At 40.0% G+C, this 121896-nt stretch overlaps 2 protein-coding genes across 8 annotated transcripts; both read left to right on the top strand.

The window, feature by feature from the left end:
* The first annotated feature begins 1897 nt into the window (after nt 1-1897).
* CCDC6 (coiled-coil domain containing 6) lies at nt 1898-54095 on the top strand. The gene is made up of 9 exons (XM_051618195.1): nt 1898-2251; nt 21813-21962; nt 29742-29870; nt 35024-35127; nt 36742-36902; nt 39070-39226; nt 42415-42515; nt 46146-46270; nt 48588-54095. The coding sequence occupies exons 1-9, from the start codon at nt 1943-1945 to the stop codon at nt 48777-48779; spliced, it is 1428 nt and encodes a 475-aa protein (XP_051474155.1). The 5' UTR covers nt 1898-1942; the 3' UTR covers nt 48780-54095.
* A 13032-nt stretch (nt 54096-67127) lies between these two features.
* Nucleotides 67128-90277, top strand: SLC16A9 (solute carrier family 16 member 9). 7 transcript variants are annotated; one of them, XR_007889407.1, is made up of 9 exons: nt 67128-67273; nt 71292-71351; nt 71769-71884; nt 72610-72838; nt 80372-80515; nt 81420-81515; nt 82499-83407; nt 83761-86605; nt 87963-90277. XR_007889407.1 is itself a non-coding variant. In XM_051618597.1 (8 exons), exons 4-8 carry the CDS (start codon nt 72643-72645, stop codon nt 83937-83939), a joined length of 1524 nt encoding a protein of 507 aa, XP_051474557.1. In that variant the 5' UTR covers nt 67128-67273; nt 71292-71351; nt 71769-71884; nt 72610-72642; the 3' UTR covers nt 83940-90277. The 7 variants fall into 7 exon arrangements, 6 of the variants coding, with proteins under 6 accessions (XP_051474557.1, XP_051474561.1, XP_051474562.1 ...); XM_051618597.1 differs by having other exon boundaries at nt 83761-90277; XM_051618599.1 differs by lacking the exon at nt 67128-67273 and adding an exon at nt 67803-68059 and having other exon boundaries at nt 83761-90277.
* Nucleotides 90278-121896: the final 31619 nt, after the last annotated feature.

Genomic DNA, 121896 nt, shown 5'->3' with positions numbered 1-121896 from the left:
TTGCTGATGCAGAGTTTCAAAATATTTAGGCCTTGGTTGAACAAGGCACTCGAACATGAGCAGTCCCATTGAAAGCAATGGAAATAACTGGCTGATCAAAGCCGGGCAGCCAGGTGAAGAAAGAACATTAGGTTACAAACCTGTTTGTTTAGAACAGAGTTTGCTTTGAGGAGCATGCGTGCACGCGGACAGAGGCGACAGAGCAAGCCTGCACCCCCTGCCGCCCCCCTGGCTGCCAAATGGCGCCTCCCCGCAGCCCCCTGCTCAGCCAGCTTCCCACGTACCAGAACTCTTTAAAAGCAACTCTGTTGAACTGTAACGACCTGCCCAAACCAGTGCTCATGATCTGTTGAATCCTATTTTCATCCCTTGGGCTTTTTATCCCGAAGCCAGGGCTGCTGGAGGGGCTGTGCCCAGGTGCTGTGGTGGGGCCGAGGAGCCGGCGGCAGCCCCAGGGCCCCTGGTCCCCAGGGGACAGCACCAAAAAGCTGTTGTGAGACCTCATGGACAGCATCCACCTGGGCTGTGGAGATCTGTGCAATCTAAATCAGCATCTCTTTATGCCAGTGCTCTTATGTTACAGAAGAAATCCTTCCCCAGGGATGGGAATCCAGCTGGAGTCCTGCAGCTGCCCAGTGTTGGTGCTGAGGGTCACTGGTGTTGATGGCCTCATTACATGTTGGTGGCACCGCCGGGCTCAAGACAGAGGTAAGGGGACGCAGGGGGATGGCTGGGTTTCACAGAATCTTAGGGGTTTTTTTCTGATGTTTACGTGGAGCCTCCTGTGTTCCAGTTTGCACCCATTGCTCCTTGTCCTATCACTGGACATCACCTTCTGCGGGTCCAGGGGGTGGTGAAGGACCTTTTGTAGCCTCAAGAGCCTGGTGACACAGGCCGGAGGGGCCAAGGCAGAGCCCTGGGGCTGCCCCAGAGCTGGAGGGGACCCCCATTTCCCACCTGCCTCTGTCCCCTCCCCAGGTTTTTAGCTCTGCTTGCGCAGCAGCATTAATGTGCTGAGGTGAGACGTGAGCAGGCATCGCAGAACACAGAACCCATGTTTGCAAACTAGGAACAGCCCTTTTACTGCTTTCCTTGTGATTAAGAGACCAAAAATAAAATGACCTGCACTTATATTCCCAGGCAGGCAGAAAGAATAATTACTTTACAGAGATGGAATTCCTTCACATATTGTAGCCGTTGAAAAGAGTAAAATTTGAAATTTACTACGGCACAGAACAAAAAGGTAGTACAGTCAGAGATAATGAAATCCTTACTTGCCATTAACAGAAAAATTACTGTTGTTAAAAGACCCCTTCATAAGTAATTGAGAAACCAATTATACAGTCTTGGTGACTAATTTGTCCAGGAGCAACACGGACCACGTTAGGGCGGGTAACGAGCGGCACGCGTGCCCCGTCACCCCTTGTGGCAGCTCTTGGCTTCGTGCAGCTGCTCCTCAGAGAAACGACCACGTCGCGCACGCAGCAACCAGCACAGGCACTATCGGGCGTGAGGCGCGACCGTGAATCCCTCCGCTCGGCAGCAGCACGAGCTCTGGGCTCGCGCCTCGCTCCGTGTCACGCGGGGCGCCCCGCGCGGCCGCTCGCGCCCCGCCTCGGCCCACGGCAGGTCCTCCGCGGCCCGGGGCGCGCGCCACCCCCGCCCCGCGCCCCCGGGGCCATCGCGGCACGCGCCGGCGGGAGCCCCGGGCTCGCGCCCGCCGGTTGAACGGCCCCTCCCGCCGCGCGGCCGCTGGCGCGCGCCGCTCCCGCTCCCCCTCCCTCCCCGCCCCGTGGCGGCCGCGCGGGCGCGCGCCGGCAGGCGGCGCTGTGGGCGGGCGGCTCGCGCCGGCGGCCCTTCTTGGCGCGCGGGGAGGCCGCGGCGCCGGCGCGCGCGGCGGGCGCCGCCCCCTGCTCGCCTGTCGGCGGCGGCGGCGGGAGCGATGGCGGACAGCGCCAGCGAGAGCGACACGGACGGCGCCGGCGGCAGCGGCGGGGGCGGCGGCCCGGCGGGGCCGATGACGGCGGGCGGCCCGGCGGCCGGGCCCGGCTCGGGGGCGGCGGGCGGCGGCTCGGGGGGCAAGGCGGGCGGGATCGTGATCTCGCCGTTCCGGCTGGAGGAGCTGACGAACCGCCTGGCCTCGCTGCAGCAGGAGAACAAGGTGCTGAAGATCGAGCTGGAGACCTACAAGCTCAAGTGCAAGGCGCTGCAGGAGGAGAACCGCGACCTGCGCAAGGCTAGCGTCACCATCGTGAGTGCGGGCGGCGCCGCGCCGGGCCCGGCGGCGGGCGGGAGGGTGGGTGGGTGCGCGGGGCGCCCCGCGGCGGGGGTGTCCGCGGGGCTGGGCCCGGCCGCCGCCGCCTGCCCCTCAGCCCGGCCGCGGCCTGCGCGCCCCGCCGCCCCCCCACCCCGCGGCGGCCGTTGAGGCGAGTTCACCTCAGGCGGGCCCGGCTGTCAGCGCCGCCCGTCCTGGGGCTGGCAGCGGGGCCTCCCCGCGCCCTTTGCGCCGTCCCGGGGGCCCTCAGCGGGGACCGCGGTCCTTGCGAGACCGGGAGGGAAAGCGGCGAAGAGCGGCAGTGGTTCCCGGCCCCGCGTGGCCGGCCCGTCGCTCGGCGGGGAGGCGGCTCCGGCCCGGCGGTCCCGGCGGCGGCGGCGGCTCGGGAAGGGAGGCTCGGCGGGGTGCCGAGGTGTGAGGGCCGCGCAGGGGACGGGCCGTGCTGGATGTTCCCTGAAGTTTCTCAAAGTAGAGATTTTCTTCCAGTATAGGTAATCTGTGGAGATTACGAGTTATGTTTTTAGCCGTCACCTCTGCAGCTGCTGTGTGGAAACAGCGAGTTGCAGGATAGCGTGTTGGTCATGAAAAAGCGTTTGATTTGTTTTGGACTGTTTTGTTAGCTGTCGTATTCCAAGAAGGTATTTAAAAACTCATTTAAAATAAGCCCTTCAAAAGCCATGTGAGTTACACACACCACTCTGTTCCTGGAAGAGCTCGGCTCCTGGTTTATGAACACTGCAAAGATAACTTGGCGTTTATCATCATGCTCTTAAGCATCAGTCCTCAGTCAAGTACAGATGAAAATACAGTAAATGTGACATGGTTTTCTTCTCTATGAGTTGGGAGTTTAGGGATTTTTTGCTAATTCAGTGGTTACAGTGATCGCTCGGGCATTGTAACGATGATGGCGTGTGTGCAGGCCGAATGGGTAACGTGTTACCAGCCGATTAAAGGTTACCCTGCAACTTGCATGTGCTCTCCTGTACATCCTTGCCGGTGCAGATGGAGACGCCTAGGGAGAGACCGATCCCACCTGCATGTGCATGTTCTCTTCTCATCTGATTTTTCTCAGGGTTGGCTTTATTACAGTCACAATGGATGTTTTATTGATAACCAGTTTTTCCATTGTCGATACATCTGGCACAGAAATGGAGCTTGTCTAGGCAAAGCTTTCATCTGTTCCCAGTAGTAAGCGTTGAGCGTCTAGCAGGATGTGGGCCGGAAGAGTGCCTGAAATACAATACAGAAGTAATTTATTCAAGGATGACAAATAGAGTGCTAGCTGGGGGAACGTGTGCTTTGTTAATACTTTACGAGAAGAGAATGTGTCTTAATTAGGTAGCAGCAGAGTGCCTTCTAATGTCGAAAGGGGCTAAGACATCTTGTCAGTCAGACATTTTCTCTGCCTGCTAGAAAGGCACAGCATCTTTCCGAACCTCTGGTAGGTGCATTGTTTGTAAACAACTTGGAAAAGTGATTGTGTGCTTGTAAAGTTCTATAGGTGCTGTCTGTATGAACTAATTGTCTTACATTTTCATCAGATTTTAGTTTACAAAAGGGAAATATTTTTCTTAAATCTTAAACTCAGTTTGTATGTCTTTAACATATTGGATAAAGACAGAGAAAGGTGTTAGACTTTTATAGCAAGAAAAACCGGCATCTTTTGCAGACATGCAGTCTTTGGCATGCTAAGCGGGGTGCTCAACGGAGTAAACCACTTCTAATTCAGCAAGTGGCAAAATAATGAATGCAAAACATAACATTTTTTTCAGACCTCTGAGACTTTGTGCTGTGGTTTATGTAGTCCGTAATGTAAACACATTTGCAGTTAGAATACTTTGTTATGTTGCTCTAGCATACAGGTGACTGGAAATGAGCTGTATTGGAATGTTGAAATGTGTGCCATTTGCATGCAAATGTAATTAAATAGAAACTTTCTGATTTTTTCCATTGTGATTCTAAGCCTTTGTCAGTCTCCTCCTCCACCAGCCAGCTCAAGCTGCTGGCGGTGTGGCTGTGCTGGCAGGCGGGCGCTGCGCATCAGTTTCCTGTTGTATACTCTGTAATGTCACGAATCAGCTTTGATTTTTATCAAGTGCTGAGGATGAGCTGTGAAGTGCAAATGAAACTGACAGGTAGCCAAAATAGCAGGTGAAATGCCTAAACCTGTGTGCTGAAGGTGACTCCTCAAACCACGTGGCTCTTCATCCACAAGCCTTTTGCTGTCCTGACGTTTGTGCAAGTGCTGCAGAGACTCTTCACTTTCTCTAGCTCCCACCATTGTTTTTAATACTTCTGAATATTTTTTGCTTTAAGGTTTACCATGTAGAAAGCAGTCTTTGCTGGTGTGTTAATGTAACAGCTTTCTGTGTCTGTATGTAATATTATTGGTATCAGTGTGTATGCATACAGTTTGGGAATTACTTAACTAGCTAGCTGCATAGGATCATATTAGTTCTATTTTGTGGTTAACCCTTGTGTCATGGTGTTGAAAATAAGCATTAATTAAGTGTAGGAGACCTACGTTAAGTAGTTGCACTTGGAAAACACTCGGAAAAGGTGTTGACTTGTCAAGCTTTTGTATGTTTGCCAACTTCATACGAACTGTCATCTAAAACATGTAAAAACAGATGCAGTTTTCATACCAAAATTGGTAAAACTAGCTTGGACTAAGTGTACGTCCAAAAAGGTGTGCGAACTCTACTCCTTCTAGTAGCCTGAAATGCAAATGAGATGCTGTTGCTTGAGTGCCAAACTGTAAAATTAAGTAAATACGTGTGATAACTTTACCAATAGCAGCAGCTGAGATAACAGAGGCAGGGAGCAAAGCGAGGAGAAAGCTGGGTAAATTTGAAGTGTTATCTAGCAGTGCGAGAACATTCAATACATTACATGATGCAGTTTCAGATCCAGTGTTAAGAAGAAATAATTGAGGTCACTTGACCCATTTGCAGAGAGTTCATTTATATGTATTCAGCAGTCTTTAACTGTATGATGTCCTAGTATGTTTCTGCAAGGTCTCTTTTAGGAAATGGAAGGGATGGTGCCTGGGTGTTGCAAGCCGATGCCGTCACAGAGACTTTCCCACACTAGGTTAGGAAAAATCACATACCTGAAGATCTGAAATGCTCTGTATTTGAGGTGTGGCGTCATGAGTTTTGGTTACAGTGCTGCATTACCAGAAGCAGATTTCCTATGTGAACTACAATTTTTTGGTGAAAGAGGCCTATCAAGGACATGTCCTATTTAATGGACTAAGTCTGGGGCAGCACGACTTCTCTGGTTTGAGAAGAGTACTTTCAAAACTGGTGCTGTGACTGATTTCTTCAAAATCAGATGTGTGTAGGTATGTCTTGGTCAGGAAGTTTGTATTGAAGTTGCTAGAACATGGATTTCTAACTTTTTTCTACTTTTCAGCGTTTGATGTAACAAAGCCATCCTATTTCAGTAAAGCCCTTTAGCTGTTACTGAAGCTTGTTGGTTTTCTTTGTTGTTGTTTTGAACTGTTAGGTCTTCTACAGAGTGCTTTTAATAACAAAAAGAGTATTAATTCCTGATTTCTACAAGTACATACACGCTTATTCTTGGAAGTTAGATTAAGTAATTCCAGTCGTGTAAATTTGCCTACTATAGTCAGGCATCTTCTGTAGTTTCGGAAAGTTAAAGCATAATAAGCCTTATTCTGTTATTTATTTTTGTGACTGAGATGAAGACAGTGTATTTGAGAAGCCTTAATTTAAAAATGTTGCAGCTCCAGAATGCTTGATGTAGCAGGTTTAAGTGCTTTGTAATATAGACTTTACAAGAACAGTTTGTCAGGTTTTTTTCCCTGCAGTTTGCTATGTAGATAAGGGAATTGCCCTAGACTCCTGATCTGTGGTTCTGTGCGGATCCCCAACAGGATCTTCAGTTCAGATGAGACAGTCTGATCCCAAATGCTAATGGCATCAAGTAACACTTGGGTGGTGGTTTTTGTGGGCTTGCCATGAGTTATCACTGTCAGGTAGTGAGTGCTACAGCTCTTGCTGGCAAGAGGCTCTGGGATGTGGGACTGCTGAGCACTGCTGTGGATTGCGAGTGGCAGTGTTTTACTACCAGACTTCTTCTGCCCTTGTCTCTGCAGCTACACCTGTGCCGGTGTGCACCTTGGCTCTCATTGTGACTTTTTGAATGCCCTGACTGCTGGCAGAGGGCAGTTGCATCTCCTGGCTTCTCTGTGTTTCTGCGGAGCAGTGTTAACAGCCTCCCGCCAGTGGGAGAAACAGCCTTACTCAGCTCCTGTTTCCTCAAACCCTGCTCACAGATCCTGAAGAAATTTGTTGCTTTCAGTAACCCCTGTCTCCTGAAAACAAACGGGCTTTCTGAGACTTGCAGATTGGAAAAACTCTGTGTGGTATCGTAGTTCTACAGTTACAGTTTTCTCAATAAACAATTAGATTTAGATGCTGGAAATAAATATGAGTTTAGCATTTTGTCCTCAAGGAAGTGTGCACTGGGATTTGTCTGTGTGTGTGAGCATGAGATCTGCTCTCGTGGGTCTTCATGGAAGATGTCAGCCTGGATTGGATAGCTTAAAGAAGTAAATGGGTGTGCTGTATTGTCAAAAATATCCTGAAAAAAATGCTTTTTAACAGCTTTTTCCTTTCCTAGAGTTTGCACCAAAACTTCAAAGCAGAACACCTGTTTCAATGTAGAATATGTCTATTGACATATTCTATGTCAATAGAAAGGGTAGGATAGGCCAACTGCATCGAAATAGGAATAAGGTGCTTACTTAGTGGCAAGGAAATTAAATCAGTTAGTTGCAACTAGCGGTAAAAAGTCAACCCAGAAAACGAAGAGATTAATGTGTTAAAAGAGATATCTGTAAGTTTGTAATTTATTCTTTATTTTCAAGTAGATCTTGCTTGTGTGAAAGAGCTTACTTCTTTTGTCATGTCTTCTGTAGGTGTAAGAAAGCTGCTTGGGGCTTTTGTGTACAGGTGCGTCATTTGTAAATAGTTTGTAGGTGGCCTAAACCGGAAGTCTAACTAAAAAGAACTTTATAAATTTGCTTACTTGCTTTTTTGAGTAAAGTCAGCATTGTTGCCAAGATTAGCAAATTTGCACACAGTGAAACTCCATCCAGAATTTTTCAGGAAGAGCAGGCACATAGGAAATACGTGTCTTCTATTTGAATTTCACATTTGCCACAGATTCTCAAGAAGTTTGATTGAAAGTTTTCCAAAAATGTCTGTAAAGGAAAAAGGAGGCTTAGTAATGCAATGTAGTGTTAACTGTTCTGGCCCTGAGGTTAACTATGGTAAAAGCAATGCTACTTGCTGTGCAGCTGGTGAGCTAATTGAAGGAAAGTGTATTCTTGTCTGCTTCCATTTGGTCATTAGCACAGCTACTAGCATGTTGAGTTCCCAGGGAAAGCATTGTTGATGCTGTGGTGACAGCACATTACCTTTTGGCTGTGTGGTAAGCCTTCTTCAATGCTGGTTAGATAATGAACACACGGAAGAACCCTCAGAGGAAATCTAGTAATGTTTCTTTCCTGATTCATATGGCTAATAAATGAGAATGCTTGAACACAGGTGTTTGTACTTGCAGGGAGTTTGGGGCTTCAGAGGGTTGCTAAATCATCTGCTTTGATTTGGATTTGTTCCTACATAGAATCTTGTAACTTACCTTGAATTGTGTCTTTGGGAAGAGTAGCCAGTTTTAATTTGAGTACTTGCAGGTGAAGATCCACTGGGCTTGAAAATGTTCAGGTGTGCTGCCTCTGGTTCCATCAGATTTTTCAAGCCTGAGCCGTTTGCTCCTGCTGTGCTGCTTGGCTAGGTTAATGAGTCTTCTGGCTCCTCTGCTTTCTCCTTGTGAAGATGCAGGCTGTGACAGGCATCTTCTTGTTTACTGTGACAAACTGAACTAAGCTTGTACACATGCTCTGAGATGCTGAAAATCTAACGTGCTAGATCAAAAATGCTGTGGGCATATGATATACACTGATCTAGTCTAAACACACTTTCCTCCTTCAAATCTTCACAAGTGTTTCTGGTATGATAGGTTAGTTTGACAGGCTTTTTGTGGTGTTTTTGTTTGTTTTGTTGTTTGTTTGTTTGTTTTGCTAATCAAGTCAGTTTGTATTCCCTGAGCTTAATGTTCTCTGCTCTGGCTAATTTGGCAGAAATGCACTAGCGTGACTGTGCCTCTTCCAGGTCTGATTTGTACTGCTGGGTTATCCAGTAGCACTTGATTAGGTGCTAGTAATTGCGGAGCCATAGTCTCAGTGTTTTCCCTTTCTCTGGGATTTTTTGAGGCTCTCTTCTGTAATGCCTCGGATTTTCTTTACAAAGAGGTATTGAGTCCTTAAGTTTCTTTCCCCCACCCTGTATCAGTTTCACCAGTGTCACACACAGCAGTGAAGGTGAGCTGTCTCTCTGTTGGGCCTTGGGTGGCTGTGTTAAAGCTTCATGTGTGAAGCTGATATGGTGGTGGTGTTTCCTCTCTCCGTGTCTGTTCTCTGCAAGAAACCATTGGTTTGTGGGGTTGTTCTTTTTTTTCAGAAGCACACCTTTAGTAGAACTCATTTTGCTGCAAATGAAACAAAACCTGAACATGTCTGTTCTCTGTTACTATTTTTTACAGTCTTGCTGATTTCAGTATCCCAGAATTTATCAGAACTGACTTACTGAAAAATTATGCACAGTAGGTATTTTGAACAACACCATGCTTAGTACACATCAGTGTGAAATTTCTGATGAAATTTCCCACTGACAAGTATTTTTGAGGTTTGCTGTATACTTCAGTTATTTTATAACCATTTTAGAATAATATATGGCCTGTGTTACTAAATCAAAAAGTTATACGATTGCCATATACACATCCTACACCTTTGCAGTTATCTTTATTACACAGTCCTTGGCTGAAAGATGAATCTGTGCTAATCTGCCACAAGTTGTTCTCCATGAAACCATGCTGAATGACTGTTTTAATGTTTCTGTCCTTTATGCAGTAAATTAATTTGTATCCAGTTTTACTGTTGTGTTGGTACCAAACTCTGATAACCATCTCTGTATTGCTTGCCTTTAAATATTACACAACAGCTCTACTTTTTTAATCTGATATTTTTGTGTTTTAATAATGGTGAAATGTCTTCAGTCAGTAGAAATACTGGTCTGTTACTCTGCATTGCTTTGGGTATGGAAGTGAAATAAGAACTGGGATTTTAGAGTACATTTGGGAATTTTTCATAATGCAGAGTTCTTGGTGTTTCTGTGGGCTTTCTATTCTGCATAGAACATAATTTTGCTTTTCTCAAGTGAACTTTCGCTTTGAGGTTGTATCTTGAATTGTGTGTCAGAACTGGTTTATAGTCGGCTTTTATTTTAAGAATACTGTTTCATGTTGGGTTTGATAATTTGCTGATACTAATGGCCATTCTTTTTTTAGTGTATCTCCAGTGACTCCAAAATATTTTGAAGGAGAGAGGTTTTTAAATTTTTTTTTCTTAATTGTATACCTAGGAGTTTTACTTTGACTGAAAAAAAAAATATTAATGCTTGTTACTGCTGTATATCTGCCAGAATCTTTTAATTGTTTTTCTTTCACTGGTACAGTACAGGGCACTCACCCAAATGAGTATTCCCAATACTGAGAGTTTTGCATTGGTAACAACTGCTGACTTAGGTGGCAGAGTAAAACTTCCAAGTATTTTTAGATGCACTAGCACTGTTGCTAATCCCAGTATTGGAAAGCTAGTATGGACAAGACTTCAGAATAATTTTTAAATCCTGAAAGTTCCACCCTTCGTTTTACGTGTGGTTTTCACTGTAATGGAGTTTGAATTTTATTGCTGATTTCAAAGGATTAAGGAAGGTGTTTTGTTGTTGTTTTTTTTTTTCTTTCCCAGAGTAAATGCATGGTCTGTGGTTTTCTTGAACTTGTTAATTCCATTTACTCAGCCTCAGCACTTGTTCCCTCCCACTGCTGATACTGACTTCACTTAATATTCAAGTTGTTGTTTTCAAAGTCCTTAGTTTTAAGTCTTGGTATACATGGAATGTACCTTCATCTATAGATGAAGTGCTAAAGCTCCTTGGAGTGAATGATGAAATAATAATAGTGGTGTGTGCCACACAGTTGTGGTCAGCAAGACATCTCACCAAAAGTGTTTGTTTTCATGCTACACCTTGTAAAGTGTGCTTGGGTGGGATTTCAGGTGGGGACTGGAAGAGCAGAAAGTGCTTGAAATTGGCTCTGGCTGCTGGCTACAGAGGAAGCTGGTCAGGCAGCAGGATCTATGGGGTGCTGCAGAAGGATGTAGTGCTGGTGCTCTCAAAATCTCACAGATTTTGAAATGTGATTGAAACGAAGAAATGAAACAGTGTTCCTCCAAAGAAGTGGAAATTGTCAGCAGGATGCATTTGGTGTATTTCAGCATAGCCTGGTAAAAGCAGTGAGAAAATCAGTTGCTTTGCTGCTCTTTTTTGGGCTGAGGGGTAGGAGGAAGTTGTTGAATTTAGCAGCGGAGCCAAGAGGTGACTATTTTGTCTTTCTCTTGAAGAAAAAAAAAGCTGAATAATTGGGACAAAATATACAAACTGAATTATGCACAGGATTTGGGATCTAAACAGAACTAATGGAAAAGAGACAAAGATATATCCTAGAAGAGAGGGGACAAAAAAAAACAACCAATATAAACCAAGTTCCCATGGATTTGTAAGGGACAAACATTTCTGTGATGCCTTGCTTCCAGCGCAGCAGCTTGGGGATGTCCTCAAGGATACATCTCAAGTAACACTTCTGCAGTCAAGTCTTTTTGTCTGACTAAAGAGGTGTCTTAGTTTTAATTGGGTGGACTGTTTTTGTCCCATTTCACTATGTGGGGTGAGAGAATGAAGTAGAAATGAAGGCAAGACATTCGAGGTGAATTATTCCACAGTAAAAAGACAAGTGTCTGAGTAGGAAACTCCAAAGCACAAGTTACAGATGTACAAGTTTCCCATATCTCTCTGGGGTGCAAGGACTCCTTGATGAAAGCTAAACACAATGTGTTTACAGAAACATTTCTGCAATTTTTAATCCTGACACTTGAGTTGGTAGTTTTTTCAACTCTTCAGTGAAGTACAAATATTGTAGGCTAATTGTTGCCTGTAGAGACAGTCCTTTTGGTCCTTGCAGTCCTACCAAGAGTCATCTGTCCCTTCATGTCTTCCATTGCATCACTTTTGTTCCTGGAAAAGCGTTCCCTCAGCATATCAAGTGATACTCTAATTGATGAAGAAGCTCTTAGGATAAGGCCTTCTCTTCCCCTTTCAAGTCTGAATTTGACTTAGTTTGAAATTTCTTCCTCTCTGCTTTAATATTGGATGCAATCTGTTTTTCAGTTTGGGTTGGCTTAGTGAGATAGATGTAGCTAGAATTGAAATGGCCTGGCAGTGTTTCAGATATCTGTAAAATTTCCTCAGATGTTTTAATTCTTTAAACTGTATAAAATGTGGTGCTTCTGCTTACTGCTGGAAAGCTAATGTCTTTTTAATTCTTTGGTTGCTGATGCTAATCATATTTAAAACTCCTACCACATATATAAATCCCACAATGATAAACTTTGGTCCTCAATAAAAGTATAAATGCTTCGTAACAAGTCAGACATGATAAAACTCGGCAATGTTTGATGAGTGGTAAAAGTAAGCTTCTTTCTGTGCCCTGCAGTTTAATTTCTACTTGAAACAGAGGAAGTAGGAAGATTTTTTAAATTTTGTTAGTGATGGGATTCCCACTTTCTCTTCACTTTCAAATAAACAGAAAAATCATTTAGTATGAATTTTGCAAAATGTAGGTGCTTTCTATCACCCTTTTTCCAAGAGCTTTGAACAGTATGTGTTTTTTGCATTTGGTAAAAACAGAGAGTAGAAATTTTGTCCTGACTAGAGCTGACACGAGTTTATTCTTTAGGCAAAAGCCCTGTCCTCAGGGCCCCTAAATCTTGGTTGTGTCAAGAGGGAGGGATACCTCCAGAGTGCTTTTCCAAGAGTAAATTTAAAGTGAGATGTAGATATTCAAAACACTCTCATTTCTTTGAAGATTGAAATATGTAACTAGAAGTTCTTGCTCTGTGGGTGGGAAGGTAGGTAGACATTTCCTAAAAATCTCTGTGTGTTAGACCTATTTCCCCAGTCTGTATGGGCAAGGATAATGGTATTCCCCTGACATCTGCAAACATCTGTTTGTAGAGATCAGAGACAGAGGGTACAGAGCAAAGGAGGTGCTTTTTCGTATACCTAATCATATATTCATGCACTACATTGATTCAGCTTTATCATTTTTTATCAAAATTACTGTATGATGTCCAGATGGTAGAAAAGGAGAAAACAAAATATTGCTCCAGTCACTTGCCTCCTAGGAAGGGTAAGGAGAAACACTATTTTGCTGTGATGGAGTACACCTAGAGTGGAATGGACAGTGTGGTGTTTATTTCATAATGTGTTGGTTTGGAATAAATTGTGATTATAATCAATAACGTGCTTTGTCTCCAGCACTGAGAAAGTGTTTCCCGAGAAAGCCAAAGTTAATGTTAGAGGAAAGTAGGGAAGATTTTTTAGGCAATCTTAAGAGGTTAGTTACATTGAGTGACTGGGGACACCTTTCTAGTGTAGGGAAAAATAGTGCCATCCCTGATTATTGTCAAAGTTGAATTTAAACTAGTCATTTAAAGCAAATAAGCAAAACCCAACGATCAACAACAGTTTTTAAGAAAGCAAATAAAGAAATTACATGGTGAGCATCTCAGGCTGTAGTTTGGAAACCCCAGAACTGGATTTTGATAACCTCCTATCTCATTTTCATAAATAAAAGGAAGGCATATAGATTGATTTTAGTATACCACAGGTTATACATTCCTGAAAAGAAGGGTCTACAAGTGCTCAAGGCCACTTGGATCTAGAAGAGAAGGATGATGACTGCACAGGTAATTTGAGCTCAGGACACAATGCAGAATAAGGAAACTTGTGATCTTCTTGCCTTGGAACAGGGAGAATTTCTGATACCTGTGGCATGTTGGTGGCTCTGCGTGGCAGATGCCAGTCAGCAGTGGTCTGATACCTTTTGCCTGGAAAAGCTGTGTGGGTAGAAGAGAATTATACTTTGCCACTTATTATATATTCTTCTGAAGAAAACCCAAGTGTTTCATCTGAACTACGTAAAGTGAAATAGGATTTTCATGAAGGTTATTTGGGGGGTGACTATTAAATCTCTGCTCCCTGCTTTTGTTTGTGCTTTTTCGCTTTTGAACAGAGAAACAATTATGACAGCAAAGCTACTGTTTTGCTGAACTGCTACCTTTCTTGTAGGTTCTAGTGCTGAGTGGCAGTGTTGCTGAGATGGAAGCTGCTATTTTATTGAATATTCTAATGATCATGCAAGATGGGAAAGATAGATTTAAAACAAAACAGTGTATGCTACAGGAGTAGCTGTAAGCAGTTTGATCCCTTTCATTTCCAGAAGCCTGCACGTTCAAAAATTCAGGCAAACTATACCTAGAACTACAAATCTAGTTATGTTATATGTGCATCCTTATTACATTTTTCAGCAGCTTTTATGCTGATGCTGAACAAAAGGAAAACCTGTTCCACATGCTTCTGGATTCTATTTGTTTTACACTTACTGATTAACTAGCAAACTATTTACAGTACAAAAAATTTACCAGTAAAGCAGTGATGTCACTGGCAGTCAAAGAGTAAAGCAAAACCCTCTGTCAAGTAGTCATCCGTAAAGTATGAATACAGAGGACTATTTCAAACCTTGGGTATGTCAGTGTAATTTTCTTTTCTGTTTTGGCTGTGTTTGTTAAAGTAAACCTTCAGTCAGTCGGGTATAAACTCAGAAAAACAGGGAAGACCCAGCAAAGCACCTTCTGCTGGAGCAGTGTTGCCTAACCTTTGTGCTCAGAATGGTCACTTGGCCTCTGTTTGGCTGAGAGGGGAGCTGTGTAATATGGCCTAATTCTTACTGTCTTCCTGGCTGTGTTTGCTCATGCAGTCGTTACGATCCTTCTGGGGAGCACTGAACATGTATTTTGAAGATACATTTTGCTTGTATGCAGTGAGCCTGAAGACTTAGGGGAGCTGGGCTTGTTGCTTGTGTGCACTGTGCTCGTTTAACATGCATTGGAAGTCCACTGCTACTGAAAATGCAAGATATGCAGGAAATGTATTCTTTGTCTGCATGTGCAGTGATGAGATGGAGAAACAAGTTCATGAAATAGAGCTGTTTGGAAAGGTCTGTGGCTAGATTTAATTTTCCTGCTAGGTCATTCCTGCCTTGGCCTGTAGCTTCTTGTTGGCTCAGGTTACAGCTCTTGTGGACTGGAAGCAGAGGCTCAGCCCTGATAACTGTCTGGGAACTTGTTCTACATGATGATGTTTAAGTGACTGAAAAATAAGTGCTATAAACCATATGTCTAATGAATACTCAGATTTTTAAAGTTGTCATGTTGAGCACTTCAAAATAGGAAGTGTTTAAATGTAAGTTTGCCTGTGCAACCTTTCTACCTTTCCTTTGTGGTGCCTTATTACCATATACTCTTTAATTAGATTAAGACTTGCATAACAGTATGTGGTCATGGTTAAACTGCTAAGTAAAAGTTATTTGAGGGTTGTTGCATGTTTTTAGACCTTGTCTTGACATTTTTTTTGGTCACAATGGCTTTTTCCTGTGCTCTATTTTTATTAACTATTTAATGTCAGTATTTTGATGTAATAAAAACGGTTGGTTAGAGTACACTGATTTTTGTTTTGAAGAAAGGCTTTTAAACTATTTTTAGTTATTTTAAATAAATTCAGGAATTGACTATTCATTATGACTTTTATATAGCTTGTTGTATCTTATTTGTAGTGAACTAAATGCATTAATTTTATAAATATTTCTGTTTGTGAAATGAGCCTGCTTTCATAACTCATTTTATTTTCACCACTTGCATGTTTGAGTATTAAAGACTCTTGCAGGTCAGTATCAAAATGCAGAGAGAAGCTATTTTAAGTGCTTACAAATCTGACATGGAAGGGAATTGCATACCATCAAACAGTTTACTTCATTGCTGATTCCGAGAGATTATTTAGCATGTGTGAATACTACTGAACTTGTGTGTTTAGGAAGCTGGTCAATTCTCAGGGCTCTTTTAAAGTGCCATTCCTTGTGTTGCTTTCCAAACCACAAGATGTATGCTCTCCGTCTTGAAGGTAACTGGATTTTTGAGAGAAGGTTTCATAAAGCTACATGAGTGATGCCAAGCTGAAAACATCTGATCGTGGTTAAAACTGACTTGGAGGAAAGATGTATATCTTATGTCATTTGACAGCTTATTTCCCTAGTCAATCTGTGACCATTGTGGATTTGTATGGCAATATGCTGGATCACTTGGTAGGCATCAAGTGAAAAACTTGCTGTGGCTGGAAGTAGCAGTAGGAGTGTTGGGACAGAAGCATTTTGACATGGCCAGCCAAAACCTAGCTGGCCTTTGGAAAATGAGGAGGGTGGGGGAATGAAGGGGAGAGAGAATTTCCAACTATAGATGGAAAAGAAAAAGAACTGTCTTTTAACACTATAAGTACATGCTTATTATACAGAAACTCCTTATTATTGTAATAAAAGCCAGATACCTTTTTTCCCCTCTTACAGCATAACTCATCTAATGAATAGCTGAAGTGTAATAGGAATTGTGTTTTGAGGCACTTCTGTGTATGTCTTTAATGTTTCACAGTAGGTGACATTAAGAGTAGTTGAAGTTACCAGGCTGAGGTTCAGTACTGGTTTTTATTTTCCTCTCTGTTAGTGTGTTTTGGAAATAGCATCTGATAAGCCTGTAGATGTTGTTGTTTGTTGATTTTGAAAACAAACAGAAAACAAACAAACAAAAAAAACCAAACCAGAAGAACCTCATCCAAACAAAACTCTTTCCTGTCATCTACCAGGTTTGTGTTTAAAAAAAAAAAAAAGCCCAAGGGCTTTGGGTTCTGAAGGAAACATACCAAGGTATTATTGCTTGTTTGTTTGTGTTTCAAAAGTATGGGGCTTCTAGGAGATACTGTATACCCAAAGATAACAATGGACAGTTCTGCTATTTGTGTTGCTCTGTTGCTCCTGAAAATGTATCTTAAGGAAGGGAAAAGAAAAAAAGAAATGAAAAAATTAAAAAAAAGTACTTTTATGTCAGAACCAAGGAAGCAACCCTGGGGGTTGCTGTAGATTACACAGGAAATCACGCTACCAATTGAACCCAGAGCTTGAATTCCAGCTCACCGCTTCAGTCGCAAGAGCATTCTCTCGTCTCAGCAGACAGGCCACCCAGCTGAAAAATGTACCTTTACTTGGGAGGAAGGCTGTGCCCACATCATACTGGGATTTCAGTGGAACTTCCTGGTCCTTCAGCCCTTACAGATAGACGTGTGCTGCTGCAATAGCTGGCAGTAGTGTGAGCTGTTAGTCTCTGTGTTATTGTTGACTTCTGTTCTTGTGGTCATTCATGTTTCTCCTTGTCTGACAAGCACGTTGAATGCAGTGTGCTTGTTCTAGGTGTGGCTGGAAGATTTGTAGAAAGAAATAGCTCCAGCCTGGGATTGCTGCAAGTGTGAAAGTTCCTCCTGTAAAGGGAACAGTTTCAGCTTGCTGGAAGATTTGTTGCCTTTGTAGACTGGTAGTTTTTCATACTGTTTTAAACTAGTGACAGAAAGTAGAACCTGAGCAGTACCTTGAGTTAGTACTGCCAGAGGAGAAGTGTGTACTTCAGAACAATAGAGAAACTTAGATTTTATGTAAGAACTACATATTCTAAAATCATGCAGTTGTAACTTTCTGAACTTCAATCCCTTTTCACGGCATCATATTTTTCACAGGACCTCTGGAAAGGCTGCTTTCTGAAGTGACAGCTTTAGTTCAGTGTAACATGTTCAGCAACTGAGATCATCTCCTCCTGAACCTGCCCCAACCTTTCAGTCTATATTCAGTAGCAAAGATTGAGTTTCTTTTGTACAGCAACCAGATTCTACTGCTCTTCAGCTCCATCTGCAGGCTCCTGTTGTCCATAGGGTCCTGTCAACAGATACTACGCTGTAAAAAGATGGATTAATGGTAAAGAGATCATGGTAGCCCTTGCCTTAAAGGTGAGGGATCTTCAAGAGTGGATTAGATCAAAACAGTGCTTAGTAGGCTGTTTCCAACAAGATTCCCTGAGATCTAGTGTCACCTCTACTCTGGGTGCTCGTGTAGAAAGGTGGTGCTTTGTCAGCATGGAAGCCAGCATTCTTGTCATCTGGCTTCCAGGTGGTCGAGAGGAGGTGACTGGAGCAGTCTGTAAAACACTTGCTACTGAAATTGTGTCTGAAGTGAGAGCTGAAACTAAAATGCAAGAACTTGTTCATGTCAGCTTACTGATAATGTTGTACTGATACTGTCTAAGGAGTAGGTATTAGTTGTGAATGTTGAACCTACTTACAGTAGTAAGTTCAGGAAGGCTTATGAAGCTTTTAGAAGTAGATGGGGGAACAAGGGATCATAGAGCATATTGATTTTTTATTTGACTGTGTTCAAGCTGATGCCTCATTGGAAATACTGGATTTTGCTGCTCCATAAAATAGTGCCACTAGACAAAGGTGGTTGGGTTGTGGTCCAGTGATACAGAAAGAGACCATCCCACCTTAAGCAGAAGCTGCTGCTTGTAGCAGAAGCAAGAGAACAAAGGGAAATCCAGCAGTGTGGACTTAGTCTGATAAAGGTATATTTACAGGAAAAACTGAGAGAGAAAAAGGTTTTAGCACTAAACTTTTCACAGTTTATGCTAATATGTGCAGGATGTAGAAGAACAACTTCTAATGAGATTCACTTCCTAATATCAATACTCAGTTACTATGTAAAGTTTAGGATAAATGTTTCTTACTTATTTTAAAATCAGCTGGTTGGATTGTAAGCTCACAAGGACAGGGTTTTACAACACTTCATGCATCAGCTCTACTAGTGATCAGGTTTTCACATGCTACTGAAACAGAAATAATATAATTTTTCTTCCTAGAAAATAGAAGAGGTTTTGTGTGTTTTGTATGCATGAGATGCTTCCCCCTGCCCTTCATTCTCAATTTCTTTTAAAGTATCTGGTTAGTCTTTACCATTTATGGTTTTGACCACAACAATTATTGGATTTTTCTTAGTGGCTACATCCATGAAATGAATGCTCCAAGTTAGCTATACATGGAGTTCTGAGTCACAGGAGACAGACAGGTGGATGTGACTTTGGTTATGCAGAAAATCTGTGGTGGAAGCAGATTGCTTGTTTCGGGTTTCCAGAGATTGACTGATCACGTGCTGCCATTTTATATCATTACTCAGCAGCCTAGCTATTTTTTGTAACATATTACCCAGACGGAGTGAATTGTTGCTAGTGTTTTTGGATGATGAACGTGGTATGGATAACAGAGAAAAAATGAGAACTCTGTACCTTCATAGAAGACCTATGCTGATTTCTACGCTGTTTCTCCTTTTTTTGCTGATGATATCAGAACATCCTTTCAAATGCAGATACTTAATAAAAGGGCAGATTATCCATATGGAAACACAATGCATATATGTTCAGAAAAAGATTCCAATGACAGCGACTGTGCAGGAAACAGTATTAAAACCTGATTGTTTTAATGACTGTTTTACAACGTCAGTTCTATTATTAGTATTAAGTGTAATTAGTAAATTAGTAAAATTTGTCAAGATTTTAGGTAATATTAAGGTAAACACGAATTGTTTTATTACTTGAAATAGTTGGACTATCTCCAAGTAATGAGTAACAAGATGAAGGGAAAGTTTTAGAAAGAAACTACGTGGATTTGGAAGAAATATGATAATGCATCATGTGCTTTTGTACTGTGTCTTAATAATTGTATAATGTTTTTTGACTAAAAAGTTTGTATTGGAACTGCAGACACGGGTGATGTTGATGGACATTCATTGTATTAAATATGATGTGTGGATATTTGGATCTTAGTTTATACTTAGATATATAGTGTTTTTGTTGTTTGTTCAGGTGAGAAATACATTCTTTTTATAGTAGTAGCAGATGTAATCACACTCAGCTTTGAGCCAGCTGAATGCAAGCCCGTGTCCTGCACAGGGTAGGCAGAGAGGGTTGTTTGCAGAGCAGTTTCAACAGGTCTGAATTGTTACTGTTCACTCTTTGTTTCTGCGTGCCAGCACTCTGCCTGTGTGGTATAACACTTTAGGAAGCAGATCCAGGAAAGAAAAATGGGAGGAGGAAGGATTAGTTTTTGGGTGTCTCCTGCTTGTGCTGGCCTGCTGCCGTGTGCAGGCACAAAGGAGTGCATTGCTGCTTGGCTGGGAGTGGGCTGGGATCTTGGCAACCCAAGTTCACGTTGGCCTAAGCACCCATCATTAATGTAACATCAGGATCTGGCACTAAAATGCTGTGTAGGCTCAGTGCTGTAATAATGTGGTTTTAGAGCTTTTAATTAGTGCAAAGCATGAGCAGAACAAATCTGTGCAAGTTAGAGATGAACAGAAATGAAAGCAGAAACACCCCAACTTTTTTAAAATTTATTTTTTTTTTAATTTTTTTTTTTTTTTTTTTTTTTAGAATTAAGTGCTTTCTGATTTAATTTTAGGTAAGCTCTAGCTATGTAGTTATGTTACTTTCTTCTGTTGTGTGAACCATTGAAAATTAGACACCAGTAGAAATCCTGTGTAGTGATGGCCATGGTGGAATTGATTTTGGAACAGCATGCATGAAATTTAACGATTTGAGGAAAATGAACCCTTGCAAGTTGACTTGTTTTACTCTGTTCCAAAATGTCTCTGAAGACATAAGATTGTTAGCAGCTCCAAGCAAAGCCACATTTAGAAAGTGATAGATGATGTTTTTGAGATAAGTTAGGTTTCTTGAGGTTTAATCCTGTGAGATGTGAACTGACAATTTAGCACTTCTTCAGAGCTCTTGGACGACTCTTCATTGTCTTGATGTGACAAGTGACAGGTCATAATACCAATGCTGAATGTGTTAGAGTAGCAGTTCTCTGCCATTGAGATGTGCAAACATTAGAGAGGAGGTGCTGTGCAGGACCTGAACTAATAAACTGTGACAGAACTTTTTTTTCTCTTCTTATTTTTCCCAAGTCTGTTTTGTGCCAGCTCTGCTGGTGACAGGGAGAAGGGAGCTAGCTGGTGGCAGATAGTAGGAAAGGGCCAAGAAGAGAAAGTGCTAGAGATGGAAAAAGGCACAAGAAGGCAGTGATAAGATTTGAAGTGGATAACTTGGTACAGGGTAGGCTCAACTGAGAAGCTGCCAAACCATCACTTTAGATTTTATAATAGTTGTGTTACTGTGTGGAAAATTTACAGTTGTCCTATTGTTCCACCAACTTTAAAGACATTTATGCTCTTTAAGTAGTTTTTCTTGTAGGCATGGAAGATGTCTCTGTTTTGTGATTGTCTCTTGGATTACTAGGGAATATATCATTCCAGTTAAAAGGTCACTGACATGGTGATGTCTTTTCAGCATTTCCCAGTGTACAATTTGTCTAAACAGATAGTAATTTTGGTAGATTTTGGTCAGAAGATTATGGAAGCTAAGCTTTCCGTAAGACTAGGTATGCATCTGCTTCAGGTTTTAAATTTTCCTCTGTCAAATTTTACTGAAATAAAACTTGCTGTATCTTTACATATTGTCATCTATAAACTGGTATCATTAGAATCATGGAAAGTCACAAATCTGCACTACAAGCAAGCCCACAAGTTGGCTTTTATGTGGAGCAGTGCCCAGGTGCTATAGGAGAGCTGAAATGGAAATTGTCTTCTCTAACAATTGTTCACGGGGAAGATTTCCAGAGTAGCTCTCCCTGTTGAACTATGGAAATCCTCAGGGTAGAGCTACCATGTGGCATTTTTTAAAGTTGATGTTGTACGTAGTGAGTAACAGTTCGGAGAAGTAGTATGTTTTCTTGGGCTGGTGGTTGGGTACAAATCCTCAGGAGATGAGCTGTGCTGCCTGTGGCTTGGGAGGCTGGTATATCTGTCTAAAAGAATAAATGCAGGATTTGACTCCTAGAGAGCAGGGCTGCAGTCTAAGGGGTCTGGAAAGATAGCAAGGAGGTGAATGCAGCAATCTCAGAGCTGAAGTACAGCTTGTAATGAAGAATGTTTAGAGGGGTGTTTATTTTTAGGAATAGAGTAGATAAAAGCAGGTAATCAGTAATGCTTGTAGAAAGTTTAAAAGGTTGGGAAGTTCATGCATTTGGTTGGGGGGAGGCCACTTTAAAGCACCAGTGTAGTTTCACAAGTTGAAAGATTGGGAACAAAAAAAGATGAAAGGTGCTATAATGTTAGAAAAAGGGATGGTGACATCACTTAGATCCATCCTACTGTTCTCCAGAACAATGGGCAAGATAAAAAAAAATATATTAAAAAAAAAAGGGGGCTGGGGGCATTTAAAGGGGAGTGGAATAATGGAATAATTGCAGCTTTCAATGTGGAAATGTCTTAAAACTGTGTCTTTACTTCACAGCAAGCAAGGGCAGAGCAGGAAGAGGAATTCATCAGTAACACTCTATTTAAGAAGATTCAAGCTCTGCAGAAAGAAAAAGAAACACTTGCAGTAAACTATGAAAAGGAAGAGGAATTTCTCACTAATGAGCTCTCAAGAAAGCTGATGCAGGTAATTGGTGTCTTCACTGTTGTTTCTCCCAGGAGCCTCAACTGGTGGTTGCACTTTTTTGTTAGTGTTACTGCAGTCAGACGAATGTTGTCAGGTTGTAGCTGTTGTAAAGCTGACACTTGATGAAAGTACAAAAAGTGTAGTGAGCAAGTGTTTTTAATATGTTGCATCTGCAAGCTCATAGTGTTGAAAACTTGAAAGTTTGTATAGAGATGCAAAGAAATGGCTGTAGTTTAAAATAAATGTTAGCTGTCTTAGAGAAAAGAGTTACTGAATAATTTAAAATGTTAGTGAAACAGACACTTTTTTCAGGAGTCCTGAAATATTAAACTTCCTGTACAAGAATGTGCAGCAAATCTTGAAGAGACTTTATCTGTAGGTTTATCCTTACTTTAAACAAAACAGTTGCTTCTCTTGAATTAAAATACTTGGATCAGTTAGGCGCTGAAAGTAAAAAGATACTGGAACAATAATGGCAGAAAAAACTTCTTTTCACTACTCAAGTTGTATTTCAAAGTCATACATTTTTATGAAAAGTAGAGAAGTAGGTGGCAGTAAAATAGGGGTATCAAGTGTTCTTTTCTAATTGAAGTAAGATGTAGATATCACTATAGAAAAAGCTTTCCACTAAAGTATCTTCCAATAAAAGGAGAAATGGTGTGTTGAACATTGTTTCATTGAAAGGGCTATGTTGAAATTGGCTGCAGAACCAGATTACCTGGCACTGGCATTGTGTAGATGAAAGTAAAACTTACTTTAAAAGTAAAACATTAATCTTGATTTGCCTGAAGGGATTTTATATATATATATATATATATATATGTATAATGACCTTGCACACAAATTTGTACTGTACAAGTTCTACAGCAACTAGATTGCTATATTGCTATATCTAGTAATTGCTTAAAGTATGCTTAGGCTTTCTCCTGGAATTCAACTGGGATTGCTTTAAAGCTGCATCTTTCGCAGTTCTTAACTACTAAAATTATGCAAAATAGATTCACACATGATAAAGAGAAATATAAACTTATTGTCAACCCAAAATTACAATTAGATTTTATTATTTTCTGCTGTGGACTTTCCAAAAGTATCCTTCAAATGTTGCCCCAAGTTAAGGTTAAGGTAACAATCTGCTGTTCCCAAAATCGCCAAGGGCGTGCCTTGAAATGTATGAAATAATGCAGGGACATTATGGTGCTTATCCGCTGGAAGGAGGTGACTTGATTCTTGCTAGTGAGAGGAAGATTCAGAGAAGCGCATGTATCTGAAACAGAATGCAGGCATAAAGCTGTTGAAGTTATTCTTGCCTTTTGGATGGCAACTGGAGAAATCCTCAGTCTTGAATTCAACAGCATCCTGTAAATATTACCCAGCTTTCAGTAGGCAAGCTGCAAGTTTCTCATGAAAGAAAGTAAGTACGTAGACATAGCTACAATAATATAGAGGTAAAATTCTGACCACTGCCTGCTTTTATTAAGCAGTATCTCAGCCTACAGCCTTACATTTTGTTTCTTGTGGCCCTTCTGTAAGCTTCAATTAGTGTTTGATAAGCGTGGTTATGTCAACCAGAAGATTTTAAAAGGTGACAATTCTTAAATTCATCTGAGCTCCAAACTGTTAGTCCTAAAACTGTGTAGTTTCTCTCAGCATCATTAGGTATCAGTTTTTGGAAGTAAATTGTGAGATTTTCCTCTATCTATATATTAAGTTAGCTTACTTGAAGAAGGGAAGAGCTGTCAACATCCTGTTGATCTTGGTTGTGGTTGTGCTTGTGAAAGGTGAGTGGCCTGGAATATTTTGCTTACGGGTTCATGTGCAAAGGAGAAGACAAGAAGTGATATATCAAAACTTTAGTGCAAAACATGTTTTAAGCTGTGTCCAAGGAATCAGCCTGGTCAGCAGGTTTTGTAGCTCATACATCTGGATGACTTATCTTTGCAGTGGCTCAAGGCTTGCAGTACAAGTGGAGCACTTGTTTAGTTGTTTTAAGGCAAACAGTTTAATATTAAAAGAGATTTTCTGTTTTGCTGTATGCTGAATGCAGATATTATTTCATGGCTTGATAGTGTCTTTGGTGTGATAAACTTCAGATGAAATGCAAAAAATGTGTTTTAATATATTCTCCTAAACACTAGTTTAGCTCAGCAGCTTACAAATGAAAAAGGAAATGGCCCCTTCCCCTAAAGAGCTTATCTGCAAAATTAGGGAATATTATGGTATGTTTCCATGAAAATAATTTTTTATCTCTAGTCATAATGGATTTACAAAGTTGTCATTAGAATATTGGTGAGTTGCAGGCAATTTTCTAAAGTAGCAAAGAGCTGAAAGTAATATTGACACTAGCTGTTTTCTGATAGCTTAGCTGCTGTTTGGAAGTTTTGATTCTTGAGTTATGAATCCCAGAAATCATACCCATGTAGACTGCCAGATAAAAAAATAGAAATGAGAAGAGAGACTCTTGATACTGCAAATAAACTAATTTTGTGGAAAACAGGGCATTGTTAGCACACATCACGTGGTCAGCCAGTAATTATTACAACATCTTTGGTAGTTTGGGACACTCTTTCCTTTACACAGGTGTAGTGCTAAGTTCCTGACCGATATTTTTAGACATGAGAGTTAACATAATTACAATTTACATTTTTTAATTTCCTGAGGTTTATGAGTGCCAGTACATACCATTATCTACTAGAATGCTGCAGTTCTATCTTTATGAAAAGGATGCAAGACTGATGGGGCAGTTATAAGGCTAATAATGCATTTATAAATGTCGACTTCCATTTTTGGTATCTTTGCTCTGGAGACAATTCTAGCTAAATTGAATGCAGACTTTGAATGATGGCTTAACCAGAAATACCATAGCCTCCAGTGGAGGTGTGGGCAGTAACTGGTTGCTCCACAGCTCTTTGCTGTTTGGGGTTAAACTCTTAATCTCTTTGTTTGCCAGGCAACATTGGTCTGACCTGGAACTAGACTTTGAAAATTCATGCTGTCAGACATTGTGCATCAGATGGCTTCCTGATTTTTGTATGACTAAGGAGAAAAAAATGCATACGAATCTGTTTTCTCTAAGACTTTGCCTTTTGGAACAGAGGGAGGGGTGTACTTCTGGTAAACTGTGTATGATTTGTAGTCTCTTAATCTTTCAAGTGTTTATTAGCCTTCTGGGTCCAAATTACTGACATACTATTCAGTTGAAAGCCACCTAGCAGAGGGAATTTTTTCATAGTGCCTGTGTTGTTTTTGCTTTGTCAAACCTTTGTCAGAATTGTAGGGGCTTATGCATCGTATTCATACTGGCATCTGGAATGAGCTCCAAGAATGTTAAAGCGTTTTAAATGTGAAAGCTGTCTGCTAGAGCATGAGCTGCAGCTCTCCTCACTAACAGCCTCACAAGAATTTCCCAGTTCAGCATGATGTGCATTACTAGTATAAAACACACTAATTCTAAATATACACAGCAGCACTTGAAAAAAAAAAAGGTGTTTTCACTGGACTGATAGTATCTTCCTGTTGCCAGGCTTTCTGGTGCCAAATCACTGTTTGGTAATACCTGTTTATAGCTGTGTGGCAGTAGATTTTACTGCCTCTACAAGCCAAATAAATAAGTGTATGCTTTGACGAGTTAAATTTCCTTTGTTTAGCATAATTTTAATTTTCTAGGCTTGTGCAGAAATGGAGGAGCACCTCAACAGGGGTTTTGGAGGAAACAAAAGCTTTTAATAATGTGCACTCCTGATAAAATTTCTTCTAAGCCTTATATACATTCACTGTATTTTTGCATATACTGAGTCTAATTATATTTGTATCTACGTGACTAAGTCTCTGGAAAGTTTGAACAGTATTTTTAAAGAGTTCTCAATCCCTAGTTGGGATAAAATGATAGTAATATTTTGCAAAGCATCATTCAAGATGGTCTGATGCAGGATCTGTTCTTGCAGCTGTGGACAAAGTTTGTAGAATAAGTGCTTTGAAATTTAAAGTAATAAATCTGGAAAATGTATCTTTTGTGCAACAAGGCTGCTCCAAAGAGTAATTAATTTTTTTATATTGTTTGAACTTACAAAGTCAATTACTTTTTAAATTTTGCAACAGTCCTTTTCAAAATAAAATACAGGCATTTTTTGATACCCTTGTATTTTTAAAGTGCAAATTGGTCCAAGTACCTGTCCTTGAAAGTAAAATGTTATGACATGCCAAGATAATAGCATAATGTGTAGTCAGGAAGATTAGGTAATTGGGAGGCTATACAGAACTGTGTCTCATGCAATCTGGTTCTTCACAATTCTTTCAGAAATTAAAAGTCGGTAACATAAGCTATTACCCTTCCTGCTCTCCAAAATACGATGCGTCAGCTCAAGGTTGCAAATGTGATTGTGCAGAATAAACAGAGTCAGCTCATCTATCATTTATTTGATGAGCATCTGGACATAAAGAGGATGCAAACTGCTGATACAAATTCGTTAATAAATAGGACTTTAAGGATGCAGCAAAGGAGCAACTGGACAGCTTTTGAGGGCTAGAGTAGTAAAAATAGACTGTTCAGTACAATGTACAAGGTCATAGTCTGGGGGATGAATGAGGGTTGAATTTTAAGGGGGAACTTAGTCCATTAGTGCTGTTATTTGATAAAAACAGTTTCTGCTGTCCCAGAACAAGTCAATACAGTAACCAAGCATGGGAAATGTGGTCCTTAATTGTACCAGGGAGCTTATTTCTGTAGAAAAAGGAGGATATTGCAATAATTGTATGGGTCTTACCTGAACTAATACAGCCACTCTTTCTGCTGCTAAGGTTTGTATTTGATAACCCGTTTTCATTTTAAAGTATTAGCTGTGTCTCTTGCTCCAAACCCGTTTCTGATCTTATGTAGGTGAAAATGCCATCAGTATCTCTCCTGCAGTTTTCATATGCAATTCAAGGTCTATAAGACGTCATCAGCAAGGTGACACATTCTAATACTTTTTCTTAATTTGTCTTTAGCTGGCAACTGTAGGTGTATGTATAAGCCATTGTTGCTATTCTTCAATAAGTGAACACTATTCCCCAGTGTTTTACTAGTGTGTATTTTTTCGTTGTTAGAAATTCTGTGTTTCAGCATTAGGGTTTCAGCATTACCTGTTTTTTGTTCATTTGGGGTTTTTTTGTGATCAAAGCCAGTAAAAGAGAGAAATTAGCCAAGTATGAGAGACAGACACCATTAGTATGTATTTTGGGGTGTGTTATTAGTATTTTTCTCTCACTTTGAATAATGAAGCCAAAAAGGTGAAGAGGATTAGCAGAATGAAGTAGGTTCTTCAGAATGTCAGAGAGGGCTTTCTTGTTATTCCTTTTAGCACCCAAGGGGAAGGTGTTTGTGGGTTTCTTTTTAGTCCCAGTTATTTAGTTCCTTGTTATATTTATGTAAAAATCAGAAGATATTCCTGTAATAGATCTCTCCTGGTTTCACTCAATAGCTTTCTGATCAGCCGGAACAGTCCTTTGGCTGTGGCATGTTTACACTCCCAAGGCAGGGTTTGATAGATCCTACACAGCAGCTACAGATCTAATGAGTAAGCATCATCAATTGTGTGATGGATGGAAATTGCAGCAAGCTTTAAAAGGAATGATTGAAAAGCAAGACTGTGCTCTTGCAGCTCAGTTTGTTTTAAATAATATTGTAGTGGCATTTGCTTGAAGTGCACAAGAGCAAGAAACTGTATTTGTTGTTAAGTTGGTTTGAGGTGCCTTTAGACGACTGTATGATCTGCCTGGCTCACTGGACTGCAAATCTGCACGCTCCCCACCACACTTTCTGTTAGCAGCATCTGCCTTTAGGCCGAGTAAGAGATTCTAGCTCAGAGCCTTTTCTCACAGTTTGATTTGCTAGCTGAATATAAGCTGATTACAGCAACTGGCTTTCGACTCAATTTTTAGTTCGGTGAAAAAAAAGCGTCGAGCTTTTTTAATGAAGCAAAGTGAAGGTTGATGAAAGTGCAGCAAGTACCTTGAGCTAGATGGTAATCCACACACTGTCTGCTCCTGGGGCTCTGTGGCTGTCTTCAGTCTTAAACTGTAGCTGCTGCATGGACATGGGGAAGGAGAGGAGTCTACAGAGTTGTTCAACTCAGTAATGTCCTTGTCATGTTAAACCTGGTTTTTCCCAAACAAGCTTAACTCCAGTACTGAAGTAAGAAACTTCATAATTTTGATTATCAAGCAACACAAACAGTATTTTGATTTAAAAGTAAGAATATAAATTTTTCTTCTAATGAATATCTCATTTAGCAGTCCTGTGTATTCTGACACAAGAAACATAGTGGCTTTAATTTCAGCTAGACAGTTTAGGAAAACTTCCTACCCATTTGACCAAAAGCTACCATGATAGTCTCAGTGACTATATTATGTTAGAGTCCAGGTGTCTTCCAAGTGCATGAGAATTTGCACGGGGGCCAGATGTTCTGGCAAAAATACTATAATTTAGGAAGTGAAAAGAATAAATCTTATTAATTTTTAATTCCTATTCAGGTGTTTATTTCAATTTGTGAAAAATAAAATCTTGACATTGATAAGCCCTGAAAATAAAACTGCAAAATTTTCCCATATGTATATTGCCAAGTAGTTGTTGTCTCCCTAGTGCTCTCTCTACATAAGCCTTTTTGCTCTGAACTCTCTGCCAGGCTGCACTTCACAGATGATTTTGTCTCTATAAATAGCAGCAAAAAGAACTGAGTTAATGAACTAGCATTTTATAAAACCAAAGTATATTTCTGCACTGTGGATATCCAGCAACCTTAAATTGTGTCCACGACTGTGAGGTGTGTCTTCATTTCCTCAGGTTTTCCTCACACATTTAAACCCTATGATCTTAAGTATTGTAATGTGATAGCCAGAGGAACTGGTGTAGAAAAAAAGCAGGTGGAAAAAGTGCCTGGAATTTTCAGTGGATGACCAGAGCATGGTGTAATTACCCCATTGTGTTTTGGTGACATTTGCTTTTTCCAAAGTCAGATTCATGTGCTTGTACCACAATACTAGTCACACTGTTTCATCTAAAGGAAGACTTGGATTTCCATTGTGATTTTGACTTTAATGTTTAAAGTGGCTCTACTCCAAGCCATAATTTTTGTTAAAATGGATGTTGTTTTTTCTTTCCATCTGATTGAGAGCTTTGAGTATAAAGCTATATTTTCACTGGGAAAATTAATTGAAGAAAATATTCTTTTGAGTGTTAAGAAAATTTATAACATTGATTTAAGATAACCAATATTTTTATGTCATCAAAATATTTTGATTCTTGCTAGCATAGAAATAGGAATTAGATGGGTTTTTGTTGGTGGTGCTTTTTACTCTGGTTGCACAAGCAATTTCAGTAGTGTGACTTCAGTCATGAATTTAAAGTTTCAGCTGCCTGGGAGAAGGAAGTGCAAGACCTGCATTTTATGCTTAGTGTGCACCCGACATGATGCATTTAGATTAGCAGTAGTGCTTTGGTGAACATTATGACAGAAGTTTGTAAGTTACTTCATCTGCTATACGTAATCTATTTTGATTTTATTGTATTAAATATTTGGAAGTTTAGTTTACTTCTGTCTGCTTTGTAAATGGGACACAGGATAAAATGTTGCTTTTTGAAGGGCTGTTGGGTGGTCGGTGCATTCTGAAGTCTTTTGAAAAGAATTATCAGTACAGAATTTAATGTGCAGCAAGAATAAATATGTAAATAAATATCAATGGTGTATAATGTTCCATAATTTTTTTTCTGTGTTAAAAATACTTCCATGTCTCCTGAATTTTTAGCTGCAGCATGAGAAAGCTGAACTGGAGCAGCATTTAGAGCAGGAACAGGAATTTCAAGTGAACAAACTGATGAAGAAGATTAAGAAACTGGAAAATGATACCATTTCGAAGCAGCTCACCCTGGAGCAGGTAACTTCATATTTTTAGAATTACATGACTATAAACCAAAGGATTCCGAAAAAACCCGAAAATAATACACTTGTTTTTTTATAAGAAACTGGGCAATGACAAGAATATAGAAAAGTCAGTTTGACTTCCAAAGCAGTAAATCATTAACATAATTGATTATGAGAAAGTTTTATTCTTTTTTTTCTTGGCTACAACTTTTGGTAGCCTAACTGCAGGCCTTCATGGCTGCTGGACAACTGTGAGTTGTGTGAACACAGCCTTCCTGGAGGTCATGCATCTTGTTGCTGTTCATCATGTTCATCACTAGTGCATCACGCTGCTAGTGAGAGGGACTGTCAGTTCTGATAGCAGATAAGCAGAACAGTGAGTGGGGTGTGAGTGGGGGGTGTGTGGGTCTAGTTGAGCTCTAGGTCACCTTTTGGTGACAATGCAGACAGCCCAGAAAAATCTAGCTGTGAGATGTCAGCTGTGCATATGCTTAAAAAGATCTGAGATTTGCCTGTGTCTGACTCCCTTTTGCCCTAGACAGCCGTGAAGATTACAAAGGTAAAACACCACCTGTTTTGGTCCTATTTCCACTGGAACTTTAGACATTGGAGCTGCTCTTATGTCTAATTTTAGGCATGTGCATCAAAGCATCTCAGTGGTAGTAGGAGTCTTTTGACTTAAAAAGCAAACTGAGAAAACATACAGGCTTGTTTGAAGAACTTAGGTTTTCTGGCTTGTGGGAGTCAAATAATATGGGTGATGTAAATATAGCACATATTTCTGTGAATTTTTTTGCTATTCTCATCAGACGTGGGTCTTTTTTGTGGCTGGTAATACGAGTTTCTACCAGGTTTGCATGACTCTGATTTCTGTTGACAGTGTGGATAAATAATGAATATTTTAATGATGAAATGTGTTTTCTTGATTCTTATGCTAACACTCTATATAGAGAGATCTATGAAACAAATTGAAAAACAGAAAGGTAGGAAAATGTAGTTTCCAGCGGATCCTTAACCAGTATGGAAACATGGGAGTGAAGTAATTCTCTTAGCCACAAGGTGGTGGTGGCGGCCACTTAATAAAAATGCGAAGTACGCTTTCATGTTGAGCTGGTTGAGTTTTTGAAATGGTAATGGTATTTATTTTCCTGTCATTGTCCTGGGCGGACAGACTTGTGAAATTATAAAATTTGAAACTTGTTGCTACATTTGAATGTCAACAATAGATTGTTCAAAAAGCACGGCTGGTTATATGTGAATTGCTTATATTTTGTTGATATGAAGTCTTTTTTTCAAATATCTGACTTTGAAAACTTATTTTTAATGAAGATGTTAAATTTATCTGTTAGTCTTAGAGATGCCACATGTATTTAGATGTAATGCAATGTATACCTTTGTTTTCTATTGCAGTAAGGTATAGCAAATCCCATTCCTTTGAACTTTGGCATGCTTTCTTCTCTTGCACATATTAAAAAAAAAAAAAAAAAAAGCTTATTATGCTAATTAACCAGCTGAAGCAACAGCCTTTGGGGCATGTGCTGTACCTAGGAATAAGCAACCAAAATTGTGAGCGGACCAATGTTACCTGTAACGTACACACAGGGAATTAAGGAAGAGAGTTGCCACAATACTACAATATAACCTTTAGGAGACCTGCTAAACAGGGCTTGGAAGGAGTACTTCAGCAATGCTTGGAACACAGTCTAGGGCTGTGTTACTAGATCTGCCACTGTAACCAGTGGGCAGATAGTTACAACGTGCATCCACTCAACTATTATTTTTAAAGTATGGAACATGAATTACCTATGCTTGGTGTCCTTCCTTTGCTTTCTCTCATCTGAGCTGCTTAGGCTATAGGCAATTAGTAGGTAGCCAGTTTGCATCAGTGATGGATGCACAGAATGTTATTCCTAAATTAAAAATTAGGTTGGATCTTAGGGTTCAAATGTGACCTGACTTAATTTTCTGAAGTCAGCTTGAAGTGACAGAACATTCTTCTCTGAAGAATGATGAAGAAATTTATGACATGTGACTATTTCATTAAGTGAATGTCTCAGTTCTGAGTAATGTTCTGAGTTATAATTCAGTGGTTTGATAAGAAATAAATAGCAGTTGGTTTTCTCCTACAGAGGCCAGGTTTGTGCAGTCTTGCTGTTACTCTTTTTAATTGCTTTTCTATTTCATACAGTACAATGAGTAACTGGAAGTGATGCAGTTAAGAGATGAGAAATAAGAACTAAACTGTTAATAATAATCTCCTATCTGCTTCTTTGAAAGGAGAATAACATGATGTGTGAAATCTTCTGGGAAGATATTCTTGGAGAGCAGCAAAGAATTAAAGTTACAAACAGGGAGGGGCGATGACATGAGAAAGAAGTGAAATTTGTTATAGTGGGCTTAGGCAGATATGATACTCAATGTTCATTGATTTGGAAGATCTCATTTTCAGGAGATCTCATGCTGGCTAGTAAGTTGGCAAGAAGACTGAAGAGGTGGTAATCCAGAAATACACAGGCAATGGATATTTTAGCTGCATTTGAAGTAAAGTTTTGCATGAAGGAGAAGGAGATGACAAAAAAAACACCATTGCATGGTGAAGAAGGTTAGATTTTTCTCCTACTCTGAAGGGTAGGTTAACATAAAAAAAAAAGGCAGTACTTCCTTGTTTTCCCTTTTATGATGGTAAAAATTAAATTGTGTTTTATTGGAGTGTAACTTTGAACCCATTTAGAATGACGCTAGTATTGACAGAGGTGCTGCTTTGTTCTTGAGATACAATCCCATCCTGCTTACTTTTAGAGTATTGTCACATTCCTAACAAATGAATTGACTACAGTTAAACTGCATTTCAAAGTACATCTCTACCTAGCACAAAAGAAATATACCTAGTCTCTGAATTCACAGCTCCAGTCAGAGTGCTGCAGTTGCAGCACAATTGAACCTTCTGTAGGTTCAATTAAAGATGCTAATTCTCAAAGCTGTTATGTCCTGACACTGGAAGGAACTGGGACAACAGTCAAAATCAGTAAAGGAATATACTTGTTTCCAGTGTGTTTTCATATTGCTGGGAATGTGGAGTTTCAGATCTGAGTTTCAGATCTCTGTTTTACAACCCTGTTTCTTTGGTGCTTCATCAGAGCACGTCTGTCAGGCTTCAGGGTACAACACAAGGCTCCTTTCTATGTTGTTGCTGATTATTTGACTTTTCCATTGTGCATGCTCACCTACAGGCAGATTTCTAACTAATGGACTCTGCTGCCTTGGTGATGGTTGCTATAATACTAAATGCAATCTTAATTTTTTCAAATCCAAGATTATAAATAGCTTTCTCTGTCTTTGAATTCCATCTTATTGTTACCATTAAATGAAACAGATTTATTTTCACCAGTAGGTTTTTGTGGGTTTGTTTGGTGCTAGGTCAATAACATAGTTATTGTAAAAAGACTGTGTCAGAGCAGGTGAGTCTAAACCATGGTGCATTGAAGTGATGCAAAAAGCATTGCTGCAGAAGCAATGATCCGCAGTCAAACCTTTTTTCTCGTGTTTATATAGACAGCTATGCAGTGTAGTGGAGGGGTGTGTGTTGGTCATGTAGAAGCACAATATGCAGATCCACGGAAAGTTTTGTGTACTTTATTCCCTCTTAACTGTCAGCCCCAAGCATTGGCCAGACTGGCTAATGAGCAGTGCCCAAAGGCAAAGTGCCCTGTATCGCCTGGGCTGAGCCCTTTGCCTGTGTACCACTCCAGCTTCTGCTGGTGTGGGGAGGGAAGTATCAGTCAAGATCCAAATTCTCATCCCTCATGTGGGACCGAAGCATGTTGCTCCTTACTTCTCTTTTATTGAAATCAACTGTTAAATATACATCTGGAATCTCAGACGTGGAAAGCTTTATTAAACAGCTTCTTTTTCTATTTGCATTTCCTATTACTCATCAATATATACCTATTTTCACTTACAATAACTAAGTCCTCTAAGCTTTAAAGAAGAAAGTTATGCATTCATTAAACTTGCACTGTTCCCTGAAGTGCTTAAGTTTAAATTTTATTTGGGTATCTCAATATTAATTTAGTATTAATTAGCATATTAATAGCTCAGTATTAATTTAGCACAGAGTCTGTACAGATTATTGTAAAAGCACTTCACTCAGTGATGCAGTAAATGTGTGAGGAGGTCAGTTCAGAAGATTGTTTTCAGTCTTTCCGTGTTGTAATGTGGGATTATTTGCCCATCAGGAAATTTTGAGAGTTAACTAAAGCATGTCTGGGAAAAACTCAACATTATTTTCCACCTGAAAAGGTGTTTATCTGTTCCCATTTGTTTCATTATTGCAAACTCAAGAGTTCAACTTCCAGTGTTACTGGATAGGATCAGCTGTGCCTCTTAGTATTCTAGTGTATTGTTATCAATATCTGTATTGTGTTTGTGCTGAAATACTAAAACCAGATTTCTTAATGTGTGATTCCACATTATATCTGCTTTTATTAGCTTGTAGTAGAATCTAGAATGTTTGTTCACGCAGGCAGTGAATGGGAATAAAGTCAACTTAAGCGCTTACTTTTGTAAAGCCTTTGCTAAGACAGAAGTACACTTGTTTCTGCCAGTAAGGGAGGATACAATAGCACTTGAGGCACTTCACATGATTTTTTCTTTACTGGTTTTGTTGCATCACTGATTTGTCTTAACACATGGCAAACGTGGCTTCTGTTCGATTTTTGGCTTACTTAACTGGGGTTCTTTCACTAACAGAAGTCTAACAGTTTTCAAAAGAATGAATGCTGGTGTAGTGGACAGTAAAATTCACTTTGAACTTCAGAGACACATGAAGTAGGAGGTGTCTTTGGATAGGCTTGTCATGTCATCAGTGACCGTGTGTCCAGGTTCCAAGTTCCTCCTTACCTTGCTGGAGGTCTCTTGCCGGAGACATGAAGTTCTACGAGAAAAAATTCTGTTAAGGAGATGACAACTGTGCAACTCCTGAATCTCTTGATTTTTCATTGGCTCTGTGACCAGTGTGTTGTGCCTAACTTGTCTATTCCTCACCTTCTCCTTGCTGTCATAGAGCATAACGTAAAGTGGTGGTGTTACATGAATTATGTTCCCTGTTGACAGTTCCTTGCAAAAAATGTGTTTCCATCATTTTCATGGATTGTTTTTCCTTTCCAGCTAAGACGTGAGAAGATTGACCTTGAAAATACTTTGGAACAAGAACAAGAGGCACTAGTGAATCGTCTCTGGAAGAGGATGGATAAGCTTGAAGCAGAAAAACGGTTTGTCATGTTGCAGTGTGTTTGTTACTGTGGGAGAGACATCATTTAGTACTAATGGTCTGGATTAAATATGCTAATGTCTGTCTCATAAGAGTTGTTTAATCTGTGAAAACCTGGGAGTTAAAGCAGTTGTAAAGCTCCTTGTTTACATGAGGCTGCAACCCTTGATTGCTTCAAGTACATGAAGATAAATAGTGTAAGAAGTGACCTGGAAAAGCTTAAAGGATTTAGCTGAATTTTTTCAACTGCTGATAGACTCTTTTTAAAGCTTCTGGTTCGGGGTTAGCTTTATATTGGTGGCCTGGAGAAAATAATGTGGTATTTTAGTGTATTTATTATACGAAAAGCTCTTGGGTTTTGCCTGTTGGCTTGAAGAAGACTTCAGCATTTTTCTCAGTGATGTGCGTTCATGTCATTGAGACTTCCCACTGCTGCTTCAGTAGAAGTTATGACAGTGCAATTTTGTATTCTTTTGAAAGCTAAGATTAAAAATATGTATTAAAGCTGCTCTGTCTTTAACACCGTATTACAAGAACTGTTTTGGGGGTGAGTACAGTAGAAGATATTATGTTTAAGGACAGTTGTGTTAGTGTGACTGACTGAGGCCTCAGAAAACATCTGAGCCTAGGTGAACTGCAGGCTTTGCAGTTTTGTTTTGTGGAGCCCTGCTGTATGGAAGGTGTTCTGAAGTGCTACATGTGATTTCAACAGTGGTAAATCCATAGTGGCACACACCTTTGGTAGTATTTTTGTGCATCTTGGATTTAAAGCCTTCTTTAAGCCAAACCATATGGGTTTCATATATTTCAGACTGTGCCTTCTAATGGGGAGCTGTGGTGTGCTCAGACTCTGCTTTAGGACCTCTCTGTGTGTTACATGTGGATATTGGGCCATGCAAAGAGTGGTACTTGCTTGCTGCTGTCCCTGCTCTTCAGGGCAGAGTTGGATCTGGCCAAGCAGCGTGTTTGTAGTGAAGAACAGTTTCATGCTTTCAGGCTGAAAAACGTGATGTGTTAATTCCAAAACCCATAGTTTAGAACATTTAACATCTACCATATGCTTATTTCATCAGACAATTTCATTACTCCTGAATTTACAGTCAGTTATTTAAGATATTTGAAATCTTGACTACATAGAATACCTTTCTGATGTAAAAAAACACAGAAAAAGCTTATTTCACCAAAGACATACTTTACTCATCTTTTCATCTTAAATATGTGTTCTCCCTCCAAGAACATAAATGTAAAAACTCGTAAGAGATGAAATGAATTTGCTTAGAAATTATTCTGTGGAATAATTAGCAATTGAATATAAAACTGAGATAACAATATATCGTCCAGAATTTGTTTTTCCTGAACTGTATGAAGAAATATTTGGGGATGTCTGTCTGAGTATTTTAGAAAATCCATCTCAACTTGGACAACATATGTTACCTGTTTTATTTTGATTCAAAAGAGAAAGCACTATAAATCCTCCCAAAGTTCCCTCCCCAAAACCAGTAGTTAAAATAAATCTTACATACCTATCAGAATCCTTGCAGTGGCTTTCTGAGGGATTTAAGAAATTTTCCTTTTGCTAAAATTCAACATAAAATTTAAACTGTTTTTCATACAGAATTTTGCAGGAGAAACTAGACCAGCCAGTATCTGCTCCACCATCACCCAGAGACATATCAATGGAGATAGATTCTCCAGAAAATATGATGAGACATATCAGATTTTTAAAGAATGAAGTGGAGAGGCTAAAGAAACAACTGAGGGCTGCACAGCTACAGCGTGAGTAAACAACTTGTTTTAAATCTTTTAAAGTTTGTGTAATGTAACATTATAAAAATCTTGTATGTATATCTTCATATATGTAAAATATAGTTTCATGACTTTGAATATAAGGTAGAAGTGGAAAAAATAGAACAAGTTTGGATTAAAACATTTTCATAATTGCAGTATTATTGCTCATTGATACTTACTCTGCAATTTGGTGGAGTTTTTTTAGCTTTACTTGAAGGGTCTCTGGAAGAATGAACAAATATTTCTTGAATATATGTATGCCAGAAAAAAATACTGCATTTTTCTTTTTCTTAAATTTTTTTGGTCTTTTTCAGAGGCTTAGCAGCATTTCAATATACAGATTCTTCAAAACATAATTAAAGCCTGCTTTGTAGGAGTCTTGTCATAAATTAAGAGTTGATTAACAGCTGGCAAAATAAAGTTCAGTTGTATGTAAGAATTTCACTTGTTTAAGATTGTGGCTACCTTTTGTTTGTAGCTGTGTTAGACTAATTGTTCAGGCAGCTATTTGACTTCACAGTATAGTAGAACAGTTACTCTTACTTTGTTCTTACCTATGTAAGATTGCTTTGAAGTGGACAGAAGACAGAGTTGTATAGAAGTCTGTGTGTGTCTGTTGTGAAAAGTGTCATGGACCCTTGGCCAGAAGTGGAAAGCCTCCTTTTGCCTTGCCCTTCGGCTCTGAGCTCATGGTCTCCCATGGCAGGAAGGTTTGCTTGCCCTTTCCTTTGATCTTTGCAATGGCAATCCTTCATTCCCTTATGCCAAGTTTAAAATTTCTATCCAAGGTTCATCAGTTATGCCTTTTTTGATAGTACAGTTTCTAGTCAGTAGCGCTGTACTTCCTTTGATAGGTAAGTAGGTACTTAACCATGCAGACAGAAAAATTTGGGTGGGTGGGAAGCAGGCAGTATTCTCCCCCTGTAGTGTGCTGGTTTTGGCAGGCTAACTGGAATGTTTCAACCCCTGTTTAGAGAAATAGCTTGCCAAAGACAGCAGCCTTCCTAAAGACAGATGATGGGAGAAAGCTTTTGTGCAGAGAGGCCTTGGGCACAAGTTTGTGGTATTAATAATCTGCATCAGTTAAAAGAAAATAAGGGCTGCCAGTCTTCCAATACTTGCCAGTTCTTCACTGCAGCCTTTATTTTCTGAACTTCAGAACGAGAACAAGGCCTTAAAGTACTCTTTGTGCAAATGGAGTCTAATTAATTTAATTTAAAGTATTTGATATTAAGTGGTTTATCTTTGAATTGCTGTGGTTTAGTGTAAAAATTTAGAAGCACTTAAAGTAAAATTCATGTTGCAAATGAGCTCTAGGTTTAAAAGTACTCTTTCCCTTCGTGAACAGATGAACAGAGCTGCACTATGAATAGCAATACCAATAGAAAGGGTGGGTGTGCTGCAGCAGCCTACAAGCAGAAGATGAAATTGAAATAGAGTTTCCAGATTGGTGTTTGCAATATGTGGTCATTAAAAATATTTTAGTATTTGATTTTATGACTCCAAATAGCCTGTGATACCAGCCTGTTTTAAGTGATGTTTGCTGAACTTGTTTAGAATAGCAAATTCATGTTGCCCTTTGATGTAAAGAGTAAACCACTTCTTTGCTTTTAATATTGGTATGTGTTCTGCTGGCCAATCTCTATGAGAAAATGTGTAATTGAAGGAATGCTATTGCATACATATAAGGTACCAATCTAATGTAAGTTTCAGTGTTTGGGATTTCAGAACTTTTTTTGTGCTTCCTTCTTTGAAATGGAAATACACCTTTAAAATGATTTCTTCGATGTGTTGCAGTAAAATATTTGTAAATGTGAAAAAGATTTCAGTGGAGCAGGAATCATTCCGTTTCTTCTTTTGGTTTTATTATTTTCTCCAATACTTTTTTCCTTCCTTTTCAGATTAGTCTAAGGAAATATATAAAACTTTCCCTGCTTTTTACTTTTTATTTCCAAAATTGCTGTCTGCTAGATATGTATTTTAGTAGATACTGTTCTGAAATATGCTAAGAATTAATGATTTAGAGACAGGAATTTTGAGTGATCCATCCTGAGCATTTTCTACAACCTTATTCTTGAAATACTGGAGTAAAATTAGGTACAACATCTTTGCCTTTCTGTGAATATAATAATGCTAACAAAATTCTGGATTTCAGATTCGGAGAAGATGGCACAATATTTAGAAGAGGAGAGACATATGAGAGAAGAAAACTTGAGACTTCAAAGAAAATTGCAGAGGGAAATGGAACGTAGGGAAGCACTCTGCAGGCAACTGTCAGAAAGTGAATCCAGCTTAGAGATGGATGATGAAAGGTTTGTCTTTTCTAGCTATCCAGATATGTTGGCATTGAACTATTGATACGTATATTCAATATTATAGAATAAGCTTTTACAGAAATAATGTGTATTTGGGTTTAGTATATGTATCAAATTTTGGCATGATCCAGGAATTTCTTCAGTAGCATTGTATTAGACTTGTGTAAAAAAATGCATTAATTTCAACAGTGAAAAAGAAAATATTTCTATCTCAAGATTGCCTAGGGTCTGATAATGTATATTGAAATAAATGTAGCTGTGGAGTTAAGATTCAGGGTAATTTGATCATAGTACCTTTGTTTTGCCACTAAATTGGTAACTGTAAGGAATTCTGTGAGGTAGGAATAGTGTCCTTACTTGGGCTAATTTGCCCTTTACAGAAAGAACAATGTGTTTAGCCAAACAGAAGGGGATACTGGATAAAGCCTTAGAGTGGAAGCATTTCCAGAACTGTTGGTTGTTCTTGATATCAAAACCATACCACCCTTGATTTTTTTTTCCTCTACTGCAAGCTGTCTTGCTTGCACTGACCTTACAGATAGTCTTGAGTTTTTATGGTTTTATATGATGCCTTTTAGTGTTTTCTCACATCATAGTCGTATGTCAGTGTTGTATCTTGAAAGAGGATTTTAAGTACACTGAATAAAACATTTCTTATCAAATGCTCATTATTGTATTGTTTGAAATCATTTTGGATTTATAGTGGTCCTTTGAAAAAAATGAAAAAGTTACCCTGTGCTGTGTATTCTGATACGGAGACATTTCTTCTTGAGTCAACAGTATATTTTATTATAAGCCATCATTTACCAGAAACAAAGAATCAGATATTTTGTTTCAAGGACCACCCCTAAAGTTCAAGGTAGTGTTTTCATGTTAATGAACTACTAGGACACTGACATAGATTGCTGTAACATCTGGTATTGATATATAGTGAATGCTATGGAAATTAAATTGTTAGAAACAAAGAATTCTCATGTTTGAATCTACTTTTATTAGCCTAATGTTTTCTGCCAGTATTTACATCCTAATGGAAATATAGCTTATGTGGATTACCTGTATTAATCCAAACATGTAGAGTATCCTAACAGTTTTTTTGTCGACCAGTTGTAGGTAGTCATAATGAATAAAATTGAATTAAAACTGATTAACTATTTTGTACATCCAAGAAATTTCATTGTCACGTTGATTTTTCTTGGCACTGCAAAGGCATGACAGAATTGCTCCAAAACAGGCATTTGCAGTGCAAGTGTACAAAGTAAAGGGAAGGACAAAACAGGCACTAGAGTGGTTAGTCTTAGGAGAACTGTGTAGACAAAATAATTGGGAAACTACACACAGTAGTGATTTTAAAATGTAAATTTTGTCAGCTTACTAAAAGTGGTGGTGGTGATGGATCAGATATCCAGGTTTTTCAGTTCCATTCTGTTAGCTGATGATAGTTATTTTTTTGTAGATAGGCTGGGTGAACGTGCTTTACTGAGTGCAAAAGACACAGCTCTCCCAAAACTTCCTCCTGACCAGTAGCAGCTTTGTGCTCTCAGTCTGCCATCTTGTTCACTGGACTAGTTAAGAGAAATACTTGAAACCAGGGAGCATACTAATGATGTGTTGCTATTCCCTATCACCTGATCCAGATACTAGGATGACTTACAGAAAATTGTATTTTTGTAGAATAAAAGAAGATGAAATTCAAAGACCACTGCTTTGCTGTAAAACACTTGCTGTCTGCTTTACAGGTTGCTGTGTGTTGCAGAGGTAGCCTAGTCAGTTGAATTTCACTAATCTTGCCACTGGCAGTTTTTTAGAAAAATTTGTTGTTCTCTGTTGCATCTACTTTTAGTACCTGATCTACCCAAATTTAAACCAACTTGGATATCACTACAGGGTACTGTGTTAGCCCTTGTGGCTTAGTAACTCTGAATATCCAGGTTACAAATCAGTAAGATGCAGTATTAAAAAATGTTTCAAGTAGTTTATGAACTGGTTCACAGACCTCACAAGTCTGTGAACAAGAGTTTTTTTTAGTGCTCCTCTATGTTGTTTGTTTTTTTTTTTCTGTGATCTGGAAATAATTGTAGTTACTAAGAATTTCTGAGAACACAGTGGTAGAAGGGGAGACAAATAAGAGTCAAAGGGCTGTTAGCTAATTTTGCCTGATGCTTTCTTGTGTCTAGTAAGGAAACACAGCTAAATGTAATAATATGAACCCAGGTGCACTGATTTGCAATCATATGTGCAGGAGAATGTGAGCAGCTGAACCTTTAATCTAGACAATAACTGAAAAATCTTAAGCGGGGAGTGCATAAGCAAGTCAACCTGAAAACCGCCAGCCTTGTGCAGTGGAAAAAATACATAAAATTACTTCTGAGATATCAACACTAAGTGGCAAGTAGGAGCAGTTGGCATGATTTTTATCTCCTTTTGAATAGCACGTGATGGTTTTGAAAAAGCTTCACTGTGTTCACTGAGTAAAGTACAAATAAATACAACTAAAATTATTACAGGTAGGGGAAAATGCGTTGCCTTATGTTCTAATCTGTTCAGTTTAGCACAGAGAATTGTAGGAGGTGTCTTGTAACACAGTCTGTAAGTATCTTCAGTGAGAGAAAGTCCTGGATTCAAAATGACTCTCTGTTCCAGTGGCAAAAGACATGATGAGCAAATGGCTCGATGTTGAGACCAGAGGGGTTCAAGGACAAAACAGGGCATGTTTTTAACTTTGAGGCTGATCAGCTGTTGGAACAAATTATCAATACTTTAATTACTTTTCCCCACCCTTTTCCTGATTTTTGATTAGTGCTGAATGCCTTTCTGGAAGATACACTCCAGCCAGACAAGTATTGAGTTCAATGTAGAAATGATGTGTGGTGTGCAAGAATATAGTATGTATCAGATTGACATGGTTTAGGCCTCTGGCTTTAATATGTACTTTTCTAATCCTATGCAACTTGTACAGTTCTAACTGTAAATGACTAACATAAATCCAGTTATTTCCATTGAAAGTTAAGCCAGTGTCTGAGCTTTCAGCAATGACAAGAGTTCCTGTCATGACTTTCTAAAGGTGACTGGTCCTTCATTAATCTAATGTGATTCTTATGGGAATTGAGAAAACCACAGTGAAGCATTTAAAAATATGGCACATTTTAAAAGGTTTGATCTAATTATTCTTTACCTTTTTTTGTTAGATATTTTAATGAGATGTCTGCACAAGGATTAAGACCTCGCACTGTGTCCAGTCCTATCCCTTATACACCCTCACCAAGTTCTAGCAGACCTATATCACCTGGTAAATATTTAACCCAGTTTCTAAAATTATTGTATGCATCACATAATAACATGCCCTATTAATATATTTAGGTCAGCAGCCTTTCAAAGCTAGTCTGGAGAAAAAAAAAATCATAATAAATGAAAGAATAGTTTTGCCTTAGATGTCTTCTTGTGCAGCATGATATTTGAATGGTTCTATTTTACATTGTGAGCAGATATTAATGGTCAGTTAAATTGCTATCGCTTTGAAATTTCCTTATTTCTCTCTCATTTTCTGTCTTACTGTCTCTTCCTCCTCCCTGCTCCCCACTCCATAGAAGTTGCCCAACAGGATGCATAGTTCAAACAAATTTCTAGAGTTTGATGATGAACTAGGCTGCTATTATGCTCTGAATCAAAGCTTCGTACAGAAGTCTAATCTTGAACGTGTTGGAAAAAAGTCCATTTCTCTTAGTGGAGAAATGGCTTTTGTACTTCTGCTATTTTTTTGTTGTAAAACAGTAACTGTAAAATTAAGAATTCCTGTCTCCCAATAACTTGGTATAACCTTCTCTGAGTTATTAATTACCAAATTATATATTTCAAGTCAAAGGACACACATTTGTGTTACTGACATATTTATTGACTGAAATTTAAAGTCCCTTAAAACTGCACTTGGACATTCATTAGAAGTTGTTGGCTGTGGATGTTACGTGGCAATCACAAAGTCACTTGTACATAACAAAGTTAATCCTGCACGCTCTGCTTTCCCAAATTCATCTTTAGAACCTGTTGGACAGAGTTACAGTAAGGGCAAATGAGATGTGCTCTATTATCAACACATTCTGTAGGATGGGATCGAGATATTTCATTACACAGGTCTGCTAGAACATATAAAATGCTTTTTTGTTTTTCATTTTTAAGACTGACTTCAGTTTCTTTAGTTTTTCAGAAGGACTCAAAATAGTTTTCATCCAGGTGTTGCAAAAGGAGTAAGCGTGTGTGGAACTAGCTATGACCATAAGCCATGTTTCAGTGTTAGAGATGAGCATTAGGATAGAGTTTTTCAAGAGGTTTTCTGGCTTCTGAAATGAGCCGAATCAGTTGACATTCAGTGTTGTGCAAGGTATGTTACCAAAAAAAGGATACGTGTTTTCTTATCCTTTTCCTGTAACTGGGTGTACAGAAACATACTCATGCTAACAACAGTTCTGGAGTAACTACTTGTTCCCTATAACCATTCCTTGTTCCCTGTGGACTTCATCAGTAGCTGCTGTAAGAGTGCTGTGTTCTCATGGGAATTATGTCAGGCAGGGGATGGTGAAACAGTCTGAAGCACAGTTAAAAATAGCACAGCTGAAATGATTGTTCCTGACAGAGTTCACAATTTTGGTAATGTTGGTACAGTAGATGTTCCAGACTAGCACTTCTGCACAGGCATCTCCATTACTCTCCTTCACATCTGATAAATTAATATCCACAGTTGGGAAGACTTCAGGAAAATAGAAGCAGCAGTTTGTTAGAGATATGAGATCAATAAAGAATTTCGTACAGCTGTCTGTTGTTTATATGAATGCAGTGATGGATGAAAACAAATAGTTTTTGAAAGTACTTTATATCTCAAGTAGTATGGTATGACACTGTCAAAAGTACCAGCACAGAATAATAGAACAGTTATATTTTGTGTCAAGTAATTGTATGACTTGATGTGTTTCATTTGGGAAATTATGTTTGGATTTGTAGAAATGTTGTCCACTGACAACAGAAACATAATTTGAAACCAGTTAGAAATCCAATAGTCTCATATGGATTAAACAAGTCAGGTTTAAGGGATCAGAATCTGACTCTTGAATCCCAGAGCCTTTTGTGCTTGTGTCTTGAGATGCTGCTTTTGAGGACTCTTTCAAGCTGAGATGCTACTGAGATTTCCAGCAGTCCATGGAACTTTGAGGATTGTGGAAGTATTGTTACTCCAGGCAGTTGAGGGTTAGTTACTGTAATTACCAGTTTGTCTTTAGTGTAGGTAGATTATTTTATGCTTTGCTTCGGCAGCTGGGCTAGGTAGAGATTTTTAGACTGCAGAGATGAGCTGTGTATGGGCATTACTTTCTTACCACTTCTTTGATTGCTGGGTAGACTGGTGTTTGTAAAACTTCTGGAGCTGGTTTATCCCAAAGCAGGCCAAAAATTGTAATTTTGCAGTGGGGACTAAAAGCATACTTTTGACTTTTACCATTCTGGGCTCTTGTCTCTGACTTGCAACACAGTGTAACCTACCTGAATGTTGACTTCTTTCTGTCTTTGTGCTTACAAAAGCACTTAGTTATAAAACATGTGCTGCCCGGACAATTAGATTGTGTTGTCAAAAAGTAGATTAATTTTGTTCATCTGCATTGTTTAACTATTACAAAGTGACAGTGATTCCTTTGGAGTCACTTGTGACTAGCATCAGTCATACATTGGGAATGTAGCAGAATCAAACTTAGAATTGAAGGAAGCAGGGGGAGTATGTTTTCTTATATGACTTTGTTAGTGATTTGAGGGTTAGGGCTTTTTTTGGTTTGTTTTTTTTTTTTTTTCTCAGGGTCTTGTCTCATCCATTTTAGGCACAAACACAGACACATGCAGTTAAGGACAAAGTTGAGCATTGGTGCATACTGTAGCTATAGTGGCACTGTTCTGCACTGATTTAGTGTTGGTGTGTGAGCACTGTTAAATCCAATGTGGTGTTACAAAAGTTTAATAGACCTTTAGAATTTTTTTGTCATAATATTCCAAAGCAGTTGCTAGTGTCTAATATTAAACAGCTGAGAAAAGTCTTGTCTGCTACCTTACTGATATTTTTGTCAGAAGACAATGAGCTAAAGGTTTCGGAAAAGGTACTCTTTTCAGGAATACCCAAAATGTGCAGGACACTTCAAGATCTGAACTTGGAGCACTTAACAGTTGCTGTTTCTGTTTACTTTGGATAGTTCTTTGAGTACTTTGCATTTGTATAGATTAGTTCTTACAGAAAGGAGATATTTTGATGGAAGAATTAGGTATTTGCACTTTTTAATAATAGGCTTTCTGTACTGTGGATAAAACAAGTTGTAATTTTAAATGTTTGTTGCTCTGCTGGTTTGCTAGGAGCTAATCCCAGAGTGTTTTAACGTTGCAGCCCCAAAGATCTTTGTGTCCCTCTCTATAAATACCAAGGCAAACCAGGAGGAAGCCTGGGTGTAGATCTGGTATGCCTTGGAGGAGCCACCCACATGCAGTTCCTCTGTGGAAGCTCCTAGTGGCCCAATGCTAGGTGGCTTCTCCAGGCACAACCTCTCTGCTTCTCCAGAATGTATTTTGTCGAGGAACCCATTTCCTCTGAGGAGAAATAGAAGGCTGGATGGACTGACTTGTACACTGAAACTGAGTAGCCGAGGAAGCTTTACACCAAAGTTATGTTCAACATTTTGTAATGTATGTTTTGAAACATATGGCAGTTTACTACAAAAAAATAAATTGATTTTACATCGTGCTTTTCAGTACAATCACTATTTTTTAGGCTTCTAATCTGGTAGCAGTTAGAATTTCTTAACCTATCATTGATGATGAACTAGAAAAAATTTAAAACGTGACACAGTTTGTAATATAAACAGTAATGATGATGTTACCTTGTTTTAACAATTTTTAGGTCTGTCATATGCAAGTCACACAGTTGGTTTCACACCACCAACTTCACTGACTAGAGCTGGAATGTCTTACTACAATTCCCCAGGCCTTCATGTGCAACATATGGGACCATCCCATGGTATTACAGTAAGTATTTAAAATAGAAAATACTTATTACCAATGTCAGTTTGGTTTTTAAAAGTCATGATTGCTTGTCCTTAAGCTTTTTTACAAAACATTTTTGTAAATGTTTGTTTTTGTCTCCTTACTCCAAGATAACTATTGCTGCTTTCTTCAACCCTGATTTTCCTCTTCACCCCTCAAACTGATTCTTTTTCGAGAACCTTATTTTCTTCAAAAGAATAGGATGTATTATCATCTTAAGGACAGTAATCGGTATCATCTTATGGATCAGCAGGCAGGGTGTGAGAAGTGATGTTCTAAGCTACTAAGCCTGTCCCAGGAAGTAAAAACATTGCTTTCATTTTTCTCCTAGTCTCCACCATCTGACGGATGAGTCATCTGAGGTTGCTTCAAGCTCAGGTTTTCTTCAGGATGACACACAATGCTGCCACCATGTCACTGTAACAGGCAGTTAACTCTTATTTTCTGTTCTCATTGACAAAGAAGAAAGTTCATATAAACATTTCTTAGGACAACTTCTCATATCTTTTGACTGGATTTATTTCCTATTTACCTCTGATGTTTGATGCATTTCTACTTAATCGTGTTTCTTCTAAGTATTTCTGGAGTTTAATAAGCAAACAGAGCCAAAATATTTAACCATTTGGTAAAATACCTTATAGTTGTTGTTTCAAGACCATTTTGATTTTTCTCAACTGGTGTGGTACTATAGAAATATTCTTCAGGGTCTTGCATATACTTGTCATTCTCAGGTGTGAAAACATGTTTCAATAGACTTTTAGTGGAATGCTAAAATATAACTGGTTCTAAAATCTTTCAGGTGAGCGTGCAAAGTTCATTGTTAATTTCCTTGGGCAAAGAGCGGTGGGAGTGCTTCAATAGGAGGTAGAGCAGGAGGAAAACTGGAGCTCAGCAGGAAGGTAGAATCCTGATTCCAGATTCAGCACACTGCTGTGTGTTATGTGAGTTAGTCATAGAAGGTATTTATGCTTCTGAAAACCTGGAACCTAATTTTATAAATAAGATTTTCAAGGAACTTGTTATGTTCAGTCTCTGTGAAATACTGCTTTTTTGGCAACTGTAAATTAATTGGTCACTATGAAAATGATGATCTTCAGGAGAAAATACTGTTTTGCAAGAGATATTGATAAGTAGCTCTTGGCTTTGTCGCAATACTAAAACCAGGTCCCTTCATATTATTAGATGTAAGCAAATGCAGTTAATGATTTGAAGTGTTTCAGAGACGTCACTCAGTTGTGAAGAATCCCTCGGCTTTTTGCTTAGAGCATTAATCTATTGTACAAAGTTGTGCAGAAAAATAGATACAATATACATCATTTGACTACACTGCAGTTTGATTCTTGACTCTTCATTTTTTATCTATATTACAGAATAAATTGACTTTACCTGTAGTAGATTTGGTATAGTGCTGTAATCATGCTTCTCCTTAGAGCTGATCACCTTTGACTTTAATTGTGGGTGGGTGGTTTGTCATGCCATGAGGTTCTTGATTAGCGCTGACTGGATTGGTAAGTAGTGAGAATTTGGTTCCAAAAGTGCAGAAGTTAGTGTTGTGCAGTGTAATTTATATTTTTACTTGGCTAAAATTAAAGATTTCCCACATGCAGACACAGTTTTGTAAAGGTAAAGTGGGTTTTAAATCTTTGTGTTTAAATGTGAGTTGAAAATCTGTGGTTTCTGTTGAAGAGAGCTCTCTAACAACTGCTTCACTCCTGCAGGTTGTAATCTTTTTTTGTTCTCTAAAGAACAACTGGTATTCTGCTTTGGTCTTGCTCCAGCATGCAGGCTGAGCCTTCCAGAATGCTAGAGATTCTGAGCAGACTCTCTGGTATTCAAAGCATTCCCAGCCACACTCAAGTACCACGTAGCTGGACTTTGTACATCAGCACCTACTGGTGGGCAAGCACAACTAGGAGGTGCTGTCCCTACAGCATCTTTCATTCCTTCTTAGGTTGCTGGTCGTCATAGGTAAATGTATCTTCAGGACATGTCTTGTGTTCATTTCCTGCAAACTGACAAGAAGGAGTGCTTATTCTGTTTGATCTCAAAAGTACTTCCCCTTTCCTTTGATGCCTCATTTCAGAGTAAAATTTAATTTATGTAAAAGTCATTTTATGATTCTTGCAATGTTTTGAAATTCTTCCTACATAATTGTTTGGATTTTTGTGTTGGGGTTTTTTTTGGTGCAATTGTTTGTTCTTGTTTTTTTCCTTTGCCAAGCTCAGTACATTGGTTAGAGGACTTGCACCTAAAGTTGTTCAGGAGTGTGTTAAACATGATTTCAATATTTGTTCTGCAGAGGCCTTCACCACGAAGAAGTAACAGCCCTGACAAATTTAAACGTCCCACTCCTCCTCCTTCTCCAAACACGCAGAGCCCAGTGCAGCCTCCTCCGCCACCACCTCCGCCACCTGTGCAGCCCACGGCCCAATCCGCAGCATCGCAGTCAGCCACTTTTCAACATTCAGTGCATCCCTCCTCTCAGCCTTAGTGCATGTGCTCAGCAGTCTGTATGTCAGAAGTGGACTCATAACATGGAGCAGTTTACTAAAAGCCAAAGGCTTACTTGGCATATTTGGATTTGACTTATTTGCACTGAGGTTATATAGGCTTCACTGTTAATTGTGTTGTAAACGTTTGTATAAAATGCAGCCGGTGTTGTGGGTCTACAACACTAACTTAAAAAAGTTTTCCATCAGTGTTTACTTGAACTACATGTATGTCCATTCTCTGGCTGGAACATTTGCTACTCTTGTTTGGTAATACGGCATTATGTCGTTTTGCTTGGCTCCAAAGCTTAATTTTCCTGGCTTTTAGGTTTGTTAAATTAAAGGGATACCTTTTTATATTTTTTCATGACAATTTGCAGAAAATTAAAGGCATGATGGATTATATGATAAATTCTGAAATATTACAGTGTTTACCAAGCTTATGGAAAATCAGCACTACGTTTCAGTCGTTGGAAGTAAGAGCTTCTAGTGCAAAAGTGAGTCAGACACCCTAAACAGTGCCCAAGACACGTACTCTGTTGTATTATGCAGTAAGTAAGCTTAATTCAGCACACAGGACACGTCCATACTTCTCCTGTTGAAAAGCACCTCAAACGTATGGTACCGTCTGAATTTTACAGTGAGGGAACTGGCTTGTTGGAGTCTGTGGAATGTACGATTCATGAACCTTAAGGTTTGATGATTTCACTTGACACTTATGTTAATCTGTAAGCTGCCCATACTATGTGATCTGTCACAACTAACTTCAATCAGTGTGGCCCTGCCCACAGGTCACTGATAGCTGATTAAAGTGTGCTCTTTGATTTTTATTTTTTTTTTGCTGCAGAAGGCGATGTGATTGTAGAGAACAACTGATGATCATTTTCTTCTTGTCAAAATATATTAATTGTGATTCCCCTGAAGCAAAGTTTGAACAGGTATTCTGAACGTTCAACATGAGCACATATGTTAGAACGTAAGATGAGCATATAGGAATATATCTGCGTAATAGCCAAAGTGTTGTATTGCTTGGTAGAAACAGAGTACAAGAAAGTAGCACAAAATGGCACTGATGAATGCTTATTTAGCAGCCTAAGCCGGTACAATGTATAAAGAAATGTATTCTGAATACATTCTTTCCATTCATTTAGCACAAATAAATTGGTTTCACTTTGCAGTGGAACAAAGTGTCACTTCTTCATATTGACATCTTAGTTACATTTTTCCTGAGGTTCCTGTTGAGTACTGAGGTTTATATATTATTGATGATTTTAAGTGGTTTACCTCATATATATGGGTATGTGGGCCATGGAAAATGACAAGAGAATGTTTATTTTATGAGAATATGTATCTGGCTATAATCAGAGCAGAACATGAGTAATTTATCTTTTGTTTACAAAAGTTTGTTTTACATGCCTAATGTTTTATTAAGGACATTTTTAAGAAGGAAGTACAGCATTCTGGTAGTATACTAATATTTGTACATATATTTTCATGTTTGCTGCTCACCTATTCAGAAAATTGCAAACTAAAAATCTTTATAAAATTAGTGCTCCAAATCAAAATGTTAAGTTAAAGTAATGTTGTAAAAGGTTCAACTTAAGACAAAACTAGAATTTCTTCACTGTAGCTGTGTAGTTTTAGCTCTGAGAAAATTTAGAGAAATTGATATGTAGTCTATTACACTTAAACCAATATGGGATCAAGTGCATTATCAATTACAGTAGTTATGGTAGTGACTTTCCAATCACGTGATTCTCAAGATTGTGGCAGACCTAAAATTTAACCAGTGCTTCCGTCTGGAAATAATTGACTGTAGCACATGCTCACCTTTTGTAGAGGAAACTCAGCTGTGAACATTGTAATTAAACAGCTCCTGAATCAGTGGAAGGATTGCATGTGAGAAAATTAGAGTCAGAGGTGGGACTAAAGTCAAGATAGGATTGGTTTAGTTTAACGCTTTTGTAAACATAAGACAAAGAAAAAATAGATTATTTTGTAAGTAGGATGTCAGGTCAAGTACACCACTCTTTAAAATGGTGTCCTCCTTTCTGAAGAGCTTTGGGATTCTTGGATGTACAGCTCTATAGAGTGTGAGCTCATAGTGGTAGTAATATAAATGCAGGAGGGAGGGAGAAAAGCCTTTGACAGTGTTGTTTTAAGACCTTAAAATGGAAATTGCCTAGAATAACTTACATTTGATGCATATTAAAAAATGGTATTTGTGTAACCCAAGTTCAGCTGCTATTAAAAAGTGTCTTAGTGAACTCCTTACTATTCCAGTGGCACTGGTACTAGAGGAAAGTAAAGAACTGACAAATGTGTACTAAATCCTGAAAGTGTAACAAGGCGCTAAGTTGGCCTTAACTGAAGAACACTGAACAGACATTTGCTTGCAATCAGAAGTGTTGAACTTTATTTGTAGACTTTTTGAATAAGATGAGGAATTGTGCACAACCATCTCCTAATAAATATAAATGGATTTTCAGTTTTCCTTGTGAATTATAGTTATGAATGATGTGATTTTATCAGATCCGTAGATGGGATAAACTCACTTGACAGTGAGGGTCCAGCTTACCATGAGGGCTTAAGTGGTTGACTTTTTCTCAGAAGCACCTGGTAGTGTTCTGCTGTCCTTTGCATTTCTAATGAAACTGTCAGTTTCACACTACAACTGCCAGTTGCACTCTACATCCTCACTAGTTGTGTAAGGCCACAGAAACAATTTTTAGCTCTGGTGAGCATCTTGTGAGTGCACCCTTCACAGCTAAAGACTTTTTAAACAAACAAACAAATCTTTATTTTAACTGTGCCAGCAGTGCTTTCCCCTCTGACAATCAAGCAGCCTTCTTTTTTTTCTCTCAAAGGATCTGGCTTGGACACTGGAATGCAGCTGATACTCTGTAGAGCATTAAGAGCTTACTTTATCCACGATTTGTTCCAGAGAAGTTCTTTGGAAGAAGAGTTGGGACTGTTTGAAGATAGTGTTCCAGCTAACGGCCAGATAAGATTGTTTTAATGACATGTACTCCTCTGAGAACATATTCCCAAGGGCAAAAAGGACTACCGGAGTTTTTCAAGAAAGTGTTAGTGCTTTTCTGTTGGCAGTGGCTGCACTGGACCTGGACAGAACCTTTCCTGTTGCAGTGCTCTTGTTCAGGTATCCATCTGCCTGGGTGGAATCCCTTTGCACTTCAGCTGAAAGTAAAATGCAGTCTTGGAAGCAAAAACATGAGAAAGCTTCCTGGGGCCTGTGTGATTTGCACTGCTAACAGGAGACAATTTAGGCTCCGTATATTTTGTTAAATAAATAGAAACTGATCACACAGAAAAATAAGAGGCTTTGAATACTCTTTCAATCAAAGAATGTAGTCTCTTGTGCTCAGTATTGATTGTTGCTTACTAAGACGATGAGTCCAGGGACCTTATTTAAGTCTTGCAGTGCATTTTCTAATCCTAATGCTTAGTTTTACAAGCAGCATGAGTTCTAATACTGTTCAGTTCTTTTTGATGTTTCCTTTTTGTTTCAGTCATAGCAGTCTATTTCTTTTTGATCCTTGGGAGTGTACAGAGCATAGACTGTGCAGATCATATTTCTCCAGTTCAAGCATCTCGTAAGAAACCAGAAGGTTTATGAGTGTAAGCTATAAGGTTATAATACACGCATATGTTACAACAGCCTCCTTGAGGGGAAAGATCTGTCCTCTTCAAAAGAGAGAAAGCAGAGCTACTAAGTACCAAATGGACTATATGCATAGAGACAATCTGGTTGCCTCAGTTCCCTGAGGAGCTGAATTTCTCTTTCAGCCCTTTTTGGATTTGGACTAGAGTTCTTAATCTTCTAATTTTTTTTTTAAAAATCCACATCTCACTGTAATAAATACTCAGGATATCCATCATGTTCCTTTTGGGTAATAACCACTAGTCTCAGTACAAGAAGAAATTGAGAGTCATTGCCACTTTGTGGATGGGAGGAAGTCTCTGAATATGCCAGACCGTGGCCTTTATGATGCAGTCATAGTTAAGTGAGAGTGTGTGCTCATATCATGGTTATTTATTTTTTTTAAGCAGCTGTTGCTGGTTTTGCATTAGTAGTGTGCCCTGAAGTGGAGATAAAATTGTGGTGTTTGGCACTGCATTAGCAGACAGCTGCTGTGTTAGGGGGAATAGTACTTGTTCCTATTCAAGTAGTTAGGCTCCAAAGAAAAGTACTACCTCATCTTTAGGTTGGGATGATGTGGTTGCAAGGTCAGGAGAAATGTATCTGTGCTAGATTTTGTTCTGCATGTATTACCTGGATAGGAGTCTTTCCTCACTGGAACTGGGCTCTGGAAGTTGTAAAGCTTTTGTAGAGGAGTGGGGTGTTAGGACAGATGGTTGCGGGTGAAAACTGTGTGTCCCTGTAGTAAATTGCTGCTCAGAGTATTCTTTGACTAGGCCTGGGACTTGCCTGTACTAAAACTACAATTTTTTTCTGTATGGTTTCCTTTCAAAAAAGTGCTGTGTTGCAGTTCTTGTAAGTTCCTGGCATTGGTATCTAAATAAAAAAACAATTTCTTTTTCCGCAGAAATATTGGAAGCAGTCTTCTGTGTGCAAAGGCAGGCTTTCTCAAGATAAAAGTTAATACTGTATCTATAAACAAAGGTGTTTTATTCTAGTGGTAAAATCTAAGCTGTCCAAGGCACTTTAGTTTGTGATTCCTGACTTTTGTTTTGGCAGGTGTTTCAGATGAAATCTAAGCCTCCTGTGGAGGAAGAAAAAAAATCACCTGACAGCTGTAGACTGTTTCTTTCCTGCAGAAATACAGCAATTTCCTCAAATGCAAGTAAAAATGGAACAAGCATCCTTCAGCTTTTCTGAAGCATATATTTACTTTCAATACCTTGGTGATTGCTCTTGTGTATTTAGAGAATCTACAAAGCCTCATTATAGGTTGGTTGGGTGTCTAGCTGGTTATTCCGATGTTTTCCTGATCCTAGTGAAGGAAGCCTGTTCAAATTTGGATCAAAATTATAAATCCCCTGGTTAACAAGAATGGCCAGAGTGCAGATTTGTTGAGCATGAATCCAAGTGATGATTTTGAAATCATTACACTATGTTGGTGTAAATTGGAGTTTATCATTGAAAGAACCTCAGATACAAAGACGTTCATTGGGTTTTTTTGCAGGTTATATTTTATTCCTGTATTAGCTGTATTATTGCTTTGTTGTATATCTCAAGGTGTTTACATATATTTGTAATTGTTACAATGTGTCTGTAATCAAGCTCATCTGTGCCTTCATGCAGACTTCCAATAAACACTTGATTTTTTTTTTTATTATTATTTTTTAAATTTATTTACCTGTATGCAAGAGTATGGGGTGGATTTCCTTCTATTTGTCAGCTTGTCATCCCTGGGAAAAAGAAGAAGAAAACAAGAAATAGGAATCAGAGAATGATACGTGCTTGTCTTTATTTTTGCTGTCTTGATTCTAGTTGGGCCATTTCTGGTATTTTCTCTCAAATGGCTGAGTGGGGGATCTAGGGGTTATCCTGTTTGTGTAATAACGTTTGTGTGGGAGATGCTCCTCACTTTGAATTAAGTGAATATGCAAAGTATAATCATGCATGCTTGACTCCATCAGTTTTATTTTTATCTTATTGTGGGAAAGTTTCAGCATTATCTTTCTCCTCCCTGAATTAAACATGTATGTTTAACCTTTTACAGTTGCCTTTGAGTTAGAGTTTGGGCTTTTTTTTTTTTTTGCCACAGCAAGAACTGCAGTATCTTTTAGTTTTAGTAGACCTACTTACTTTGATGGTACTTTCTGATGATTGGGGGGTAGGAGAAGAACAGAGTTTCATCTTTTTTCATTTTTTTCTAATCTCATAGGGACAGAGATATGTATTTGTACAAAGTTACGGGAAAATACATCTTACGCGTTTTGAGTAAAAAGCAGTATACGACAGGATGGCTACTGTTCTAATTGATAGTAAGTATGAAAGGAAGAGAAGGGGAAAATTGTTTCCTTACTTGTGTAAAGGGATGTGCTTTATATCTTGTAATTGTAATCTTGTAAATCTTGTAATTAAGAAAAGAGTCTATTTCTTTGTAGTAGTAAAAATGGGAATTGGTCTTAAGAACCCATCATGATTTCTACTGTTTTGTCATCTTACTAAAATATTAGCATTAACCAACTTGAATTTAAGGATATCTTTTTTCATTGTAGTGAGTGCTTTCTTGATACTGGGTTATCATAGTAACTATCTTTGGATAGAAACAGGAGAAAAGCAGGCATCATGTACTACTATAACTACAGTGTTATTGTTGGATTGTAAACTTTATATTTGCAGTTGAACTGTAAACTTTAGATGCCTGAAAATTATGGTATGTGTTTGTGAAAATTCTGTGCTTACTTTATTGTGTCATCCCTTTTGAAGTCTGGTTTTGTCACCTTTTTGTTATAGGTGTTCCTTCATCAGCTTAGCAGAGCTCACCTGTGTGGCATGCTCTGTAGCTTTTCTAAGTCGTGTTTCCTGAATCTGGCTGTATTGCCAAGTTTCTGGCCTTACATCTTCAAGTCTCAGTAGCACTTACTAACGTGTAACCTGTATTCAGTGTCTGAGTCTTGATAAACTCATTGGTTGAGAACTTAAACTGCTGAAAGCAGGAGAAAGAATTGCAAAGTAAGCAATTTTAATAAGCCTAATCATTCCTATATGTAAAGATGCTGGGTTGGATATGTGTTCCATGTGCTTTTGAAGTCATTCTATACTTTTCAAGGTACAGTCCAGCAGCAGAAAGAGGTTCAAGTTAGTCCTGCATTCCCCACAGGGGGACTGAAGGTATGTGTAAAGACCATTGGTTCACTTCAATGCAGCAAACACTAAAGAAAAACTGCTGAGGAGACTAAGATGGGAACCTTGCTTTTGAGCCTCAGGGCTCTTCATGAAAATCAGCTGTGGCTTCACTGCATGAGGAAAAGTCTCATCCTGCTAATCAGTGAACTGGTGGTGATGCCAGCTGTGACAGACTGTTTTTGTGTCTTTGGGAGATATGGAGCAAGAGTTGATTGGAGTGATTACAATGAGGAATAAAGATATGGCTTGTGTTTGCAGAATGGAACAAGATTAGTTCCAAATTCTTTATATTAGTGAAAATGCTGTACAAGTATGCCCCATATTTTTTTGTTTTCTGAGGCTTGAACAGCATCTGGCATGTGAATTTAATGAAACCTGAACAGTTACCTCCAGGAGTGTCAAGTATCTGTTGTGTGACCATCTCCATCCTTCCTATTGAGGAGGGAAACACTGATGTCTAATGGACTGATGTAAACTTCACAGTATGAATGCTTTTCTTTGCCATACTAGATGTGAGTTGGAGAAATTGGAGCAACCTCACAGAACATCTGGGCATAGATAGCTGTGATCAGAGATCATAGTATTGTAGAGAGCCCTGTGTTCCCCTTTAGAGTACATGGCATGGAATTTTATTTCATGCAATCACAGTGAGAAATGTATTTTTGGGGCTGAACTTCAGGAGTATACCAGTCCTACCTCCTTTCTTCCTTAGTCCCTGTAAGCACACTCTAGATTTGCTCCTGCAAATGAAGACCTCTTGAATCCAGTGTGAAAAAGCAGGATTGCAAACTGGGCCGTTGCTGGTCTGGATCTGAGTGCATTCTGACAGTTACTGCAGAATGAAACAGGTACCAACTCCATCGTGAATCTTAATGCTGTCTTGGCTGTCACCAGCAAAAATTAAGTGGAGGTCAGTGAGTACTGTTATCTTTCTGCCTGCAGGTGGGAATGTAAAATCTGCTGTGACTTGCCTTTTTTTCATTCTTCCTAAAGATTGTCTTAATTTTTCTCTGGCTCTTGGTACCTGACTTTCTTTGGAATATACAGATTCGCTAATCTGCATCATGAAATGACATTATTTTGGATCCCTTTTATGTGAGTTTTTGTAGTCATGGTGATAGCAAAAAGGGTTGGGTGGTTACTTATTTTCTTTTTTTTTTTTTTTTTAATATATATTTTTTTTAGTAACTGCCCTCTATATTCCCCTTTCTGTATAGCTGCCTGCACTGGGACAGTTGCACCATGGTTAGTTAGCCCAGAACCGGTGTCCTAAGGATTTTCTGAGCCTGGATCTGCTTGAAAGATAAAAGTGGCACTTGAGGCTAATAAAGAGGCAGAAAATAGGACAGGTATTCAGATATATTTTGAGTAGCCCTTTCCTCTGCCTAGCTAGGACTCAAAAAACAAGTCTACTGGCTGTGAACAGCCCTGAGCTGAATAAGAGTAATGAAGTTTGTTTCTCTTACACAGCAGTGCTAGCACCAGAAAGTACCAAAGCAAATTCCAGTTAGAGAGTTGAGAGCTGATGAACTTTGGAGAGATTTACTTGCTGGAAAGGTAGGAGCAGTTAGAGAGCACTGCCAGATAAAGGAGTCTACAAGTACATGCTTACTAGTAGGGAAAGGGACCCTTGGCAATGAAGTACCCTTTATATGAAGTAGGTTATGATTTATGTATCAGAATATACTTGAGCAAAGTGGGAAGAAAAGTTTGGCAGTGAGTTTTGGGGTTAGTCCCCTGCTGTTGCAGGGCTTGCAAATCTGGATCTACCTCTTGGACGAATCGATTTTCTAGGCCCTGATGTAAGTAAAAAAACAGCACAGCCTTGGCAATAGAAAAATTAAAAGTTCCTAAATATGGTCATATGCACAGCTGCAGTGTTACATACTGGCCAAATCTTGTCACAGAAACCATAGCTAGAAATGAGTTTCTGTGTATGAGTGATTAAAATTATTAAGGTTTTAAAACTTAATACAGTCTTTTGTTTTTGCTTTCAGGACCTATTTCTGTGTAATTTTAAAATAATCTATTCTGCACAGGGATTTTTGTATCAGATTTAGTGAACTGTAACTATCAGAAGTTTTATCTAAATTTATTTTGCTGGGTCTTTCCAAAGCACATGCTAGCCATGACAACATACTAAAGAATTAAACCTATTAAAACTTACTGCATTCCTCATGTTGTTAAGGAACTCTAGGATTAGTCTTGTTGTTGTCTTTAGTGTTTAATTAAGGATGATTTTAATACTGTTAATTCCTGAAAATAATTAAGGATTTTCAAGTTAACTGCTTCATATTGTGAAAAATCATTACATTTCTTTAAAATCTTCTGTGTAGACTAAAGCATCTCCTACTATTAAGTGTATATGCATTGACTCTGTGTAACTGAAATGAATATCTGAATTAAGAGGGGAACCCTATCTTTTTAGCTGAAACAGCCCAAGCTTCCCAGAGATGCTCTGTGAATTGTGTGTCCTTGTTCCAGCCATCTCCCAGATTTACAGGATAATGTGCTTCAAGAACAATTTTTGTGAGTCTAGATTCCACAATAAAGCTTTGACTTTTACAGTATATCTAGGAATCCACCTAGCTGAAATTATGGTCCCTTGCACTAAAATTACATTAACTATAATTTCAACCCAAATCTTGCTTAGATTCTTAGGAAAATGTGGTCTTTTGACAGCACTAACCCCACTAAGCTTGTCTGGAGCTTAATCACTTTATTACTTTTCTGAAAATAGTTACTGCAAGGGAAGTCTGTGTCTGCAAACATGGTTAGAAATATCATTAATGTCCTGCCAGTGTTGCCACCTTTCTTAGCTCTATCCATCTCTTTGATCTGTAAGAGAAAGTAAAAAACAAACCCATTTTTGGACTGCATACTGTAGCAGATTTTTAGCACTGCCAGTGTGCAAGCTGGAGACCAGTGGAGACACTCATGAGAGACTTGTGTTTCAGAGTTAAACTGTTTCAGGCTTGTTCCTATCTGTATCTGCAGAGGATCCATGGGGAAGAGGCTTATGGACAGAAAATGGAAAGAAAAACATGAAGGAAAAATAATCAGCTTCTGGGAACACCACAAAGAGCAAGAACCCCTAAAGGGTTTTTTACACTTTGAACTTTTAACATTCAGCATGGACCACTGTTTCCAGGGCAGGACTGTCAGGCAAGGAAAGAAAAACTTTGTTTCTGTTCTGGTGTTTAACAGCTTAACTTAACCCTACATTTTACAGAATGTTGATTTGAAGAATGAACAAAATCATGATGAGCAATATGTGAAAACAGTTGGGATGCATCAATGGAATAACAAGGGCAAAGAGAGCACAATGTGGGCAGAATACTTGCCTCTGCATTGCCTGAAAACTGAGTGAGGGGAAAGTCCAGCTTGTTTTCTAACAGGAAATGGACTAGATTGCAGTGTTTTTGCTGGAATTAAATAGCTTTTTTTTGGAGTTAAATAGTTTTTTCCAAATGCTTTCAATTTACTCAGTCTCTACAGAACTCTGTTCCTTTGAGATACTTGAAATATTCTGATTCTGAAACTTACTCTCAGTTTCAGGTTTCCGTTAAATGTAAGAAATGTCCCTGTTTTCCCAGGTTACCTCTTTGGAGAAAACTCTTAAGAGTAAGCTAGCTTCTTTCCCAGGGAGTCCTGATGTTTAATTGATCAGAGTCAGGAGCCTAATGATGATAATAAAATTTGCTTGAGATTTGGTAAAGATTCACTAGGTCAAACCATTACATGTTAAATAAACTATACACAATGAGAGCTGATTGTGACTGAGATAGTCTTTCAGGCTACAAAATTAACAACTTGAGTGGTTTATGCTGGCACAAGCAGCCAAAATTGTAACCTAATAGCTTTTGTGTGCGTGTGCAGCATAATTAAAATACCTTTAAACCTCTTGCTTTCATTGTTCAGTTTGCGTGTTTGTTGGTTTTGATATTTTACGGGGTTTGGTTTTGGTGGTTTGTTTTGGTTTTTAGTGGTTATTATTTTGGTTAACATGCCACCAGGTTTATTTGCCTGCTCCTTGCTTCTCTTGCAAATCTTTCTCTTTGGTCCGTACTGCATTTTAGCAATCTGCTGAAAATACTGAAGCAGCTTTCCTTTACCACTGCAGAACTATATTTCGAAGTTTTTTCCTCTAATGATACAAATATCTTGTAATTTACAGGTTATGATGACCCTGCCAAGCTTAGCTGTCATGCTGTAGTAATCTCATCTGTTGTCAGTACAACCTCCATATTCCCACATGCTTGTCAGTTATTTCCTATCTTCCAAATTCCTATTTTTAAAACTTCTTGAAAGAAGAATTTGTAATGGTTTGCTTTTTTTTTGCTGCACTGCCACTTGCATTTATGAATTGCTACCTGATTTTATTTGAAATGTATTAATGGAAGGAATCTTTTAAGATTTATTTCAGCAAACATCAATGAACCTTTAATCAATTCCAAAAAGGACTTGGACTTTTTGAGGGTTGAAATTGGCACTTAAGTAGATATTGTGGGTCAGCTGTTGTTCACACTGATGAAATAACAGAAGTGAGGTTATTTTGGACTTGCACAAACAGAAGTGAGAACCAAACAGATGAGGGGGCTTCGAAATGAACTTGGACACCTTCTACACCTTGAAAATGTTAAAGTGGTTTCTAAACTGAACGTTTCCTCCAATCCTCAGACCTCAGAACTCAGTGAAAGGCACAGCATCATTATTCCCACAGGGGAAAAAGGAGCCAGGGCACTGTTCTCTCAGCTTTTATGCCCTGATACTAAAGTTGCCCACATGATGCTCAGGCTTTGCTTTCTTCCTCCACAACAAATCCCCAAAAATAGAGCAGACAATAAAAGCCTGACACTTGCTACAGCTCTCCCATCCAAGTTGGCCTAAGGCTGAGGTGGGGGGGGGAAGTCTCAGCAAAGAGCAAGGATTCAGCAAAGACTTTTTTGTTTGGTTTCCCCTCCCAAGTGCCTGCTCAGAGGCTGGGTTCCTGGCTGCAGCCTCCTCTGTTTCCAGAGCAGTTACATAATTACTGTAGGACTTCAAAGATAGGTTAACGGAAGCCATTAAGGATGTTTTCCATCTCTGGACTGGAGAAACTTAAGGTGGTTTGTCAGCCTACCCTAAAGCAGAAAACTGCCCTTTAAGGAAAATAATTATTTTTTTGCAAGTGCAGCTTTAATTCACTGTTGACTTATCCAACTTTAAAATTCTGTTTCAGTTTTAGCCAATAACCAGGTGATGGATGCTCTCTGTTATCCCCCCACTACCCTCCCAGGGGAAGATAAAAGGGGAATAAGGGAGATGGTCTTCAAGGTTGGGGAAAAAACTAGAATAAGTTTAATGAAATAATAAATAATAATAATAGTGAATTATATATGTATATGGAACCCATGCTTCTCAAGTGGTAGTTACGTACCAACCAGGAAAGTCCTGGAGTGGACTCAGCAGGAGATGGGGGTGCCTGAGTCCAGGGTCCCAGTGACAGTCCACAAAACAGATTGCAGAGGTTTCAAATATAGATCTTGTTACTTAACTTAGTGAGTAGATGATGTGTGTCAAAGATCTCCAGGTTCAGCTGCTCGAGGTTCAGCTATTTCACTGAGGACTGGAACTATTCCAAATGCTGACCCTGCACAGCTCTGACTCTGGGTCAGCACAGGAGCACAGGGCTGGCAGATCTTGGGCTGCTAGCCTCCTGAAACGCAGTGTCCCAGCCCTTTTGTCTGGCAGTCTGTGCCATATACTCTTACAAGTCGCAAAGCCCAAAATCCAAATTAAGTTTGTACAGTAATACATATCTGTCTGGTTTACAGGGAGATTACAGAGGAGTCCCCGAGTTGTTTCAGTGAAAACATCTTTTTTGTATTTGTACTTTTTTGGTAAGGAAGCTCAAATGATCGATAAACAATGGTTTCCCATTCTCTTCACAGTCCCTGGGGGGATGATTCACATTAACTTGGAGAGTATCACGTTGCAAAGATAGAACACACTGGGTATATTTACATTGTAGTTGTCAGAGCAAGTACATTTTAATCTAATTTATTGTTGGTAAATTGTCCAAGCTCTTTGCAGATGCAGTGAGATTACCAGTACTAGAGATAGACTGTTCCAGTGTAGCAGCATTTATGCTGCAGAATACAAAGACTGATGATTTGGAGGCAGAGCAAGCATTAACATGCAGAGGACAGGAGTCAGCAGGAAAACATGGTACTGATGCCAGGATTTCTGAGTGGCAGAACAATGACCCAAACCTGCCCAATGCTGGCTGTTTCCTGCCTTGTCACATGTGAGCTGCTGCAGGAGCTCGAGGAACTCATCTGTGCAGCCCCTGCTCACCTGTCCTTTGCCAGACCATGGTGAGTTGAAGAGCTGGGCCTGACAGCTACAGCCCCTTGGTGAGCTTGCTTCTCTTCTTCAGAGCTTAGATGACAAAGGCATGATGCCAATGGAAGGAGGTAAGCATTTCTTGGTTATTGTTTCTCTTTGGATGCAAAAATCCACTTAATCAGTATCTGAAGAAACAGTTTTTGTAATTGAGAGTTACTGTGGGCCTGGGCATTCACGTAAAGCCTGCTTGCCATTGCTGAGTAACTGTGAGCGTCTGTACTAAATGCAGACTAAGGATGTTTACAGTGGACAAATCTATATTTAGACAAGTCCTGGTGGGAGCTTAACAGGCTTAAAATAAACCTTCTCCATTGTGGAATCTTCATTTCCCTTTTGTTCCTCCAGTAACTGAGTTTGTCATGACAGTACAACATTAAATTAAGTTGGCTTTTTGGGACACTTTACAGAAATTGGGAGGTAAATTGTGAACTTCTTTAGCATGTATTGCCAACAATACATAAGCATGAGTACAGAAATGCATTGTGATTTACAATCACATTCTCAGCCTGTGGAGAGCCAAGACTGGGCTAAGGGAAGTACTGAAAATAAGGCTGCAACTGAAGTGACAGAACTGCATTATACATTAAAAATAGCCAACATTTGCATTGAAATGAGATTGCACTGAAATGAACTTAGGTCATTGGCTGTTTCATACTGCTACTATTAGCCTCTCCATTTCATTGACAGAAAATAAATGCCTTCCTCAGTATATTAATGTAGTTAAGTAAGTTGAGGGAAAAGCTAACTCAACTCTATTAAATGAACTTAATACTCAAGCAAGATGAAAAGTGTATGCCTGTACTCTGCAGAGTCTCACAGGAATGCATTATGCTGCTTCCTGCCCTGATGAATGTGTGCCATTAAACTTCAGTTCCACTACTGGCAAGAAACAGAATTGTCAGCAGGGTATAAGCAAAAACCACTTCTGAGGAGCCATCTCCAGTATTCATGCTCTACCTGGTGACTACCTTAACAAAATACTTGCCTTTGATATACTGAGATTGTCACCTTTTTTGCTCTGGAGCTGAAGTAATCGGCCCATGTTTGCAAGAGCTATTTTACACAGTCTTTACAAAGACTAAGAGGTATTTACTGGAGGGGAAGTGATGATTTCTAGAGCATCCAACTGACACAGTGTTGTACGATCTGAGTCCCACTGGGAAATCAGCAGGCCTATGATGTGGTTGGTAACAGCCATGTCATGTGCTCAACAGGTAGAAGCTGAAGATACAGGGGGATTGCTGTACTTCATTGGCATCTTGGGGAAAATCTTTGTAGCATAAGCAATCTTATTCCCTTTCCCACAAATCTAAGAGAAGGTATAATGACCCTGCATAATGTGGTCAAACAGCACTTGACAAGCCTCAGTCTTCCTGCCTCTCTCACAAAACGTTGAATTTTAACTTTTAAATTAAAAGTGTTGCCTTTTAGGGCTGCTGAAGACAAATGTCCTTTAGACTTTGTAAGTGCACAGGTATGTAATACATCTGCTTAAATTAAACTCTAGTCATACTGATTGCTTTCCTCACTTTTTTTCCTCTTCAATCATTAAAGGACATTTTCTACAAGCAAGTTAACAAAACATGTGAGAAGACAATGAACTTTGGACATGTTACTTGGCCCTTTCATTCCATTTCCATTCATTTCCTCCTACACAAATTGTGTAAAGGTTGCAAATGTACAGAAGGATGCTTACAAATCTGGACCACAGGTTACAAGACAGTAGTTGATCAAATACTTAGAATTGCTTTATGTTTTGAGATTTTCCTCCATTGCAGATTAAGCAGCTTCTGTAAAAAAAAACACCAACAAAACCACCAAAAAATAAAATAAATTAAAAAAATGCAAACAAACCCCCCCCCAAAAACCAAAAACCACTAAAACCAACCAACCAAACAAAACCACAAGAAGAACCCAAACCAAACAAAAAAACCCCAACGAAACAAACAAAACCAAAGCACAAAAAAACCCACAACAACAAAAGCAAACAAAACCAACCAACCAGAGAAACCCAAACATTACTTTGCATCCCCCTCCCCTCTCCGTTTACTCAGAGTGATAATTCCCTTTTAGTCAGTTTTGGGGTGTTCAGCACACCAGCTGTGTTCCTTGCCAGGAGGACCCCTTCTGGGATGGCTTGTGTGAATAGCCTCTAAATTTCCTCTCTGTACCCTCAGGAGCTGCTGCTGCACCATCTGCAGAGTAGAGAACACATCTAGATCATCTGTATGCTGATACAGCTGCTAGTAACCTAGAACTACACATCCTGCAACTATGGCTTTCCAAAAATAAGGTAACTTTTTAACTAGGTGCTGTTCTGATCACTGGCCATGCCACATGAGTATGTTTTATCCTTAAACTCCTGAAGCTGGCAAGGAAGGGATTTATAGGCCTTATTCAATGTTTTACTTCATTTTCTATTATAAAGTGAAGATTTAAAAATTATTCTGGTGATCTCTGGGACAAAAGCGTGTTTATGAAAGGTGTGACTATGGCACTGTTGTAATTCACTTGTCTTGGAAGGCCCTGTAGGAAGGGTTTCTGAAGTGAAGAAATTAAAAGATTAATCAGTGATTTGAAATCTAATCCAAATGGCAGTTGCCAAAATACTGTGTAGGCCAAGTGAGCAGAAACCTAGAGTTGGAGGGACCTGCATTGCTTGTTATGAAACCAAGGGCAAAGGAGACGTGGAGGAGGGACTCTTTTCTCTAGCCATTTGTTTCTGTGGCTTGTTTTCACAGGTCTGTCTCTTGTCAGCAAGGTTACCCTTTCAAAATTATGGTATGTGCTTGACTGGCATGTTCATGTAAAAGCAGAGTTAATTAAAAGCAGAGGACTTGTCATCAGGAGGGTATCCAGAGAAGTTAAAGCAAAGCAATTACAATCAATATCTAGTAATTTAAAGTGCATTTTGATTCTCAAGTGGGGGTTTCTTGTTCAGGTCCCAAGCTGCCTGAATCTAACATTGGTTTGCATCTGACTAGGACTGTTCCCCTGCATAAAGATCCAGGGCATTTCAGTGTGTACTGAAACTGATATGCCTTAACTCTTCTGAATGTTCCTGTACAGGTAAACCATTATGAACTTCAAGCTTCCTGTAAGCAGTAGTCTAATGAATACTTACAAATACACAAATGTTCTTAATTGTGGGGTTTTTTTCAGATGGTCATTAACAATTTTGCTAGAGTGAAAAGTTCTGTGCTTAGTTTTAGCCCACAACATTGGCTTTTAAGCTTCGATAGAATTGAGAACGCAAAATACTTGTATCGAGCAGTGTAGTGGGAACTGGAGCTTTACATGCACTTGTATGTGAAAAGGTTTTATTGTTTTCATTAGTTTTGTATCAGAGTGTAGGAAATGGCACCTCTTGAATGGTTGTTTCATAGTTATTTTTCAGCCATCTCCTCTGCGGCTGTGGAAGGATTTCAGTTAGCCTTTTGATTTCATTCTACGTCCTGGGGCCCAAGAAGTTATCAAAGTAAACAGAGGCTGTTTAATATCTGGGTACCTGTCTTGTAATTTGTTTCAGCAGCCCAGTGCACGTGTTCCCAAAATGCTGTGCTCTCCCACAGAAATCGCTGCCAGTATGAAGCTGGCCTTGCTTTTCCTGATATCTAAAGCAGTAGCTCTTGATGGATTTAAGCCTAGTTACCTCTTTTAGTTGTCTAATGTGTATGCAGAACAATTCATTCCTTTCTCTGTGCAGTAACTTCTTACAGTTCTTGAAGACTGGTACTGTTTCCCCTATGCCTTCTCTCTAGGTAAGATGCCATTTATTGAAGTTATCCTCCCTGGACCAGTTCTCTGGAGCTCTAATAGTTCCAGTTTGTGCTTTTGTTTTTTTTCTTTTCACTTTCAGTTAGCTGCCCTTTTTGACAGGAGATAATCCAAATTAAACCATGTTAGCTGAGGCCTTCTTGCTTCAGAGGTGTCTTAGGAAGCCTTGAGTTTGTCATTCTTCTGTCAGTCCTTCAGTAGGAATTATTACTTTTAAAATTTATCTGAATTTACCTGAAAAATTTACTGTGAGATGGATCTAGGCAATATATTTTGAACTTCATGAGCCTCTGTAAATGTTGCATGGAGGAGTAAATCTGAACTGCTGGTCTGAAGGGACCTGCACAGGATGTAAACATCTGAGATTGCTTCAGAATTTCAGCTCTACGAATCTTTCAGCTCTCAGAATTTCACTAAACTCTGGGAATGTTTGTATTTCCACCTGCTATTTGTGTGGGTACCTGAGCGGACCTAATTGGGTGGAGACAGCAGCAGAGCTGTCAGGCTGAAACACCGGCCATGGGTAGAGCCTGAAACTTGCTTAGTATTGGATCAGCTTCTGCAACAGATTTTGCAGTCTGGGGGGTGAAAGTTGCAGGTGGCTGAACTTGCATGAGTTGATAGCTACCTTGTCATGTGTCTACCAGGTCTGTACATGCCGTGCACACTGATCTGGCCAAGGGCTCTACTGAGGCCGCCTCTGAAGGCGGTGGCTGCACTGAGCCACAAGTGAGTTGTCTCTTGCCTGAGCTAGCAGGCCGGGCTAGCAGCGCTGCAAGTGCGCTGCCTGCATCGCTGTTTTTCGTGCAAGTTTGCGGCCTTTGGGCAACGATGCTGGCGGGGATCCAGCGCCCATCCCTGTCCCGCAGCGGTTGCGCTGCCTTTGGTACCCGAGCAGGTTGAAAGCAGCTGCGGTGTGCCTGGGGGAGCGGCGGTCCTGCTCCTGCCTTCCGGGAAGCAGCGCGGGCATGCGAATGAAAGGAGCAGGGAGGGTGGTCGGGGGGTTTATCATGCCCTGGAGCCAGGCCTTCAGCAGGGGCGGTGGGGCTGGCGCTGGGGATGGGCACGGGCATCGTGGTGAGCGAGGGCGGCTTCTGCCTCAGCCCCAGGTTGGGGGCGACCCTCGGCCGAGGACCCCCGACGAGAGCGGGGCAGGGGGAGGCGGCGAGGCCGGGCTCTAGGCGCGGAGCAGGAGACGGGCGGTGGAGGGGAGCAGGCGCCCCACGCCTGCCCAGAGGGGCGGATCGGGGGCCGTGCCGGCTGCCGGGGCAGCCCCCCCGTCCCGGGGTGCGAGCGGAGGCGGTGGCGGCCCCCGCCGGCTCCTCCCCCCCCGCCCGAGTTACAACCGGTTCGTGCCGGCACCGGCCGCGGCCGCGCCCCGCCGCGCCGGGGATGCGGGGCTGCCCGGGCTCGCCGGGGGCGGCTCCTGCCCCCTGCCCGGCTGCCCCCGCCGCACGGGCCGCCCGCTGCTGCCGAGACGGGGCGCAGGTAACGGGGACGGCGCCGCCTCGGGGGGACCGGGCTTCGGTCACGGGGGCGCCGGCTGCGAGGGAGGGAGGGAGCCGAGGGGCCGGGCCGGAGCGGCCTCGCGGTTAGAGGCCTGGCAGGGCCGTCCCGGCGCCGGGCGTAGGAGCGGGGGGCGGCCGGACCAGGCAGGGGGCTCCGCGGAGCCTGGTTTCGGGGAGGGGAGCTGGCTCAGGATTCACCGTCACCCCTGCATGCCCGCAGGGGAGGCCGCGTCCCGTGTGGTGCCCATCGACGTGCAGCCCTTGGTGCCTGCTGTGAGCACCCCTTGGCTGGCTCGGGATCCACCGTCACCCATGGCTTCTCCCCATGTCCCTTGTGTGGGCACCCGGCAGTGCCCGCTGTGGGCAGGCGGCAGCGAGTGCCTGTTGGAATCAGTGCAGGTGCTCGTCAGTGTTTCGAAGGCCATGGCATGACCCAGCCTCGCCCTGTGCGGCATCGGGCAGGCGAGGGCAGCCTTCGGGCACCTCTTGGCTCCTGTCACCGTGCGGGTGAGCTTCCCGTCCAAACGGGTCTCGAGGTGGAAGGCGTCAATGGGTAACAGTCCTGTGGAGCGGAGGTGTGGGCTGGCTCCCGAGGGCGTGGGGAGAGGCCAGCCGAGACGGAGCTATAAGAGCCCATCCGTGCCCACGGAGGACCTGTCCAAGGGGCACGGAGCAGCAGAGAGAGCGGACGGCGAGGGCGGCCCTCGCAGGCTGTGATGCGCAGGGCTGCGCGCACCCCGCTCGCCTTTTGCAGAGGAGTTCTCTGGTAAATCAAACTGGCTTGTGGTTTATAGCAGTACTGGCTTACATCTGTCTGCATGGATGCCTGTCTCACAGAAAGTTATACTTGGGGGGGGCGGGTTTCCATCCCCTCTGGGGCAGTGAGGTTCTGGAAACAGGTAGGACTAGTTCTGCTGAGCTGACAGATTTGTACAAAGCTGACTGGTCTGTGTGCTGCTCTGGTTGATGCTTCTTTGTGTGAACTTATTTTGCACAATGGATAAACATTATTGTATCGATGGTAAGTTTTCTTCTGGTATTTTGTTTTCTTTTAAACTCTATGTTTTTTCCCTTGTTGGGCAGCAATGGAAAGAAACAAGCCTTCTGCATAACTTAAAAAAAGGAAAAACAGAGAAGCACAAGAAATAGGTAGACCAGAATGCTGAGAGGGAAATATATGCATTCAGTGTGAAAGAACTTAAATGCTTAAATGTGGGGAACTGCTGTATTTAGAACATCAGTTAAAGTGTGATGTCATCAAAGTACCAGTGTGTCTTTTTCACTGCATTTAATACAGGGCTTGTATTGCCATGTCTTTATGTATGCAGGGGTTTGATATGAGTACCTTACTCTAATACTGTGGGTGTTACTTGCAAGCTAAGGATAGCAGAAACTTCAGATGATCATTCCAAGAATGTTGCCTGAAAAATAAGTAGAAATTTACATAAAATCTAATTCAGCTTAAAATGAGGATGTTGCCATTCTGCCTGGTACAGTTTTAATTTTTACCAGTGCCTTGCAAAACTGGAATTAGCTGAGTGTTAATCACACAGTGATTCTGCTGACATTGACTTTCTTTGCAGCCATGTGGAGGTCACAGAAAGCAGCATGCTTAACCAGACTCCAGTTGCACAAATAACAAACTGGAAGCAATCATATTGCTACTGTCTTTCTTAAGGTTCCCTTTGCCACAGATTAGTAAAGTTTCTGTGCTGAGGGCTAACATTTCAGTCGTACTTGTGTTCTTTAGACCAGTTCTTTTTTTGTACTCCTCTGTCAGTTTTAAGCCAAATTTTAAGATTTATAGAAAAAGAGCTCAGTATTGTGATAAAGCTGCTTAGATTAAAGGAAATAGTTGCAGCCAGGCACCTCTTTCTTTCCACATTAGAACTGTTGTTGTTCAGTTTATTCTCTAGGGTTTCTTTTTGTTGTTGCTAGTTAAAGGCTTTCATCAAGCAGCTCTTTTCCTCTGATTCTTATTCGCAGTGAGTACAACTCACTGGACAGCTTTTACTGACCAAACTTCAAGTTGCTGTTTTAATTCTTTGTGTTTCATTTCTTCACTTCAGTATTTTTGATGTAACTAGGTTTCCTGGAGCCTGAAACAACATCCTTAGGTTTTGTGAACAGTAAGGTTTGTGAAATGGCTTCCACCTGAATATTAAACTCATGGTTGTCCATCTGTTTCCAGGATCACACAAGTCTTTCTGGGTGGTTCCAAAAGAAAACAAAACTATTGAGTTCTCTCTTCTGTGCTCTGCTTCTTTCTTTTTGATGATCATATTTATCTGTGCCAGTCTATGTCATTCTTCCACACAGATAGAAAGTATTCAAAGGCTCTTTGGATCCCTTCCCAAGTCGATGCACAGATTTGATGTTCATGCAGGCAGTGTTGGGAGTAGAGAAGGTTTAGTTCCTACCGTCAGCCTTTGTCCGTGCTACTAAGCTTTTGTACTGCAACTTGTGATTTTCAGGGAAGCATTGAATACTGTACCAATAAAAGGTGTACTGATGTCCACGATCCGAGCAACAACTTGGTTGATGGGGACACAGTTAACTAGGTGTTGTAGCAGAGCGCTCTGGGAAACGGGTGTCTCACACAGGGCTCTCAGCTGGTGTGCTCTCTTCAGGAGAACATCATGCCATCAGGAAAGTTAGAAAATACACCTTATTTTTAGGTAACAGACACACAGTGGTGTGAGGTGAAAGAGCAACCTGCAAGAAAGGCAAGGAAAAGCCAGCCAAGTTGGCTCTCAAAAGCAAACTCTGGGACTTCATATATCTGTTTTCACTTGGAGTATGATTTCTGAGGGGAAAAAAGATGATGGTTTTCACTTTTTGCTTGACAATTGCAGACTGTAAATGGATGGAAGTGTTCAAAAAATAGAGGTGGTGTTATTTAGCTAAACAATGCAAGAGACATCTGTGGTGCAAAATAGGGAGTGTCAGGATTTAGGAGGTGAGCTCTTTTGCTGCTGTGAGTTGGGAGCAGTTGGTTAAAGTCAATAAAGCTGTGCAGACTTGCAGCAGGTGGGGTCCAGAGGTTTTTTTTAACCTTTCTGTTAGAAAGGACTATGTGACTTAAGACTGCAATAACTTTTTCCTCCCCTGCACTTCCTTCCTCCCCATCAAATGTTTAGAATAGCAGAACTGAATCAAAGTTGTCTCTGTGCCAAATTTTGTGGCATCGATATAGTGGAAATCAATGTAACAGCTAAAATATGTTTGTTTTCTGAAGATTGCTTTTTAAACAAGTATGAGTTGAGATTATTCACTGTCTTGTTTTCCTTATTTTAGTGTTTTTCTTAAAACTTCCTTGCTTCCTCTCAGTGAAAGTGTCTTTTCTTGAAGCTGTTACTTATTTCCACCATTTTTACTCAAATCAGGAAGAAAACAAGTGATACTTACTTAACACATGGGCAGATGTGTATGTCAACTCTTTTAGTGACCGTATACAAATAGTTTAAATATTTTGTGTAGAAATAAGGGGATCCCCCTTTGTATAAAGGTTATTGTTGTAGGAAGATAATTATAAGTAGCTTTGTAATGCTTCAATATGTTATCGTGTGGTATGATTTCTGTCTGTCCCAGCTGTCACCTTTGCATCTCATGTAATCAAGGGACACTTACCAGACATTTGAGGAAATAAATCAGAGCTTACATTTATAACCAAAACTTATAACTTTGTAACATTTGTAACTGGAAACACTGTATCTTGAAGGGCTGTCAGTATGTTAAAACTGTAAATCACTCCTAAAGGACCTAGAATGTCAAAGTTTATTTTTTGTTGGTACACAATATTTTAGTTACTTTGAGGCTCAAGGTTGCTGTCAGCTGTTAATTAATTGAGGGGGGGGATCAGTATTTCTCCACTGAGAACTTCATTACTTCTGAAGTTCTTCTGAAAACATGTTAAAAAGAAGAAGTTTTTCAGAGTTGTGTTCACTGTTGCAGTGATAATTTGGCTGAAAACTTGCTTTGCTTCCCTTTTTCTGCAGGTAGAGTTGCCACGTGAAGTTATATTTGTAGGAAGCTGAAGGACTTTTTTGTCATCATCTGTAAGTATCTACCCTTATAGTAACATTTAAATACATCTCTAAACTAGATCTGGCCTTCTTCATGTTTCTATTTTAATTATTCCTCAACATTTTATACTTTTATGCTTTTTTTAAGTGTTCCATGCAAACTCTTAAAAATAGACAAAGCAAAAATTATGAGGCACTTGAATGGAAGTTCCATTATTGTTTACTTGTTTGCACCATTGCTTTCACACAGCAGTCTTCCCATCTCCTCTGGGTTGTAAGTCAAAAAGGTGGAGCAATGTGTTTATTTTTCTCCTTTGCCTCTTGGGGAGGCCTCCCAGAGTAGAACTGTTACTGCAGCAATCTTAACACACAAGCTGCAGTGTGAAGATGGTCCGTGAGAATATTTCATGAAGAAAACAGGGTAAGATCTTATCTGCTTCTATCTTTCAGGATAAAGGAAATAAAATTGTTGAGAATCACACGTCTGGTTAGTGAGAGAGCCAGGAACAGAACATGAGTTTTGTGGTCATCACTTCGGCAGATTGCTCCCTGTAGAGGGAGGGCAGGTTAGTTGTGTGCACAGGGACTCACACTATCATTGGAGTTATCCAAACACCAATTTAGTGTGGAAAATACCAAAATTTTTTTGATAGAATTTGGAGGTATCGATCTCTACATTCACAAACTGGTCTTAAGAAGCTGTGAGGAAAGTTAGTTATTTCAAGTCATAGATGCACAGGTGATGGCTCTTGATATGCAAAGGTCTAAGGTGCTACTTACAGAGTCCAAGAAGTCATTGCCAGCTCAGGGAAGGGTGATGTGTACAAACTGCACAGAGGGCAGATACTGTAACAGGTTGTAGGGGATTTTTGTGTGCATGTCTAATACTGTCATGTCTTAGAACTCACTTCACTTACTATTATGTACAAAGTGATTTTTGGATGTGTTACTCCTCTACACATGACTTTGTTGACAGAGCAGAGTATTGAACTGTTGTTATTTGCAGAATGTCAGTCTTCCTCTTGGCCTGCCCCTCCCAGAGTACACCATCTGGGGGCAAACACCTTGGTAATTTGCAAGGTACCATGCTGAGATTACAACTAAGTAGAGGTTTATGTGTTGTTTTTTTTACCTTGAGTTCCAAAGGGTAACTAATTTTCATTGCCTGTATGCTGTGTTGTGTTAATGTCTCTGTTTGAACGTGTACATCTCTGTGCATCCCACCTGTAATGGCAAACCGAGGTCAGTCCCCGCTCTAATGCTCTGTTCTGTTTGGTTTTTGTTTACACAGGTTCTCCCTGTACATCTGCCCTCATCTGAGAAGATGGTATTTCAGAAACCACCAGATGGTGGCTGGGGCTGGGTGATTGTTGTTGTTTCCTTCTTTACTCAGTTCTTGTGTTATGGATCACCACTGGCAGTGGGAGTCTTGTATTTAGAATGGCTGGATACTTTTGGAGAAGGGAAAGGCAAGACTGCTTGGGTTGGATCACTAGCAAATGGAATTGGATTGCTTGCCAGTAAGTATAGAAGCAGTGTCTGTCCTTAATTGAAATGTTTCTTTCTTCTACATGCTTTCATCTGTGTGTGCTTGTGGAATTATACAAAAGAAGCTGGAAGTGATAAAATGAGGATACTACATTTTTGTTTTAGGTCTAGACAGGTAAGAGTACATTTATAGTTCCACTATATATAAACTGAAAGAATATAATGGTGAAAGAGTAATAAAAATATTACCCTTAGAAAATTCAATATTATTGTATTTAAATAAAGTAGAAAAAAACAAACTTTGGGAATCTGAATGGTAATTTTCTTGATGGAATTATTTTTATTTTTTTTTAAATCAGTCTTCAAGACTAATATTTGCATGAATACCTTTAGAATCAGAGCAAACTCTTAGTCTGAAGTGGTTCAAAGGCTTTAAAAAAAGTCAATAAGCCAGTTACTAATTTTCCAACTCTAAAAGTTGGACCCAGCAGTTAGAGTGTGTGAGGGTTCTTTTCCACTGTTTGAGGAAAAACCAGCTTTGAAACCTCAAAAGTTATGGATAACAGTGACATTAAATGAAACAAATTTCCTGGAAGCTTTTATTTAGTAAGACATTGTCACTTGGCAACTAATGGCAGTGGTTTAGGGAAATAAAACACCACTTTGAAAGTCCATTGGTCCATTTTGTTGTGCTTTAATATTGAGCATGGATATTATACTGGGTAATATCACTAACTTCTGCTTTTCAAAGATTCGCCATGGGAACTCTTACCTTTTTGTGGAATCTGGAAAAAGTTGTCTGTCAGCAGAGCAATTGCTGTGGTGGGCAGTTATGTAGTTTAATGGACAAAGTGCAGCTCAGGATTCTGAGGAAGTCTCTGCTTAAAAGAAAATTGACATATAAATACTGATGCAGACCTGAATAAAGACCACTGCTTTGTATGACACTGTAACTGACCAAATGCTGGTGTCAAAGTCATGTGAGGGTTTTATATCTCTAGGCAGAAGAAAAATGGACAAGGGCAGGTGGATTATCAACCACAAGAAGACTGTATTCAGTCCCAGGGTGTAAGTGGGCAAAGGGCATAATACTTTTTTATTTTCCTTTTTTAAGGGCATGAATTCCTATTATTAACTGACCAAGACCTAAATAAATTTGAGAGAATGAGATGGGGGAAAAAGAAAGATAAACAGTATAATTACAAAAGAAAACCAGGCAGAAGGGGATTGCAAAAGAAGGGGTGAAGAAAAACCTTCTCCCTGGAGACCAGAAGTCTCTGGCTCATGCCTCTGTCAAAAGCCTCAGCCCCCTTTCTCATATGTCAACACCATGCTAGTTTCCAGATTTCTTAGTGCCCTGTCTTACCACTGTGAGTAATTGTCAGTAGTGTGCTTTTTAGCAAACAGAAACTTCTGTTACTGAGTAATACAAAGACAAGCTGCTATTGTAATTGATTTTTTTGTATGGAGTGATTAGATTATTTGAAATTTTGACAGGTTAGGAGGAATGTTGTCTGTCAACGTACTTGTGGTCTTTCAGTTTGCCTGTGTGACTGCTAGTAACAGAACAGCTTTACCTCAAAGCCTTTCTGTAGTCCCCCTGCCTTTTGCTGTTCCTAACTTGACTCTTCTAGTATTTGTTGTTCTTTCCTTCCCCCTCTTTTAATTAGGTTTCCTGTCTCTGACCTAATTCTCCAAAAATATATTTTCAAGCATTGGTACTCTTAAAGAAGTTCATGTTGCATGAAGAAAATACTGTAATTTTTGTTTCATTTACAGCATGTTTGTTTGGTGTGGTTTTCATGTCTTATAACTTTTCTCAATAGTTAATTCCCTCTTTAAAAGTATGCCATTTTATTATAAAACTGCTTAGTTTTAGTTTTCAGTTGATGGATGTTATCTTTAAGTGGTATGTTTGGAAGCACACCTGAATTTGTGTAGTGTAAGTCTGAAGACTGCTATTGAAGTACTTCTAAATTTTCTTTTCAGCTTGTACCTTCATACAGTCTTTTTGTCATTGATACAGGAGACTTCTGCTCTTTAATTAAAACTCTACTGTGAGGCCTCTTCAACTTAACATTACTTTTCTGAAGCTGTAGATGCCAGACTGAAAAAATAATGGCAGTTATGGTAGATTTGCAGCTAAATACAGAAAACAAGTTAGTGTTTGTTTTGTACAGGAAGACATTTCGCATTGGTAGCACTGGAAAGCACATTAGCTGGCTTCTGTAACAGTGGAAGGTAGGTCCAGTGATTGCTATATTAGTACTGTAATTTCACCAAAAAGAAGGTGTCCTTATATGTATGCTGGCTGACACAGGAAAAGGTTCTGTGTGTCCTCTCCCCTTCCCTCTGTACATGTAGTCTTAAACATTTTTTGAAGTAGCTGATGCTGCTGAGTCCTTTCATGTTTGCTGTGGTGGTACCCTTTCTACAATGTTTACTTCTTTCTTGTGTGAGAGCTAAACTTAGACTTGAGCCATAGAAACCCAGTACAGCACCTTGTTTATTGAGATTAATTTCCTAACTGCCTGGTGTTCAATTTCTGTCCTCTTGCCCTCAGCGCAGACAGCATTGCTAAGGCCCGTGTTCAGCCCTGAGCAGGACTGCACAGCTCATCAGCTGGAAAAGGGAAAGGGACAGGGACCTGGTTGATCTCCTCCTTGCAGGATAACTTGAGTTGTAACTGTCTGTGGGTGTGACTTTACAGAGTATTGGAAGAAATGTGCCTAAAACAGTTAAAGAAGAGCATCACTGTTACCGTACAGGGCTGTGGCAAGAGCTCCTCTACAATATTAGGTGTCACCATGCCGAACAGGCTCTTGTAGATGCAGCACGTGGCTCCATGGATGGTGTAGGGTTTGTTGCATAGGAATAAACTGGAAGAGCTTAATATGTTTCTCCTACTGAAATAATCCAGATGAGGATATTTATTACATTGTTGAAGATCGTGTGTTTCTCCTGCACCAAGTGTTTTTAATTTTACATCTATTTGGAGCCTGAAATGAAATCCCTGTTATACTTGCTAAAAGCAAAACAAAGACCTCGGCGCCTGTAATTGGCACTGCAGCTGTTTATAGTAAGAGTTGTCTTCACAGTGTTTGGCATAGTAGGAGACACCAGCAATGCGTCTCCCATTCCCACTCCCCTTTACTAAGGGAGAAAGAACAAAAGAAAGATTCTTCTTTGAAAGGCATGTCTTGTTAAATTAATGGGGTGTTTCTCCTACTCTGAGGCTTCCGGTGTTAAATGTTTAAAAAACTTATTTTTGTGTTTTCAAGGAAGATTTTTACAACTCTAAAAAAACATTTGCAGTATGTACATATTTTTGGAAAGAAACCCCACATACAGATAACCTGCACTGTAAAGGATGGAAGCTATACATAGTTTGTGGGGAGAGAAGTTAACCCAAAAGTTCCTCCAAAGAGGAGCCCAGTTAATTTAAAAACTTTGTCAAAAAGGAGTAATCTTTTCCATCAGCTGCAAGTGAATTGCTGTCCTGTGTAAAAAGGCTTTTTCAGATCTATATTATCTAAAATACAAACAATTTGGGAAAATTGTAGTTATTATGACAAGGTTTTGGCAATGCGTTTAATTTGCAAAGGAAATTCTTATGTTGTGTCTAGTAGATTTTATGTACAGTCCATGAGCATTGGTCATAGGCTGGGCTTGATGATCTCAGAGGTCTTTTCCAGCCTCAGTTATTCTGTGATTCTACTCTGCAGTTTGAACAGGCTCAGTCAGGCACCAACAGGTAGGATGGGTTGGATTACTGCAGGTGATAAGAGAAAGAATTTGGTCGTCCAGTATTGTTTGTTTAGTAAAAGGTTTTCTGTGTGTATGAGGTGAAGGAGGGAGGACCCTTGAGATGGGCAAGTGGAGGAAGGCAGTGTTAGTTGGAAGATTTTTTTTTGTCTTCATGTGAGAAGGTTGAAGAAGAGAGTGTTGGCTTTTGGTGTCCATTAAGCGAAACGACTTGTCACGAGGTCAAGAGATCAAGGAAGCTATACAGTTCCTGTGTGAGCAGCAGATGGCTTGTTTTCACATCTCAGGAAGGACTCCCTGTCAACATCCAGGTCTCACTGAGGGTCAAGTCTTTTATTTAAAAAAATCTTAGTGAAAATATCAACATAAAAATTATTCCTCTTAGGAGTTCTTCCTCTTTGGTCCTTCTGCATGAAGATCTACTGTGAGAGCTGCTTTTTTCTGTTGCTGCTTCCCATTTTGTCTAGGGATCTTCTTGACTGCTCCCCTGCAGAACCTGGTAATTGTATTAGTGGCTGCTGAGCCTTGACAGGTTGTGTACTGAAGAGCAGTGGCTCTGCCTGTGCTGGCTTCTAAGTCTTTCTGAACAATACAGTTTTCTTTCTAGAGGTAGTTGTCATTTGTATAAACTGGGTTGGTATCTTTTTTTGATAGTTTGATCTAGTTTTAACATACACCATTTGGAAGAAAAAAAGCCCCAGGGCTTTTATTTTTAAAAGATTAAGATATTTGTAAAAAGTAAATACCTATCAAAATCTTCAAATATTATTCTAGTACCAATGCAAAATCCCAGAGTAGCTCTTAGGAAAAATGAAGAAAATCCTGGTTTAAAAGCTATTTTCCATGCTTCTTATTAAGGTGGTATTTTATTTGTATGTTGTTCATGTTAAGGTGAGAAATACATTATCAGTGGAATGATCTTTCTGAAAGAGTCTCAACTAAAAGAAAACCCTTATGCTGTCTGAAAAGCTGCTTATGTGGCTGTACATGGACTCTTACATTGTTCATAATGTCCACTTTGGACACAATCCACAAGGCAGGAGTTCACAGGACAAGTTTCAGTCCCACTCTGGAAAAGTTGGATGTTTGACCAGAATTTACTGCCTGAACCCATTGTGCTTGAGTTACTTGTAGAGAATAACATGTTTTTGTACAGTGAACTCTTGTGCAAATACCATGGTGATAACCAAAGGTACTGTGCTTGGTAAAAAAAAAAGGCCTGTTCCTTGGGAAACACAGACAGAGAAGGAATGCAAGGAGGCAGGGAAAAGAACAAAGATGCTGACTGTCATGGGGGTTTTCTTTTGTGACTTATTTTCTAGCAGTATGATGAGGAAAGTGTGAAAGGAGAACCTAGTGTGTAGGGGAAGACGGAGCTGTTTTTCTTCTCTTCCTGGAGATCTATGATAATTATTTAATGCTTATACTGGCCTGCATTCCTATAAGCAGGGTCATTGTGGAGCTGCCAGATCTCTTGCTGTGTGAGATGACACATTAATACTGAGCTTATTGGAGCAGGTTCTTCAGTTTTGTGCAGGTTATTTTCCATGTCAGAGCAAAAAGATCTCTTTGTACTTTTTGTTCTCCTTTGGGATTTTTTTTTTGGTAAGTGGGAGAAGCTGAAAAAGCATCTCCTTGGACCCTGTCAGAGATGCTTTTGATGGTGTTCCAGAGGAGTGTGTCCTTGTCAGAATATGAAGATATGTTTTTCAGCTCTGTCTCTCCTTTGTTCTGGCTTGGAGTCAGAGAGAGTCCAGCTTCACCTCAGATCTTCTAGTAGAGACCAGTGCCACCACCTCAGGCTGTACAGTGACCTTCTGAAAGCACCTGTATTGAAATAGAAAGAGCAGGTGGAGTAGAATACTGTTTGTTTTAACAAGGTAGTGGGTGAGAAATAAAGAATAGAAAGAGTGCAAATTCCTCTGCTTAATTGAATTATGTTATCACTACCTAATGTTCTTTTAGCACAGAAGAGTTTTTTATGTAATACAGATTCAATCCTTTGTTTATTTTTAAATCCTGTGGTTTTAGGAAATGTACCAATCTTAATTTGCCAGTTCTCGTAATTAATTCTAAGAATCAGCAACGATCTAACACTCTCAGCTTTTGTTCTCAGCAAGTTGCTCTGCCCAAGTTATTCTGGCTGGCTTTCATTCCCACAGCGTGCTGACTCTTGAGAAGCAGTGAGTGCTTACACCTTCCTTTTTCATTGTTTCCAAAATCCAAATAAACTCCACTTCCCCAGAATATTTTTTTAAATTCTTCTCTGACTCTGCCTGGATAAGCCCCGATTCAGACTTGTTTCCCTTTATGTTCCCTAAGCAGATAGATCTTACGTAGGGCAAAAGTTCTGACCTGCCTTGTGTTTGAGAATTGTTTCACCTGCTAACAAGTCTGTGCTCCTGCCTGCCAGAACTGCTTGTCCCATGGCTGGTAACCACACAGAAACCTTGCCTGCATTCCCAGCTGCTAGCTCCTGTCTGCAAACCTGGGCAAGCACCATCCTCAGCTCCAACTGCTGTTCACCTCGTATCACCTCTCTGGGCTCACCTCCCATCTGTTGGGAAGCTCAGTAGTGTGTGAGTCAGGGAGGACCAAACTTAACAAAAGGCAGACTCCAAAGTGACCGATTTTGCAGATTGCAAATCACTGTGAATTAGGTACAAAGGTGGTGAGGGTTGTGGGTTTTTTTGTTGGTATTTAAATAATGTCATTCATCTGTGTATCTAATTTCTAATCTCGGAGTTGCTGAGTTTAGGATGTTGGTGCAAATATATAAGTCTGTGATTGTTTGGAACTGCAGGGTTTCAGATGAGAGATTGTCTTTTGCAAGCCAAGTCCTGCACTGGTTGCTTATTTATGCAGGGCATGAAGCTTGCATGCTACTTCAGACTAAAAGGTGTATTCTAGGTCACACAACTGAAAATAAGTGCTTGTTCTACAACTTCTGTGAGAAGAGAGCTGGCAGAGTACAAATGTTGCCTGCATTTTGTTCTTGTTTTGAAGAATTAACCCACCAAGAAATATTGGGGGATCAAAAAGAGGGAGAAGCCTCTTCCAAACTTCATGAACATTGCTCTGGACATTCTCAATAAATGCATTTTAGCTTCCATAGTTTTACAATAGAAACCAAGGTTGGTAGTAAACAGCTATTTGGTGGAATAGTAATTTACAGGTATTTAATCCCCTAGAAAATTTGAGAAGGGTAGTGCTTGTCTTTATCTGGTATATCAGCAGGTATTTCCTCTGTGTAAGCACCAGGTGGCATTCTTACCATGACTATGATCAGAAGTTACTATTTTCCATTTCAGTTTTATAAATCTCATCCTTTATCAAGGTGAATACAGATGCTGTCTTCTCTGAAACACATTTTTAGACTGTCAGAAGATGTTTGCTTGGTTAAAGCCTGGCTGATGGTCTAACTTCTTTTGGTGCCTAAACAGGAAGATACTTTTCAGAACCTTTGTAGAATTCCTTAAATGTGCAGTGACAGTGTTACAGTTTAGTATGAGTGTATCATCCTGTATTTGAATAATGTTGTGCTCCCTCCCTCCCTTTGTACCATTTTGTGGTCTTAATGTCAGTTTCTCCTTGAGAAAAAAGTTGCAAGCCTGATCTTGTATGTTTTTATAACTCTTTCAAAGAATCCTGAATTGTACTTTCAAAGTACTCTGAATTGTTGTTTAGTGTAATTGTATATTTAAATAATTATCACTAGAAACACCTCTATAGACACAGATTTTTTAAAAGTTGTTACTGGTGCTGGTATTTACTAGGAATTTTTCCTGCTTTTCCTCTAGGTCCTGTCTGCAGTATATGTGTATCATCTTTTGGAGCAAGACCAGTAGCAATTTTCAGTGGCTTTATGGTGGCTGGGGGCCTCATGATGAGCAGTTTTGCACCTAATATATACTTTCTATATATTTCATATGGGATTGTTGTTGGTAAGAAACTTGTCTTTCATATAGAGGCTTATTCATTATTATTTTCTGTCTTAATTTATTAATCTGAAATGGGAAACTGATTCTCAGAGGAAGAAGTAGTCTGGGGCTTGATTTATCAAGCAATATTTTACTTTGGGGCAGGGAGGGATGTCACACAGGCAGATAGTCACCATGTAGTGAAAGATGAAGGCAATGCATATGTTCATCAGAGTTTGAAAACAATTTGTCCTCCGTTGACCTGATTGTTACAGATGGAGAAGCTGGGGTTTTACCTAAGGGGTGGAATCATGCAGGTCTTTTGCAGGCCAGTCTTAAAGAAATAATATCTCTTCAGCAATTTTGTCATGTACTCATTCTAATTTGATAAATTAAGGTTCATTAAGGAGCAATGTTTTCTCCACATACTAAAACATTGTGCTAAAGGCATGAAAGTCCCCTTCTCCTAGCAGGTGTTGACCTTCCCCTCTGTGCTGGGTCCCTGCTGCCCAGCGAGGTGCCTGGATTCCTGACACAGTTAATTTGCTAAACCACCTGCAGCAAGCCCCTGCAGCAGTGTGCTGGCTCAGGCACCGTGCCACGTGGATGGAACTCTGGTGTTTGCTGGGGCCAGCCCCTGGACTGAAAGCCATGTAACCCTCATGTAGCACAGAACCCAAGCTGGTGAGCTCCTCAAGCCCAGCCTGCACCACAGGGGTTCTGCAGCCAGGGGTGGTCAGGGGAGAGGGAGATGGGACAGTGCAGGCAGCCTGAAGGCCCTGGCAGTGTGAGGCTGGTGTGGCTGGTGCTGACTCAGAGTTAAAAGGTACCTCTGTGCCCAGGGTATGCCGCTGTATTATCCAAGGGATTAAAAAGGGGCATTCATTTCCTGGAGTATGTTGCATGCTTTATTTCTCTCTTTCTTAAGGTCTTGGGTGTGGCCTTTTGTATACTGCAACAGTAACCATCACTTGCCAGTATTTTGACAAACGCAGAGGCCTTGCGCTTGGTCTGATTTCAACAGGTATGACTTTCAGTTGTCATTCTTCCTAAATTTTCAAATCTGATAGAGTTGTAATTACTTAAACAGATAAAATCAGGCTTTAGATAAAATAGTAACTGCACTTGTAGTTGTATGGTGTGGGTTAAAAAGGATAGTCATTGAAATTAAAGCAGACTCATGAGTAGCTTGGACTATGTGCCATGGATAAGAAGAGGGGAAATTTTCCATAGAGCTTTCTTTTCCCCATTTTCTTACACAAGATCACAGGTGGCAACGAGATTGGAGATGCAGGATGTAAATGTTGGATCACCATAGCTTCATATCAGCTGCATCTTTAAATGAGTAGCTGAAGTTTGGGCTTACATTTATACTTTTTTTTCATTTCCAAACTAAAAGGAGACTAAATTCTGAAATCTTCCAAAACCTCGTCCCAGCTTTTTGTCCATGTATGTTAAAGGGATCCTAGAAAAAACAACCTCTAATAGTACAAGGAAAATTCTTTGAAGGATGCTAAGCAGTCCTCATCTTCTCTGGGTCTTTGGGTTGTTTGATGTTGTCCTTTACACCAGGAGGAGTGAAGAACATGGCAGTGAGGGTGAGAAAGGGAAAAATGTTGGTGTGTGCAATTCTAACTTTGCTGACTCAAATTGGTACCTGAATGGATAGATATATGTGATCACATGGCAGAAGGACAACTTATAATTCTTTGGTGTTTTTCATCAGATATTGTATTGCTCCTTCTTGTTTCTAAGCATCTTCCAGTGTTAATTGTCATAAATTGTTCAGATATTTTGAAAGGCTTTTTCTTTTGTGCACAGTCAGTAAAGAAATTATAACTCCAAGAGGGATGATAACTTAATGATTCATTAGACTAGGGAGAGAGGAGCACAAATGACTTACCATTCCCATGACAGTATATTTGTAGCTGCTGATATGTCAGTTTGTTAGTGTTGAAAAATGTTCTCAGTTGTTTGGTTTAAACTGATCTAATTTTCCTTGTATAGGCTCAAGTGTTGGACTCTTTATATATGCAGCACTGCAAAGAGAGCTGATTGATCTGTATGGACTGGATGGTTGTCTGCTAATAGTTGGCGCACTGTCTCTGAATATATTAGCATGTGGCAGTCTGATGAGACCATTGGAGTCATCTGATTCCCCTCCACCAGAAAAAACACGTGTAGACAAAGTCCCAGATCAATGTTATGTGTACCACGAAAAAGAAAAGACTGTTGAAGAAAATATAAGCATCCTTGAAAAGGGCTTCACCGATGAAAAATGTGTGAACAATACCCCTGATTGCAAACAGGATAGCATTTTGAATAAGAATGTATTAGGCTCAATAAATGTAAATGAGAAAGACACTTACAAAAAGAAAGTTGTAGAACAGACAAACTTCTGCAAGCAACTTGCCAAAAGAAAGTGGCAGCTCTATTTGAACTACTTGGGGGAAACGGTAGTTCTTTTTAAGAACAAAGTATTTGCAGCTCTTTTTGTTGCCATTTTGCTCTTTGATATTGGTGGATTTCCTCCTTCTCTGCTCATGGAAGATATAGCAAGAAGTGCAAATGTTAATGAAGATGACTATCATATGCCACTTATTTCCATTATAGGCATTATGACTGCTGTTGGCAAACTCACTTTAGGAATACTAGCAGATTTTAAGTGGGTTAACACTTTATATCTATATGTAACTACCTTACTAATGACAGGACTGGCCTTGTTTGCAATTCCATTTGCCAAAAGTTACCTTACCTTAGCGATGCTTTCTGGGATTTTGGGTTTTCTGACTGGGAACTGGTCTATTTTTCCATATGTAACAACAAAGACTGTGGGAATTGAGAAACTGACTCACGCGTATGGGATATTGATGTTCTTTGCTGGACTTGGAAATAGCCTCGGGCCACCGATTGTAGGTAAGGTCAAGGTAAACGCTATAAAATGAACGTGAGCTTGTCAGCACAAGACAAAATTGATTTGCATGTGGGTAGTTCTAGTTGGTCCTAATAACAATGGAAAGATGAAATAAACATCTTAAAAATAAAAGCCCGTTTCCCTTGAACGAGCCAGGCTGACTGTGTTCTGGCTTTGGCTTTGATGAAAAGCGCATTTCATGTCTTAGGTGGTCAAGCTGCATTTTGGATTTAGCCGTTTTTGGGGGAGGGGGTTGGTTGGTTGGTTTGGTTTTTTTCCATGATGTTTCTCTAACTTACACTGCTGTGCTACATTGATCTCCTCACTGATGCACTTCTCTTATTTTCACCCTCAGGTTGGTTTTACGACTGCACGCAGGAGTATGACACTGCGTTCTATTTCAGTGGCTTTTGTGTCCTGCTGGGTGGATTTCTTCTGCTGTTGGCAGCACTGCCCTGCTGGAATGCCTGTACCAACCAGAGCTCAAAGCTGCCTCCAAATACTTACTCCTACAAAGTTGCATCTAGTGCTTAGGTGACAACTGGAAAACACTTTGGGCTTTTTTTATATTGTGTAGCAAAGTATTTGAGTAATTTTCCACTTATTTATGAAGCCCTGAAATCCTCTTCCACTAGAAAAATTCCATTGTTGCTTGTTGTTCAGTTCCTTTTTCTTCTTTTGTTTCTTTTTTATTTTCTTTTTGGAAACAGTCTTATTTCATCTACTATACAACTGTGTTTTTGGCCTTGTGTCTACCGTAACTTCCTTTAACTCTATAAGGGGTATATTCTGCTGTATTATCAGCTGTACTTACTTTTTTTTTTAAGGGGGATGGTGTGGAGGGATGAAAACTTTGAAGCAAAAATGAAGGCCTGTTCCTTAAAGGAGAAGGTTGGCATTTTTGTCACCTTTTATGGGTTTCCTATTTGCACAATCAGACTTTATGAAACACAAATTTGCCTTATTAGAATGTAATGCTGGCAAAGTGCTTGTAACATCATGCTTAGATTAACTTTTGCCTTTTTAAAGTTTATTCAATTGACAATGAATGGCCAATTGAGGGAGGGGAGAAGAGGGAGGAACAAAACCAACCTTGTGTTGCATAACTGAAGTGAACGTTATCATGACAGATTCTTAGTACTACTGCAACTAAGAAGTTTATAAATATTGCACATTTTGTGAAGTCTGTTTATAAAACTGTTGAACCAAAAGCTTTTAAACCAAGGAATAAACGTGATTGTTGAAACCTTGAAAACAAGTGCTGACTTGGTTATGCAAGTTCATGATCTTTACATCGGAGTCAGAGATGTGGTCACAGAAGCCTGCAGGTGAGTCTAAGCAAGTAATCTGTAGCTTGCCAGTACTGCTGGCATCTGTTGTTGCACAACTGCAGTTTAGTAGTTTGAACTTGCTGCCTAAAGCTTGGTAGTAGGGCTTTCAACAAGGCAGACCTGATGTAAAAGGAAAAAAAATTGACAGCAATGTCGTCTTTGCTCTCTCATTTTTGGAATGGACATAGGAAGGAGAAAAGTTAGTAACAGGGAGCAAGAAAAGGCATGGGGGAAAGATGCCAGAAGAGATACAGGGGAACCTGTGGTGGAAATCGTTGCAACATTTGGACACCAAACAGCCCAATTAAGAGAGAGCCCCTGAAGCCCACTGCCCAGATACTTTCTAGCTGCAGGCTACCTCTGTGTGTGTGTTGGCTTTCTGCTTTTGTTTAACCCAAGGCCCAAGGCTGGCATGTCTGAGGCAAATGCTTTGTGAGGTTGAAGTCTTTCCTGAGCCAGGCAGGTGCTACAGTGAAGGCAGAGTGACTTACCCAGTTCTGCACTGCTCTGAGTGCCCTGCGCAGTCGCTGTTGCTTCTGCAGCTGCTCCCGTGCCAAAGATGTGTCTGGTTGCCCTTGTGTAGGAGTCACAGAAAACTCCTGTCTGCCTGTGGCACGTGCTGTGTGCTTTGGCTTCTTGCTGTATAGCTTTAAAGTTCAATGGAGCTCGTTGGGAAACCTGGGGTGAGGTAGAAGTTCTTGATCTGAGTTACATCCTGTGTGGTTGCCTGCAAATGCCCAAGTAGTTCTCAGCAGTGCTGTTTGCCTCAAGTGTCTGCTGTGATTCTGGCACATAAATAATCCTTAAGATAAAAAACAGGCATGCAACAAGCAACCTTTATTGTCAATACATTATGCAGAGAGTTACTGTGTTTGCATGCCTCATTAGGCAAGAGCCATGTAACCTCTAAGTGGGGCAGACATTAAGTGCTAGTAATGTTCCCTCTTCTGGTCCAAAGTAGGAAAATCCAGCTTGGCTTCAGACAGTTTTTGACCAGGAGGCAGTTAGTTTTCTCCTTATTTTTCCTTCCATTTGCCAGCTGGGTGTAACTACTCTCTTGGTTTTTTGTTGATTTTTTTTTTTTCTGTATTGCTTATTCAATGCACGTGGAAGAAATACTGGATATTAAATATAGGCACAAATGCAAGTCCAGTTCCAAATTGGAGACCTTAGTCTCTAATGTGGATTTCCACCCATTTTGTGTGTTGTATGACAGTTGTAGTCAAATTTCACGGCATGCATATAAAAGTAGTATCGTGTTTTACACACCTTAAAGAAACTGCAGTGATACACGGGATATAACCAGGGTGTTCGTGCCTTCAGATGAATATATTTTGAAGTCTCTCGCTTCCTGCCAACAATACATTCTGAGTGCTTTAAATATGAAATTACATTGGTTGTCAGTCTGTTTGAAAAAAATTAGCTAGAATTAATGTTAATGATTGGGCAATATGTAACACACTTTTGCAATGGAAATTGAGTCTATTATTACACAGTTTGATATGTTTGGAAATCTGACTAGTGACCTGTGATAGTTTCCTGATGTAACCATACCCAGCTGTGGGGAAAGAGCTCTGGCTGTTGAAGAATTGTTTATTGCCACTGCAGGCAGAATGTTAGGACTCCTAGTTCTAGCCAGTTAGTTCAGCACTGTGACCATACTAATCTTTACTTTAATTGATCAAGAAGACCTAAGATCTAATGTTTTGCTTTTCTTTTTTGCTTCTCTAATTTTGAAGGGTTCCTTTCCACGAAGATTTCTAGAGATGCTGCAATTTGAGTATTATCTGACAGCCTTTGCTTCTGCCTGGCACGCTTTGTTCAAATTGGTTCATAGGTTCAAACGTTTTTTGGAAGCTGGCAGGACAGGTACAGCATAATTATTTGTGCCTCATTTGCTGGAAAAGTAGATTGTCAGCATTGTCAGAGTGGTAGAGGTAGGTAGGCACACAGTTGTGTCATGTAGAATTAAATTATACATATTTTTGATTTTTATACTTCCTGAAGAACAGATCTGCAACAGAAGGAATGAGATACTAAAATAATCACTCTTTATTGTAGAAGAACAAGTTACTGTTTATTGCATAAATTAATTGGTTGCTGTGGGGTCAGTCATGAATAGTAGATTTATCTTCTTATTTGCAGATCTTAAGAAAATTGATTGTAGTTACCGAAGCACAAGACAAATTAAACTGCTAAGTTTTATTAGATTTAAAGACTATTCTGTGCCTTGCTCAATTGATTATCTTAATGGTTAGCTGCAAAAATGGATTACATTCCTTTGGTAGCTGTTAATTGGTCTACATCATGCTGATACTGGATTCTTGTATCACTTACTGACATTGAACAGTGTGCTGAGTAAGGACTACAGATCAGATGCTATAAAAATTGGCTGCGATGTTTACATAGCACTAAACAGACACAGTTAATTTTTTATTAGAAAGATACTTCACTTGAGGCATTTCAGGAGGGCAAGTCTAGTGAATATGTTGGACTGAGCATAGAGCTGGTCAGATTAAAAAAAGCAAAAGATAAATCATACAGAAATTGGACAGCTTTGTTAAAGGAAGTGGCAAAAGCCTCTTTCTCAGTTTAAAATTCCTCAGATTGAAAGGACTGTTTCAGTAATGTTTTAATGTGCTGAAGATCCAAGTTAAAGACAGCCTCATGAGAAATAGTCTTTAGAGATGTGTCTATGCTCCTTGTTTACCAAAATCCATTTTGCTTTTTACTTTTATTTTTCCTAAGAAATATGTTTGTGCTTTTTAACTGAAAGTTTTTAAAAACCAATATACAAATGGTCATCCTCTACCTTGCTATATCACCTGATGATTTTGATGCAGGAAGTAAACCATAAAATTTTTTTGGTTGAAAGGGACCTGTAAAGATCATCTAGTCTAACCCCCCAGCCATAATGTAGTGATTTCAACTTTCTTCAAATTAGCTGGTCTGCTTCTGGTTTGTTGTTGTTTTCATGGCTCTGTGGGGAAGTCTTGATACCTTTCTTTTATGTCCTCGTTGGAGGGTCTCTTTATTTTCTGCAATAGCTTCTCATTTTTCTTTATTGTGTCCGTGTTTTTTTGCAACAAGACTGTTGGTCAGCTTTAGCTACCTTTGCTTGATGTGTGGACTATTGGCTTGCTTGGGTGTTTTTTTTCATTAGCACCAAATAATCACATCAGTAGAAATTTACTTTATTAATCCTAAAATGTTTTCATGTCATTAGAATCTAAAGGCTGAGATGTCTGAAATGAAATGTCTGGAATCAAGTATGACTGGTGTGAATGCAGATGTCTCAACTTCTCTGGCTGCAGATATTCAAGACTTAATTTAGTGAAGAATGGGAGTCTTGTGCACATGTGGTAAGGAAAGGTTGAAGGCAGGATAAATCTTTTGGCTCCGGGGTCTCCCTGTTGTGCTTTCATCTGTTTGGATCTCCTGTGTCAGGTGCAGCTTTTGTGCTATGTGTGCTGCAGTTTTGTGAGCTAGCATAAGGTGAGAGGTAGGAGAATCTCATGCCTGGAGCATGAGATTTAACACTTGGCTGCTTCCAGTCACCTCACTTAGTGTGCAGCAAGGAGTATCTTGCAATGTTCACCCTTTGAGTGAGTACCTCAGGAGTCTTCAGGAGAGCATCCCTGCATCTGTCCCTTGCTGAAGAAGGATTAAGTCCAATTAGTTTTCCAGGCCATAGTTTCAAGATGTGTTTTCTCCCAGTTGAAGTTCTTGCTGAAGGCATCCAGCATCCAACACTACATCGTTATGGGTGCTGTGTTTGTTGTAAACCCACTCAGGGAACCCCTAAAAATGCCTTTTGTTTGTTTGTCTGTGGTTTTTTTGGGTTTTTTGTTTGTTTGTTTGTTTTGTTTTTTGTCACTCAGACCAGCTTGTTGCTGTTGCAGTGTGGGCTCACATCTAACTGCCAGCACAACACGCTGTGGTGCTCCCCAGCATGTGAGTGGGAAGGAGCTTGGAGCAATTCCTTTGTAAACTGCCCTTGCAGTCATATCCCGGTGCTGTGAGACTGCAGCAAACATTGTTCCCATCTGCCTTTGTCTCCAAGCTTAATCTTACTTGGTCATAGCTAAACTTGCAAAAACACTTCCTTTTATTTCAAATTAGTTTGAGGATTTTCCCCCACATTTCTCTAATTGCAGGCTGAAAATCATCTGACTCAACTCTCCTCCTTTCCTGGTGCCACAGTGCATGTTGAAAAGTAAACATGTTTTCAGTGGTTAACAGCAATGACTAGGAGATGTTGCTGAGTAACAAGATGAATACCTACCTCCCTGTTTTATAAATTGCTGGTGCTCTGACCAACCCTGTTTACAGATCATATCTAAATTGTGTGGGTTTTTTGTGGTTCTACCTTTAAAATGGATATATGACATGCATATCAAGTTGTACTGGGTCATGCTATCTTCTGTTGGAATCAAGTTACTTTCCTGTTTAATTAAAAAGTGCCTGAGTTAGAGTGACTGTCTCCCTGCTTTGCATTACTTAAGGGACCATCTTTTCAAATCAGGATAACTGAAATAATCTGGTACATCTTGAATTATGAGAAATACTATGTATGAGGTTTTGCAAGAGTTCATAAAAATGCTTGAATTAAGTAATATTTCCTTCAAATAAACTGTTATGTGGAGGTGCTGACAGGAAATAAGGGACAAAAAAATTACAAGACTGCACTTGACAATCTGGTATCTCCCCCGGCACCATCAGTCATAAGTAACAAATTGTCACTCTTTTGGGTGTGTGAATGACCATTTTGACTACCAGGAAAATTCCTGGGAGAGAGAGATGGGGAAGAGGGAATTCTCACTGAGCACACCGTATACATTATTGTTTGAGAGTAGACTTGAATTTGCCTATGAGAATTACTGAAAACAGAATTCCATCATCTAGCCTGGAACTCGACAGCTTGATGGAGCTGCTGCTGCCATCTCAGTTTCTCTGGAGAGAAGATCCTGCTTTTGAAGGTCTTCCACCTTTTGAGTTTTCTCTAAAGGGAGTAGCATCACAAGACTGCAGAAGGCAGAGTTAATTGAACGTCATAAACAGGAGTATCTAATTTGAAACAATATTGAATCAGTAAGGAAAAAAGGTATTGAAATTCTGTGCTGCTGGAGAAGTACAAATAAAAACTGGAAGAAAATTTGCCTTAGTTAATACTTTCTGATTATGTTTAAATGCATGTTCAGTAATTGCCAGTCTGAGTCATGTTGGTTAACTTTTGCTGTGGTGTCTTAGCAGAAAATCCAGGTGTCCTTAACCACGTATAAAAATGCCTGCAGCAGAGGATGAATATTTTTTGAGCCAATCTGCATTCCGGTGGAATTGCAATGTTAGAAACACCAAGTTTTAGTGCTGTAATCCACTTTGAAAGGGAGAAGATGGTGCTTAGGAGATGTGAACAGAAGACTTACCTGATCTTTCTTCTGAAGAAAGTGAGATGAAGCAACCACCAGCAAACTGCAAAGAAATCTACATGGAAATAAGAATATGTTTTCTTCTCTTACAAATACAAATTTTTAGCCCAAACTGCTATCCCCATTACTTCTCTCTTTTGTGCAAACAGCACTAAGAAGCAATTTGCATACTTTTATTTCTGGCAGGGATGGTGAGACTTTGGGAATGGGAGGATAGGTTTTTCTTCCCATAATGTTTTTCTTTCTTTTTTTTTTTTTTTTTTTTCCAGTAAGCAATATACACTGTATGTACTGGCATATGAAGTCAAATAAGGAACAGTGGTCAGGATGTCTAGTTGCAGATTAGGCCTTGTGCTTAGATTTTACTAGACAGAGCCTTTCCCAGGTACAGCTATACCTCCAGCTACTTTGGATGTATTCTTCCTCTCAAATTTACTGTCTGTGTCAAAGTTTGGGATTTTCTTTCACTCAGTTCCCCAAATAGACAGTTCAGTTATGAGCCTTATTCATGTATGGTTTGAAGTTCATTATATAGACTGAAATGGCTGTTAAATAATTTGTAAGTCCTGAAAAAGAGATTTACTTGCTTCATTTCAGTAGTTTTCAGCCTACAGCTATTTTTGTTGATGTTCTGCTCTTCAGCTGCAACAGCAAGATAATGCCTTTAGATTATGAAGCAATACTAAATTTTTAATGCTGACTTGTTTTCCCTGGAACAACTTCAAGAAAATTAAGAGGTGTAGGTGCCAGGTGGAGATTAGAGGGAGAAAATTAAATTCAAAACAGGAAGCAGAGATAGGCAGGCTCCAGTTCAACCTTCATGACATTTCCTTCCAAGAGGAGGAGAGTATTGACAGTTACTGACCTGTCACTTGTCAATTACTTTCAGTTCTACAAAACTGCCAAGGAAGCATATACAGTTTTCTGCATGCTTTTCTAAAGCCTTTTAAAGAAAAACCATGATGGAGCATTTTAAAAGGCCGTGGGGAAAAAAAAGGCAAGCAAGCAGTTTGAACATGTGCCTCCCACTGTTCCATGGGGCAGTTCTCCACATGCCTGTAATTCAGCTGCCTGGAAATAGGCTCTGCTGAGCCACTGCAGGACATCAACAAATCCATTGCCAGAGATGGGTGCAGATAGAGGGAGGCAACTCCAAGCTTGCCAGGTGTGTGCTGAGTCTACAGTAACAAAGAGCCTTGCCATGACTCAGGAGATAGTTGCTCAGGCACAACGCTGACTGATGCTCTGGCAGGGGGGTTGGTCTAGATGATCTTTTGAGGTCCTTCCAAATCCCTAAGATTCTGTGATTCTGTACCTGGCTGATGGAGAAGGGGGCAGTTCCCTTGTGTCTGACTGGTGCTGGCTGTGGAGATGTAACTGCCTTAGCCCCTGGGCATCCACATCCCAAGGAGACCACCTGATCAGCGGTGAGCAGAAATTAAGTTAGAGGGGGCAGTGCTGGCAGTTGACAAGAGTTTGCCTGGCAGGAGAGGTTGTGGCCTGTGTGCCCTTTCCATAAGCACAGTGAAAAGCAAAGCATGTAGCAGCAGGGGAGAGCTGCTTTCTTGTCAGGACAGCAATTCTTCCTTTCTGATAATTTAGCTAGGTGCGTAGAAATAGTTGGCAGGCAAAGTACTGTCATGAGGGATATGTGGCAACCATCCTAAAAGTCTGTACTGTGGCTCTTAGCAGCTAAGATGTGGGAAAATGTATACTGATATGGTAGTGATTAAAACAAAAATACTTTTTTTTAATGCTTCATTTCTTGCCAGTGATTACCTAATACAAGTTACATTTTTACTCGTGTACTTTGCTGGTTGTAGCTCATATTTCCATTTTTTCCTTTTGTTTGAGGCTCTCTGTAATTTCTCTACCAGATCCATATACTTTAAAATACACATTTTTTCACAACTTATTCCTTTCTCAGTGTAAAGTGTATCATAATGAATTGGAATCAAATATATGAGTGTTTTGCGTCTTAAGGTGGTAATGAAAACCAGTAACACAGGTTAATCTGGTGGAAACTCATCTGTATCTGGCCCTGACTGATTTTGTGATAATTCAGGGATGATTTTATGGGATAAGTACACAAAGGTTGTCAAGGCTGAGATGGTGCAACCACTGCATCATAGTGCAAATGATCATGCTGTTTCCAAAAGATTACATACAGAGAGGAAGAAATTCATTCCTGAAAGGAATGGTTTTGAACATTTTGAGCCAAGGAGTAGACAATGTCATTTTTCTTTTTTCCTTCTTTTCAGACAAATCACTAGGACTTTTTAGTGTTTCCAGTCTTCCTTGCTGAAGCTGTCAGCTCTGAAGTGGAAGAGGTCAGCACACAATCACTTGGCAGGGGTTTGTGAGTTTTATCCTATTTTTTTCAGTCATATAAATTGCAAAGTCAGAGCAATACTGTTCCTACTTACGGCAGTGACTTTTCACTGAGCTCCCCACCCAAAACAGACCTTGCCTCTCAAAACAGTTCTGAACAGTGCATTGAATTCCTGTATCCCTTGCTACATCACCTTCTTATACTGTCTCATCTCACAGTGCCTTCTCCACCTCCCTCAGCTCCTTTAGGTTTTGTCTGCCCTTTTTACCTCACACTGTCCCCAGTGCGGGGGTGGGCAAGAGATGCCATACCAGGGGTCTCATTGCTGGGGGGATGCTGGTTGACTGGCTAGGGCACATTTGCTGATTTGACTCTTGACAAGCTGCAAAAATCCAACACCATTAGCTGTGAGGTACTATGGGATGCTGTCCTGTGGCCTTCTCCACTGGGCTGGCATTTATTTTGATATATGGGAAGAAAAGGTTTTTTAACCAGCTGAAATGAGCCAGAGGTTGATTATGTGAACTTGTAATGTCCAGTGTTCTGGATACAACACTGTATAAACTTCCTTTGTCAACAGCATAATTGAGGAACTCCAGCAGACCAGTTCCAGAGGGTCTGGAGTGTTTATTACAGTTGGGACACATTTAGAGATGTTTTCATGAGCTGATTAATTTGTATTTGTGGTGTTCTCAGACCTTCTGACAAACTGGAGGAATTTTTGTTCTCTACAGTTATCCAGTTGAAAAAAATAAGAAATCACTTTAAATACATCAAGGCCTCAACACAACTAAAATTGAAGCATCACAAATTCTGTTTCAGGATAACATTAGATGCCAGGAAACAAACAGTGGGACTGAAACACAGCACTTATGCATGGACAGTGTTTTAAATGAAAAACATACAGCTTTGATTTGTAATCAGCAGTGTATGACCAGATATCCCTGAAGAGTTGCTTTTGAAGTTGTCACTGGGTAAGTGAGAATGCTGTCATGAAGGTGGGCTGGCTGGCAGCTGCAATTGGATTGAATTTACTTTTTTTTCAGGTCAGACTTTGTGTATTTATTTATGAATGCCGTGGTTCTACTCTGATCCTGAGCATCCAGTGCTCCAAGCCTGCAGTTTGCAAGCTACTATTCAGCTGGGATCAGCAGGGCTGCTTTCCCAAGTGTTTACTTCTGGTCCTGAGCCACTGCAGCCTCTCCAGCTGGATCTGGGCCATGGCAGGACTGCCCAGCCTGCATCCCCACCTCGGCCTCCCCGCAGGGCACGCGCTCTGGCTGCTCAGCTCTTGCCCACCATGAAGGGCTTTCTTTCCTCCTTGGCTGGGTGTTTGGAGTCTCCTGAAGCCGAGACACAGATCAATGAATTAGCAGAACAGGCTGCTTGCAGTTTTGTACGAAAAATCTGAAATGAACTGTAAAGCCTTGGTTAGTTATTTTTCTTGCTGCTGTTGTTTTTTACTGCTGCTGACAGTGGATTTACCTCTGCCCTCTCACAGTGATTCCTGGTGTTCCTTCTGTAAAAAAACAAACCAAACAAAACACAAAACTTGCTTTCTAAGGAAGAAAATGAAACTTTTTTGTTTTTCTTTTATGTTTATTCTTTCAATATCTTTAGACATCAAAAAGCAGCCCTTTTCAGTAGCTGGAGGCCATGCCCAGTGAAGTGAGTACAAAAGAAAACCCTGATGCTCCTCTAGCCTCTCACACTGCCCAGGCCAGGGCACTGCCTTTCCTCACAAGCCTTGCCTTGGGCAGCAGGATGTTGGGAGACCAAAAGTATTGTTTTTAATTTAGATGGAGCCTTTGAAGTGGCTGCTCATATAGCTGAAGTTCTGCAGGGACTTACTTTGATCCAGAGGTTGTGAAGGAAGGGTTTAAATTGCAGCTACACAGTATGAGCAGTTACATCTTTCATTTGTGCTAACTGCTGCCACAGCAACGTGAGGAGAAATCATCCCTCTGAACTGTGTTACTTTGTACAAAAGGAAAATCCTGTCCAGGGTTTGGGTCTCCTTGCTGCGTCTGAAGTGTGGTTTGCAGGACCACCTCTCCAGCAAGCCTTGTGTGCCCTCTAGCTGCTGCAGGCTTTGTGGGAAACTGAAATGTCTTCCTTTTCTGTAAATCTTGCAGAATTTCACTTTTTGATCCAACAGGCAGGTCTCAAAACCAAATTTTTCGTTAGCTGCAGTTAGAGGAGCAATAGAGACCAAGCAGCTGATTGTAGTTGCTGCTGCCTTGTTTGCTCTGTGATGATTCAATAAAAAAATGAGCTTGCTGCTCAGGCAGGGAATTTGTTGCTTTGAAAGGTATTTGCCTAGAGTGTACATGTTCAGCTGAATCAGGGGAGAGTGTCACGTCAGCAGGGTGATTCCTAGGACATCTGGTAAGCTGGAGGGTGGAAATGTGCTGTGGGGCTGGGAGCAAAGAAAGAGCTGTTAATTTTTTAATTTTTTTTTTTTTTTTTTTTTTTTAATTTTTGCACAGGCCTTTCTGTGAGGGAGGCCTTTTTGCTCTGGCTGCAGAGAGAAAATGGCTGCCCGTGCACGGGCATGGCTACCTGGGGCGTTGGTGGCTTTTGAATGCCTCATACTATCTTCTGTCCCAAAGGGACCCAGCAAAGATGAGGGAGCTTCTCCTGCCCCAGTTGCTTTTCAAACACAGCAATAACCTATGTGAGTGCACAAAGGGAGGGAAAATCATGGCTGGGGGATGCTGGTGGCAGAGCATTTGAATGCATCAGGGAGGGGGTGTCACACATCAAAATACCTGCCCTATCCTCTCAGATATGAGCACTGTATACCATACTGCTGTGACAGGGCAGGCACACCATGTGGCAGGGGAGGACAAACACCCCATTTCTTCTCCTTCTTAGCAGTCACTTTTATGTGGAGCAGTATTGGGGGGACAGCCTTGTTACTTCCTCTGGGTCCAGCAGCTTTGAACAGGATTAGCTGTGAAAGTAATATTGCAGGGTGGCCATGTTGAAGGGGTCAAGGCAGGGACGGGGCCCCTCAAGCAGCCACAGCTGTGGTGATGGGCCCAGGTGGAGAAGATTTGCAGCAATGAGGCCAGGCTGTCCTGCTGGGCAGGCGCAAAAATGAACCTCACTGGCTGGGATTTTAACGATGTACTGGCTGCACCTGGATGGTGGGGGCTGGCATGCTCTGAGCTGAAAGCAAGGCCATTGCTTCTAGGAGGTTCTCCTGCCAGGTGTGCAGGGAAGTCTCAGATTGCAGGGGGAGAAAGGCTTAAACCACAGCATTTCCAGACCTCATTGTGGGATCTGATGGACAGGTAAGAGTGCTGAAAGTCTTTATTGTGTACTGTTTTTTAAGTGGTATTGACTCTACTAAGGAATTTATACTTGTCTTTGGCATCTGCACTGAGCAGTAGTCCAGTGTAGTGGCAGAGTAAATCCTACTTTACTAGTGCTCCTCTAAAAGGATCTGACTTGGAGCCTGTATTATTATTTTTTGCCTTGTGTGTTCTGTTCTTGTTTCATGAGTATCTACCAAACTTGTATTAAGAATGTCCCCCAGTTAGCTTTAACTGCAACATGACTTGCTTCATTGTGGCTTATTTCCTCAGAGAGACTTTGTATCTGAAAGAATTGCAATAAAAGCTGTTGGGCTGAACAGCATCTACATCTTGTATATTTCAAAGGCTGCATGAATCTTTGTTTGTAAGTTTACCAAAATGATTGTGCAGATGTTATATAAATTGTATCTATAAAATGTATACATTGTGGGCTATCTCACAATATTTTACTTAGTGCTGCTACCAGGCAATATGGACAGCAGGTAATATAACTTATCTGCAACTCAAAAGTAAATATCAAGCACACAACCAGTGTGCTTCAGGGAGCCGTGCAATTGTGTGTCTGAGGTGCCTTGGAAACCTCTCCTCATGGTAACACAGCCTGTGCTATGTGACTCCAGAAACAAGCACTGGCTACAAGAAATCCACTTCTACTAGCAATTAATTTCTACCTTCAACAAAATCTGAAGTGAAACTACTGATTAAGATGGTGCCTAGCAATTATGCTGCGATAACTTAATTACAGAGGAAGAGCCCAACAGCTGCAGTTAGCTTTGGCTGGACTGCATGCATTTGTGAGGGGAAGGAAGGTGATGGTGTCTTCTGAGGAGCATAGCTGAAATACTGATTCTCTCCTGCAGTCTAAGATGGGAGCAGGTGCCTCCTTCTGTGTAAGTTAACTTAAATCTGGCTTCTTATGTCCTTTCTTACATCCTTACTTTTTTCTGAGAAGGCTGCACTTCTTCCCCCAACCCAGCTGCCCTATCTGATGAGGGAAGGAGAAGGTATTTAGAGTAATGTATCACAGGTGCTTTAGAGGCTTTTTTAAACACCTTGCAGCTTATATATAAAAAATGCTGTAAAACATATTTGATACATGCTGTTATTGGTTCCTTTTAGATAATTACGAATTCTATAGCATTCAAATAACTTTCTGAGCTTGCTTATGTACTGAAAGAGCGAAATGGAGTCTTGATGTTTCAAGACGTGTGTGTGTGATCCCAGATGTGTTTGTGTGTGTTCCCAATGGCAGCATGGCTGGACACAGCCTCAAGCTCCAGCTTGCAGCTTTGCTGAAGGTGTGCACTTTATGAGCTGAAAACCACATTTTTTTATAGTGGTCCAGCTTTTTCCTTCTGAAAACATAGTAAAAAACTCAACATTTAGGAAGTGGCTGGTTTAAGAATGTGTTGGGATGATGCTACAAAAAATAAAAACCTCACTTTAAAATGAAATGCAGGTACTGTTTAAATATTCCTGATGCAGAATTGGTAAATCCTGGTGTTCCAGCTGTTCACTTCTGCCCTCATTGCCTAGTGGAAATGGTTCCTCTCCTTCGTGACTGCAAGCACAGCCTGAGAGGAAATGAGGACAAAATGTCACAGTGGGTGGTGGTCACCAGCTTATGACCCAAAGCAAGGGGCAGGATGAGGGCTCCTTGTGACCAGGCAGCATTTGCCCCTTTCTTAAATACATCCTCTTGAGGTGCCACCTGCGGGGCTGAGGGGCTCTGTGGGGTGGCTGCAGAGCCGGCCGGAACCGGCCATGCCCGCCTGGGGCAGCTCCCCTCTCCTCAGAGGGACCCCCTCAGCCCTGCTGCCGGCTCCGGGCATGGGCAACACCCTGGGTCCTGGGCCTCTCCTCCTGACAAGATGAAAGAGCAGCTCCCAAGTGCAGGTTTTTCATGATTTCTTACATGCGTTTTTGTGTCTGTTGTTAGGGTAGATGTTTGGAGTGACTGGGCGAGCAGATGGGAACCCTTTAACGGGCCTGTGTCATGGCTGCTGCATAAATTCCTTTTCCAGCTCCTTTATGAATCTTGGGTCTTTTATCTTCCTGAATTGGGTAGAAGTTGACAAGCTTGGATTTGGAAGGCTGTGCACCTGCTCGGTCAGCCATTTTCCTGACTGTTGGGGCTCTTCTTGAGGAAGGGGTTTAGCAGCCCCTCCCTCTCCTAAAGCAGGAATCTGCCTTGACCCGGAGCCCCATTTTCTCTGAAAGTCGGTGTGAATGGGTTTTGTTAGGATTTACCCCACTGCAGGTCCTGTCTCCGCTCTACAGAAGAAGAATGATACTAGTGTTTTAAGAACATGCAGCAGAACTAAAATCGTGACACGATTCTACCCAAAATGGAGACCCTTAGACCTTAAAATAGTAAAAACCAGTTTCTGCATATTGGTTGCCTGTTTTCCTTCCCCAGAAATCATTATCTTCTATTCAAGTCAGGCCCACAACAAATAAAGTCTCACCAGATCTACAGTTTAGCAAGGAAAGAAGCACATTTGGTGTACCTCTGGAAACCCTCACACAGGATGCAATGCAATGTGGAGTTCCCTTTCTTGTGACACAGATGGTGGAATACCTCGAAGTATTTGGTAAGTTCATGTTTTCTCAGGTCTGTGAATACTCTTATTCTTTGTTTAAGCTGTACTTTTCTGTAACTGCTGAAAATCCTATTTTTACAGTTATTATACTTTATCTTGCTTTTTGAGATCCAGTTCCTGTCACACAGGGATTGTAATGCAAACATTTCTTGCTGTTTAATATTTCCTCTTAAACAGGCCTGGAGCATGTCGGTATATTTCGAATAAGTGGCTCAGTAAATAAAATCAAGGAACTGAAGCAGAAATACAATCAAGGAGAAAAAGTAGACCTTATTAATGATGGGGATGTTGATTCAGTGGCCAGTCTCCTGAAACTCTTTCTGAAGGAACTGCCAGTGGCTGTTTTTCCAGACAACATCTGTTCTGACTTGCTAAAAACTTTCCAAGGTATGGAGTGGGCACCTTCTAAGCTTCTGTACTTTCACAATGAAAGAAAAAGTGTTCATTGCACTTTCCTATAGCAAGGATTTCAATTTTCTTCAACCTCAGACTGAAGTTTAGTTGCTTTTAATGGAACAGTCTTATTTTATTTATTTTATTCTGTTTCACTCTTATTTCTCTTTTCTCCTTGCACTCTACTCTTTGCAATCTTCTCTTTGCCTTTCTTTTCACTTTTCTTTGCACTCTTCTCTCCTCCTTTCTTTGCGCTCTTTACCTTTCTTTGCGCTCTTTACCTTTCTTTGCGCTCTTTACCTTTCTTTGCGCTCTTTACCTTTCTTTGCGCTCTTTACCTTTCTTTGCGCTCTTTACCTTTCTTTGCGCTCTTTACCTTTCTTTGCGCTCTTTACCTTTCTTTGCGCTCTTTACCTTTCTTTGCGCTCTTTACCTTTCTTTGCGCTCTTTACCTTTCTTTGCGCTCTTTACCTTTCTTTGCGCTCTTTACCTTTCTTTGCGCTCTTTACCTTTCTTTGCGCTCTTTACCTTTCTTTGCGCTCTTTACCTTTCTTTGCGCTCTTTACCTTTCTTTGCGCTCTTTACCTTTCTTTGCGCTATTATTTTCCGTCTTGCTTTGCACTCTTCTCTTTCTCTGTTTGCACTTTTTTTCACTCTTTTTCCACTTTTCACTCTTTTTCCACTTTTTTCTTTTCCTTCTGTTCACTTTTCTCTCACCTTTCTTTTTTGACTTTTCTCCTCACCTTTTTCTGAACTTTTTCTTTTCACTTTTGTCTTTCCTTTTTTTCACTCTTCATTTAATTCTTCTCTTTTCTTTACACTGTTTTCTCATTGTTCTCACTTTCCTTTCTTTTCACTTTTTTAACCTTTTCTTTTCTCTTTTCTCTTTATTTTCACTTTTTCATGACTCTGTGTCCTGTTTTTCACTGTTTTCTGTCCCTCTTCTCTTTACTTCTTTTCATTCTTTCTGTTTTTCAGATTTCACTTTCCTCTTTTCAATCTGCTCATTGCTTCTATTCACTTTTCTCCTCCTATTCAAATTACTTTTCTCTTGTCCTCTGCTCTCATCCTCTGCTCTCATCCTCTCCAGCCATTCCCTTCAGGTCTTTCAAATCTTCTCTCTCCATTTGTAATTCTCTCTTCAGTCTTTTTATTCTTCTCTCTTCCTGCTTCAGTCTTCCACTTCAATCCTTTCAATATTCTCTTTTCCCTTTTAAATATTTCTCTGCACTCTTTCTCTATCTTCTCTCTTCCCGGTTCACTCTTCCCGGTTCACTCTTCCCTCTTCCCTCTTCCCTCTTCCCTCTTCCCTCTTCCCTCTTCCCTCTTCCCTCTTCCCTCTTCCCTCTTCCCTCTTCCCTCTTCCCTCTTCCCTCTTCCCTCTTCCCTCTTCCCTCTTCCCTCTTCCCTCTTCCCTCTTCCCTCTTTCTCTGCAGTCCTTTCAATCTTCTCTCTTCCCTCTTCGCTGTTCACTCTTTCTCTGCAGTCCTTTCAATCTTCTCTCTTCACCCTTCCCTGTTCACTCTTTCTCTGCAGTCCTTTCAATCTTCTCTCTTCACTCTTCCCTGTTCACTCTTTCTCTGCAGTCCTTTCAATCTTCTCTCTTCTCTCTTCGCTGTTCACTCTTTCTCTGCAGTCCTTTCAATCTTCTCTCTTCTCTCTTCGCTGTTCACTCTTTCTCTGCAGTCCTTTCAATCTTCTCTCTTCTCTCTTCGCTGTTCACTCTTTCTCTGCAGTCCTTTCAATCTTCTCTCTTCTCTCTTCGCTGTTCACTCTTTCTCTGCAGTCCTTTCAATCTTCTCTCTTCTCTCTTCGCTGTTCACTCTTTCTCTGCAGTCCTTTCAATCTTCTCTCTTCGCTGTTCACTCTTTCTCTGCAGTCCTTTCAATCTTCTCTCTTCGCTGTTCACTCTTTCTCTGCAGTCCTTTCAATCTTCTCTCTTCGCTGTTCACTCTTTCTCTGCAGTCCTTTCAATCTTCTCTCTTCGCTGTTCACTCTTTCTCTGCAGTCCTTTCAATCTTCTCTCTTCGCTGTTCACTCTTTCTCTGCAGTCCTTTCAATCTTCTCTCTTCGCTGTTCACTCTTTCTCTGCAGTCCTTTCAATCTTCTCTCTTCGCTGTTCACTCTTCGCTGTTCACTCTTCGCTGTTCACTCTTCGCTGTTCACTCTTCGCTGTTCACTCTTCGCTGTTCACTCTTCGCTGTTCACTCTTCGCTGTTCACTCTTCGCTGTTCACTCTTCGCTGTTCACTCTTCGCTGTTCACTCTTCGCTGTTCACTCTTCGCTGTTCACTCTTCGCTGTTCACTCTTTCTCTGCAGTCCTTTCAATCTTCTCTCTTCTCTCTTCTCTCTTCTCTCTTCGCTGTTCACTCTTTCTCTGCAGTCCTTTCACTCGTCCCTGTTCACTCTCGTCCCTGTTCACTCTCGTCCCTGTTCACTCTCGTCCCTGTTCACTCTCGTCCCTGTTCACTCTCGTCCCTGTTCACTCTCGTCCCTGTTCACTCTCGTCCCTGTTCACTCTCGTCCCTGTTCACTCTCGTCCCTGTTCACTCTCGTCCCTGTTCACTCTCGTCCCTGTTCACTCTCGTCCCTGTTCACTCTCGTCCCTGTTCACTCTCGTCCCTGTTCACTCTCGTCCCTGTTCACTCTCGTCCCTGTTCACTCTCGTCCCTGTTCACTCTCGTCCCTGTTCACTCTCGTCCCTGTTCACTCTCGTCCCTGTTCACTCTTTCTCTGCAGTCCGTTCGGTCTTCTCTCTTCGCTGTTCACTCCTTGTCTTTTCCCTTTTCACTATTTCTCTTCACTGCTTTTGATCTTCTCTTTACTTTTCCAATGTTTCTCTGTGCTCTTTCTGTCTTCTCTCTTCCCTTTTCAGTTTTTCTCTTTAGTCTTTCTGTTCACTCTTTCTCTTCAGTCCTTTCATTCTTCTCTTTTCTATTTTCACTCTTTCTCTGCAATCCTTTCAATCTTCTCTCTTCCCTGTTCATTCTTTCTCTCCATTCTTTTCTGTCTTCAGTTTCTTCTGTTCACACCTTCTCTTTCCCCTTTTCACTATTTCTCTTCACTGCTTTCAATCTTCTCCTTTCCTTTTTCAATATTTCTCTGCACTCTTTCTCTGTATTTTTGTCTTCTCTCTTCCCTTTTCAGTCTTTCTCTTCAGTCCTTTCATACTTCTCTTTTCCTTTTCACTCTTTCTCTTCACTCTTTTCTCTCTTCTATCTTTCCTTTTCACTCTTTCTCTTCACTCTTTTCTCTCTTCTATCTTTCCTTTTCACTCTTTCTCTTCACTCTTTTCTCTCTTCTATCTTCCCTTTTCATTCTTTCTATTCTCTCTTTTCAGTCTTCTCTCTTCCCTTTTCGGTATTTCTCTTCAGTCCTTCCAATCTTGTCTTTTCTACTTTCACTATTTCTCTTCTGTCCTTTCAATTTTCTCTTTTCTATTTTCACTCTCTTCAGACCTTTCCTTCTTCTCTTTTCTAATTTCATTCTTTCTCTTTAGTCCTTTCAGTCTTCTCTTTTCACTTTTCAGTCTTTCTCTGCAGAACTTCCAATCTTCTCTCTTCCCTGTTCATTCTTTCTCTCCATTCTTTTATGTCTTCAGTATCTCCAGTTCACTCCTTCCCTTCTCTTTCCCCTTTTCACTATTTCTCTTCACTGCTTTCAGTCTTCTATTTTTCCTTTTCAATATTTCTCTCCACTCGTTCTCTGCATTTGTTCTCTTCACTCTTTTCTCTGTTCTCTCTTCCCTTTTCAGTCTTTCTATGCAGTCCTTTCAATCTTCTCTCTTCCCTGTTCAGTCTTTCCATTCTTTTCTGTCTTCAGGCTCTCATGTTCACTCCTTCTCTTTTCCCTTTACACTATTGCTCTTCAAAGCTTTCAAGCTTCTCTTTTTCTTTTTCACTCTTTCTCTGCACTCATTTTTTTCTGTCTTCTCACCTTTTCAGTCTTTCTCTTTGTCTTTTCAATATTTTTTTCCCTTTTCATTTTTTCTCTTCACCCTTTTCTTTCTTCTATCTTCCCTTTTCAGTCTCTTCACTTCTTTCAATGTTCTCTTTTCACTTTTCAAACTTTCTCTGCTGTCGTCTTTCTTTCTCTGCTGTCGTCTTTCTTTCTCTGCTGTCGTCTTTCTTTCTCTGCTGTCGTCTTTCTTTCTCTGCTGTCGTCTTTCTTTCTCTGCTGTCGTCTTTCTTTCTCTGCTGTCGTCTTTCTTTCTCTGCTGTCGTCTTTCTTTCTCTGCTGTCGTCTTTCTTTCTCTGCTGTCGTCTTTCTTTCTCTGCTGTCGTCTTTCTTTCTCTGCTGTCGTCTTTCTTTCTCTGCTGTCGTCTTTCTTTCTCTGCTGTCGTCTTTCTTTCTCTGCTGTCGTCTTTCTTTCTCTGCTGTCGTCTTTCTTTCTCTGCTGTCGTCTTTCTTTCTCTGCTGTCGTCTTTCTTTCTCTGCTGTCGTCTTTCTTTCTCTGCTGTCGTCTTTCTTTCTCTGCTGTCGTCTTTCTTTCTCTGCTGTCGTCTTTCTTTCTCTGCTGTCGTCTTTCTTTCTCTGCTGTCGTCTTTCTTTCTCTGCTGTCGTCTTTCTTTCTCTGCTGTCGTCTTTCTTTCTCTGCTGTCGTCTTTCTTTCTCTGCTGTCGTCTTTCTTTCTCTGCTGTCGTCTTTCTTTCTCTGCTGTCGTCTTTCTTTCTCTGCTGTCGTCTTTCTTTCTCTGCTGTCGTCTTTCTTTCTCTGCTGTCGTCTTTCTTTCTCTGCTGTCGTCTTTCTTTCTCTGCTGTCGTCTTTCTTTCTCTGCTGTCGTCTTTCTTTCTCTGCTGTCGTCTTTCTTTCTCTGCTGTCGTCTTTCTTTCTCTGCTGTCGTCTTTCTTTCTCTGCTGTCGTCTTTCTTTCTCTGCTGTCGTCTTTCTTTCTCTGCTGTCGTCTTTCTTTCTCTGCTGTCGTCTTTCTTTCTCTGCTGTCGTCTTTCTTTCTCTGCTGTCGTCTTTCTTTCTCTGCTGTCGTCTTTCTTTCTCTGCTGTCGTCTTTCTTTCTCTGCTGTCGTCCTTCTTCTATCTTCCCTCTTTCTCTTCCCTCTTTCTCTTCCCTCTTTCTCTTCAGTCCTTTAATTCTTTTCAGTCTTTCTCTTTACTCTTTTCTCTCTTCTTTGTTCCCTTTTCATCTTTCTTCTCACTCCTTTTTAATCTTCTCTTTTCCTTTTTCAATACTTCTCTGCACTCTTTCTCTGCAGTCCTTTCAGTCTTCTCTTTTCCCTTTTCACTCTTTCTCTTAGTCTTTTCTGTCTTCTCTCTTACCTGTTCAGTCTTTATCTTCTTTTTATCCTTTTCTCTCTCTTCACTCTTTTCTGTCTTCTCTCTGCACTTGTCTGCACTCATCAGCACTCATTGTCTCCAGTTCTTCCAATCTTCTCTAATACCTTTTCACTCTTTCTCATATAATTTCCCTTTCTCTTTGCTCTTTTCAATCTTCTTTTTCCTCTTATCTCTCTCTTCACTCTTTTTAGTCTTCTCTTCTACCTCTTCACTCTTTCTCCTTATTCTTTTCAATTTTCTTTCTTTCCTGTTTACTCGTTCTTTCTTTTCAGTCTTCTCTTTCCTCTTTTCACTTATCATGTGTTAATTACTTATTTTTAATTTTTATATGTATTTTAAAATAATTTTAAGGTGTTTGGTTGTGTTTTTTTTTTTGTTTGTTTGTTTGTTTTCTTTCGTTAAGGCTTTTGAACTTCCCCAATTCTTGTGCAAGGCACCCCACAGTCCTGTAGTATTTGTGGAGATTTCTCTTCTGGATGATTCCTTTTTAAATTTGATTCCTTACTTGTTACTGGAATCATATTTTTACTTTTAGCTACTCACCAGCATAATGCTGCTCATGGCTTTATATAGCCAATGCCTCACTTCTCTCTTTTCCAGGCTGAAGCCTTTTTCTCTATTTAACCTTCCCTTTTCCAGGACCCTTTTTGTACATTCCTGTTCCTGTTTAGTACTTTTTTTGCCAGTTTCCTTATAGCCTTCTAGGACACAAGTGTTATGAAGTAGCTTGAATTGTTCAAAAGGTAAAGCCAAGTTGAGTACCTACAGGAATATCTTGTATAGTTCCCTGTTCGTATCTGTAATAACTGAGTTAATTCCTTCAGTGGACTCTGCCCACTGACTTTGAGTAATAACTAATTCTCAGGGGTTTGCACAGAATTTTTTTTTTTTTTAATGTTTTGGTATTTAGATTGCAGGTTGCTTTTGTTCAAATGGAAAGACATACAGTTATTTGTTTTGACTACCTCAAACAGTCTTGCTGTTCTATTTTTCTTCTTCCTTTTTTTCCCCCCCTCTCCAGCCTCTTTCCTATACCTTTCATTAATAGGTTGAGCATCGTGGGGTCTTGGCCTTTATAAAATGTTTTTTTAGGGCTAAAATTGCCTTAGGGCATAACTTGCTGCTCACAGTGTCAGAGCTGCACAGATGTGTCCTGGTGATCTATGGCAAATTTGAACATCAGCTCTTAGTTATTGAGCAGCACTGTCGTCTCAGTTTAATAACCAGGAGACTTTATCATACTGTTGTGAACTGCTGATCAAATAGAGTTGGTTGTGAATCCATTTTCTGCCTTGTAACTCATCTTTGAAGAATGAGAACCAAGAAAATGCTAAGTATCCCCTATTTAGGTTTTTAAGCATCCCTTGTGAAACTACAATTGCATATTTACAGAGCAAAAATATTTTCAGACCAAGAGCTAGCAATTAGTCACAAAATGAAAATGATTTGGGGCTGAAAGGGTACAATTTCTTGTCCCTCTTAATGAGAATCATACAGTGTGTGTGAAATCCCTGGAGAGAGTTAAGGCTGACAGTCCTATGTAATTTTTAAATTACAGCTTTGAGGAATCAGGTACATGATTAATGCCTGCAATTCCATTAGAAAGCAGCAAGTGCTGGGTGATTCTGCCATAACAGGAAAAAACAGCAGAAACTGTGTATATAAAACTCAGTGTCTGGAAAATCCATGGCACTTGAATATCAATATGTAAAAATTAACAAAATTTAGTGTACAGATTCTTTGTTTAGAACATGCTTATTTTTTACTTTGCTCTAATATAGATTAAAATCTTACCTCTTTTGCAGATCTGTAATAATGCATATGATGAAACTGTGTCATTATTATTAATAACAACTTTTTTTCCCTTCCCAGAGCACAAAATCCAAACAACAGAATGCATAGGCAACCTGAGACAGTTGCTCAGCTGCCTGCCTAAAGCCCATCAAAACCTTCTTCAGTTCCTGTCTGCTTTCCTGCTGAAGGTAGCATCATACAGTGCAGTGAATTTCATGACACTGGAAAACCTAGCCGTTGTATTTGGACCTGCTCTTTTCAAGTGAGTAGTCTCTAGCAACCTTAAATAGTACTATTAGATCACACTTTGCAATGAGGCTTTCTGTCATAACTGTATATCCAGTATTAAGTGCAGCATTTTGAAAGTTAAATGTTTTTATAGTAAGTTATGGGCAGATGTGACAGATTCTGGGCTGGCTGACTGCACTGACTGACTGGGCCAGCCTTGAGTAAGAAACCATCTGAAGAGAAGAGGTGTGAGGGATGGAGAGCTGTTTAATGAATATTCATCTTTTCTTAGCCAAGCTAAGTGCTGGCTGTGGAGGCTACTTTGTTGTTAGCCTTGATTCTGAAAAACTTAGGCTGAGTTTGACCTTGTAATAGCATTAGACATCAGAGAAGGAATCTCCTTTATCAAGAAAGAGAAGTAACTCATTCTGCCCTTGCCACTAAAATTCAAGTTGACATCTGAGCAGAGGCCAGCTGAGCTTGTGTGCAGTCAATGCTTGGCTAAAGATAGAGAAGTTATGTTTGGGATGATGATGTGTGGTCACATAACTGGATGCTAAAAACAAAGGTGGGAGGGCATATGTCATGCAAGTCAAGGTGATGAGAAGGAGCAACCTAGAATGATCCGATAATGCAGCATTTTCCTGTGATGTTGGTTTAGTTCTTGATCTTATCCTTCATGTTGAAACTAGAGGATTTTAAGATGTTTTTACTTGTCCTGTAATTTGTAAACCTTTATTTCAGTGGATCATAGCTATTAATGCAAATCGTAAGCCAATCCCACTTTGCAAAATGTGTATGTTAGCAATAAGTCTTTTCTGTGCGGTAAAAAAAGCCTTGTTGTTTTTCACTTTTTTTATAGTAGTCCAAGTAAGTTATTAAAAAGCTATATTTAGCAAAGTTGGTACCAAGCAACCATATTAGAAATCAATGACAGGCTTTGTTTTGGGAAACTGTGCTCTTAAACCCTGCTGCTGTTTCCATAGGCCTCTGAGTTTGTGTCTGCTTATCAGGTCTGTGGGCTTATTACCAGATGTACCACCTTACAACTTTTGCAGGTGATATAAGTAAAAGAACCCTAACTTTACCAAAAGTATAGCCAGGGAGAAGAATCTAACAAGATGTGGTGTGGTAGGAGTTATGCCATTCACTCCTGTGAAAATAGCCTTCACCATAGAGAATATTCAGTGGTGGAACAAAGCAGTTCTACAACCAAGCCTCAAGTTCCTTAATATCTGCATGCTAAAATTAATAAATGAGTGGGGCCAGATGAGGTTTACTTCCTAGTATCTGGGTTAGTTGTCTGGTGATACTTATAAACAGGAAAAAGGCTGAATGCAAAAGTCCTTTCACCAAAAACTGTCTCTCTACCCCCACACTAATTCAGTAAGGACTGCACTGACTGTCACTCTTCTGCCATCAGGCCCCCTCCAGTATGACATGGGGCTTCTGTGCATGCACACACATGTAATAATACTTTTTTCCTTCACCCCTTTTCCCAAATCCTCTGAATGTGTGCCCACAGTTTTCTGTATCTACACATAATAATCCAGTACTCTTCCTTATTGATTGATGAGCTGTTTCAGTTCTTAAGCATCCCACTCTGTTATGGGAGATGGTCCAGCTACTTCTGAACATGCCTCTCTGTCAGTTTTTTAAAGAAGACTTGGTGCTAAACTAAATGCTTGTGGCAATGACCTGTCTGAGAAGTCTTGGAAATGATCAGCGTCAGATTTCCCCGCCAGTGACTTGTCAAGACAACACAGCTACCATAAATAGAAGTGTGTCTGCCCTATGAGTATTTTACAGTCATTCTGATCTCACAAGCTCTGGGAGAGAAACCAGTAAGTCTGGAGCTCCTTTTTTTTTTTTTTTTTTTTTTTTTTAAATATCTAACTAGTGCTGTCCTTGGAGGGTTACCTTCTAGGATGGTGAAAGACCACCTTTTTGGTACTTGAGTGGGGAGGAGAACCTTGCAACTGGCATTTTCTCTCAGTGAGGTTGGTGTACCGCTTCCTGCTGAGTGACCTGAGGCCTTGAATGATTCAGGATAAACCAGTATTGTCCTGTACAGCAGCAAAATTCAAGGTAGTCTTATGTGGCAAACCACATCTGCTGACACATGGAATAAAGTCCTTTCTGTCTTTCAGAACAAGAGTTAGTGCAATTAGCAGATACATTATGAAAGACTTGGCAACCAGAGTGTAGATTCTCTGCAAAGTGAGACATGTTGGGTGGCACTTGTGTGAAGGTTATGGAAAAAACAACTCTACACCTAATCTGCAGAAATTGCATACTGCATGCAATTGTTGGAAATAACCTTCTGGATATAATATCAGCTCCACTCATGGCACTAATTCATTGAAGGTATTAAAACTGTCCTGTATGTTTTCTGGCAATCTGCATCTTTGTGCAATTGCTTCTCCCTCTTTGACATTAAACAAACTAGGTTGTTTATAAGACATTTTACTTTAAATTTTAGATCTATTTTTATGCAAGGGTAAATTCTGTCCATGATTAGCACCTGTCTTAATCTGTTGACACTTTTATTTGTGAAGTCCTGTCATGCTTACAGTTTTATTGAAGTGACTGAGTTGGACTATTTAGTAGTTAGAAACTGAACACATATGGGCCTCAGAGACACAAAATTAGAATATAAAACTTGATGCTCATTATACCTTGCAAGCCCAAACTGCATGTACTTCACAATTATTAACTATGGTAATTGCAACACAAAAAAAGTTAAAGCCTTAGTCCAAGCGTTATATTGAAAGTCTAGTTACAGGATCACAGAAAGCTCCTATTATAATGGATTTTAAATACTAGGAAACTAGTATCCCTGCTTGTGTGAAAAATAAGTGTTCAATAAGCTGTCTGTTCCCTATTAATCTATTGCAGTGCCTTACTTAAGTGCTGCTTATATTGAATATTTCTCTAAAATCATCTTCATATTGGAATTATTATTACATTATTTGTATGTAAGTTTCTTATCCCTGTTCAGGCTGGTGGGACCTAAAATGGGAGTAAGAAAAGAAGGTATGTTTCAGAAAAGCACAACAGAGTAAAATGGTTAAATTTTACCTTAGTGTCCTTTGCAAACCAGCTCCTTCTGGTTTCTCCTACTGCCTTCCCTCCCTCATGCTATTTTTTTGCCCATGAGACTGAGTTGGTTTATCTTCACTGCTGTTAAGTTGCTTCAGCAGCACCTTTCACATTGCTTTTCTTTTAGAATCTTTACCCCGGCATCTGTTTCTTTTCTTTTGAGACTTCAGTCTTAACATCTGCATGATGCAGCTTTCATCTCCTTTTCTTCTTGTAGGTAAGGGAGCCATTACCATAACTTTTAGGACAAGTATCAGGGTGACTTCTATTCCCTATACTTCCTTTGCTAAGCTCCACTTTTCTGTCAGCTTCTACTGTTGTTTTTTTCTGCTCATCCTATGAGATATTTATTTCTGTTGTCATTCATCCTTCTTGTGAGCTGTTTCATGTCCTGCTAGTCTTTAAGTGCTAAGGACAATGTATTACTTTGCTTTCATCAGAGATTCTAATGATGTTACTGAAATTTCTGTGTGTACTTTGTTATGCCTTATCTTGGTAAAGAGTTTTCTGCTACTTAAACCAGCAAGTAATCCTCGTATGAGTGCACAAGGATGCTAGCCAACCAGCTGTTGGCTTCTACTCACTGTGACTCATGCTTTCTGTAAATATGCAGCAAGCCTCATACACAAGCCTCTGCCAGCAGGGGATCTTGGCAGATCTCCTGAACAAAGCCAGGGCAGGGGACTCTATGGATTTTCTAGGATGCACTTGGTGGCAAAGCCACTTTGAAAGTTTAGACTCAAAGAAACCAGTAGCTGATCCCTGATGATCGAGTTTTACTTGTTTGGTATCTGTAGTGAGTGTTCTCCTGTGTTTGATTTGCATTACAACTGATAACAGGGTTTTTGTGAAGTGCAGAATAGACTTCAGTAGCTGTGCTCTTCCTAGGGACATGTTTCTGGATTCAGCTGTGTGTGAACATGGTTTCTCTGTTGTCAGCCTGTTAATGTACTTTCTGCTAGCAGCAGAAGTGTCTCAAGAGGTAGGAAATTGTTATTTTACAAAATCAGTTGAAAGTCGTCGTGGAAGAAACTGTTTTCTGTATTTGGAATACCTGTCTGTTGCCAACTGTGAATAGCTGTGAATGAGTAGATATTTGGAGTCAGCTCTGAGTTTTCACCCCAGAGTATGTCTTAGATTTGTTTTAAAATTAATTGAGAACTGGGCACCAAGAACATAGGCTGCTAGGAAGGGAAGGTGGGACCCAGTAAGTAGGACAAGAGGAGCTGTTTATCTTCATGAACAATTGTGGAGTGCACTGTGCTAGTAAGGAGTTAACAGAGGGTAGAGGTGGATTTAGGAACACATGTCTAAGTTAAAGAAAAGCTGGAAAAGAAGGTGGGGGACTAAAAAGGTGGCTTCTGTGGCCTGTGAGTTGAGAGTGTTAATGTTTGGGTAAGCAATGAATAATCTCTTAGTATTGTTGTATGCAGGAGAGGCTGTTGCTTGGTCAACCAGGTTTTATGTGCAGGCTTGCTTTTTTTTTTCTTTTTGGAGAAACTGAGTCTCCAAGAAGGAGAAATGTTAGCCAACTCTAAAGAGAGAAATGATGACATAGTAGTTTATCCTGTAAATCTGTCTGTGTTGTTCCTGGCTGTAACAGTTATTAAACCATCTTCTTTTAGATGCCCAAACTTAAGTTCTTACAGAACCAACAGTAAGTTTACAAAAGAAGGACATGAATGAAAGCAACTGGACTGAGTCCAGTGTGTATGTTTGTACTTAAAAATCACAAATTAATAATGAATGTGCCAGTCTGGCAAACAAGATGACTGTTGTGTGTATGTCTCCACATTACTCTCCAGAGTATATGAATTTTTTGTTTAAATATTAATATTATACTCAGTAGAACTCAGTGGGTGCAGCATGGCTGGAGAAGCTTGGCTAAGGCAGCAGTATTTAGGTAAATGTCCTCCAGGCTTACAGATAGTTCATAGGGGGAATACACAGTTCCTTTAGGGAATGAGATATAAAGAATCCCATGACCTTAATTAAGTTATTCCAACTTAGTTTACTAGCATGGATACTACTAGTTCAGCTACTCTTTATTTATAAAAAAAGAAAGTGGAAAAACACCAACCAAAACACAACCCCGTAATGAGAGCATCAGAAATTCCACTGCATTGTATGCCTGACGTCTGTGGAACTCTGAAGTGTTACACTGAAATAGTTTATTACCTATGGTGTGTTTTTTGTTAGATTTTTGTTTGTTTGTTTGTTTTTTGGTGGTGTGGTTTTGTTTTGGGTTTCTTGTGTGGTTTTGCTTGTTGGGGTTTTTTTGTTTTTTCTTTCCGCAGGCAGTTCCTGTAATAGTACAGTTCTAGCCATCAAGTTCACCTTCATAAAATAAGCTAAAATAACAAAAAACTGTGTTCCAGCCCCAATGCCAGCAAGTTATGACAAATTTCTGGGGCTTTTTTTTTTTTTTTTCCTCCTATTCATCTTCAATTTTATGAACTTGGTGTCTGAGTTACTGTCAGGTTCTAGCTATTTTGTTGTGCTGCCTTGCAGATTCATTGTGTTGTGAACTGTTGCAGCAAACTGGAGCTCTTTCCCTGTGAGGGTCCCAGTGTTGTGAACTCGCCAAATTAAGTTGATCCCTGTCCCAAGACTCAGTTGTTGGAAATGAGGCTGAACTTGTTTTATCCAGTCACCCAACTGGCTGCTTTGCTGAATTATCTTGGGTACCAGGGAGCTAACTGTGTGACTTATCATTACCTCCTGAGCTGAGAGCTCCTGAACTTAATCCATCTCCTCTTCGCTTAGGATTCCTGTCAGTCCCTTGGCTTGTGAAGAACAAAGGCTTTACAATGGCCTACTGCTGTATTTGCTTCAACATCATGAGATGCTTTTTGTTGACCTGAACCCTTGTTTCTCCCAGAGACAAGCAGACAACCTTCAGGTAAGAAAGTTACATTAATTTATTCAGCAAGCAATCAAAAGTGCTTCATTAGCTTGGAACCTACAGATGGAAATGAATTTGCTTATACATAGTGTAATTAATGAATATAGCTTGTTGCCAGCTCTCACAAGTCCTGATTTAGAATCCTGCTGGCTATGCCAATTTGTTATGAATCCATGGTTTAGATAATTAAAAGAACCACTGTTAAAGATATTAGCAGAAATGGTTTTGATATGATGTTGTAGAAGTGCAACTTAATGAAGTTCATTGGTGAGGTTCACTCTGCCACTGTATGGGTCAGTCATCTAAACAGTGATTCAAAACCGCTAAAGCACAAGTCAAAGTTACAGAGACAAAAATCAAAGTTATCAAGGTACAAATCAAAGTTACCATACTAGAAGGTTTTGTGCAATATTGGTTGCTTATCTGCTGGGTGGTAAAAGGTCTGTCTACCTTGAGGAGCAACCTTGAGATGTGTCACAGCTCAAGGGGAGATCACTGCCATGCTACCTAGCAGGGAGAAATCAAAGAAGGCTCACTTAGGCGGTCATATTTATGGAATACAGTGGTTGGCTCATAGACAAATCACATGGGATGGAAGGGGTGTGCACGAGGCTCCTTGTACCCACTGCTTCCTTTGTTCCTTGATAAATGAGTCTTGGAAAAGCCACCACTATTCCTGTGTTAATTGCATGATCCAAGCACATATGCCTTGATGCTCACTGTGCCACTGCTCCTGTGTGGGTTTTCAGAGAATAAATTGGAAATAGGGTTCTTGGCCCAGGTAGTGCTCAGGCCTTTACCTCCTTTGGAGCCTGTACCAAACTACCACTAGTTTGGTTAAGAGGTCAAGGGCGTCAGACCTGCAAAGTACGTATTCATCATATGTCTAAGCTATAGGGGAAAAATGTTTAAAATTCCAGTTTTGAAAAAAAATTAAAGTGCAAAAAGATCAAGAATGAAACTCCAAGTTGTTCCACTTTAAGTATCTTAATGCTGAGCTTTGTTAGATCAAAGCCACTGGATTTTTTCCTTGAGTAAAGCACTTTTTATTTTGTGTGTTTAGCTATACATTGGCAATACAGGAAAGCAAAACCAGAAGGGTGAAACCCCTCTCACCTTTCTAGGACTCACTGTGTATGTTTCAGCCTCTCTTTGGGCATATTCTTTTCTAAAACGTTGTCAATACTTTGATTACTTGTTTTGTTAAAAACCTTCTGGTGGAAGAAACATAATAGACAAATGCTGGTTTAGGGAGGGAGTCAATATAAGTCTTGTTTTCAGTTTCTTATATGATGTATCATTGCTGCTTAACTTGAAATTGATTTTTAGAAAAAGACATGAAGAAAATTTTTTAGCAAAACCTTCAGTTTAATGCTGCACCATGCAGTTACCACACATCCTTGCAGTTCATTACTAGATTGACAGCAGGGTGCCAGGTCAGGTGAAGGGTTATGAAAGAGGTTTGCATCGTATGTAATTGTAGATCGTGCTACTCGTGTTTGTGACTCCTTAATTTCCTGGCTTCTCTCTCTCCAAATATCTGTTAAGGAAAACCAGCAGACTTCAAATACAAAGTAAAATTCAGTATTTAGAGCATATTATATATCCCAAACTGAATGTTGAGACTGTAATGCTTCTTGGAACCTCTCTCTTAAAATAAATCCTGCACAGCCCTAAGTACAGAGAACAGAACACACTGATACAAGGATGTTTCTGAAATATCCCTGCTATGTCACAGGACATGGCCCCAAATCTAAAACTAGGATTGTTTAATCCAAAGACAGTGATGGGACCCCATGCCTCCAGCTCTCCTTACTCTCTTGAAGATGTTACATGTCTCTACCATCTTTGAGAATTCTTGCAAGCTGTGCTCAAATGAGCATGCAAGATCAAAATATTAGCTATCCTACTATATCTGCTTCTGTTTGCAAAATGAGAAGAAGTGTCAGCAGCTAAAGGAAGTTGGAAAGGTCCTAGAGAAGCCAGAAACCTGTTTTTCTGTTGCAGTGCTTTTATTTTGGAAGCAACTTCACTCCCTGTTATTCTGCAAAATGTCACAGTCTGTCTGGGATTGTGGTGATGTGGGAAAGAATTCTGCTGAAAAAATCCTTTCAAGTTATTTAATGAAACCTCAGACTAGCATAGCCATGAAGCACTCTCCTGGTCTGAGGTAAGCTTATGAAAGAAATCCTGTCTGTGGGTGAGAAGGGAATTCAGTATTCTGTGGTTGATCTGGCTTTTCTGATTTCTGGCAGGAAACCCAGTACACTGGGTAGGTGCCCTTCATCTTTCATAATGTAACAATTGCTCAAAGTCCACTAAACTGGAAACATCAAAGTTAAGTTTACAAACTAAACATATTAAAAGTGCAGTAAAGTTCCAGCAAAGCAAGCAAAAAGTGAAATGGCAAACCTGGCCTGGATCCTTTGTTGCTTCCTGGAAACGAAACTTGCTTTTATTGGCTGTTTCTCATAAAAAAATTAAAGCAGTTACAAAGATACTTGCATTTTGACTACTTAATTCCTGTGATTTTGTTGTTGATGTTGTGGGGGATGCCTTTTCTTTCCCCCCCTCACTTCAACGTTGTATGTTACCCTAACTAATTGAGCTTTAACAAATTAAAGCCATATTAATGTGGCAGGCATGCCATACAGCTGGCATAGGCTTAATCTTCAGTGGTGGTGTTTGTAGGCTATGGTGGGCAAGACTGATCCTACCTGAGCAGAGCTCTTAGTATCTTGAAGTGTCAGGAGTTATCCCACCTATGCTGCACCCGCAGGCTGATTGAGACTGACAGACTGGGAGAAGAATTTGGACGTTTTGAAAAGCACTGCTCTAGTAGTTCAGAACTATTACCCTGGTCTGGATAGTAGCCTACTTACAGCCATCTATTATATCTGAAGACTGTGATTTAAAAGATACATCTAAGCTACTATGTATTTGAGCTTGTCCTTTTTCCTAACCCTTATTGTGCACCTTTTGGTCTTTGAAATAGAGTAGGAATGCTGTAAAATCCTGCCAGGTTTTCTTTTCTTTTTTTTTATTTTTTTTTTAATGTTTAATGTTTTTTCCCCCTGAGCATTTAAAGCAGTCCTATAACCTTCTGTCCTGCCTTGCAAACTACATTGGTACTAAACAGATTTTCCTGTTTCTCTTAAACAATTATTTAAAAAGATGTTAGACCCAGAGGTGTCTTCTTTGGCCTGGGGCCTCTCTCAGTAACTGTGTTAAGCCTGAGGTGTATCACTAGCTGTACTGGAAGTATACCAGATTAGCTCAACTTCTACAGTGGAATTGATGAACCAAACCTTGTTAATCACAGTTTGCCATGCTCTTTCCCCTCATCATTTTTGAGTCTTTCATTCTAGATAAAAGTTGACTATGGAATTTTATTTGCATCTAGTCAAAGTGTGTTCTTCCGTAAATCCTTTTTGTATAGAAAAAAAAAGATACATCCTTCTTGAATTATGCACAGTACCTTTGCCGTGCAAACAAATTGAAGTGCAACTTTGTGGGTGCATACAAGCCACTGCGTGTATCTCCATCAAAGCATGGGATGCATTAGAAGAAAAGCCTATGCCCTGAGGAAATGAGTCTTGTTTCTTGTTTTCTTCCTTTGTCCTTTTATGTATGCTTCACTGTATATCAGAAAGGGTACAGGGACAGCCTATTGATTGGATTCTGTGTAGTTACCCCCTACAATTGTTGAACCCTATTATAAAGGGATTGCAGAGATCCAGGGAGCTGGGGAAGTGGAGTTGGTCAGTATCCTGGACCTGCAGGTTGACCACAGACACCTCAGAGTGAATTTCTGTAGCTGCCAGGTGGTTTGGATTTGGTCAGAACAGTGCAACTAAATATTTTGTGGATACTGTATCTACGTAAATTATGGTTTTCTTGGGAAGGTTTCTGTGGTCTGGAGAGCCTTGTCAGTCTCAGGGTTTTAGCCTTTTTCAAAGAGTAAATGGATGTTTCAGCATTACCCCTGTTCTCTGAGAAAAAAATGTGGTGCCTCACTCTCATCTGAAGTTGCCATAAAAAAGAATTGCAGTCTCCCAAATGGACTGTCATCAATTTAGAGGACAGCAATCATTTAACTCTTTTTTTCTTTGCTATTCCCATGACAATGCTTGTAGAATCAGCTGAAAACTTAAGACTAACTGAATAACCAAACACAAACATTATCTCATGATCTAGTAAACTGAAATTTCCAGGTTAGACTTAACAGTCTTGTCAAAAGAATCTTTCTTGGATAGGGGTGTTTGTGGTTCTTAACATTTTTTCCTAAATATAAGAGACAGGTCTTGATTACTTTCTTTCAAGTTCTTTGTTTAGCAATGATAACTTCTAGTTTAGTTTAGTTTGCTATTTGTGGTAGAAAATCCTGTGTGTAGCATGTGAACTGCAGGAGACTTGTCAATGTTTCTGTAGGGGCTGCTGTTCCGTTACAGAAGGACTTCTTAGTATTTTCCCATTCCACAGGAAAAACTATTTTCCCTAACCTTTGCAAGTTCAGCAGAACATGGACTTAAACATACAATTTTGTATTTGAGTAGTTTGCAAACCAGAAGATTGGATAAAAAAAAAAATGAGTATTTGCCTACATTGAGGATCAAAGTAGGACCTAGACTTCCACAGAAATTGTGGCCAGTAGATTGAAAAATGGTATTTGTTTTTTTTTCTTCTGGAAGCAGATAGTGCAGAATGTTTTACTGCCTGTAAGCATAAGGATTTGATGAAAACTGCTGTGGCCTAGGCAAGTGTGACTTTAAAGAACCAAAGGGCACATGGCTGGAGTACTCATTGCTCCTTGGAGGTGTTTGGTGCCAGAGCCTTTCTGCCTGTTGGTGGAGGGAACAGGACATGGAGAGAGCGAGGTGCTATTTTTGTGCTATGCCTGTGATCTGCAGCAGACTGTCCTTTGTGCTGGAGATCTGTAACTTGGAAACGACAGGCATGCCTGGTCTCCGTTTTTAGCAAACCACAGGGTGAGAAAGGAATGTCACTGGCTTAATGTTTGCTCCAGCACTGCTGGAGGTTTCTCTTGACTTGCTGTACAAGTGCTCTGGAACATTGTTCTCACACTTTAACCCCTTTCTATGACTTTGTGAATTTTGCCACTATCTATTTTCTCTCTTCCCTCTCCACCTAATATGTAGATTTTTATAATTTAATTTTTTTGTTTGTAGAAAACTGCACTGGGAGAGGCAGGAGAGGCTGTGCTGGATGTGACATGAAGCATATCATCATCAGCTGTGCTTCACTACAACAAGCATCTTGAGCACAGAAAGGGTTACTGGTCAAACCAAAATCCCATGATTCTTTAATGCAATCAATAATATGAAAACAGAGCTCAGGCAATCACACTACCTGATTACACTGATCAGTGTCATTCAATAATGATATGAAGTGGGTGAGGTGGGAAGGTCTTTCTAAAACTGGTCACTGATACAAACCTTTTCTGGCTTGTAAAATATGTTTTGAAGGCAGTATGCTGTACAGAAACGATCTCAGTGGACACTTACCTTTATTGCTGCTCAGTCTGTGAACTCCCATTTTCTGTTTTGCTTTGAACAGTGCATCTCAAAGTCTCCTGCCATAGTCAGGCTTACAAACTTTATTAAGGAGCTTTACCTGCAATTTTTAAGGGAGAGTAATACCTGATGTGTTCAGAGTGGCTGTCCATTGCCTTGCTTATTAAGATCAGTGTCTTCAAAGAAGGGGATTATGATTAATCAGCTAGTGAACACATCAAGATAATATAAATTTCTGCTTTCAGAGGATCTTTGGGGTCTTCTGATGTTTAAAAAAAAATTTCACAACCTCTTATGCCTAAAACTTGTGGTTCTGGGATTTTCAGGCATGTCAAGGTTGCAACAGAGGATGGAGCTGGCATCATTTTCTTCCACTTGGTGTCAGCATTGTTCTCCCTCTCTCCAGAGCTGTTACTTGCTTTGAACATAACCCTTTAATATGTTCTGAGTACCTCTCTTAAAATTAGGTATTACATTTCTATTTTTGTAATGTATCAGAACATCAGCCTGTTTCTTCCTCAGATAATTATTGATATCAGAAGTGCATGAAGGGAGGATATGAATTCACCTGCATTATGAAGCCTTCTTTATTTTATGCCTATGTCACCTTCCGTACCTCAGCAAGACAACCAGTAATATCTTTTACCACTCTCATATTCCTTTTCTTTGGTGTACACAAGCAATTTGATTTCTTTGCTGATGATCAGGGCTTTTTGAAAAAACAACAGAAGTGAAATCTCTTAATTTCCCAAGGGGTGATTTTCCTTTCAAAGTATTTCTACTGCAAGACTTGTGATTTGTAAGCATTTCTAGTCAGTTCAAAGCCCATTTTAATTTAAAGGAGCAGTTATCCAGGAAATTACCAACCAGTCAGCCTCACCTCCATTCCTGAAAAAATGATGGAGCAGCTCATTTTGGAGGTTATTTCTAAGGACATGGAAGAGTAGTAAGTTATCAAGAGTAGTCAGCATGGATTTATCAAGGGGAAATCATGCTTGACTAATCTGATAGCCTTCCGTGATGTTGTAACTGAATGGATAGATGCAGGGAGACCAGTGGGTGTAGTCTACCTTGACCTTAGCAAGGCTTTTGACACAGTCTCCTGTAACATCCTTGTGAGCAAGCTCAGAATGTCCAAGAATGGACAGTGAGATGCATTAAGAACTGGCTACACAATAGAGCCCAAAGAGTGGTGATCAATGGTGCAGAGTCCAGCTGGAGACTTGTAACTACTGGAGTCCCTCAGGGATCAGAGCTGGGTCCAGTCCTGTTCAACACCTTTATCAATGACCTTGATGATGGGACAGAGTGTCTTCTCAGCAAGTTTGCTGATGACATGAAGCTGGGTGGGAGGATTGGCTGATTCATCTGAAGGCTGTGCAGCCATTCAGCAAGATGTGGACAGACTGGAGAGCTGGGCAAAGAGGAACCTAATGAGGTTCAACAAGAGTAAGTGCATGGTGCTGCACCTGGGAAGGAACAACAAAATGCACCAGTACAGGCTAGGAGGTGATCAGCTACAGAGCAGCTCTGTGGAGAAGGATCTTGGAGTCCTGGTAGACAACAAGTTATCCATGGGACAACAATGTGCCCTTGTGGCCAAAAAAGCCAGTGCTATCTTAGGTGCATTAAAGCGAGTGTCTCCAGCAGATCAAGGGAAGTTCTCCTCCCCCTCTGCTCAGCCCTGGTGAGACCTCACTTGGAGTATTGTTTCCAGTTCTGGGCTCCCCAGTTCAAAAGTAAGAGTAAGAGACTGGTTTCACAGAGTGTCTATGTAATGCCTTTAGTATTTTTGTGGAGATCAAGTAAAGAAGTTGTGATTTAGAACTCTTTATATGATATTATTTTAGTTCTTTGCATTCTACTTTTAGTTTAGTTGGGAATTACATGGATAGCTTTGAGCTTTGTAATATTTTCCCTTGATCAATACAAGAGGACTATGCAGCAATAATAAACAGTGAGCTGAATTTGGATATATTCTGCATGCTGTAACTCAAAACCATGCAGTACTTCTAAAAAGATGTTTGTCTTTTGCATATTTTCACTAGGAAAGTATAGCAGTCTGCTACTTAATTGCAAGAAATGATGGATGAACAGAATATTTCCTGGATTAAATCTCTGATCTGCTGCTTTACTTTTCTTCCAACTGTTGCTTTCCTGTCCTTAATGTTTAGTCTAACCAAATTCCGAATTGTTTAGCTAATTATTTCTATTCCATAATGCTTTCCATGCTTAACCAAAATGTTGGTTGATGTGGGATGAGGCAAAAAGGAAGATAAATTGTGCTTAAAATTAGTATTAAACGGGCTGTGGAACAGTAAAGAGCTGTATCTATTTATTTACCCTTTGCAATCTTTAAGTACGGTTCATGTTACAAGCTTGTGAAAACTGCTGTTGGCAGATCAGCAGGTGCTGTGTTCTAGAGAATCAGTGAGCAGTCCATGCCTTTCTTTTCACCTGCCCTTAGTAATTTGTGTGTTACAAAAACTAGTGTTTTCTTCTTGCAAGTTGTGGAAAAAAAAGATGCTTTTATCAACTTTGTAGTTGCAGGCAAACTTGTAAACTAAATCAAAATCTCCTTCAGGAGCTGCCTGGAGCATGAGTTATTTAGTAGCAGCAGCAAAAAGTGTTGACATCTTTTCCAGTGCTCCTTTTCCCTGTGTTCATAGGGTAACAAAACCATTGTGCGTTCTGACTAGAGAGAGCATAAGTAGGGGAAGTCTAAATTCACATACATGTAAATGTCATTCCTTGTAAAGTCTGTTTCTAGTGTCTGTAGGAAATCCAGATCCATGTATTTGTAGTTCTTTATGAAGCCTGTTTTTTTCTAAAGTCTATAGCAAAACAGGAAGAAGATGAATTAATTTGTATGCTTAAAATTCAGATAGGCTGTTTCTGAAAAGTCTGCTAAGGAAACTCCTAAACTGTGATTTAAAAAAAAAAAAAAAAAAGCCAAACAACTTTGCAAAGCTTTGTTCTAATTTCTGGTTTTAAACACTTTTATTTTTAACTTTTAAATAGAAATTTATATTGACTCAAAAATCAGGGAAAAATTACAAAAAACTTTATGTGCAGAAGAGAAGGTCAGCATTTTTTATATTCTTATTAAGCTGTCTCTCTAGAAAAGGAAAAGAAACTCTTCAAAGTGGAATATGGTAACTTCAATGAAAGGGCAGGTCAGCTCCAAAGAACACTGAGGGGAGTGATGGATCTCTTCAATTTCTTTTCACTTAATGGATTCTACAATATGTAATGTTCCCTTCTTTGAAATTTTTATATAGCCTGGGATTTCTTTTTTTAATCAAAATTAACTTCAGAGTTGAAGGGCTGCTGCTGTCCCTGTATGATCTTCAGTTGTGGCTTTTCAATTGGTTGAAAGGGAAAGAAGTTAGTACTGGAAAATAGAAGAATAAATCAGTTATTTGGTATCAACTTACAAATAATTTCAGAGAAGAAGTTGAGAGTGGTGTCCTCAGTTCACCCTATTTCAGAGCTTCCACATGTAACTAAATATTAATTCTGAAAACTGCTAGAAGATTTTTAGGTATACCCTTTCGCCCCTTTTTGTCCACCCCTCTTTTTTCACTTCCCCCCCCCGCCTTTCTTCACTTGCCCCTTTCTTCACCCCCCCTTTTTATCCCAGACCAAGAGGAGGAAATTTTCACTACTCCATCTCAATTCACAGCTGTGAAACTATTGGCTCTTTGTCTAATACGATACTCAAACAAGAAGTCACGTATCTGTAAATTGCATGTTGTACTGATGGAGGCAATGGAAATCACTCCTAATAGAGAGGAATAGCAAGGTTTCTTCCAGCCTCAATGTGTCTTGTGCTATTGTTGCAGATTATTTTTCCTAAGAGGGAAAATGTTGGAGAAAATCCTAGTGCGTGTCATGCTGTTTATTGGCTGTCAGTGGCTTTGGGTAGAGATTGAAGGCCTTAGTCCAAATATTAGAGGCCCTCAGTGGATCAGTGCCCAGCTATGCCATTAAAAAGGCTGTTCCTGTACCACCACTCTGATTTGTGGAGCTGAGGTTGTGGAACTCCTGGAGTAAGACCACTTTTGACTCTGGAATGATCTTGAGTAGATGAGAATACTATTCCTGAACCAGAGTACTTTCAAGATATTTCACAAGATTAAGTATTTACTTATGGCAAAGAACCTTGTATGCTTTTGACGAAAATATCATCTTAATATTTCCTTGTGCTCCGCACACACAACAGG

The sequence above is a fragment of the Apus apus genome, chromosome 4 (genome assembly GCF_020740795.1).
Source record: "Apus apus isolate bApuApu2 chromosome 4, bApuApu2.pri.cur, whole genome shotgun sequence".
Taxonomy (NCBI): Eukaryota; Metazoa; Chordata; class Aves; order Apodiformes; family Apodidae; genus Apus; species Apus apus.
Note: the sequence above shows the minus strand (reverse complement) of the source record. Positions and strands in the feature narration are given on the sequence as shown.

Coding starts and splice junctions, on each gene's coding strand:
- CCDC6 (XM_051618195.1), top strand. CDS start 1,943: ATGGCGGACAGCGCCAGCGAGAGCGACACGGACGGCGCCGGCGGCAGC. Junction 35,128..36,741: donor AAGCTTGAAGCAGAAAAACG/GTTTGTCATGTT, acceptor TTTTTCATACAG/AATTTTGCAGGAGAAACTAG. Junction 46,271..48,587: donor GACCATCCCATGGTATTACA/GTAAGTATTTAA, acceptor TTTGTTCTGCAG/AGGCCTTCACCACGAAGAAG.
- SLC16A9 (XM_051618601.1), top strand. CDS start 72,643: ATGGTATTTCAGAAACCACCAGATGGTGGCTGGGGCTGGGTGATTGTT. Junction 81,516..82,498: donor GCTTGGTCTGATTTCAACAG/GTATGACTTTCA, acceptor TTCCTTGTATAG/GCTCAAGTGTTGGACTCTTT. Junction 83,408..83,760: donor CCTCGGGCCACCGATTGTAG/GTAAGGTCAAGG, acceptor TTTCACCCTCAG/GTTGGTTTTACGACTGCACG.